Here is a 110875-nt window from a genome sequence, read left to right on the forward strand (position 1 = left end):
CCATTCCATCTTTTTCATTCAAGCTAGGTGCCAATATGGTATATCATAGGGAAAGGTTTCATCATCTCAGTAGTTTAGCCCAAAGAAAATTCCCTTGATCACGCTGGAGATTCCCACAGGCACCAGAAGTGTCAGAGTGACAATATCCCTCTTCTTCATCTGGGAATGGAAAAAATACAAGAGCTGGTGAAAGTTGCAGAAAAAAACAAGTTGGTATAATTGTCCTTACCACCATCCCATTGTGTTGTTGAAACATGTCCAACAAAAAAAAGCCACTTGTGAGAGAGCATGTGTTATTACTGCACATATTATAACTGTTGATGTATCTGTAGTCTAGAAGGATTGTTGCTGTGCAAAACTATTAACTAAATGAGTTGTGAGACATTGTAGGAGAATTAGATAGCAGGCAGGCCCAGCTGGAATTCATGCTAGTAAATTAAAAAAAATACTGCTGCTACTTAACACAATAACAAAGGAAAGAAAGGAATAGTGGAATTTAATGGGCCTTTTTCATAATGCTTCCAACATGCTGTTTCCTGACAACAGGTCTGTTTTTGTATATCTTTCATCTTAGGTAAAGGCTTACCACACAGTGAGTGGAACGTTCATCCTTATCATAAATTAAAAAACTACCAAACTTAAATTTATCTCTTATTCAAGCAGGCAGAAATCTGTAGCAATCTTAATTGGCTAACACACTGTCTTCACATGACACACTTTTTCCTGATTAACTGAATCTTGGTTCATTGAATTAGACCAATTTTCAGGATTTTTTCTATGGGTTCAATCCATAACTGGCAGCACGGGTTAGAGCCAAGGGTGGGTTCTAAATTTTTTTACTACTGGTTCTGTGGGCGTGGCTTATTTTGTGGGTGTGGCTTGGAGGTCATGTGACTAGGTGGGCGTGGCTAGCTGGTCAGAGTCATTTCTGGAAGGTCCTCGCACTTGCGACCAGTCCTTGCACTTACGACCCGACTCATTTGTTTGCTTGTTGAAGACCCTGTTGTTCCGCCAGGCAGGGCTATCAACATAATTTTAAATTGGGGTATTTTAAATTTTTGGGGTTTTAAATCGGCCAAATTTATTTAATTATTTTAATTTTTAATTATTGTTGTGTCCTGTGTTTTTAAATTGGCTGTACACCGCTCTGAGTCCTTCGGGAGAAGGGCGGTATAGAAATAAAATTATTATTATTATTATTATTATTAACACTGATCAGCTGTAGGACGGCCCTTTAAAGCCCCGCGGCAAGAGTTTAAACAGTTTTTTTCCCTCTAGTCATCAGCTGGGACTCAGGAGGCAGCAATAGATGGGGGGTGGGACCAAATAAAAGGTAAGAATAACGTGGGTGGGGGGGGGTGGGAGGGCAGGGGGGGAGAACCGGTTCGGTGACGTCATATGGTCACCGCTACCAGCTCGGCCGAACCAGACCGAACCGGGAGGAACCCACCACTGGTTAGAGCCTTGGTGGCGCAGCGGACTAAAGTGCTGTTAAGTAGCACTTAGTTGCCAGGTGCCTGCAATTACTGCGAGTTCAAATCTCACCAGGCTCAAGGTTGACTCAGCCTTCCATCCTTCCGAGGTAGGTAAAATGAGGACCCGGATTGTGGGGGCAATAAGCTGACTTTGTATAAAAAAGAACACCGCTTAGGGCCCCCCGAAAGCCCTACTAAGCAGGTATATACAAAAGTATGAAGGCTATTGCTTAACGCATTGTAAGCCGCCCTGAGTCTCCGGAGAAGGGCGGCATATAAATCGAACCAATAAATAAATAAATAAATAACTTAAAAAGTGATGTGGCTCAGGGTGTCAGGTACACAAATGCATTGTATTCTTAGAAAAATCATCTGATGTGCCTATCTAACTCATAGGATAAATGGAAAAAACTGCTAGGGAATTAGGGTTTGTGGCATCCCTGTTATTGGAGTACAAGGCATTTTTTTTCTAATTCTTATACTTATGTAGTAATGGAAAATAGCCAGATTGATGATCAAAATACACACATACATAATCTCATAATCAGGTTTCTTGGTAATTTAAGACAGTTAACTCTGCTTTTCTTTTCCATTGGCAGTTCCTTACTCGTTTTGCAGACCAAGTCTGAGAGTTTTTGTTAGCTTTTGATTTCTGCTGGCAATGACCCCAATAGAGTATGATTTTCCCCCCCAAAATATTGAATGATATCTGGCTGAATATGCTTTCCTGAAGATATCTTCCAGCAATGTTACAAGGGATGGACATAATTGCACAATCAGTTTTAACAGAAAAATGTCACTGCTGTATGACATAGATGAGCTTAAAGTTTACTATGATACTCTGATAAAACCTTAAAAATGTAGCCTGGTGCAAACTTTGATTGGGATGGTATAAGTCTCCTGCTTTGATCATGGGTTGAAGTAGAAGATCTCCAGAGTCCCTTCCATCCCTATGATACTATGAACTGAGAAATCATACACAATTGTCTTGCTGAATCTCAATGGTATATTCTAACAGCATGTTTGAATTTTTTTACTGCATTTTAGAAATAAGTGCTTCCAAAATTATACTGTCTTTACTGTACTGCTTATCTTTGATCATTATAAAAACAAATAAAAATAAAGAAGCAATTAAAGTTGTTGAATGACATATCATATGCAATTTTTTGCAATTAAGATTTTATTTCAGTTAATGAAATACATCCTGAAAGATAATATATGCATTTGATAGTTCCCATATAGCAAGGAAGTTTATTCTAATTAAGTGCCAAAACCTTATTGCATTTGCATCATGTGCAAAGTTTCCAGAAAAACTTGCTTAACTAATCAAATGAAATATGCAGAATACTGAACTATTAGAAATATCATTAAAAAATGACTACATTTTGCTTTTTTCAGATTACATCAACTAGAGATAGCTATAGTCAATGGAAAATTACCTTGCCTTCATGCTATTCTTTTATTTCCTAAATCATATTATGCTCTTACCTCAAGGAGTTAAGTGCTGCTTTTTGTATCTCTTGTCTAGTATTTTCTCCAATTAATGGCCAGGTCCAAACTTGTTTGGTGTGAGGCTAATAATATGCCTCAGAGAAGTTATTTTCTGACTGACTGATGGACTTATTTTAGGATTGTTTCCAGGGAAAGTACGAGTTCCTCTCTTTGTATCATGCTCAAGAGCACAATGCCTTTTACTGCAATAGAAGTTCCCTCCAGTGTTATCTGTGCTGGAGATCAGTAGGTCAAGCTTCTATTCTTTACTGCCTTTAATCTTCTTTATGGCCTCCCAGATATGTCATGGCATGCTATGTGAAGACCTAATAGATAAAATTGTTTATTGTCTGGTCTTACAGATTTATATTCTGTATGGGACAATGTTTAATAGTATTAGGCATTGTAGTTTGTAGTTAATAATACTATGCAGTTCCTTGTGATAAAGTTGGCATATAGAAACTAACACCAACACTTGCATGTAGGATCAGCTCTACAATTGCATACCCCAGATGGTAAATCTGCCTGTAACATTAAAGGGTAGCACATACTACATTTATTTAATTTATTATTGGGTTTACCACATAAATACATTTGGAACTACAATCTCAAATTTCATTATGTTTTAAATCAAATACTTAGCTCTGCTGTCAACCACTGGTGCCTGCTTTTGCAATGCGAATGATAATGGATTCTTCTCAACATGCAGTCTTTGTGATTTGAAGGCTCCTTCTACACTGGTTTTGAACAATTGAGTGATAAAGAGTTTTCTGGCAGGGGGCCTACTTATCTACAGTAGTGCCCATGTCTTGGAAATATTTCAGTCCTTTGCTCTAATGGGATAATCTAATATTTTCCTGTTCATTTTGCCCTTCTAGTGGTTCTGCCTTTATATAATCTGTAAAATTTGGATTCTAGAGCACCTGAAAATTAGGGCCAATTGAAAAGCTTTTGATTCAGTGCCCAGCTTCTTAAAGTTTCTAATCTGCAAAGGCTTTAGCAAATGACTGGAGTTTAGAAAACATTAAGCAGACATATTTCATTCTTGGCAGGTCTCCAAACAGAGATTGTTTTTTCAAGCCCCCATGTTGATTACTGCCAAGAAAAGTGATAGTTTGATGGTGTGGCCCTATCGTCAGAAAAACACAGGCTTTTAATTATTTTTATGAAGCATGTTTAACTAGTTCTCAACAGAAGCTCCTTGTTATATTTTCTTTTAATTTATCATCAAAATCGATGTGCAACACGGATTTTTTTCTTTAAAAATACAGCAGTTATGGCTTATAATTAAAGAATCCAGTTCTTATAAGATCGTATGATTTAATTATTTTGACATGTTGACATTTCTCATTGAAGTGGCTCTTCAGGTCCTATTCCTAAAACAGCTTTGTATATTACTTCCAAGAAAATAAGACATAGTCATTTAAAGAACAAAAAGTAATGAGTTAGGAAATATATTTATTTATTTGTTTTTTTAGTAAAACTCTTGTTGTGATGACCTTTAACTGAACAAAACAGTGCATCACAGTACAACAGTTTTTGAACCAAGTACCTCAATGGGCTAACTTATAGCATGTATCCAAAATCCAGGACTCATAACTCTTGAGGGAATGAAATTTGGGGAAGTTGTGGCTGCTTCAGTGCTGTGGCTCCTCCTGTTCTGCTGGGCTGTAGCTGCAATTACATCTTCCTGACCCAAACTGCCTCCATGAGTCCTACTAGACCAGCACTTCTCATGCACCCTCGTGACCCCACGCAGCCTTCTTGACTTCTGCCACTCCCCGCATGCTCCACCCAACTCATGCAGCATCTCTCACACACACCCAGGCATCCTTCACAACCTATATCTTCCTGTGCAGCATCTCTGGCGCAGACCCACACACCCTTCCCAACCCCACAGCTTCTCTCATATACCTCCATGGACCATACTTGATCCACACCTCCACAATACCTACTTGTTGCTTCCCCCACCCAGCAGCAACCATTACTTGCCTGTTGGCTTTAAGCTGGCAACTTCTGCTGCCTTCCCCACTGATTTTCTCATGGTAACCTTTCCATAAGCAAAGTAAATGGAGAAGCCTGCAGTAATTTGAGGGCAGGAGGAAAGGAGGAAAGAAAAAAAAATGAAGGAAGATAAAGGAAGGAAGGAAGGAAGGGGAAGGAGAGGGAAAGAGGCAGGGAAGGAAGACGAGAAGGAAAGAAGGATGAAAGGAAGGAAGAGGGAGGGAGGAAGGAAGGAAGATAATGAAAGGAAGGAAAGGAAAGGGAGAGAGGAAAGGAAGGCTGAAAGGAGGGAGGAGAGAGGAAGAGAGGAAGGCTTCCTTTCTTAAAAAGAAACTCAATGGGGAAGCCAGCAGGAATTCAGAAGTTGCTCCTGCTCCCACTGATTCTTTGCCCACTTGTGGTCATTCTGTTCCACTGTTTAATTAACGAACTATCTCTGAAACAGTGACCCAACAGGGAATGGGTTGTCAGATATGGCTTAAATCTTAATTTCCTTTGAATGTATTTGCTCAGCAATACAAAATTATAACTTTTAACTCAGCATTCAGGTGACAGGGCATTGGACCAGAAATTCATAAATTTATAAACTTTCAATTTTTTCTAGTTTATAATGTAATGCAAGAAATCCATCATTAGCATCTTCTACTGCTTCTTCCACTTATTTTACATCAGATAAAGGCAACCTATTTGTGTTGGTAAGTACTTCTGAAATTTCAAGAGGATGTCATTGGCATGCCCTCATAAAATGATTACCTATATTATAAATGGGAGTTGCCTACACACAAAGTATAGTCAAAGTTCACAAACATGCATGTTTCAGAAAGGCAACTGAGGACGCTGCTGCCACCACTCCCTCTAGTATCTCTGATGCTGTGTACCTTACTTACTTAACTTTTATCTCACAGCTGGCACATACCCAAACAAAACACTGAATGACTGTTGCCAATCATTTGTGCTAAATGATTTCTAAATATGCTCGTGGAGCTTAAACTTATCCTTATAAAAGCAAACAGAAATTTGTAGGTGCTTATGTTTGCTTTTCTGTATACCAATTTCCTATTTCTTTTATTAATGAAATGTTTCTACAAAAGGAAATTAAAGTCAGATGGGGCAATGATCCTGGGAAGTGCCAAAGGAGGTGTCTACAAGAACAGGTGCCCAGAGGCACAATATTAACTCCTGCTCTTCAAGATCAAAGCTTTCTGGGAAGGATGGGTAAAACCTATTGACACTGTATAGAAGATTTTAATATTTTAAGAAAAAGATTTTATTTAACAAAGATTTGATATTATTTGATACAAAAAAATGATACTATTTTTATGGTGAAATATTTATGTCAAGTAATGAAAATCAAAATGAGATAATAGTCATTTGCTTGGCTAATCTCTCATTTTCCCACAATCACTCTTCCCCAAAACGTGCATTTGACTTGTATGGGAAAATATGCATTCAATTAACTTTTTATTTTCCCTGTAATATAAATAACAGATTTGAGGGAGGAATATAAAACTCAATTTGTAAAATTAAAGGGCTAAACAAGTCAACAATACCGTGAATGTAATGAAAGGCCATTTTCCCAAACATTAAAATTAACATATTAATGTTTTAATAGTTTGTGTTCTTGGTTCATTGTCTTGTTTTATGATAAATGGTTTTTATTCCTTCTTGTTCTTTTTATATAACATTTTGAATTTCTTTAGTAGGAAGAGCACTACTGAAGTAAAATAAATAGCATAAACAAGAGTAAGAATCTGGGAGGGAGGGTAGCAAGAGGAGCCGAGCCAACTGACAAAACATGCCATGATGCAAACCCTGATTTATGAACTTTGGCTAGATGTTGACATGCAAGTAGACAAGACTAGGGTTTGTGCTGTGGCATCACCAGATCCACGTTGTCATTTGTTTTGTTGTTATGGATTGCTATGGACACATATTGCAGCTTTAAAGATTACCAGTCACTGATGCCCTACACTACCATTATTCTAAAAGTGACAATGAATCCCAAAATGTGGCACATATAATATCAGGATAGTAATTGAACAGATGATTTAATTAGTTCCACTAATTTATTTCTTCTGTTTTGTTAATGACTTTAATAAATTATGGATCAATTAATACATTTGACTCAACCAAAACTAAAGAAATCAGCTGATCATATGGTATAACAGGTTGTTTCCTTCTAGAATCTGATGTTTGTAGAGTTACATAACCTTTACTATCTGTCTGGTCTTATCAGCTCTAGTTACAATTCCATATGGTTTCCAGCAGGATTCTTTATCTTAGTTATTTAACACTAGTCATTGATCTATAGTTGCTTTGTTTAATATAAAGTTAAGAAAATGAGTAATTGCCATCTGTTCATGAATGGGGTGCTAATTTCTTATCATATTCCTTTACTTTTCCCAAATAAAATGAAGATAGGTGCAAAATTTTATTTGACTGTTTTTTTCTGCAAGCAATTGCTAAAACTCAATAAACGTCTTTCAGGAAAGAAATAGATGGTATACTTGCATTCAAAATGCTTCAAAATATTATGTTATACCTGATATTTTAAACCTATAATATACAGTAGATTTTTTTTTCCCAAAGGGGTTTCCAAAGGAATAACACTATTTTCATAGTAGCGTCTGATCTATTCTCTTGCATTTTTTTGGGTTAGGCTTTTAAAAGGCTGATAAGCTATATTAAACAAAATTGAAAGTAAGCAAATATTTGTGCCATAAAAAGGGCAGACAGAAGTTGCAATAAAGGGGAGGAGAGTCAAGAGATTGTATTTTTATTTGGGAATTTTAATTTTCACATTACAGTTCTTATGTAAAAATGGTTCAGTACAAAGGGAGAATAAAAACTTCTTATATATTATGAGGCTTTAATCTCATCAGAATAAATTCATTTTAATAGTATAATTACATAAAAAAATTTCAGACAGACTGATTAAGTTCATACTACCAGTAGTGAAAAATTTGTAGAGTAATAAGAATGGTGTGATTATGTGAGCATGAGCCTGTGGGAGAAGAAAATAAGGATTCTGGCTCAATTCATCAAATTCCAGAGACTTTGGTTGACTTCAGATATAACTATGGATAGTATTTTATCACAACATGGCATGACAACTTGTCTAACTTTGGGGCTAGATCCAGATGAAGGAGCATTGTCAAATTATGCAAAAAGACTTTTTTCCCCCTTACTTCCCTACACCATCAACTTCAGAATATTTCAGATCCTGCTTTTGGAAGAAAACAAACCAAAAATTGAACAAGGACAGGGAATATGGAGGACCAAAAATTCATGAGACAGTTTCTTTTGTAGCCCATTTCCAAGAAAGCAGAGAAGCATCACAAAATGTTAGAAGGAAAACTCCATCTTTAAGAATAAACAATATTGTAGAGCAAATTATAGTTTTCAAGAGGTTAGATTGCCTATTTTTCAATATGTTCATACTGTAGTTCCAAAAAGGAGAGGGATCTGAAGAGCCATTTTAAACCTAAAGCACTGGACAATTACATTGGACTACAAATGAAGCTACCATTTTGAACAATTTTCTTACATCAATGGAACTGTCCAAGGTGCACCTTTGTCTTTTCATCAGATCAAAGCACTGCAGCTTCTTCATGTTTCCTTAAATCCAGGCCCCTTCCATTTCCTCCTACACTGGTATCCAGATAGTTCACAAAATTAATGGCAGTATTTGGACATATTTTATGGATACCTTGACAATTTGTTCATTATTGTGCATCAGTCAGACTGTTCAGCCCTTGTACAAATGAGGACGGAATTATGGAATTTGAGAACATTTCTTACCTTCCTTAGGACAGATTTTGTACCTGGGGGTTATAATAACCACTAAGCAGAAGAGAATTTTGTTTTGCTTAGGCTCAGGAGCACATTATGGGAGTCCTGACATCCAGTAGGAAATTGCTCATGGCCCTTGCAAAACTACAGGAAATGATAATTGTGGCATGGGACTCTGTATTGCGGGCAGTTGGTCAAGGACCACATTGTGACAAATGCCAGCTTAACTGATTGGGTAACTCATTTGATGAACCACTCAACTCAGGGGCATTAATCCTAGTATGAACCCTATGAATTGGAGTTGAGGTTAGTGCATTTGACATTCAAAACTCTGGCTCACGCAATGGAGAGGCATATTATTTTGGATGGGCAAGATTTCTAAAATTTTTACATTAACAGCCAGGAGAATACAAATCAAAGGGACTCCAGAGAGGGGTGGCATCTGTTAAGCAAGTGGAAAACAGAAGACTAATTGAGCCAACAGAGCTTTTCTAAGGCCAACTAGGGCTCCATCCTTAGCTCTTCCAAAAAACTGCAGGTTATGAGTTTGTTTGCTGCAGCAGAAAATTATTTGGTTCTTTTCTTGTTTTAGGATAATGAGGTAAACAGGATTGATGCCTTGTTGCTTTGGCCAGAGAGATTACTGTCTGTGTTTGCTAGTTCTTACCTTGAGAAAAATAATTCACAAAGATGCTTGGAGCACAAATGAACTTACTGTACCATAATCATTTCTTTCTGGCCTTGGAAGTCTTGGTTCTCAGCTTTATTTTAGTAGTGGAAGAATGGCATTTTCTTTTTTGCATTCAAACTTTCTGAGTCAGGGCCACTTCCTTCACCCAAAACACAAAATGGCATCATCTTTGTGCCAAGAACTTCAATAGGAACACCTTCTGAAGGCCATTTTAGCATGCAGTTGATCAAGCATAGTGAAAATATACTGGGGAGGATTGCATTTCAGAGCTGCTAGATTTTTTTCATATTGAGTTGGACAATGATTTGAAGGAGGCACAGATTTTAGAATCAAAGAAGATTTAAACAGAAGCCAGTGGGACAATTGGAAATTGAGAGTATGTGGGGGGAGGAGGGTCCCTTAAAGGGTTGCAAAAAGTTTAGCTTTGACTGGAAAAGCTAAACTTTTTAGCTGGAAAAGATGGTGTCCAAAATGGCACTTCACAGAAAATCCAATTATCACTCATTTTTATGGCATACTGAGCCATAACTAGCCATATTCGAGTTTAGCACATTATATTAACCCAGCCTGCATAATTAATATTTCACTGGATCATACAAACTAGGAGATTGAATCAATTAATAAACCATGATTCAGTAACCACATGTAAGCAATATGTGAACCAGCCAATCATTTTGTCACTAAGAATCTAACAGCTAAAATTTAGAATCATGGAAATCATTTTGCAACCTCAGACTTTGGTGGCAAAGCAGAGATGCCACCAACATTATAGCCTGCATTCTTGTGTGAAATGTCACCCTTGATCTCCCATATGTTATATTTGCCAAGCAACTCAAATCCCTGCATGGGACTAACAAGGTTATACAGGCAGTACCTTTTTGTACTGTAAATGCTGTGTGAAAAGAGAAACGGCAATATTATTGGTTAAAAGTCTGGGAGGTTATTATTGCCTTGCCTTGCTGGGTTCTCAAACAATTTGAAAGGCACCCTCTTGGGATTTGGCTGAATTGTGCCAGGAATTCTAGCTAGACATGAGCTTGTGGAGTTGTCCTAACTTGTGTTTTAAATGCTACTATTAGAACCGTGTAATTGGCCCATGAAAGGAAGCGGGTCCTGAAAGCCATGCTTTTACGACGGTTAAGAAAACAGGCAGGTAAAGAGATGGGCTTAAACCGAGCGCCTTTAACAAGTTCCATAAACATTTTTTTTTAAAAAGCTTTTGTTCCCCTCCAAACTTCGCCCAGGTCCCGGCCGGTAGGGCAGTGGAAGCAAACGGTGGTTGGTCCGCCGGGCTGTCCTTCTGGCTTCCCTGTTCCATTGTAGCTCTGCCCATACCTGCTGGCGGAGAGCAGCATTCGGGGCGGAGCTTAGTCCGGGACGGAAGGCGGGGCTCACCGACCAGACGAAGAGAAGAACTCTTGTTCCCCGGACCGGTTGTGGCGAGGCGAGGCGAGGCTGCAGGTTGCGGGGCAGAGAAGGAAAAGCCGATCGCTCCGCTGCCGAGCCGCTACTCCGCCTTGAAGAAGGCGCGCAACGAACTTGCAACTGGCGGGGGCTCCCTCGGCGGAGAAGCAGCAGGAAAGAAACGCGAAGTATCTCTCGCCTAGTAGAGCGGAGCCTGTGACCTTGCGCAGTGGAGGAGAGTGGCCGTTCCGAGAGAGCGAAGAGGAGGAGGAGGAGGAAAGAAGCCGCGCGAGGAAGAGAATCTGCTTTGCTGAAGGATTCGTCCAGGTAAGGACCTGAAGTGCACCGGACAAATAGATTCCGAAGTCTCGTTCTCCCCCTTCCTATTTCGCCAGGTCTGCATTATTATTATTATTATTATTATTATTATTTTGTCCTTACTTTTGCAGTCCCAAACTCCTGGGCTTGTAATCCGGAACACGCACCTGTGAGTAAAATCCCTGAAAGTCAGTGCGGACTTCCATCTGAGTAGGATAGCATGGGACTGCGCTTTATCTCCAAGGTCTTCTCAAGGGATCCGCGAAGTAGAATTTGGACTCGCATCGGCTTAGCCCGATAACCTTTCTCCTTCCCATGCCTTTGAATATAGGGTCGGACTCACTGCTGTTAACAGACCTGACTTCCGGGATAGGCTTGCCCTTCCACAAGTTAGGGTTCAGCTAGTTGACAAATTAATGCTTTTTAATTTTTATTGTTATTATTATTATTTTGTCGTCCCTTTCTGAGGGAGGGTGGGGCCGCTTGGCAATCTGCCTCTCTCCTAAGTCCTCTATGAGTGGCTTAGCCTGTTCTTCCTGCTTCATTCTCTCTCCCCCCCTCCCTCCTCTCCCCCTTGTCAGAGTTGCAGATCCTGGTAATTTTAGCGAATATTTTTGGAGGGCAGAGTCACTTTTCTGTCATTATTGTTTGTTAGTATTTTAGATGATTATAGCAACATATGACATCAGGTTATCTGGAGTTCCTCTTGCATTATTTGGCAATAGTGTGAGGTTTTCTCTCTGAAGCAAAACCTTGAGGGGGAAAAAGTAAATTATTGAAGTAAATTATTGGAATTAAAGGTTGAGTGTAGCAATGAAAATTTTAACCTCTACTGCCCATACACAACCAGATGAGGTTCAAATTGTTCAAACACAAACACACATTGTACATACCTTGTTACCCTTGATTTGTCAGCATGTGGCCTCTTCCTTGAACTCTTCCATTTAGATATTGGCCCACCCTATCCCTAAGGCTTAAGAGCATGTATCAACAGCTATTGTAATCTAGTATGTAGAAGCATGTGAATTGAAATTATAGTTTTAATAAAAACAAACATGCATAGCACCAGGGTCTAAAATTACAATCCTATGTACTTTTTCCCCAAGTAAAATAGTTATACTGATAGCATTTTTTTTACCCCCTGTCTTTGAAAGTGCCAGGTTTTATAGATACAGTTATGGTACTTGTTTGTTTCTGCTCAAATTTCTCTAAATTAGAAATATTTTATTGTTACCTTTCAGTACTCAGCAAGTGATTGGTAAATGATGAAATGAGTGGGCCCAGGTGGCACCAGCAGTGCAGCAGACTTAGCTTTCATGGTGCTAATATATTTGCTCTCACCCTGGCAACATGATTTCAGTCTTCCCATGGCTCCATCTAAAGTTAAGGAGGTGAAGAAAATAAGCTTTTTATTATGTGTCTTTATACAGTTCTTAGCATCTCTTTAACCGAATCTCTTTGCAACCAGTGCAGAAGTGCCAGTTGCTTTCTACTTGCTCTGATTTGTAGACATGAAAAATTGCCTGTCAATGCAAAGAATGTATCTTTTAGGTGCTGGCAAATTCTGTAGTATCTGTCATTTCAGATGGGAGTTGATTTGCCTGCACTTTTCCTAATGTAGCACTGAACCCTATCCTTTTGTAGAATATATGCTGCATTTTAGAAATTACTGTGTGTATCTTCTTTCAAGATTTTCCATGTCAGAAAACTATCCTAAGTATTGGAGACCTAAGTCATTTTGCTGTATGTTATGCGGATCTGGCTGTTCACTTAGGATTTGCCTATATTTGCCTGTTTTCTATAGTGATATTCCATATTAGGTAACACTATTGAATCATGTGCCTGAGGACTGAAATCCTCTAAACTCTTGTTTCCAAATTCCTGTTACTGACATTAATTGTAATCTTATTCAAGTTGATCGTCCTCTTTTAAAGAAAAGTTAAACTAATAATGAACATTATCAGGATTAGTCTGAATTGCTCAGACTTACTGGGTTCTAATTATAATCAGCCTGACAGAAGCAATGTTACTGTTGCTAAGGAATATTTTTGGTCAGTGAAAGACTTAGTGCAAGATGTAGCAGTGGATATTAAATACAAATAAAATTCTGTGATTCAGTTTTGGGTTTGAAGATAAGATACTGTAGTGCAAAGGGATGTGACTAGGTTGTAGGCCATGTTCTGTTTTAATCATACTCTAAGCTGCCAGTGGTTTGTTGCTGTAAACAAAAGGAATTAAAATATATTTTATAAGCAAAAATAAGCTGGAGGAGTTAGGTTTTGTTTTCTTCTTTAAAGATAACGTTTTGGTTATCTTGGTAACCAAAGATAATTGGTTGGTAAAGAAGTTAATTTTATCAAGTAATATCAGACTGCTTTTTGCTTTTACAGCATGATCAGATGGCTTATCACTAACTCCTTACTATTTAAGTAGGAACCTCTGACCATTGGCTCATCCTTTCAGAGATACTTACTTACTAGATTCCTCAGTGCCTTCAACAATGACCCAATTTCTAATGTACTGTCTTCATTGGAAAAGTTGGGATATATTCAGAGATGTGTCTGCCTTGAATATAGCCCATGTTGAATGGTTTAGTACAAACAGCACAGGAAATGTTTTATGACACTTTGTATGATGTCATAAACTGCTTTATGCTAATGTGTGGTGAAGGTGCTGGCCATTTTGATGTAATGGTTAAGCGCTAACTTAGAAACTAGAGGACTGAATTCCAGTCCCATTTTAGGCATACAAAACCAGCTGGGTAATTTTGGGCCAGTCACTCTGTCTCAGTCCAACCCACCTCACAGGGTTGTTGTTATTGTGGGGAAAGTAGGAGGAGGAAGGAGTATTTGCCATCTGAAAAAAGACGGGATAAATATTTTACACACATCATTTACATTTAATTTTCATTTAAATTTTCATTTAAATATCAGATCCTGTATAATGGCTAATTATGCATCTTAAAGCAGATAAAGAGACAGCTAATTTTGTTGATTAGGAGTATGGTTTGGAAAGATTAGAAAAGCACATGCCCATTCATTACAAAATAAGTGAATGAGTTCTTTAAATTTACTTGACTGGATTTTTTTAAACTTCTCTGATCGTTGACCAATTTTCTTATCTGACGAAATAGTTAGATTTCGTCTAACTTTTCAAATTGTTAGTCCAGTATATCAACTGACATATCATATTTTGTGAATGACTGTGCTACTGCTAATGGATTGAAATTCCATCCAGAAATATTGACTGTTCTCATATATTTTTTCATTTCCTACTTGCTGTGAGAAAGCCCTGTTCTTTGCTTGTTATTTACATGCAGTGAATCATACATAATCTTTTTTCCCAGGATTCCACTGCATGTGGATCACAAGCATAGAGCAGGGCTTTCTCACAGCAAGTGAGGAAAAAAGGACAATTTGCATCAGATTTTGAGTTTAGACAGTCATATTTAGAGTTATCTGCCCCTGCAGAAAATTTAAATTGTGCAAAATTTGCAATTCTTGTGAAAATCTATACAAATGACAACCCCAGGAGAGGATGAATTTGGTTTGACTTGATTTTAATTGAAAATGACCCGCTTCATTTACGTGTTGTGAGGATTATCCTGACAGTCGGATTTATAAATCATAGTGAGGTTCAGAGTATTTAGCATTGGCTTATGTGCTGTGTGTACCCAGTTGTGATTTATTTAATAAACAAGTAAAACGAGTAGCTTAGTGTAATATGTGACCTCAACCCGTATATCTTTTGAACATAAATTAATGTTAAGCTTATCATTAGGCATTTGGTAACAAAGGACCCAAAGCCAGTATCTAACAAACTGCAATATATCTTAGCTGAATGCATTGATTGTCAATTTCAAATGTAAGCATTTAGAATGCTGCAATTACAAAAAAAAACCACCCAGTATTTCTAAAAATCTATATTTGCTAGCTTAATCTTTTCTCTTGCTTCAAACAATAATTTTGTAGATAAGACTATGAAAATGTCTTTCCATCTTTTCCAATCTATGTGTACATGAGACATGAAAATATTTAGCAATAACCATGGTGGTTACATAATTTGGGGATTCAGAATCCACAAGTCTAGAAATCCTCAGGCTGGGAAAGTTTATTGCAGCACGTTTTTTTAAATGTGACTTTCCACCACATTTTTGTCAAAAAGCTGTTTAAATGTCAGCTAGCGGTTGACAGACATGTCCAAAAGGTATTTTCAGTGTTTTCTTACGAACCTGGAAAGATATGATTTACCACAGGATTCTATCTCTAGACAACTATTGTGTAATTAAAAAAACACTGCAGAAAATAGAATATTTCTTCCTCAAATTTACAAATGACACCAAGCTGGAATTGAAAAATAAGATAAAATAGTGTTTTTGTGTATATGTTTGTGTCACAGAGTGACAGTAAAGATCTTTTCCCAGAGTGATAGTTCCTCTGTTGTCTTAATAAAGGATGCTTTTTTGGGGGTGGGGGGGGTGGGGTGAGAAGGTCAATCTTCAAAATAATTTCTCTCTCTTCTTAAAAATAATCTTGAAGATTGATCTTTGGGGAATAAACAGACAACTTATTTACCAGAACTCTGCCTCTGGGAATGGGGTAATAGTACTGGGTATTGCCTATTAAAGGCTGATACACTTCAGCTTGTAATGGAAGAGCAGTCAGATGCCATAATGACTTATTTGCCTGACACAAAGTTTGCAAATATTGGTATTAAAGGAGAAATCTAGCTCTGTCCTGGAAATCAAATTCTAGTTGCTAAGTTAAAGATTGAAAGCCAGAATAAACTTCCAGGATAAACTATTGAGTTTGCTTTGAATCAAACTCTTTCAGACATAATTCCCTTTAAAACATCATTTGTTGTTGAAAAGGACAGTTTTAACTTCCTTGTTTAGAGAAAAGATATATTTACTGATGACTGCAAGCCTCTTATACAGGGGTGTTAAACTCAAGGCCTGGGGGCTGGATCCAGCCTGAGGGGTGCTTAGATCTGGCCCGCGCGGCTGTCCTGGAAACAGCGAAGGACCAGCCCACAGTGCCTCTGTCAGCAAAAACGAAGCTTGGGAGGGCCACATGCAGCCCTCCCGAGCTCCGTTTTCACTGGCAGAGGGTTGCAGGAGGCCATCACAGTCAAAAACGGAGCTCGGGAGCTCATTTTCGCTGGCAGAGTGCTTGGGCATCTACAGACAACCCCAACACGAGTGATGCCAAGCTGGACATACCCACCCTGGCCCCAAGGTCAAACACAACCCTGATGCGGCCCTCAATGAAATCCAGTTTGACACCCCTGCTCTTATGGTGGTCTTGTATAAAAATGGGGAAAAAATGAAGTTGTGATTTAATGGTTTTGATGATTAGATAGAATATCAGTAGACAATGGGAAATACCTGGTGCAAAAAGAGTTATCCCTAAGGATTCAATTGGAAATTGTTTTGATTGCCAAGATAGAAAGGATACAGAAAAAAGCCGTATGCAGTCTGATTGGCTATGTGGAAAAAATGTATCTGTAAAGTTATTTAGAAGAGGACATCACTTGTAGACATTACATGCGTTACTTAACATCTTGCTAAGTTTACATTTTAGTTATTGCTTTATTGAATGTGTAAATTGATGTTTATATATAGTGCTAAATAATAAAGCATGATTTATATAATACAGCATAATTTAATGCAATATGTGAGCCCAGTTACTGATGTCAAACTGAGAAACTCAAAAAAGCAAAATAGAGATAGCACCATATGCTGCGAACTATAATCACCCTAATGCAGATGCTTAGGGTGATACGGGGATGAAGTATAAAAGAAATAAGACTTCCAAAGGAGAAAAGATCGTAGCAGGAAGTAAGTTTAATTAGGAAGTAAGACAAACAGTATAAAAATTAACCCAGTGATGATGGAGATCAGTTTTCTACATTTTCTAAACGATGATGTTAGTGGTTATAAGATGCTTGCACTGATTCAGGATAATTATATCAACACTGCTGATGTTATTGAAAATATTACCATAAAGATAAAGATTCCTTTCTGTCAAGCTTCAATTTCTTTTGACTATGTGGCACATGCCCACGTAATTTACTTGGCAATAATGTGGACAAGGTTTTGTTGCTACCACCTTCTGGGATGCTTCTTCAACTTCTCATTCAGTGTAGAATCTTAACACTCCAAGATCATGCACGCCAATGGGTGGCAGTATAAAACATACTTAGTACAAACATACAGAAAACTGTCCCAGAACTTTTGTACAGTTTATTTATTTATTTATATTTGAATTTATATACCTTGGAAAGGATGACAAATTTCAGTTTTAGCTCTGCTACAAGGTACACAATCCTTGGGATCTTATACTTTGTAACATCCCCTGCCTGCTTGCACTCTGAGTTGTGCCACCTCATACTCCATAGCACCCACCCTGCCCCTGCTCTTTCAGTAGCCCCCGATGGCTCACCTGTGGCGCCCATCTGCGGCCCCTGCTTCTGGCTCCTGCTCCATAGTACTCATGGCCCCACATGCTCCATAGCACTCATGGCCCCCTACACTATGTAGCACCCCACCATAGCATTCCATAGCACCTGCCCACAGTATGCACATCCTGCAGTACCCCTTGCACTCTCTATCCTCCTTGTAATAGCAATAGCACTTTGACTTATATATCACTTCACAGTGCTTTACAGCTCTTTCTAAGCGGTTTACAGAGTCAACATATTGCCCCCAACAATCCAAGTCCTCATTTTACCGACCTTGGAAGGATGGAAGGCTGAGTCAACCTTGAGCCTGGTGAGATTCTAACTGCCAAACTGCTGGTAATTGGCAGTCAGCAGAAGTAACCTGCAGTACTGTGCTCTAACCACTGCACCACCACAGCTCTTGGCTGAGATTCCCATCTCCTCTCCTTTACAACCTTCAAGGTCCTGGAATTATGACGGAAATTGGGACTTCCAGGATTGCCGCTGCTAAGCAGTCATGGGACATTGCACTTTACGACAGCATTGCTAAGCAACAGGAGTGCTGGTTCCAATTGTTGTCCTAACCCAACGACTACCTGTATTAACTTTTTATATATTGGCTGCATTGAGCCTTTTGCTCAGAACTGAGTTAATGCTAGGCAGACTAGAGATGGTACAGCTCCACATCAAAGGTATTTTGTGTTAGGCAATGATTGCTTATGCTTGTTAAAAGAAGTGATTTTTGTTCACAATAACTGAAGTATCATAAATCTTGATGGCCTATGAAAAATTCTTACATTGATTTAGGTGGATATTGTTTAGATCACTGCTTTCCAAACCTGCATAAATTGCCAAATTGGGTAAAAGTGGTTTTTCTTTGGTTAATGGCACACAAACCCCTTACCCAATCACAAGAGGGACATTGAAATAAAGACTCTCTGATAAATGGTAAAAAGGACTTTCTGATAAGCAGTACTGAATAATGAAGGAAAAGGTATGGGAAGCCTTAGTTTAGATGATGTTAATCACTGCCTGAACAATTTGAACAGTCTTGGTTTTTCATTTTCTAATGCAGTTATCCTGCTTTTCTTTATTTAAAGAAAACATTTTTATTTTTCTCAATTTAATGCCATTTAATTGATCTGATTTTTCCAGGCAGAACACATTTAAATAGATGAAATGGCAAACGTTTAAGTGTTATTCAACAATATTGTTGAAGAATCATTATGTGCTGAATGTGGACAAAAAGTCTGATATTCATATTCAAATATTATTCTATGTTACTAACAAAAGTTCTTTTAAGACCTTTTAAAAATATCATGAAACTGTAATTCACCATAAAGTTAAATATTGAAAGTTATTCTGTTCATGAAATGAAATGATATTAAAGGAGGGTAATATAAGGCCTGAAGAGATCAGAATCAGAATGTTAGAAGCTTTATTGATAGTACAATATACAGTGTCTTCATTGCTATCCTGGCAATTTTTCTTCCAAGTTGGATGAAAAATGTGTGGCTATCCCATGAGATATTTAAGACAATAAAACCAGCTTTGCATTTCACATATCAAAACCCTTTTACTTGATGGAATTCTACTCTGTTGTGCAGGTTTGCTATTATCTGTGCTCAACTATGTCTTTGAAACTATTATGCACTTGTAAGGCAGGGGTCCCCAACCCCCCAGTCCACGGCATGCCAGAAACTGGGCAACGCAAACCAGTGAAGCCCTATCCATGGAATGCAGGCAGCACACAACACCACATCCCCTGTGGTCTGCAGAAAAACCCCTCTCCATGGAATTGGTCCCTGGTGCCCAAAAGGTTGGAGGCCACTGTTGTAGCTTGATGGCTGGTATGTTTTTAAAGAAGTCATTTTAGATTTTGTGTTTCCACCCAGCCATTTGCACTTTACATACACTTATTTATCCACAGTGACTAATTATCGTTCTAGAATTGAGTATGATATAAATATACACATTTTCCCATGAATTGCATTTGCCAGAAAGTATTTTGTATTTTCAGTGCCACATGTTTACAGCTTAGAAAGTATTAGTTTACTAATCTGTATCTTACACAGTTGTCTTGACTTGCTGTTGCTGATATTGCTGCACTGAAAAACATCTGTGATATGTGGAGGTGTGAGAAAAAAATGGGATTGTCCTCCTTTGTCTTTCTGTTTATGTGCTGTGTAGAGACTCGCAAAAGCTCATGTGTAAAATGTTTAAAGACAATATAATATTCTTTAAGTAATGGCAAGTCAAGGTAGAATCCTGGTTGGGAAATAAAATTAATAGTGGCCTAGTTGATAGTAGTCTGCTTCTCCAAAACGTCAATGCTGCTAAAGTCAGATTATTTTAGTTTCATTCTAAATCATAAATACAGCATAGAAAAAAAGCTAAATCGTTTTAAGTGTTACTAGCAGTATACTGAATGCACAATGGGAAAGTATTCAACATTTTTCAGTTGACCAATCATAGTTTGTCACTAAGCGATTAAAAAGTAGTTCTGTCATCAAAATTTTTGTCAAGAAATAACTGATCTAGAGGAAAGTTGCTTTTATACACAGCTAGAAAACACTGTGGCATTTAAATTTGTTTCATTTATTATTAACTTTTATGAGTGGGATGGGAATTTATCGCAATGCCTTGTCAAGCACATGACTTCCAATATAAAGATAAAGGCTTCTTTGAGATAAACTAGATTCTTGTCCACTGTATGACACACATTTTCTCAGTAGCAAAACACAAACGGTTTGTCTTTGCCACCTTCTGGCATCTTTTTGTTGTTTCTAACAAAAGGTAGTACTTGACTTACAACCTTTTGTTTTTGATCATTTGAAGTTAGAACAGTTAGAACTGAAAAAAGTGACTTACGGCTGGTTTTTCACACTTATAACCATTACATCATCCCCATAGTTACATGGTCAAAATTTGCATGCTTGGCAATTGGCATGTATTTATGGCAGTTGCACTGTTCCTCAGTCATGTGATCATCATTTGTAAGCTTCCCAGCTGGCTTTGTATAAGCAAAGTCAATGGGGGAAGGCAAATTTGCTTAATGAGTGCATGATTCACTTAGCAGCTGCAGGGATTCACTTAACAACTGTGGTAAAAAGGTTGTAAAATGAGGCACAATTAATTTAACAACTGCCTTGCTTAGCAATAGAAATTTTGGGCTCAACTGTCATACATGGAGGACTACCTACACCTTTCATTGCTCCGAATCCTGGTGCCACTTGCTTAATACCGTATTTTTCGGAGTATAAAACACACCTTTTTACCCCCCAAAAGGGGGTGAAAATTTAGGTGCGTCTTATACACCGAATGTAGCCCTGCCCACCCACTGGCCCCCACCCTTTGGCCTGTGCCTCGCAGCAGTTACCTTCTTGCAAGCAAACAGCAAGAAAAAACATCCCCTTTCAGCTTCAGCATAGGTTAATTAGCACAAGTTGATTAGATCAGCCTCCCGACTCTGAGCTGATTTGCTCTCAGCTGTTTTGCGCAGGGCTCTCCTGCTTGCTGCAAAAAGTGCTGGAGCAGATTTTTTTCTCCCTAGCTATGCTGAAAAAGCGAAACTGAAAGTAAAGCAGGTTCTTTGCTGCAACGTGACAAAATGAGGCAGAGAGAGATTTCTTTTTCTTTTTTCTCGCCAAAAAAGGTAGGTGCAAACAATGGGAAATTTAGGGCAAAAGAGGAGAGTTCAAGATTTTAAAACACAAAAGAAAAAAAGCTCTATTTAACTAGGGAATTGTAATAATTGAGATACTATTAATTGTATATTGTGTTGAAAGCAGAAATGGTTAAGTTGTGGTTTGGAGGAATATATGAGGAAAATTATTTGGTTTATTATTATTGGTAAATATAATTAATTGATTTGTAAGAAATTGGATTGCATGGAAATAATTGGAATATTCATGTTCATATTGATTAATATACAAAAAACATAGTTATAACTAATTGATTTATATAAAAATGTTGAATTTGTATTAAACAATTGTAATATTAAATAATTAGCCAATGTGAGGATGGATATAAAAATAGATGACAATAGGAAGGGGTATAATATAGAATAGAAGGGAAAAATTGAATTTGATTAAGATTAGAGATGAGAATGAAGGGTAATATTGATTTTTTTTAAAAAATAGATGAGGAATAAATATGGCAAAAAGGAAATATAGAAATTGTAAATTTAATTGAAATGACTAAACACTGTTTAAATTTGTGAACCAGCCAAACACTCTGTTCAAAGAAAATACATTGTATGTTTGTATGTGTGTTTGTCTAAAAAATAAAAGAAAAACTTTTTTTTAAAAAAAAACAACAACCAAAAATGGTAGGTGCATCTTATACTCCGGTGCGTTTTATACTCCGAAAAATACGGTAAATAAATAAATAATTTAATATTTACTTTTGTTTTACGTTTTCCCCATCTTCATTATTTTCATAAATAACTCAAAATCGCAAACATACCTAACACTCTTTCTTCCTCCTGTTTTCCCACCAAGAACAACTCTGTGAGGTGAGTTGGGCCTAGGAGAGTGATTGGCCCAAAGTTGTCCAGCTGGCTTTTAGGCCTGAAATGGGACTAGAGTTCATAATCTCTCATTTTCTAGTTTGGTGCCTTAACCACTAGACCACAGTGGCTCTTCCATTAATATTTTCAGTGTCTACATTTGAAACAGAAACTTTTGCATCATTCAGCAGTATTACCGGTATATAGTATTTGGGGAAAATACACAGTACCTCTTTTATTATTTATATTTATCTCCTTTAGCATATCTGTGTGAATAATCCGCTAAATATATTTTTATTTCAGTGGGTTTCTGAGAAGTTGGAATTTTCTTTCTACGCCCTTTAAAGTAAATAGGCATTTTTGTCCTCTGTAGAAAATAAATTCACTCCCATGATATGCTGCTATTTCTTTCCAAAGCTTAGCAGCTAAAGCTTGAAAATTGATCCTCTTCTCAAGATATCATTTTGCTAATTTCAGATAGTAAGAAAGCAGGCGTTTCCATCTAGGTGAGGCAAGTATGAGGATGTTTTCTTGGAACTCGTCATTCAAAATTCTACACAAGGAGATCTCTGTTTATTTCACTTTCAATATCATACATACAAGTAAATCTAGTATGGATAAACTCTAAGATTATCTTAGCATATAGGTTTTATTGATTTATTATGCACCATCAAGCTGGTGTTGACCATTTGTCCAGTGTGATGTAAGGTCTCCTGCTTGAGCAGAGGGTTGGACTAAAAAACCCCCAAGTCCTTTCCAACCTTGTTATTCTGCGTTCTATGTTCATGACTGTAGCCTTTTACATTTTTTCCCACCCTACAAATTCAACAGACCTTCATGTGCTGGTGCTGGCTATCATATGCTAATGAAAACTGGATTGGTTTTTATCACCTAATTGCAGATTGCAGCTGCTAACATTATCATCCCTTTCTTTTGTTGTGACTGAATGTTGTGACTGAATGTCCACAGCAAACAGCTTGTGATAGTAAATATACATACAGCATATTACTGTAGAGGCAATAGTTGGAAGTAATTGGGACCTGACTCGAAACAAATACTGTACACATTACTGGCTCTGAAGGTGATGTGGATAGACCTTGAGCTGCAGCAGGGGACATATAGTATGGGTGTATATTTCTATTCATTTCAGAATCTAAGTAACATCTGATTTCTGCCTCAGTCTTTTCACCATTGCATTTTAGTAGGTTATCTAATCCTAACTATTAATTATATTTTATACTTAGTCACTGATAATGATCTTTCTATTTTCCAGAGGATGAGCTGTTAAACATTCATTTGCAAATCCTTGAATTTGGAAATACTGTAGAAGAGATGCAGAGCATGTTTGATATTTTTCCACTGTTAAACTGGATAGGACGGAGGAAGACATTTGTTCATGTCAATGTTCACTTAACAGCCTCAGAGCCAGATTGAACCAGATCAGTTGGCACTGATCCCTGAGGAGAAAGCCAACAGGTACTTGGGCAGTAACAGGTTCAGAAGGGTGTAGATGTTTCAGAAAATATCATAAGGCAAAGCCAATGTTAGAAGTGGTTTAACTTGATGAAAAGATAATACTTCCACATTCTTCTACAGTGCATAAGCTTTTACAGACCATTATTGAAGTAATTCTGACCATAGTTTTAGAAGTCAAGTATTATTCACTGATGCCATTTCTGCAGCCATCCATTAGCAATATTTTCCCTTTTAGTTCTCTTCTATGGATTGGGAAAATAAATGAAAACATCCCCTAAAGTCTTGAACTTTCTTCCTACATCTTCAAGTCCATAGTGGTGGGGTTATAATCTGTTATTTCCAACATTGCTTTTCTGGGCAAGGATTTTCAAGCAGAAAATTATGGTGCTCCCCTCTTCGGAAGGCACTGGATCCATTCCTTTATCTTCCCCCTTTATGGTTTGGGACCAGGTTACCTATGGGTACTGGAAGGAAAGCCTTTATTGCCATGGCACCTGTTGTGGCCCGCCGGCAGCCAGCAGAGCTGGCAGCAGAGTTAGACAGTGAGGAAGTTGGGGAGGAACATGGGCCAATCCTGGGGGCTGGGGAAAAATCAGACGAGGGCTCTGCATCGGAGGCAGAGAGAGAGATAGACGGCAACGAGGCAGAGGAACAGCTGGACCCATTCCCAGTGTGCGCATGCGCAGAGCTGCCAGAAGACAAGAACAACTCAGAAAGTAGGGGTGACTTGGGAGTAAAGCCACACCTTGGAGATGATTGGCCCCTCCCATAGGAAACAAAAGAGCAAACGGGGGGGGAGGCTTTTGCAGGGAACAATTCGTTTGTTCGGTAGTTTCAAGAGTGGAAAGTTCTGTTCGTGACGCTTAAGAGACTCTGTGCCAAGTTTTGCCTTACTTTGTGTTTGGAAACAAGTTACGTGGCAGCTTGCCAAACGAGATAAGGTGTGTTGAGAAATATTCCTTTGAAAAACTGTTTGGACAAACCTTGCTGACTGTGAATGAAAGTAATTCACAGTCGTGTAAATAAAAGAGGTTTTGCCGGGACCAATTCCTGCTTCCCGCGTTTTAAGGGAGCCTAGTTCAGAACAGCACCCACCTATGGAATATCATTCCACCTGAGATAAGGCTGGCCTCGACTCTGTTGGCCTTTCATTGGGCTCTCATAACGTGGCCTGGGGCTTTGGGTATGTGATGGAGGCCATCTTTTGGCTTTGTTGGTGGTTGTTTCTCATAATGTTTGTCTACAATGGATTTTAATTTTTACCTTGTGTATTTTATATACAATGTTTTGCCTACAGTCACATATGTGAGATGGGTGACTACATGAATTGAAAGAATGAATGAAATAGCTTACAGACTCATTGCCTGGCAGAAAATAGGAACTATTGTAACAGTATATCAGAAAAAGTTAATTTGTAACTTTAGGTGCTCCAATAGTTTTAAAAAAAAATCAAGCCAAACTTTTCATAATGGCTTAATGACTGGGAAGGCTTTTTGTATCCTTCAAAATGTATAATCCCTCCTCACATTTTATGAAAATAAGGTTCTTGGTTTTACTTAGAAAGTTGTTTAAAATTATAGGAACTTTCACGATGCTATTATTGTAATTTAGCCATTTTGATTAGATGTAATAAAGCTGCTGTTTTGGAGATAGCAGTGTATGTCTGGTTGTGCTGTAATACATGATTGGGCAGATTTATTCCATCCTTCTAGTATCTTATTTATATTTAATTACAATTAAATAACCTAAATGTGTACAGGTAGACCTTGCTTAACTTCAGCAATTGGAACCAGAATTTCCATCACTAAGCAATGCAGTTCTAAAGTCTAAAATCATGTGACCACATTACTTAGCGATTACAATTCCAGCAGTCCCTGTTGCCACTGTTCAGCAAGGATCATGGGTTATTAAATGAAGATAATAGCAACTTGCATCTTCCGACTTCCAACAAGGAAAGCCAATGGAAAAGCTGGCAGGAAATCCTGGATGGGTCCCAAGCAGGCTGGCATGTGAGTGAGTGCAGCTGTGTGTGTGACAACACAAGCGTGGATGGATGGGGGAGGGCTAGTCTGGAGTGCCGTCTGGGTGCGGCATGATTATGGCTAGGCAGGAGAGGGCTGCTGCGGAGTGCAAGAGGGTACATAGGTGGGACACTGTAATTGTTGTAAGTACAAGCCAATTGCCAAAAGCCTGATCACAATCACATGGCCATGGGGTACTGGGATGGCCAGAACTTTAAGGACAGGGCATAAATACCACTCGTTCATTGCCAGCCTAACTTTGAATGGTTGTTAACTAAGGACTACCTGTATGCAGAGAATGAAGGCAATGTTGAAAGAGGCTTTAATGTTGGTGCTTCTCTTCTCTTCTCTTCTCTTCTCTTCTCTTCTCTTCTCTTCTCTTCTCTTCTCTTCGATCTTTAGATCTACGAAGAAGGATTAGGATTATCCTGTAGTTCCAGCATTATTTGCTAGCCAGTCATAACCTTTCAAGAACTCAGAGATAAAGATTATACATCTTTAACTGCTCTTAACATTCAGTCGGTAGAGAATGGCCCTGTTTATCTAAACTGCAAGGACATCATGATTGCTAGAATTACTGCAGGAATTAGTCATACATAAGAACACAAAACTAGCTCCTTGAATTCTCTATTGCGCCAGAAAAATCTTGATTCATAATATCCACTTGTTACTTCCTTGTGCAGTTTTCTTCCACTTAATACACATTTGTTTGATGGTAATTACATGCCATCAAATAGTTATCACTCCTAGCAACTACACATATTTTCACCATGGTGATGTATCCCTAACCTGTTTCTTCAGCTCTTTCAACAATATACTCATTGCTGCTGCAACTGAGATTTGTTTGATAACAGAATATATTATTTTACAATTCAAATTACAAATTTGAGAGAGCAGTGCACAACGTTTCCTCTGGAGTATGGCATTCTTCTTCCTTAGAAGACACTACTGCTGACAGTGGTGTCACACATCTCACATTCTTCTGTATATCAAACTCTTTTCCAATTTGTTTTCAACTTATTTTATTTCTTGTCTTTCAAATAATTATATGTCTGTAAGGTCAAGGAACAGAAATGTAATGGAAACAGACAATGTTGTTGCCAGTCAGTTGAACCATGTTAGCAGTTTGCTAAAGCAGGGGTCACCAACCTTTAGGACCTCAGGGACCACTAAACTCATAATTTTAAATCCCATGGACCACTAATAATGATCTGCCTAAAGCACAGTAAAAAAGGCTATTTTTAAGTAATGTTTTTAAGTGGTTTCTATATTTTATTTATTACATTATTCATATTAGAACTTAAAAATTGTGTCCATACATTTATTCATTCTACAGAGAGTTGCTGTTATTTTTCCTGGTACGGTAAAGAAGCCCTTTAGCAAACTGATAATATAGTTCAACAGACTGGCAACATTTGTTTCCATTACATTTCTGTTCCCTGACCTTACACAGACACACACAGATCTCGTTTTTCGAAAGACAAATAAAATAAGTTAAAACAAATCAGAAAAGGGTTTGATATACAGAAGAATGTGAGATATGCGATACCACTGTCAGATGAATTCACATGTGGTTAAACAACCATACACAATATATGACCTATTTAGCAATAGTACAAACTATTTCCTGGAGTTATGGGTGCTCCATCACTGGAGGTTTTGGAACAAAAGTTGGACAGCCATTGGGGACAGGATAGTATGAAGATTCCTACCCTGAGTAAAGCAAAACTTCCATTGCTCTTTCTAGCTCAAGGGTCCTCAAACTACGGCCCATGGGCCGGATATGGCCCACTGAAGCCATTCACCCGGCCCGTGCTGGACCATGAGGATGCCCCTCCCACATTGTCCCACCTACCCACCAGCCCTCACCCGCCTTCTGGAGGCCAAGGCCAAAAACGGGACGCGTGGAGGGCTCAGGAGGTGAAAAACGGGCCTGTTTTTGGGTGGTAGAGTGGTAATTGAAATGGTACTGTTATCCTCCCCAGCCTCCAGAGAGAGAGAGAGGGAAGGAGGGAGGGAGGGAGAGACAGACATGGGGAGTGGAGGGAGGGAGAGAGAGGGACACACACACACACACACACACACACACACACACACAGAAGTCCCTCACCCCACCCCACCCCACCCCACCCCAAGGAAGCCACATCCCTTTACTAACCTGCTTTCCACCCCCCAGGAGCATAACAAATTAAAGTTTAATTTATGTGTACTGTTTAATGGACAGCTAAATTGGCCCCGCCCACCCAGTCACATGACCACCCAGCCCGCCTAGACGGTTCGGCCCTCCAACAGTCTGAGGGACCGTGAATTGGCCCCCTGTTTAAAAAGTTTGAGGACCCCTGTTCTAGCTGTATGATTCTATAATTCTATAATTCTTTTTATTATAAAAACATTCCTCCGTCCCTTGGTTCTTGACTTGTATGAATGAGGATGCTCTGTATACATGCTTAAAGAGCGCCTTATTTCACTTGAAATGGTGGGCTGCAAATGGTAGATGTATAAAGGGGAAGCCAGAATTCCTAGGGGATGCAGCGGAGCCTCTTCACCAATTGCTCACTGAGCCTCTATGTGTAGAGGCAGGGTGGAGGAATCTGCAGCTGTGGAGATGCTGGCAGTGTACCTGAGGGTTTTTTATGGGTGGCCTTGGGATGCTGTGACCTCTTTTGTTGCATGGCCTCCACTTCTCAGTCCTGCTAGTGAAGGAAAGGACTGAGGAAAATCATTGTGCAGCTCCACAGTTTGAGGCTGATGGTAGTAAAACTTTATGGACAAAGGACACTATAGCACAGGGGTGTCAAACATGCAGTCTGCGGGCCGGAGGCATCATGTGTTGGCCATACCCACCCCCATTTTAGCAAAGGGGAGTACTGTATGATACATCACGTGATGACAACATGACGATGCAAGTTTGACACCCCTGCTGTAGTAGGTGGAATATATGAGGAGCCCTTGTGGGTATACAACTCCAGATACAATTGAAGATGTTGATTGTGATCTTCAAAGCCCTTCATAGTTCTAAATATGGATATATTCAGGACTACCTGGTTCTGGTCGTTCTTCCAACCTCCAACTTCCCTCTTTAAAGATAGGTGATTGATTCAGAGGCAGGCCTTGTTTAATCACTACCTCACTTCTCTGCAGTGGTATCCTCTCAGAAATTCTACCCGCCTTGACATAATTGAGAAACCGAAAGGAAATTAAAAACTAGTTATATCAGACTTTTTGCATGGGAGATCAATTGAAAAAGAGTCCTTCTGGGTATATGTATTTCATTGGTATAGGACTAGGTTGCTGTTATTTTGTTAGTTTTTGCTATTTAATTGGGTTGTACATTTTGGATTTTAGTCTTATTTATGTATGATAAGATTGTGATACTCAAGAGTTGGTCAATAATTGGAGGAACAAATAAGTGTAGCCAAATAAATAATAAGTACATCTTTTAGGTAAATTAAAACTTATCTGATTTAGGATTTGTGCTATTTGAAGAATTAGTCATCTGATTTGAAGTTAAATAAAATAAATTATTCTGGATTGATTAAAATTTCACATTTTTTAAAAAAAAAGTTAAATTGGTAGGATTTAAATGACATAAAGTAGAATACTTCTTATCTGATTACTGAGTGACCAGCGAGAATGAATTTTTACCAGTTGTCTCTCTGAAGATGTTTTATGTCTTGTTTAAATCATGATGCCTATTGAGAGTTGTTGAATGAATTACTGAATTGAAACTGAATTACTGATATTGATACTATTGATTTGTGTTTCTTTATTTGTGGTTTATTGATTTTTTCATACTTTAGATGCTGACAAAAACAATTCAAAGGTAGAGTATTCTATCGATTAGATATGAGTCCATAAGGAAATACATGCTTCTTACTGCAGATAAGCACTGATAAATACAGTACAACCATTGTAGATGCTTCTGTGAAATGCTTGCTAACATATCTTAGGACCTTACAATATCTCTTTTCTTAGATATTTAAATATATTAGAAATTATTTAATGTCTACATACAGTATTGGGCTAGCACCAGAAAGACCCACGGCAAATCCAGCTCTGATACCAAACTCATTAATTTACTTTGGACTAGTCATAGTCCCTCGGTTTAACTTACATATCTCCCAAGTTTGTTGTGGGGGAAAATTGGAGGAAGGAGTATTATATGTATCACCTTGAGTTCTTGAAGGAAAGATGGTATATAAATGTAACAAAATAAACCAATAATTCCTAGGGGAAAAAGGTGTAGGGTTATCTTATCCTTTTATCAAAATAATGTGGGTTACATGGTTTCTGTCTTAATAGGATACTTCTAAGACCATCTTAATAGAGATTGCAGTAATGACAATAATATTAGAAAAGCATTAGTATTATGCTCCATTCCTGTTGTAGTGGTGGTTGAATAAAAACTTTTTGCCACTTGTTTCCATTCTGAATAAGCTAAAAGAATGATGATGAAGGAGAGAAGAGTTCAGTTTTTCAGGTGAATTTGAAAACCATGTGTTAAAAGTGGTAATTGGGAACTAAAACCCATTTGAGCACATAATGTTACAAGATGATTTCATTTAATGGCTGTTCTGACATATTATCTTAAAGTTTACCGTAGGGTATTTAATGAACTAAGCCTATTATAGCTTATCCAATAAACCATGAAGGAAAAAGATTAGCATGCTGTGTACCCATATATATATATATATATATATATATATATATATATATATATATATATATATATATATGCATATATATATATATATATATATATATGCATATTCTTTCTAGCCAGGTTTTACCTATGTAAACTTAGTTGTTCTTCAGCCCTAGGTTCTGTGAAATCTCATTCACAAGTTCTTGGGCCCTTTTTCTGCTGACAGACTGCAACTCTGTGTTGCTTCCTGGGAGACCCAGATAGCTATTTCTACCTCTTAAGGCGTCCTCAGTGGGCCACACCCACTTCCCAATTATCCTCCCTGTAAAAGGCATAATGTATCTTTTTTCTTTTTTTTCATAGGCTTTTATGTGCATATTCTTTCTAGCCAGGTTTTAGATACATTATGCCTTTTACAGGGAGGATAATTGGGAAGTGGGTGTGGCCCACTGAGGACGCCTTAAGAGGTAGAAATAGCTATCTGGGTCTCCCAGGAAGCAACACAGAGTTGCAGTTTGTCAGCAGAAAAAGGGCCCAAGAACTTGTGAATGAGATTTCACAGAACCTAGGGCTGAAGAACAACTAAGTTTACATAGGTAAAACCTGGCTAGAAAGAATATGCACATAAAAGCCTATGAAAAAAAAGAAAAAAGATATATATATATATATATATATATATATATATATATATATTGTCTAACATGTTTTATCCCAGTTTCACCAGTGCCTTCTAAGCCCATTCCACACAAATAGTAATTAAGTTTAACATGATTTTCCATCCGTTTTAAAAATTTAAACTCATGTAATTGGAGAAACAATTGTGTCGTTGTAAATTGTTAGCAATCACTTTGGCTGTCTTAGAAGCCTATGTAAAATTGGTTAGTTGATTTGGCAAATAATGAGCTGGTGCAGATACCAGCTTTAATGATTTAATGATTAAGAAAACATCTTCAATAAATGAACAGAAACATATACTTCACTTTTTAAAAAGTCAAAACTGATTAGGAGCCTGGCACAATAACTTCACCGGCATTGAACTTTCCTGAAATCTTGTTGAGAAGCTCTTGTTTACAGAGATGAAATCATTGTAGGGGAAAGATGTTGGGCATGTAGAGTAATTTTCAGCATGAATAAGTTAGGTAAAGTAGAGGGTGAACAGAGTTGGAAGAATGAGCATATTGTACCAGGAATATGTTGATTTCCCTGTACTATGAATAATGCTGTGTACCATATATACACTTGCATAAAGAGCATGTTGGAATTTTTTTGATTGAGGACTTTCTGGTATTTGTAACATTGCTGCAGCAAATCTGCAGTTCATTTGATCTGCTTAATATAGGCCTATTACATTTATCTGTCTTTTGTCTTAAAGCATACCATATAATATCAGGTTAAGTGTGGCATGTAATACAGCCTAAACAAATTTGAATGAGGATATTTGTCCATTTAGTCTATGCTGTTTCTAATTAGAATGTAACATTACAGCATCTGTAGCCTGAATTTTAAAAGACAAGATGTTTTAAATCTAAAATGTTTACACCCAGAGAGAGAATGAATATACAAATTGAATTCATATGTCATTACTTAGATCCTTCATTCGCTTTCTTTCATTACATTGCTGCTGTATGTGAATGTGAGTGTGTGTGTGTGTGGAATAGCTGTTTTAATTTGGCTTTAATACTTATTGCCAAAGAAGAGTTCTGTAAAATCCAGTACAGGTAGTCCTCAACTAATGATCACAATTGAGCCCAAAATCTATGTTGTTAAATGAGAAATTTGTTAAGTGAGTTTTGCCTCATTTTACAATTTTTCTTGCCACAGTTGTTAAGTGAATCACTGCAGTTGTTAAATTAATAACATGGTTATTAAGTGAATCTGGATTCCCCATTGACAGTGCTTGTCAGAAGGTCACAGAAGGAGATCACATGACCCTGGAACATTGCAACTGTCATAAATGTGAATCAGTTATCAAGTATCTGAATGTAAATCATATTATTTTACATTAATTGGGGCTAAAAAATTCAGGTATAATATTGAATTGGAGCATTGGGAAAAATTGTGGGGAAAAAATTATAAAACGATGATGTCGACCACATATAAGGAGAACATCTACAAAATGTTTTATAGATGGCATTTACCTCCGGCAAGACTGGCCAAAATGTTTCCATAGACCACCAAATTTCTGGAAATGTAACCATCAATAAGGAACTTACTACCACTTATGATGGACATGTCCCAAAGCCAAGGAATATTGGACAAAAATTAAAAAATTGGAGGAATTTATTGAACAAAAAATTGATATGAAGCCAGAGTTATTCCTTCTGGGTATAATAAAAAGAATAAGCACATTATTTTAGAACCTGGTCCCTTTCACTTTCATACAACAATAATTTATATAATAAAATTATTGCACATGTCCTCATTTAATTTTATTTTTTTTAATTCCTGCAGTCACACTGCCTATGACAGTCCCTAGGGAATATATATCTGGAAATGTTACGATGGATAGTATTTAATCATATGGAATAGACATCCAGCACTCATTATATGCCTGCCAGCTGTGTTGCATTTGTTACTTTTTTAAAGTTCACAACACCTTGTTGCAATATAGCTGTCTCTTTGGGGTTATTATTAGGGTGCTTCATCCTTCTCTTTCCACTTACAAAAATCTCTGGTACCAGTAATACTTGAGCATGTGATGCATAAAAAACACAGATCTATTTCTCACCTCAAAACCTAGCTTAACTGAACAAGGATATTCTTGAGAAGGCTAATAACATATTTGATTTTTCTAATCTGTTTGTAGTCAACTCTAGCCAACTTTACAAGATAGTAAGATTTGATGTGATTTTTATTTCTCCAAGGGAATCTTGGCTTCCAACAGTTTTCTTGGCAACTTTTTCAGATGTTGTTTGCCAATGTCTTCTTCCTAGATGAGATTAGCTGGCTCAAAGTCATCTGCATCCCTGCGGCAGGACTAGATCTCAGGTTCTACTTGTTTCTAACTACAGATAGTCCTCAACTTATAATAGTTCATTTAGTGACCATTCAGTTACAACAGCACTGAAAAAAATGACATGACTTTTTTCAGTTATGACCTTTACAGCATCCCGATAATCAAAATTCAGATGCTTGGCAACTGGTTCATATTCATAACTGTTGCTGTGTCCCAAGATCATGTGATCACTTTTTGCAACCGCCTGACAAGCAAAGTCAATGGGGAAGCCAGATTCACTTAACAACCGGGTTACTAATTTATCAACTGCAGCGATTCACTTAACAACTGATGTAAGAAAGGTCATAAAATGGGGCAAAACTGACTTAACAAAAACTAATTTAACAATAGAAATTTTGAGTTCAATTGTGGTCATAAATTGAGGACTACCTGTAGTATACCAAAGTGGCTCTCCGGCTTGAATATTGGCAAAGCAAAATGTCACATAAGTATGTTCAGTTTTTTATCTTAACTTTTTCTTTTGTGGTAATAGATTAGTTATTAGAACCATATACTTTTACTCTCTCCACCATCATGCTTGAGCTTTCTCTTTAAAGTTTTAAAGCACTTCACAACAGCATTTTAGTGTGATATTATTGGACAATCATGATAGAAATAGTCAGGAATCAACTTTCATTGATACTTGATTCAAAACTGTTTGAAGGAACCCTAGATTTTTGCAGGGTTCCTCTTTTCTTGAAAAGAGAATGAAAGTAACAGAGCAAAATCGTTTGAAGTTGTTCAATAAATATTACAAAGACAGAGGAGGTGGATTGAGGAGCACATGTGGTGGATGCCCTGAAAGTCAATTTAGCAGCTAATCATTTACAGCATGAAAATTACAGGTTTCTCCCAGTCTCTTTCAAGAAGTGCATTTAAAATAATCAAGCCAGAGCTCCCTCGGTGTGGCTACATAATTGCCATTTACATTTTAAGAAACTAGAAAAAGATTCTGTACTCCTGCTAACCACCAACTGCAACAAAGATTTCCTAACATATTTTCTAACCCATTTCACTCCTTGAATGAAATTGGCAGAATGAGTTGTATCCTTCCTTTATGAAATTCAGAATGTTTCAGTCAAAATGTGTATATTCATAAATGTATTTTAGAAATGAAAGCTAAACATGCAAAATAAATTTCGGGTTACTAAACTTTCACAGTTTCTATGTATTGCGAATTCATTTTTCTTAAATACAATTTTAATTACAACAACAAATACACCTGAGTCATATGTAGGTTTAGGGATCAGTAAATATTTGGGGAAGTATGCGTGGTTTAGTTACAGTTCACACAGCTATATGGAAAATGGGTGCAGCAGGTATCAAATTATTTAATTTCGTCATCTTCAGGCTGCTGTCTTCGGCCTTGTGCTTCTAAGAGCAATGTGTGATCATGGTTGTTTCTTCTTTTTAACTGCCAGTGGGGGTATGAACTGATTGGGTGGGAGCATGGCTGTGCTCTGATTGGGTGGGGGGTTGGCTGTGCTCTGATTGGGTGGGGGTGTGTTCTGATAGGGTGGGGGCTTGGCTGTGCTCAGGTTGGTCTGAGTTGCAGGAGGATTTGAACTCGTGGCCTGCGTTGCTTTTGTTTGGCTCCGCGTTCATGATTGTGCTACATCTTCATGGTGTGTGTCAGTTTGCTTCATGTATGGATAGGAGGGGTTTAAAGTGGTTAATGATGCAGCTGTGGTCTGGCTTCTGGCTTGTGGTCGTGCCTCATCATCAGTGTGGATTTGGGCTTGCTTTTTGCATGGATTATGTGAAGGTGACGTCCTGTGTGGTTTTCATGAGTGTGGGTCTGATGTTATTCTTTGTGTTAGGGACTCGTTTGTGAATAAGGGCGGGTTTCCAAATGGCTGGTAGGCGGGAGGTATCATCTCTTTTATTCATGCTGTGAGGACATTTTTCTAGCTCGATGGCTTCTCTGATTATTCTGTTGTTAAAGTGTTCAGTTTTGGTGATAGTTCTGGTTTTTTTAAAATCAATTTCATGTCCTGTGGCTTTAAGGTGTTGGACTAGGGAAGAAGTTGGTTCCTCTTTTCTGACTGAGTTTTTGTGTTCTTCAATGCGTGCATTTATTCTTCTGTTGGTTTGTCTGATGTATGCAGGCGGTGCATGGGATTTCATATATTCCTTGATTTTCTAACTCGATTTTGTCTTTGGGGTTTCTTAGGATGGTGGATATTTTTCGGTTTGTGCAGAATGTTGTCTTGATATTGTGTTTGTGGAGGATCTTGCTGATTCTGTCTGTGGTGCCTTTTATGTATGGGAGGAGGGCTTTGCCGTTTTCTTGTTCTTTGTCTTGGATTTTAGTGGGTGTCTCTTTTTGGATTAGGTTGATTATTTTGTTTCTTTGGAATCCGTTGGATGTTAGTACGTTAGTGAGAGTATGTAGTTCAGTTTTTAGGTGTTGTTCATCAGCTAAGCATTTTGTTCTGGAGATGAGTGTCTTGGCTACGGAGTTGATCTGTGCTGGGTGGTGGTGTGAGAGTGCGTGCAGATAGCAGTTTGTGTGTTTTCTTCTGGTAGATGGTGTGTCCTAGGGAGCCATTGGATTTCTTGTAGACTAAGACATCCAGGAAGGGAAGTTGGTTGTTAGCTTCTGTTTCCATGGTGAACTTTATTTTGGGGTGTAGGCTGTTGAGGTCTGTGAGGAAGTTGTCCAGTTTTTCTTTCCCATGTGGCCAGATTACCAAGGTGTCGTCTACGTATCTGAGCCAGAGTTTGGGTTTGTGATCCGAAGCCCTTGAAAAACCCGAACCTAATTTTGGAGATTTGGCACTTACAAAAAAATGGTGCAGAAGGGGAAATCGGCCGTGTGAAAAAAAAATTGTGTATGAATTTTTTTGGTCAGAACCCAATTTGGTTGTGGTCAGAAGCATTCGTGAGCAGAGGTTCTACTGTACTTTGTATATGTGCTGTACAGACATACACCTTGTTTTTCTACTTAATTATAAGCCAAATGTTAATTTAAGCCAAACAGTATGATCTCATTAGTCCATCTGCTCTACATGCCTCAGATGTTCCTATCTGAAGTGTCTGTACCTGGCAACATTTTTAAGCAAAAAAATGATAATTGTGTACCATCAAGTCAGTGTCTACTCTTAGTGACCATATAGATGGATTTTTCTCCAGGATAATAAACAAAAAGCTTTTGGATTAAATTATGTACTACTGATGTTAAAGTGGCACTTACTGTTTTGAGTCCCCAGATTGGGATTCTAAGCTAGTCTTTTGACTTACATGTGAGTTTGCTTGGAACTGTAAAACAAAGGTTTAAATCCTATCAGATACGAATAGCATTTTAAAGTGTTTTTATAACACATAAAATGTTTTACAGCATCATAATAATCTGAACAATATTCAGTTTAAAAATGAATTGCAAAAATAAATGGAATGAAATTGACTTCATCTTGTTTTTTTTTTCAATGCTGACATTTTCTTCTGGTAGTCCTCGACTTACGACCACAGCTCCATTTTATGGCCTTTCTTGCCACAGTTGTTAAGTGAATCACTGCAGTTGATAATTTAGTAACCTGGTTGTTAAATGAATCTGACTTCCCCATTGATTTTGCTTGTTAGAAGTTTGCAAAAGGGGATTGCATGAACCTGGGACACTGTAACTGTCATCAATATGAACCAGTTGCCAAACATCTGAATTTTGATCTCATGATCATGAGGATCCTACAAAGGTCGTAATTATGAAAAACAGTCGTAAGTATATGACTGACATTTTTTTCAGTGCTGTTGTAACTTTGAACGGTTATTAAATGAACTGTTGTAAGTCGAGGACTACCTGTATTAGACCCTTTACTTCTGCAAAATCAAATCAAATAACGAAACCTTCCTTCTCCCACTTTTATCTCATACATCAGCAATTTGGAATGCTTGCTGGCCTGGGAAGTGAGTAAAAATTTACAGTTTCTATTGAAACTATGGGCAGCCCTGTTAGTTATACAGTACTTAGCAAATGTATAGGGTCTGGCCTTTTTTTGTTGTGCTAGAAGTATTATTAGATCAACATTTAAAGAATAAAGATGGTGTGTGTGTGTGTGTGTGTGTGTGTGTGTGTGTGTGTGTGTGTGTAGAGAGACAGTCCTTGTAGATTGGGCCAAAATATACCATCTGTTGTAGAAGAGCAGTGGATGCTGACATGAAGATGATTATAACAAGTTTCACATTGCTGATATCTGAAATGTGTGTATGTTTTAATAACACAACCTGTCTTGGCAAAAAGCAAAAGTAAATAATTTTTCTGAAGGCAATCTTGTTTGTTTAAATTGCTACCCTTCTTTAGTAAATATTGAATATTATTTGCTGGGTCTTTATGGGTGGCCTTGCTAACTAATGAAATGACATTTCTATTAAAACCACATCCATTAAAGTCAAACATTGAATGACAGGACAAAAATGCTCTATCCTTTGGAAAGATCTGCTAATGAAAATTGTTCGATAAAACAAGATTTCTGGCATCATATATCTGTCCTACAAAAGTAACACTAAAAAAAGTATTTTAGGGCATGAGGAAATATTGCAAATATTATGAAGCAGTATTACAATTTTCATTCAGTAACAAGAATTCTTTGCTGATCTATATTAACATCTTCTTGTGCCAAATGTTTTCGAATATCAGTATTAAGACCAGCAGGTTGCACAATTCTATCTTTTAAGCAGTGTAAACTTTGTTCTGTAAAACAGTAAGATGAAAGGGAAATCCCCAGTGATAGTTTATTCTGTTCTCTATCAATGTCACAGTGTGCCCTGGTACTCCCAGAAAAAGTCTGGCATTTAAGTTTCCCACTGCCCTTAGAAGCTTCTTCATGAACTAAGTGTTTTCCAGATTTTTTATCTGATGAAGGGGATTCTGGAAGAAATGAAAGCCATTGTTAGAATAGTGCCCATGTTCTGGAAAGATAATATTGTTTACTCTTTCTTGATTCTCCACATCTTTAGCCTTTGAAGACAGAATCTATGCTTTGTTTCTAAAGTCATATTGTTTCTTTCTGTAGAATGAGTCCATGTTTTTTGGTATCTATCATAGAGGCCATATCTGCCAGCATTTCCTTAGCATCCTTAAATTGGATTCTAAACCAGATCTCCTGAAAGCGTTATTTTGTTTTTGGTTTTATTTAGTTACTAAGCTTTATAATTTAAATATCTACAGTATTTAAGAGATTGTTTTCTCCCAGATTTTGCAGACAGTATAAATTTGTTAGATTATTAAAGAATTGATATTAATCATTACTTCTCTTTCCCTTCCCTTTCCATTGCCTGTTTTTCTGATAATTGCCTCTTGATAAGTTATGGGAGAAGTGTTAGAAGACAATTGCAGTATTCAGAAAAGCTATTTCATACTATTGATAACTATCATCCTGACTTGTATCACATATCCTCCTCCTCTTTTTTTTTCTGAGTTGCAAAGAGAAAGTTATTCCATTATTTTCTTCTAAATCTGATCCTGTTAAAGGAATCCTTGAGAGTGTATTTTAAATGAACCGCTAACTGGAACTGGCATGAAGAATAGAAGAGGAATTTATCATTCTGAGGAGACAAACGAGCAGATTCAGTTTACTTGAAACAAGGCTTTTAAAAGAAGTGGGGGCTGGGGTGAGTATCCTGTATAATGAGTGAGTCTCTCTGAAATTAGGGATAAGAATAAAGAAAGCCTGACAGCTGAGATAAAGAAGTTTTTGTTACCTGTGATTGGTTATTTTAAAAAAAGTGCTGTAACCCCAGTCTGAGATGACTTGATGTTTCCCAGCAACTGGAAATACCTGTTCTTTGAAGCAGTGTTGCAGGCTTTTATCTTTATAAGAACTTGTTTAAATGTAAATACACTTGCTCATCTGGTTTGAGTTATACTTCCTGGTATCGTAGAAGTGTTGATGTGAACTGCTGCTAAAAATCACAACATAATGTACATGTGGGGAATGTTGGCATGGCTCTTCCTACCACTTGGGAGTCACTTAATTAAACCCCCGTGAATGATATAAACATTGAACATAAGCCCTGCACTCTCTTGCACAAGGATTAATAGGCTTTGTATTCTAATTGTTCTGCTGATTTTGATTGCAAAGAAGTGAGAAAAGAAAAAAATAGCCTGTTAGAAGATGTTTGGACAAAGCCAACCATTTATATATTGGTGGGGGGAGTATTATTTTGTGCCATGCAGTGAAAAAGCAGGATAAATTATTATGTCTCCCATTGCTTTATAAGCAAATTATTCTCTAACCGAACCTGTTTTATAGGCAATAGAAATATATAATGGAATGGAAGTTATGTATTTTGAATTGCTGTTTTGTCTCAGAACAAGGATCGGCCAAAAAAAGATTTCCCGGGTGACATCAGGACACACATTTAAATGGATTTAATTTTAAATGTAATGGTATAATGGCACTGGATTAATTTACTACTACTACTACAGTTAATATTATACCTTCTAATTTTTAATAATTTTTGAACATTAAAAATCACCATTTGGAATTAATTTTAGAAGGGTTATTAGAAACTACACAGAGATTTTTGGAAGCAGATAATGCCCCGAGACCTTATGTTTGTGCACTTTTGTCTTAATGGATCAAGTTGATCGCACTGTACCTAAGTAAATTAATCTGATTTGCTGTATTTGATTAATAATATTAATTTAAATTACTGTGCAGATAATGTAGATATAGTAGTTGCTACCAGATGTCCATTCCAAATCTGCTGTTATACACATGCCCTAAGGCCGTGATGGTGACAGATGTGCCAGAAGTGCCATGCAGAACCATCTCTCTGGGCACATGAGACATCTCCCATTACTCTTCTAGGTTCCAGCGCGCTGGCCAGCTGGTCTTCACATGACCAGAAGCGCTGGAAACCGAAAGAGCAGCCACCCAGTGCACATGCGGCTACCGGGAAGATGATCTTTCACATTCTGGCACGCATGTGCACACGAAGATCAGCTGGCTGGTGCAAATCAGCTGGCTGGTGCACATGCGCCCGCAGATCATCTTCCTGGCGTGCGCATGTGCACCGGGCAGCTGCTCTTCCGGTTTTGGTGCTCGCACGTGCGTGAAGACCAGGTGGCTGGCATACTGGAGCCTGGAAGAGCAAGCGGAGCAGAGCTGCCAGCCAGGATGGGCTGGCCGGGGCTTCTCTCCCTCCCCACCTGAGCGGGCTTGTGCAGCCCCAGCCCGCAGCACCAACACATGTCCGCGGTCCGGAGCGCCTGGCTGACTCGAGCCCACAGGGCAGCATTTTCTGGCTGGCTGGCTGCCCCGCCTGCTGCTGCTGCCGCCGCCAGGGGCAAGGGGTTGGCGGCAGTTCTCCCACTGCTGCTTCTGACCAGGATGCTGCAGCAGCTAGGAGGAAAAGGAGGAGCCCCCATCGGGGAGGCCAGCTGCCCCAGGAGGGCCAGAGGAGAGCACAGCTGCTCATGCATGGAGACGCTGCCGAGAGGTAAGCGGCATGTCAGCCGGAAAAAGGGAAGGCGCCGCCAAGGGCTAAGAGGTATGCCATCTGAGAAGCGGGAAGGCACCAGTGAGGGGTAACAGGCACCGGCCGGGAAGCAGGAAGGCACCGCCAAAGGGTAAGAGGCATGCCGGCTGAGAAGCGACCAGAAAGGGGGGGGGCTGGGCTGGCTTGTTCTTGGTAGCAGGTTGGGGGCAGCGCTTCATCCTGGCCAGAGTTGGGACAAAGCTCTCCCGCCTGCTGGTCCCCCAACCCGAGCCCCAGGAACACTGACGCCCCTTCCGTCCAAGGCCGGGAAGGGGCTCCAGCTTTCCAGCGAAGGGAGATGACATTCCCTGCCCAACTTTCTCTCCTTGTCCGGGCCTGCAGAACCGGGTTGTTGGTGGGAATATCCCGCCATCCCGATGGGGACCAAGGGGACAGGCAGGGAGGCGTAAGAACCCCCAAAAGGCCAGGCAGAGCCAGCACATCCGCACTGGACATCTGGTCTTTGCGTGCGCATGCGCACCCGAAACCAGAAGACCAGGTGGCACGCCGGAAACCAGAAGATCATCTGCTCATCCGGCACGCAGGCACACATGCACACATGGTGCTGAAAAGATTTACCCTAAGGCAGTGATGGCTAATCTTTTTGCCGTCGCGTGCCAAAAGTGGGGGGAGCACAGGCGGAGTCACCCTCACGCGTGCCCACACCCATAATTCAATGCCCCCCATGCATGCGCATGTGATTCCCCCCCCCACAGGTCCACCCATTTTTGGCACGTGATGGCCCAGTGGGCCCAGTAGGCCCATTTTTCACTCTTCCCAGGCTCCAGAGCCTTTCTAGGAGCCTGGGGAGGGCGAAAATGGACTTCCCCACTCCCCCGGAGGCCCTCCAGAGGCCAGAAATGGCCCGTTTGCCAACTTCCAATGGGCCCGAAAGGCCTGAAAATCAGCTGGCAGAGCTGAGCTCGCATGCCCACTGATACAGCTCCACCTGTGTCACGGCCCTAAGGCTTCTTGCCGGCTCCCTTTCCTGCTCATTTAGCAAACTGGCTGCAACTTTTAACAGTTGGTTCTAAGAGTAGGAAAATTACCCTTAATTTAAATGCCACTTGTTCCCCAAGTGGTAGCTGCAGCTGTAGATTACACAACTACAGCATATTTCAATTTTTTTGCTAATGTGGAGTCTTAAAAATTTTCCCGAATGGTTGCATTTAATCTGGCTGCTAATTGACATTGTTATCAGCGTCTTTTCTAGTTATGAGTCTTTGGAATGTGTTTGCTTGCTGATTTGGCAAGCTTACAAATACACCTTACAAAACCAACTCCATATCCTTGGAAATTTCTTTTGTTAAGTTACTTTTTAAAAATTGTTTCCAGCTCTCCTTTCAGTCATATTTTAAAAATTCTTTTACATCAATTTGTGTGCCAAACTGAAAACAATTGGATCCCCTCAGATTCATGTTTTAAATTTAAACCTATTCCCTAAATTCTCCTTGATTTTTTGTTTGTTTTGTAACACACACACACACACACACACACACACACACACACACTTCTCTGTGTGAAAATTACTTCCTCAGAATAAGGCCTCAAAATAAACCTAGCATTGTTGTGCCCTTTATGTATTTATTTTTAGCCTGGGCCAGTTTTCTGCACTTAGACTACAAAATTGTGATTGTGGGGCAAAAAATCCACAGGTAATGCTTTCTCATAATGTAATTCCCTGCTGGGAAGGATTTCTCAATTGTGTGTCCAATGTCCAGAAAAAAGTGGAAAATATAAAGTTTGAACTTCTTCCATTTCTCAGCATAATTTAGAACAAAGTTGTCAAGCTCTAAAAAACTGGAAAAAATATTTGACCAGTCATTTATTTGCTTGCCTTTGCTTCTTTATTACATTTAACAGGAAAGATTTTTCTTCCTCAGTAACCATCTTGATAGAACATATGGATGTCAAGGGATGAGGTGGGTGACCAGTATGGCATATGGGCTTTTTCATCCTACAGTACCATAGTAACATTCACAACAATACTACATGTGGATTCTTGGTGCCCTCTGAACCTGGTTATTTTCTTGCAGATTATCCAAACTAGGTAACATCATCAGTTTTGGTAATGAAACATCTGCAAAAAGTAAAAAAACAAAACAAAACACCGAGCTCAGAAAACACCAAGGGGACCCCTCATTTCAATTCTGAGCTACAAACATTCTCCTTTATCAATAGAAAATGTCTCCATATGCTATAGTGGTTTGATGGTACAGAATATATCAGAAAGTTTTTAATCTTCTTTTTGTTGATAATATTCATTTTCTAATACCCTTTTGAAACGCACCTTTGGGACAACCATGACCTGGATGATTGAGAACCTCCATAAACACTCTAGTGCAGGGGTGTCAAACTCAAGGCCTGTGGCTGGATCCGGCCCATGGGTTGCTTAAATCTGGCCTGCAGGGCTGGCCTTGAAATCTCAAAGGACCAGCCCGCCCCCCGTGTGCCCCCCTGAAGTCCACTTTCGGCTTCCCCAGCCTCCAAAAACAGGCCCTGCGAGGCTCCCGCGCAGTCCATTTTTAGCTTCCCCGCTCCAGCAGCACTCTGCTGACCAAAAATGGGCCACATGGAGGTCCTGCACAGCCCCCACACGGCCTGTTTTTGGCCTCCCCGGCCTCCAGCAGCACTCTGCCAGCCAAAAATGTTTTCAGCTGGCAGAGTGCTGCTGGAGGCCGGAGAGGCCAAAAACAGGCCATGTGGGGCCTTTGTGCGGCCAGTTTTCAGCCAGCAGAGTGCTTCAGGAGGCCAAGGACGCCAAAAACGGGTTGCGCGGTGTCTCTGCACCAAGGGTGGGTTCTAAATTTTTTTACTACTGGTTCTGTGGGCATGGCTTAATTTGTGGGCATGGCTTGGTGGGGGGGGGGTAATGTGACTGGGTGGGCGTGGCCAACTTTTTTTTTTTTTTACTTTTAAAAGCATTTTTTCTACAACCTTAAGAGGTTGTAGAAAAACTGCTTTTAAAAGCCTCTGACGATCCCAGCTGAGCCGCGCGATCATCAGAGGCTTTTTTTTTTAACTTTTAAAAGCATTTTTTCGGCTGAAGAGGTTGTAGAAAAAATACTCTGATGAAGTGGGCGGGGTAAGTGAGCGGCAACTGCCGGGGACTGGTTCAGGGGCGTGGCCAGCCAATGTTATTACCGGTTCTCCGAACTACTACAAATTTTTACTATCAGTTCTTGCAAACTGGTGTGAACCGGGAGCAACCTAACACTGCTCTGCACAGCCCGTTTTTGGCCAGCAGAGTGCTGCAGGAGGACTGGATTGAACCGGATTACAATTATGTGGCCTCAAGTAAGTGCCTGATCTGGATAGAAAACTAGCAACATCCTATGTTAATGCTACAGTTTAATGCCAGATTTTACATACTGTAGATCCATTTAATTTACAATCAACAATCTATAATTTCTATTTATAAATGGCTATAGTAAAGAACTGTAAGAAAGAAGAGAAAAAAATGCATCTTGAGCCTGTGTCAAACACCCACCATGGCCACATCTGCCCCGGCCACACACACCTACCCCAGCCCTCCGAGGTCAAATACAACCTTGATGCGGCCCTCAATGAAATTGAGTTTGACACCCTGGTCTAGTATGTCATTTTCTTTTGAATCTTTTTCTGATACTTCTGGTTGATAGTATCTTCAGTACATTCACTGTCTATGGCATAAAAAGTTGTTTTCCTCTAGAGAAACTCAGTGGAATGTTCGTGTGTCAACTAGAAATCCATCCAAAAACTCATTTTGCTGATTCATGAAAATCAGTAGCTTGCAGCTAGATTTTAGTATGCCCTAACTATCTGGGTAATAGAAGATCTAGTCACAATCATTTGAAGAGTACCATATTGCCCAAGTAAGGAAGGTACAGGTAATCCCCGGGTTTAGTGAACATTTGAAGTTACGCAATAAGTGCCCCCTGTTATTTACGAACAAGCCCTGAAACTACAAATTTTGGAGTACCACAGCAGTTATTTGCCCTTACGAACAACCACAGAGGCTCTGCAACATTTGTCCTGCACTTTGCCAACCAAAACAGTGTTTTTGCCCCTCCAAACCTCCATTTTGGCCTGCAAAGTGCTGGGTGAGGCCTGTGCAGGCCTAAACGGAGCTACAGAGGGGCGCACGTGTCTGAGAGGCTAGAGAGCAGACAGCTTGCTAGATCTTGGCAAGGTAAGTAACCTGGCATGGCAGGTTGTGGGGGGGGAAAGCAGTTGTGGGGAGCATGAGGTATTTTAGGTGGTTGGAGAGGCCCCCCCTCCCATGGCATTCCCTACCCTGAAATACCTCATGTGTACTTAACGAACTGTGCATTCAATTAGCAAATGCATGGGCGAAAGGGAGTGATCCTGTTCAACGTACGAGATTCACTCCCACTAATCCTCAGTTTAAGAATGGAATGGGCAGGCTCCATTACATTAATAACTCGAGGACTACCTGTATCTTTCTTCAGGGCTTTTTAGAGAAGGATTTGAGGTTACAGATTCAGACATACAAAAAACCAAAATCTAATGCTATCTTGCAACTCCAGTTGACTTGTTAATGGATCAGCTGATTGAGGGAAGGGTGTGGTGCCTGATTACAGCCATTTGAACTTTGACTCCAGAAACTTTGAGATCATATATTTTAAAAATAAGGTTGGGGAAAAGTCAGTTCTTTCACTGTTCTGTTTCTACTCAACATGAGTCTAAATTTTTCTTCTTCCAAGTATTTGGCATCATTACTATCTGAAGTTTTTAAGAAGATAAAGTTGAGTTCATATGGTCATATAACTCAGTATATTTGGGATTAAGTCAGATACTGGAACTGACAGAACATAAACTTAAGAATAACAGCTGTTATTTTAGAGGTGTTTCCTTCTCCGATATGTTGAATAGTGACATTGTTATTACATTCTTAATATCTCACCTGTGGGAATGGTTCATTTATTGGAAACTGACTAATTAATGGGAGTCAGGGTAGTGTTGGAAATAAAAAATGCAATTTCAGGAGATTTTCTTACGGTAACTGCTATAGGTATGCAGTGTTGCTAGAACACTTCTCAGTGCTAATTTATTTATTGATATCCCAACCTTTTTTTTTAACAGTGTTCACTGTATGTTCAAAGCAGTGAACATACATACCTTCCACTTATTTTTCCAATAACAACCCTGTGAGGTGGGTTGGGCTAAGAGAGAGTGACTGGCCCAAAGTCACACAGCTGGCTTTCATAGTTAAAGGCGGGACTTGAACTCACAGTCTCAAGTTTTCTAGCTTGGTGTCTTAATCACTAGACTAAATTAGCTCTAATCCTCTGATGGCAATTTGAGTTTCTTCCATTCCCATCCTTCTCTCTCTCTCTCTCTCCATGTTGGTCACAGTATTACCATTATATTGCTGTTAATACAACAGTTCTATTCTATTGCTATTAATGTGACTGTTCCAATACCTAATGGCATATTGATCCCATTCGTACTCTGTTGGGACCACTGTCTTCCATTTTTGTTTCTCTGAAGGGCAGTCTAGTTCCGTGATGGCGAAACTATGGGATACGTGCCCAAAGTGGCACCCGGAGCTATGTTGCCTGGAGTGACGCGCAGCATCACTCGTTCCTCTTCTGGGTTTCTGGCGTGCATGTGCGCGCGACGATCAGCTGGCCTTTTGCATACAGCAGTGCCAGAAACTGGAAGAGCTGGTCTTCAGTTTTCCTGCATGAGCATGCACACTGGCCAGCTGATCATCACGTGTGCATGCGTGCCAGAAACCTGAAAGGTTAGCTGGCCGGCGCACATGCACGTGCCAGAAACCGGAAGTTCATTTTCAGGTGCGTGTAAGTGCCCTGGGCAGCTCCTCTTCTGGGTTGCGGCCTCAACGAGCGCACGTAAAGCACCCAGACGAGTGCGTGCACGCTCCCTTTTTGGCACTCAGCGCAGAAAAGGTTTGCCCTCACTGGTCTAGTTGGTCTTATAGCAGAGATGTGTTATTTATCAAACAATCATTGCTATTGAGCAATGTTGCCTGTTTTGTTATCTTTCCTGGCTGCTATCTTTAAGCTTCTTTCTTCAGTCCTTAAATCTGTAGAGAGGATAAATATTGTTCATATGGGAATAACATTGTCTGCAGAACTTATTTCGAACAAATTCATCTGTTCAGTCATACAACTGCCCACTTTCCAAGTGCTGTTGTGCCTCTTTACTTTTTAAGAATGACTCAATTGGTAGCTTGAACTGAGTTAGAAGATTGGAACCCTGGGCAATTATGGACCTGGTGAGTGGAATTTTCCACCAAAACCCCAGATAAAAAATAAATTTCTTGAAATGCTTGAAATAGTTTTTGTGTGTATATCACATGGGCCGAGCCAACAGGAAGCAGAGCAGGGAATAAAGGAGCATTGTGATATTACCTACAAGGAAAGAGCAATTTTGATCACACAGGTTGTTTGGAAGGAGTTTTTTTCCCTTTTCATTCTTAGTGAAAACAATTGCATGTTAAAAGTAAATGTAGTTCGTTCTGTTTTTCCTACATTTTGTATGGAAATAGTACTGCAAAAGAAGGCTGGTTAATGATTGCCACGGGTAAATGAGTGACTAGGGCAGGACAGCAACGAAGCAGTAAGTCGAGATAATTTTTCCTGTTTGAAATGTTTGGAACAAATTTGATAATGTAAGTATGTAAAAATAGCTGGTTGAACACAGCTGCAATTAGCAGCAGCTTGTGTTCTTTAATGGTGCTTCCTCCCCTGCCCCCACTCCACCATTTATTTCTGACTTTCCTTCTTCCTTAGAAAGAGAGAAGCATTGAATGGTTCGTAATAACTGCGTGCCTTTTTTATTTGCTGTTTTGCTTTCAGGAAATGTAGCATTCTTTATAGGACGTGCCACATAATACTTAGAACTATGAAGTGGACCCAAAAATAACTGATTTAAGTGCTGACTTAGTTGTGGCAGGCTAGAGAAAAGGAAAAGGTTTATAATTAAAATATTCTCTGTCAGTTTGTTGTTTGAATAATTAACATCCTCAAAATACAGCCTTTTGTTTTCCTTTGTTATTTACTAAATTAGAAAGGTGCACCTTGCATTTGAATCGATAAGGAAGTAGAAATTTTAGTATTGTTGAAAATGAGTAACTAGCACAAAATTGCCTAGTAAACTTCCATGACTGATACTAAATTAGTATTTGGTGCGCTCTGCTCCTGGTCCAACACTTTAACCTCTATACCACAATGACTCTTTTGGTGTACTCCCTGAGCTGTTATATATAAATTCTGTAAATACTTGGTTAGTAGATTAATGAGCCCCTTGAAGAGAGGCCTGAGTTGCAGAAGCTGATTAGTGAAGATCCCTTCAACTTGATCGCAAGTACATAGACATTGTTTCTTGGAAATAATACAGAGGTGGTTTGTCATTGACTTCTCATGTTGGCTTTCCCATCTAAGAAATGCCAGCATTTTCACACTCTTGGAGGGCATTGTGGTGTGTGTGGGAGCTCAATCTGAATATGTATAGATTCCTAGTTGTACACATGATTAAACATTACCTTGCCTTGCTTTGCTGTCTTCTTCCTTCCTTACCTTTCCCAATCTACTATTTGTTGGTAACTCATTAGGTGCACAATTTTCTTCATGTTTATAAATCACATAATGAAATTAGATTGAGATTTGACTTTGGGAAAGGACCTAGAAGGCATAATTACCATAAGTAACAATGGTAAACACTAGATGCTGTAGGTACACATACAAAGAGAGCTTCTTATCTCCCATTAGTGCTGATTTGTAGAAGGCTGGGTTTTTATCCCTTACAATGTTATCTTCTCTTAAAGTGAAGTGAATCATTTGCATGGATTACCTTAATTATAGAACCTGTGTGTAGATATAATGGAGGCCTGGATTATAGATTATACAGTAGTGGCCAAAATTGTGGAAACATTTTGGGAAAAGTGTATTTTTGAGGTTTGATAGCTAACAACACCACTTTTTTTTTTGAGTTTCAAGATAATCATATTCCACTGCTGGAATGGCCTGGGAATAGCCCAGACCTTAACCCAATTGAAAATCTATGGAGCCGACTAAATAAACTTGTTAGTCAGAAGCGACCCAGCAATAAAACCCAGTTAATAGAAGCAATCATTCAATATTGGTTTCACATTATAACAGCTGCAGAACTAAAAGACTTAGTTCACTCCATGGGAAGACATTGTAAGGCCATAATTCATGCTAAATGTTACCCAACTATTAACTGACGTGATAATTTTTGTATATCTCATTTTTTCTATGGTGATAATTTTTGTGTATCTTGTTTTTTCTACGTGTTTCACTTTTCTTCTTTATACTGTAACTGCTGTTCTAATAGCAAATCCTCAAAGAGAACTGCATCAAAACAAACAATATATATCTGTCGTCTGATGGGAAAAACCTGTTATCTCTTCCTTGACAGCTAGCCAGCTAGACACTTTGGAAATTTAAAAGGAACCATCTTCTTTTCCATGTCTTACTGTGGTCTCACATTAAAGTGATATTGATTCTTCTTTCTACTACATCGTGCCTCTTACCCACAAACTAACTGGAGTGATGTTGGCTCTCCTCTCCTCAGTATCCTCTCCCGGGCCACGTGTGCAGAAATACCAAATAGTAGTTTGCAAGGAGCATTACTTAGGGTTTAGCAAAAACAGGCAGCAGCAGGCTAGTCATTTGTGTGCACATATAGGAGCAAATTCCCAAATCTTTGGGGAGATTACCCACTGTTGAGTTCCAAAGAGCCAGAGTCCAAAGTGGGCAGTCATATCCCAGTCCAGAAATCTAAATATGTCATCAACTGGTCCAGGTTTTAAGGAGTAGGGAGGTGTTTGTTTTTGGTTTCTTTTTCTTTATTAGGTTGTTATAAATCTTGATAAATTGTATTATTTCAATTCATTGAAGTTTATTCAATATTAATTGAAGAGGGCTGGGAGGAGATCCTAGATCCAGCTGCATGTAAGCCTGAGGTGCCTGATTGCTAGGTTTGTTTGTTTGTTTATTTTTATCAAAGGTAAAAAATAAGGTAACTCTGGGCCATTCCTCTGAAGCTGGTATTTGGGACATCTTAAGTGGCTCCATCTATCTCAAATTCATCTCATCAGGGACCTTGGGACACATTTTCCTTAAACTTTTATTACTGTGTCTGGGGCCTGGATCATTTAGCAGTGCCTGACCTGGCTCTAAGCTGGCCTATTTGATTCTTTATTGTAACTTCCCTTTTACTTCTGAGACATCTTGTCTATTTGTTTGACAAGTTTACCAGAAACACAGCTTGCTTAATCATCTGGTTTCTGATAGAAGCTCACACACTTTGCAGCACATTGTTGGAAATCTCTATATCATCTCTTGGATGTACAATGTCACCTATTCTGTGTCCATCATACACAGTGGGATGGTAAACAGAGAGAACAAATGCTACATGTATTGCTAGGTTAACTATCAATTGACCTAATAGTTTATTGAGGCTAAGATCACTAAATAATTCAGGTCATATCTTTAATCAGATGTCATCATTTCAGCACACCCACAATCACTGCCTGAACCTGCTACTTAATGCTTCCCATCCCAGCGTCTTCCCATTTTCTCCAGAACTTCAGACCACTCAGCACCATTTCAAAGAACATGTAGATCATGCTAGGCCTCCTACTTAGGTTTTTAGGAACTAGCATTTCTGGAAGGCCCTCCCTTTGCTGTTGAAATCCACATGTGGCTTTCTACAGAACTTCTTCCCCGGATATACCTGGATGCCAAATGAACCGAACAGTTTCTTACATTTACACACGCTGGTCTGCTCCTGTTTTATGTGTAGCTTCTGCCCACACTGAAGATACATCCTGTTTTCCTCTACCCTCCTAATATTGGAATGTCATCTTTGTATCTGAAATACTTCCGCTGTATCACTCCCTGTTTTGATGGAGGAAAAAAGTATTCAAAGCTGTGTATATTGTTGACCCAGCACAGAAGAGGCAAATATTTCATTCACTTGGAAAGCTACCCAGACCTCAGAAAGATCCTGGGAGGTAATAGGATGTATATGTCTCTTCCTCTTTCAGTAATTGCAGCTACAGTATCCTCACAACTTATACCTCCTGACAAGCTGCATGTTCTGGCCTTGGCATCTGTTAACAGTTCTGAGGGAATAAGGATCTGATTGGGGAGTGGAAAGGTGGCATTACAGGACCACGCTGCCAGGGACAGTGGAGAAAGGATTAGAAAAGGCCATGAGGGTATAATCCCCTTCAGATCCAGCCAAGAAAGAAATGGAAATTTCCTTCCCTGCTGATATCTGCACTTTGCTGGAAGAAATGAACATTCTACACTCCTGAGCATGGAAGAGAGAAGAAATGAGTAATTGGGGGGTGGGGGAATACAGTGGAAAAGGAAGGCAGAGACAACTTCTTTAAGCCTTTTGAGTCTGCTTGGGAATGCAGAGTGGGAAGAGATGCTAATAGTTGTATGTGGATCAAATCCTTCATAGTTCTCTCTCTGATCTAAAGAAAAGTTAAAAACTTTTGTATAGTCTCTGGTGACAGGAAGATGTGTGATCCCTTTGGAACAGGTCCAATAAATTGCTTATGCCTTCCCTACTTCTAAAACATTTCAGTTGCTTTTGTGAGTAATGATTCTGCAATATAATGTGTAACTGTGCAACTATTTTTATTTGAATGGATGGGAGGGAAGGAGGGATGATGCTTAGAGATTCTTACTGAAACATTTGTGGAATCAAAACATTTTTGAGGAATGGCAAAGCTATTTTGCAACTGGAAAATAATCTTTACCTCACCTAAAATATGAGCTTCTAATTATGTCTTCAGCAAAAGATATCCTCTGACTAGCTAAACTTTGGTAGCTAAGTTCAACTTAGCTGCACATTAGATAATGTGCAGATAATCTTACAGGTGGTAAATAAGCGATTTAGAGACAAAAGCTTCCGATACTATGGAACATTCATAAAACGAAGTAATAAAGCCCCTCCCCCCACCTTTTCAGTTATTGTAATTCATTTAGGAGAGGGGACTATATAGAAGCACAAAAGCCCTTAATTGCATAGTGGTATATATACTAGACACACACGCAATCACAGTTACTTGTATATATATATGGCATATATTGGATTGGATGCTAAAACACCTGCATGTTCCTGCTATTTATGCACTCAATATTTCTCTTCTTCCACCACCTCCCCCAACTGTATCTTTATCTCTCTCAAGAAGTGAATATGTAGATTTGCTAAGCTTTCTGTCTTTCAACAATTGTAAAAGGGTACTTCTCCATAATGTGACAATGGGAGGTGCTAGGCTGGGTTATTCTAGGCTCTAGCTCTATGGATTGAGTTGAAACTTCTGAGGTTCCTCCTCCCTGGTGATGAAATTTATACAAAATCTCTTGAAAAGCTTAAATCATTTTTCTTTTATTATATTTAAAGTACAGTAAAGTAATACCGGCATTCATCTGACTGGCGTCCTTGCAGCAAACAGACTGGTCAGTTTCAACACATTATCGCAGCCCCAGCCCGTAGCTTGTCAGGGCTCCTCTCTGTTGCGCCCACCACTGGTCAACTGAGCTGAGCCACTGCCGCCGCTGGAGAACACTGGACCTGATTGGTAATTGGATTTACCTCCTGGAATACCGCCGATCAGCTATTCTAGGTGGTGGAGATCACTGTGGCCCGTTTGCTACCACTCCTTTGCTGCCAATCATCGGCAAATGGACGGCAGCGATAGGCGATGATGGTGGCGATCCCCGCCAGCTAGAACAGTTGATCGGTTCCCTCTCCTCCCCCCCTTCAATATTCACTCTATAAGACACACAGACATTTCCACCCACTTTTTTGAGGGGGGGGGAGTGCGTCTTATAGTCCGAAAAATACAGTACATTGTCAATTCCATTGAATTGTACTGTTAACAGAGCAGTCATATTTATCAATAAGACATGATTGGAAAAATGACCACAAATTTGTGAATTAATATTTTTTCCAGTACAGGAGGAACATACTAGAGATTCAAATTAGAGCTCTGACAAATTATTAAATTTTGGAAGATGCAACTTTATAATGTTTTGTGGCATGGTACAGATAACATTTTTTTAAAGTGGCAGAAGAAAATAACCTCTCAATTCAAAGTAATTATCTAAGAACACTTCTCTGTTATCTTAGTTTATGATAGGTTTTTCAGGTATAATTTATTAAGTATCAAAAACATGAATAAAAAGTAAATAAGAAAAAAAGAGATAAAAAGCAACAAAAAAGTGCAAAAAAAAGTAAAGGAAGAATGCCTTTCAACTTTTTTTGGTATAGATAAAGAATATATGCAGATTTTACTCTAAAATTATCAGTAGTCTATATTATTTCTATAATCTCATACAATTCTAATCATCAAATCCCAAAATCAAAATAATATATCTCGTAGTTCAAGAAGTCTAAAAGTGGCTTCATTAACAACTTGATGTTAATAGAGGTATTTATTTATAGTATCTTTCCATTTATTGTTCAGAAGAGATTGGCTCAGCTTTCTGCACAGTGCCTTCATGAGTGGGTGGGGAGAGGTTATATTTGGCACCATAAATAAGAATATAATATATAATAAGATTATAAGTCAAAAGTCAAGAAGTTCTTTACAACAGTTTATAGAGGCAGATCAACTGGGAATGGGGATTTTTCATGAGGAATGGCTGGGTGGATTATTAAGTGGACAGGAAAAGAATGTCTGTGATCTTTAATAGTTCATAGCCAATAGCTTGTAGAGGAAAATAGTATGTAATTCTTAAATGAATTGCTATGATTTTAATTTTTTAAAAATTATATAATACACCCTATTCATTAAATTCAGGTTCAAGAGAATGCTGAGGGGAAAAAATTGTTGTTCTTTTGTTAATATTTTAGTTCAGTTTAAGGATTTTCTGCTACTGATTGAGTAACATTTGTTTTGTTCTAAAATGATATTGATGCTTCCTATAAAATATAATATTCTATACATATTTATTACATAATTTTTTGTTTTAGTTTGTTGTCATTGGAAATGCTTCTATATTTGCTGCTTCTTGTTTATGATTCATTTGAGTCCAAAGTATGTTGGCCAAGCCTGATTGTTTCCTATTAGGCTGTGCCTTTGGACTTTGCTCAACCCCACATATCAGCATCCTGAAATTGAAATGAATCTTCTCATCCATTAGATAACAGTATAATGTGATGTATTCTGGTAAAATGTTCCTCTGTTTGAGGGACTCTCCCAAACACATGATATTTAAAGAAATTACCCTGAAAAAGGATGATTTTGGAAATATCCATGCGAATGTAAGTGTGCAAAAATAAGAAATACGTTTCACTTTACACCCAGAACAAAACATCCCCATGAAAACATTCCATTGGAGTATTCTGACTTGGCTAGGGGCAAACATTTCTTTCTTTATTTGACTTGTACGGCAGCCAAAACAGAAAGGACTCAAAGCTTAAGAAAACAATATGACCTCAGAATAGATCTTCAACTCTTATTTATCGATTCACAATAGACGTGCTTCTAAATCATATAGATTCATGGCAGTTTATAAACAAGTTAAACCAAAATAAAATAAAATTTCAAAGATAAAACAATCAGGACAACAGCCAGTAAAGCAACAATAATATAATACTCATGTTTGATAGCCACGCGATACACAGTAGCATATAGTGGCAAAGTATGTATTTTAGAAGCATGACATTTACATTTTTGAAGCATGACATTTACATGACAGTTAAGAATTTTTTTTTTTTGCCATAGTTGAATTTACAGAAGTGAGGACCTGAAACCAAAAAAGAACCAGAATAGAACAGATCAGATGATAAGTCAGAGAGCCTTTGAATTTCTCACATTGCCAACAAAAATTGACAACCATCCTTTAAAAAATGTACTTTTTAGAAGTCCTGAAGTCATGGAACAAGATTTTCTGATGAATTACCAGTAACTTCATCCTTCAGTTATTAGTTCATTCTAATTCTATCTGTATCCAGCCTCCAGGAATATCAATAATATCAAAATATTTCTGGCAAGATCACAATAGCTGTTTTAAATTCAAAACAGAGCATTTTAAATTTAAAGTGGAGTATTTTAAGATGCCTCAAATTTAAAGTATGTTGTACCCCAATATTTCCCTTTTCCCTCTCTATACAAATATCTACACCTAATTACATTTATTTGTTCTTAGCCACTAAAAATCCTTAAAGGAGGATTATGTTATGCTGGCTTCCATTTGCCTATTAAAAATTGCCCATTTTATCAACAAAATAAGATACGGCTTAAAACCTGGTTCTTGAAGTAGGTGAGAAAAAGCTGAGATAGATAAATAATACTTTTTAAAAAGCATTTTCAACAGGTTGCAGACATTGTGTGTATGGATCTGTTTTGTTCTTCTATTACAAATGAAGGCAAATATATGTGTCCCAGGATAATGGATCCAATCTGAGTTGGTCACTGGGGCCAGAGGTTTAGGCTTCCGAGCTTTCGGACTCATGCTGGAGCAAATGTCTCTCTAGCAGAGTGTGTGCTTTCAACAATTCTGTGTGTGGTATTTATATGATGCCTGGTTGTGTGTGGCTTTTTAGTTGTGTATTGTGGTGTTGATTGCCGGCTATTAAGTTGTTAACTATTGTTTTTGTTTCATTTGTTTTCTCCTTTTTCAGGTCATGTATTTGCTTCATGTTGTTCTAGTTGGGAGAAGCATTTTTCAGGTGCGGTATTGTCTTTTTGGTCAGGGCTAAATTCCAACAAGTTGATGATCAGCCCAGAAATTCCAAGTCTTCATAATTTTCAGTTTTGATGGTTGATTCATTTATATCATATTTGCATTATTCAACATTAATTCTATGCAATGTTTGTTTTTGTTATTTGAGATACCGGAAAACTAAGCCAATTACATTTAATTAAAATTGGAAGAAAGAAATGGAGAACTCACAGAAATGCTTTGTGAAGTGCTTTGTACTAATTTTTAGCTCTTTATAAGTTGTTATAAGTTATTAGAATGGATCTGTTTCATTCTCCAACCCAATCCAGTTTCTCTGGAATTGAAAAAACAACTGAATTACTCATTTTTCTTCCAAAGCTTTAAGTAAATGTGAAAAGCACGGCATTACTGCTAGGGATAAAATCATTTTATTTGATGTTTAAAGAGAATGGAAATGACATTAGTAGTTTTTACTAATCTCTCTGCTAATAATAGTTCATATTTACGCAAAACCTATTTCTGGCAATTAATAGCATGTAACCTAATGTACAGGTATTTTTGCTGCCTGGCGTATTCTAGGTCTATGGCATTAGTGGTTTATGCTGTATTATATGTGTATGTGCAGTAGAAGTTAAAGCCACTATATATCCATATATGTTTAGTTGACTACACCTCCACAGCTTACCAGCTGCCTCTTAAACTGAGCAATTTATTTCATTTCAGCACTTTTATGCTTACAGGTAGCATGTAGGCAACATGTATTGCTCATTATTGCAATGAGCTAATGGCTAAAAAAAAATAGAATTACATTGTACCAGTCCTGTTACTTTTCATTGATTTAAGGCCCCAATACTGTTTTGTATTTGAGAAATCACACACAAGCAAAAATAGCCTAATTGTAGTTAGTAACATAATTGGATTGGTTTCTAAAGATTCAAGTCAGGCGTTGCTGGCTTATTGAACATTCATATTTATATTATGTAACATTTTGGAGTAGTGGATAGAATATGAAGCATTGAAACTGAAAAGTTTTGTTTGTTTATGGCTAATCCTTTCATCTGAACTAGTGTTCTACCTAAAACTCTTAGAGCAAAAGAGCTAGAAATGTGAAGTGTGGAAAGAAGACATGTTCAAGCATTCCAAAGCACCGCTTCTATGTTTCCTTGCTCCATACTGCTTACATGTAAATGAAATTAAAAAACATATTGTGCTTACATTTCTATTTGTGTTTTTAATTGTTGTTGTAGGAACAAATCACAGAAATGATCCAGAAAGTTTAATCCTCTCTACCTTTTTGTGATGGAGTTGAAAGTCTGGGTAGATGGAGTCCAGCGGATTGTATGTGGTGTTTCAGATCAGACAACGTGTCAGGAAGTTGTCATAGCACTGGCACGGGCCATTGGTAAGTAGTTTTTATATGCATGATGTCTAAAAGGATTTATGCAGTCCAGGCCTAAGCATATTTACTTAGAAACATCTACCACTGAGGAGATTTACTTCCAACATAAGTGTATATAGAATTGCAGAATAATCTCCTGTCCAAAACTCTTTTTAAAAAATGATTAGAAAAATAGTGCTTTGTTCATGTGATATCCATGTCTTAGGGAAGAGGAAATTGTTTGTGTAAACAATTGACAATTGCATAAATACAACAGTTTGAATGATTAGATAGATACTTTTTCACAATGCGGTGTAGATTTTGTCGACATTTCTTTCTTCTAAAGCAGCATTTTTCAACCATGATGATTTTAGGACATATGGATTCCCACTCCCACAATTATGGCTATGGAATTCTGGGAGTTGAAGTCCACACATTTTAAAGTTGCCAAAGTTGAAAAACACTGTTAGAAATTATTGTTGCCGAGTTTTGCAAAATTATTTCAAATACTCATTTCTACTGGTTCATCTGCTCCATCTTTAACAGATTTTACTAATAAAGGTTTGTTTTCACAAACTAAGAATATCCTTTTATGCTGTGAAATCCTTTTTCTCCTCCCTTACATTGCACCTTCCTTACATTGTTTGCACTCATGTGACCATGTGGCAGCAGGAAAAAAAATCAAAGGGGAAAACTTTGTATTGGCTTACAAGATAGTCTTTAGATTGGAATCCTACTTTGCATTGAACGGGGGTGATCATGCCAAGTCTAGGGTAAAACTGGACTTTGGTTGTGTTCATAGCATGCTGGCCAAAATATGCCAGAACTGAACATATTATGAATATGTTCATAATACAAACATGGAACACAGCATGTGGTATGGCTATAACAAAAGCTGGTCACCTAGACTACAGCTCCTTTATCTTACTAAAAAGCATTATGTCAAAACCAAGAAAACCATATCAGAGGTCAGTAAGCAATGACTGTGATATGCAGATGTTTACTACGTGGAATGTAAAAGAAATGAAAGATAAAAAATCCTGAATTCACAAATGATTTATTTTTAATGAAATTAAGAAAGGACAGAATAGATTTGCATGAAGGTATTTTCTGAAATTGTGGAATGAAATTCATGAATAGATGCCTGGAAGTAAGGATGTAAATTTAATTACTAATGAAAGGGCAAAATTCAGTATCAGAAAGTACAGGATATGACTTATCTAGATTGGTTTAGGTAAATATATAGGTAGGAATTCAAGGGTTGGTAATAGTGTTTAAGTTATGTTACAAATTAAGATTGAAGTTTGGGAATATAACATTTTGAATGAATGCAGTTGAGGTAGGGTGGGATGGATTTTTGTTAAATGGCATGAATAGAAGTCTGGAAATAAAAGGAAAGTACAAGCGAGGGAAAGTGACCAGGCATGAATGGGAATGATTATGAATAACTGGTTGGAAGAAGGGCTGTTTGTTTTAAAAGCTGTTTGTTTTAAATACATAGTTTAAACTTACGTCCTTTCATGTATTCAGACGGTAAAGGAAAGAATCTTGAAAGAAAATGGAATTGGTTGATTATAATGAAATGTTGAGAGAAGGTGATGTTGAATTTGGGACAGACTGCTATTCATACAGTCAAAAGAAGATAGGGGGAGGGGAAAGGGCATAAAAGGAAAGGAAACTTGAGTGCAAATACTGCTATAGAACGACTACAGAAAGAAAGAAAAAAGGACTCTATTGAAGAAAATAGAGATTAAATGTTGAGTGGAAATACAGGTGAACTACTTCCTCAGTGACAGTTCCAACATATGATGGCACTGAACAAATGGTATTTCTGACCTGATAGTATAGCATCCCTACAATCCAGAGATAAAATGCTACCAGTTTGCTCCGGTTCGGGCAAACCGGTAGTGATAAAAACTACTGGTTCGGGCGAACCGGTAGTAAAAAAAAAGCTACCGGTTCTTCCGACTGGTATTTCCGATGATCAGCTGTGCAGCACGGTTTAGCAGCACACGCCAAAAGGAGGCTTGGGAAGGTAAGTAGAATTGACTGGTTTGATCGCCTTGCAGTCCAAGGGACTCGCAGGAGTCTTCTCCAGCACCATAGTTCAAAGGCCTCAGTTTTTGGGCGCTCAGCCTTTCTTATGGTCCAGCTTTCACAACCATACATTGCAACTGGGAAAATCATAGCCTTGACTATACGCACTTTTGTTGGCAGGGTGAAGTCTCTGCTTCTTAGTATGCTGTCTAACTTTGCCATAGCTTTCCTCCTCAGGAGCAAGCGCCTTTTAATTTCTTGGCTGTAGTCCCCAACACTGTAGTGGTGATCTTGGTGCCCAGGAAAATAAAATCTGTCACTACCTCCATTTCTTCCCCATCTATTTGCCAGGAATTGAGAGGGCCGGGAGCCATGATCTTAGTTTTCTTCTTTTTAGGTATATAGATGCAATTAAAGAAGGAAAAAAAGACCATTGGAATTCTACTTATTACTTAACTATTCACAGGCTTAATTATGTCGCTTTGGGAATCAGCTGCCCCATTCTCCAAAGCTTTTTACCTTCAGGTGGTAATGGGTGTGGGCTGGCAAGGAAAATTACTGTGGAATGTGAGCCTGATATAGCTGGATAGGAGAAAGGAAGTTTACTGGTGTTTTTGTAGGGAGGAAATCTTATCCTCATAATATCTGTCTTGTTTTCTCAGGTCAAACCGGCCGCTATGTTCTCATCCAAAGACTACGTGAGAAGGAGAGACAGCTTCTCCCACATGAATGTCCTGTAGAGTCTCTATCAAAATGTGGCCAGTATGCTCAAGATGTGCAATTTATATTGCAACGTACTGGCCCCAGCCTCATAGAGAGGCCTTCTTCAGACAATGCTGCCCAGATACCTGAGAGGACGTTTGTCAGAGCTAGCTTGCCTATTAAACCTAGACCACTCAGTACAGAAGTACCTAGAACCAGGCAACCCAAAAAATCTTTAACCTTCAACTTGGGTCCTATGAATTCAAGTGATGCCTGTGCCAAAAACAAGCTGAGACAGCCCAGAAAGGACCCGATGTGTGTTAGAGATGGAGCCAGAGGGGGGATACTTTCTAAAGAGGAGCTATTCAAGACTGTCCTACACCAACAGGAGCATCTCTGCACCCTGGAGATGCAAGGTGATGCCTTGGAAATGGACATCAGGCATTGGGAATGCAGTCAAGGCTCTTATCGGGAGGATGAGATTTTGCAGCTGGAACAGCTGATCCACCAAAATGAGAGCCAGCTGAGTGAGGAAGAATTTTGGCAGAATGAGCTACAATCAGAAAAGGAGCATGAAAGAGAGCGGCGGGAGAAAGTGCACAGCCTGAGAGCCACAATGGAGGAGTACACCAAAAAAATCCATGAGCTTATGGTAAAAACAGAGACCTTGGAAAGAGAAATCCAGTGGGAAATGGCTGAGAGAGCCAAGAAGACCAAGGAAACGTCTACCCAGAATCCAACTGAGCTAGAGGGGATAGCAGCTAAAATAAAGAGAGATCTGGAAGCCAAGGCCAAGCAAACTGCCCAGCTTGAAAGCAGCCTGGATACAGTGGGGAAGGCCTTGGAGGAAGCAGAGTACAATCTGCAGGTTTGTGCTTAGAGCTAATGATCCTTTTCTTAGCAAGCCATGTGTGAGTACAAAGGATTGTTCTCCACCATATATGTTCATGATATGCTTCTCTGATTTTGCTTGCTTCTAATGACTGTTTGGCAACAGATACTCCACACTGCATCTCTGCTCTGTACATGTGTTTTCTCCATGATAGTGCTACAAAAGCAGAATTAAAAGCTTACAGTAGATCTCTTTGGGAACCACCTTCAAATTATGTTCAAGCATGAGATAATGTGATCCAAACAAAAAGGTTGCAAATCAACATAATAACTAAACTGCATTTTTAATTTAAGCTGGATATTAATTTCTTCTCTCTCCACCTTTTATATATGCTCCATGTCATCATGAAGCTATCTTATAATTAAAAGTTAGGTGACTGTTAAAACAATTTTACCTACTTTCATGTCCTATGAGATTTGAGCAGAGGGGGGATGGCTAATTATCATTAATTGCATGAGGTAAGCTAATTTTGCCTTTCCTATGGTTCTGATATGGAGGCACTACAGTGCCCAATATTTCCAATCAGCACATTCATTGTTTATACTGACCAGAAATTCTGTAAATTATATAAACCTCTTATCTTCACAGTTCTTTGTTTTGAAAGATCATGTTGCTTTTTATTTTATGGCATAATGGACATGTAAGAATATAATGCCTGAAGTATACTGGTAGTAGCCCGGCCAGGCATAAACGAAGTCTTTAAATGAATTTATTTTTCAGTAAATATGAAGATTAAAGCATTGGATGTATTCTAAATCTGCCACATCCCATAATATGTTTTCTTTGATATAAGTTTTGTTTGCTATTTTGTGATCAAAGAAACATCTGAAAATTTCCATTCTTGCTGAAAGGAAAGTGTAACTACATATTGTACTAGGTTATTGGGAGATTCAAGACAGTTCTTTATTCCCAGAATAAACATTTTTTTTTCTTCTTGCACCATACAATTTATATTCACTCCTCAAAATATGACTAGCATACATATGCTATCTTGTTGGCCTTTTTTGATTGGAGGCTGACTAAATGAGAACTCCATAGGAACACACACATGATTTCTAGCTATTGTCTACTTCCTCACTTCTTCCAAGATTCATCCAGTGTGGCATCTGTACTAATTGATTATGTCCTCTATCTAAAGTAAAGTAGTAAAGATCTTCACTACTTATGAATGGATGAGAAAAGCAAAAGATTAGACTTTCTAAACTTTCTAAACTGAAATTATCTGCAACCCTGCATCATATTTCATTCTCTGCACAGCTATATAATAAGCCCGTAATTTATTTAACATTATTTAGAGTATTATTCATGTTCTGGGTGCTTAGTTCCACTGGATGCACAGTTATGAAGCAAAGATATTTTTGTCTAAATACTTTCTTAATCTGTTGCCTACTCCTACTGAAATGTTGCTGGTTATCAGATTCCTAGATTCTCTCTGTCTTTCTTTTAACATAGGGACTACATTAGAAACAGCGTCTGTCTGTAAAACATGTTTTTATATGCACTGATACGCCCTCCTCCCTGCATTTCTCCTCCTTTACGGTAGAATATTAGCATTGTCCACTGAATTATTTACGTACATGATAAAATAGATATAGGCCCTCTCTTTTCCACTTTTTTTTCATTTTTTTTTCATTTTATTAGATTTCTATACCGCCCTACTCCCGAAGGACTCAGGGCGGTGCACAGCCAAACAATAAAAACACATACAATACAAAATTTAAAAAATAGAATAAAATCAAATTAAATAATTTTGGCCCTGACAAATTTAAAACCCCAAACTTTTAAAACCAATTTAAAATTGAATATATAAAATACTAAAAGATATTTAAAATTTTAAAAATCTTTTATAAAAGAGGGGGAAAATTAGGCCAGGCCGGCCTGGTGAAATAGTAAGGTCTTTAAGGCGCGGCGGAAGGTGCGCAGATCCGGGATCCTCCGTATCTCTGGGGGGAGCTCGTTCCAGATAGTAGGTGCCCCCACAGAGAAGGCTCTCCCCCTGGGGGCCGCCAGTCGGCATTGTTTGGCTGACGGCACCCGGAGGAGCCCCTCTCTATGGGAGCGTACCGGCCGGTGGGAGGCTATTGGTGGTAGTAGGCGGTCCCGCAAGTACCCGGGTCCTAAGCCATGGAGCGCTTTAAAGGTGGTAACCAGAACCTTGAAGCGCACCCGGAAGACCACCGGGAGCCAGTGCAGCTTGCGCAGGAGGGGTGTTACATGGGAACGCCATGTCGCTCCCATTACCACCCGCGCGGCCGCACTCTGCGCCAGTTGGAGCCTCCGAGTGCTCCTCAAGGGGAGCCCCATGTAGAGAGCGTTGCAATAGTCCAGGCGGGAGGTGACAAGGGCATGAGTGACCGTGCGTAACGAGTCCCGATCCAGAAAGGGACGCAACTGGCGAATCAGGCGAACCTGATGAAAAATCCTCCTGGTCACGGCCGTCAAGTGCTCTTCTAAAGACAGCCGTGAATCCAGGAGGATGCCCAAGTTGTGAACTTTGTAAATAAAGATAGTTTTACAGCAGCTGATCTTAATCAAATCCCTGAAATGAGGAAAACATGTGAAGACTGACCAGTGTGATGTAGTGTGAGATGGACAAGACTATCTTTGCTGCCTTTGCCAAAACGAATTTGACTGGAGGAGAGCTGATTTTGAGATTATGAGCATTTTGATATTTTACATATTATAATAAGTTGCCTTGAAGTATTTCTACATCTATCCAGCTCCCTCAATAAACACCATCACAGGTAATACCAGACAATGGGCTGCCAATTTAATTGTCTCCATAACAAAAGAGACAATTGTCTCCTCCATTTTTGAAGGATCAGATGGGCGTGTCTTGATAGCATTTACCATTTGCCTTGAAAATTCTGATTGATTTCTACTACATATTTGAGGAACAAAGAGAAAAGAGTTAAACTTTGGATGGAGGTTAGATGAAGTTTTAAAAAAAACTTTTATTCCCTGCAATTTCAGATTATTATTTCAAATAAAGACGAGATTTGGAATTTATTCTGCCTGTTCCTCCTCTGTCTTTCAGGCCCAGAACCAAGAGCTGGAGGAATTGAATAAGGAACTCAGGCAATGTAATTTACAACAATTCATCCAGCAGACAGGAGCCATGGTGACTACTCCACAGGCCAGATCAGAGGCAGAATCGCAGCTGGATCAAATTAGCCAAGAGTTGGCAACTCACCAGAGAAATGGAGGTCAGAATATAACTCAGTGGGCAGAAAAAAGGAGGGAGACAGGAGAATTGTTTTAAGGCTTTCCCAATCTGGTACCCCTTCAGAGGTACTTTATAGATTATACAGGTAGTGGCCATGTCGCTAGGCATTATGAGAAGCATTAACCAATATATCTAGAAAGCACTAGGATGTGAGAAAAAAGAGTATTATCATTAGTGTTTCCATCAAACCATTTTTGATAGCTGTAAATAGAATCCATAGAAATGGTAGTTAAATAGTGGAATGAAAGTAACTTCTATTCAAACTTAAGGTGAAAACATATTTCAGAGAAGTAACTAACTAGCAAAAACAAATCCTTTTTGTATACAAATGTACCAACTATAAGTTTCATTAAATGCTCAAATTGGCTGCTATTTTATTCTAAATACTTCCTTACTTGTTAAATCCATTACACTCAATGCATAACCTTTGAAGTACAGTAACATTTTCTCTGCAGATTTTTTTTTAATCTATAAAACAAATTGTGATTGGGCTTTTGGTATACCCTGAATATATGGAGCATGTGAAAGAACAATTAATTGGCCATCTTTTAAAAAAAAATTCTGGATAGATGTGGAGGCTTAGCCCTATTGAGTATTTAGTGCATTATTGAGTGGACTAAAACTGCAGAAAATTGAAACAAGATAGTGCACCGTGGAGGTTCCAAGTTAAGCATAACAATTCAAGAAGAGGAAATTCAACCCTAGTTACCTTACATCCAACCTAGTCCATTTTCAGATGTGTTTTGCTTTTGGGGGAATAGGCATGATATGTATACAGATTTTAATTTTTCTGTGCAGCAGAAAGACATAAGTGTTGAACATTGTAGTCTTGGTAGTGGTATTTGAAATATGTATCCTTTCTTACTTCTACAGTACTTTTTTACTTTTCAGATTGGTCTCAGCAGGTGTCAGAACTTGACTACTGTTATTTATGTGAGCTTGGAAGTTAAACAAGGCTAAATCGTACTTGCCATATTTTTCAGAGTATAAGACACACTTTTTTTCTCCCCTAAAAGAAGCTGAAAATTTGGGTGCGTCTTATACTCTGAATGTAGCTTTTTCGAAGCTTAACGCACTAGCGAGTGAAGTGATCTTCCGTGCTTCACCTGCTTTTTCTCATTGCTTCTCTCTCTGAAGATCAGTTGTGCTTTAGAAGCTGTTTTTTATCCCCAACCTGGCTTGCACGCACTCAAAACCAGCAAACTAATGTGCTGAAACTGACCAGACTAAGGGCGCTAGCCAGATGAATACCTGGTAGGCAGATTTTTTTTTTTTCCTATTTTCCTCCCCAAAAACTAAAAACTCCATCTTATACTCCGAAAAATACAGCAGTTCTTGAATAGGAGACTATCAGGAATTCCGAGACTGCAGTTTAGACCAGGAACATTTTAAAAATCCATACTTAGCCTTCCAAGAAAACTGCATAGGGTGTGTCCATTTGGACACAGGATCTGTGCTTGACTAGAATTTAGAGTAAATAGTATGGAGATTCGATCTGTGTTAACTTCTCATCTCTGCTTTAGAAGAAACAGTGAAGAGTATTGTGATAATAACCCTGATGCGTAGCCTTCAAAAATCTCAGTTTAAATAAACAATCACCATAAAGACTAGCTGTCACTTAACCTGAGTTAAACTTCCTGAAAAATTGGTATTGTCTATCTGAGCCAAAGCTGTTGTGAAACCTGCTGATCTACCGGTACTGATTTCCCTGACCCTATCTTGGCGTAACCCATCAAGTGCAAAAGATATTGTGGATTATATTTGCCTTCCTAATTATCAGGCTTCAAATTCAGGTTCAGAAGTAAATTACAGGTAGCCCTCAACTTTCGACCACAATTGAGCCCAAAATTTCTGTTGCTAAACAAGGCAGTTGTTAAGTGAGATTTGCCCCATTTTATGACCGTTTTTGCCACAGGTGTGATAAGTGAATCCTTGCAGTTCTTAAGTGAATCATATGGTCTCTAAGCGAATCTGATCAAAGAAATGCACCTTTGGGTTCAAGGAAGCTCTATTAAACTATCATTTTTCTTAGATTGGTTGGAACTCGACCGAAACTCACCTCCCAGACCTACAGCCAAGCATTTCCTCGGCAATCCACGGAACCTCCAGAATCCCCTGGTGTCCAGCTTGAATCCCGAGGGTGTGTATGTTTGAAGGTCTCTTTTGTGCTTAATGCCTGGTCTTGTCAAGCAGGTCTCCAGACATAATGTTCTTACATTGGTGGGAGTAGCTTCCGGCTACAAGAAAATTGCAAATGCTTTAGCCTCTCACTTTTCTCTCCTCTTTATAGCTTGAATGGTTTTGTCTTTCTATGGTTATCAAAGCCAGCAATCACACCTGGCAAGGGGTGGGGGCAGCTGAGCAGGACGGATGTTTACTAATAACATTCTGTTTATGGTTATTCAAACTGCATCACGTTTGAAGAGTTGCTTGAGCAGTTGCCAGTTTAGCATTGCCTGTTCAATTGATTTGGGTGTGGGGGAGAGATTGTGCAATCACTAGTTCAGGATGCTTTACAGCTTCACTAACAAAGTCATTGCCCTACATGTGCTTATTGTTCATCTGGGATCTTTCTACGAAATTCCTTCAGTGTGCCAGATTTTGTTTATGTGTTTGCACTTTTAAAAATGGATGGCAAAAGAGTGTTTGTATATATTTTTTTTGTTTTACAGTATTGGCCATATCTTGTAAATGTATTACAGCCTTTCCTTCTTATTCCACTTCCGTGTATTTCCTTGAGAAGCACTTTAATATCATGGTTTAAGAACATGAGTCCTGATTTTTTGAAAGTACACCAGAGTAGTACAGATGGCCCCTGACTTATGGGCACAATTGAGCCAAAATTTATGTTGTTAAGTGAGACATTGTTAAGTGAGTTTTGCCCCATTTAAGACCATACTTGCTGTGTCACAGTTGTTTAATCACTGTAGTTGTTAAATTAGTAACACAGTTGTTAAGTGAATCTGGCTTCCCCACTGACTTTGCTTGTCATAAGGTCAGAAAAGGTAATCACATGACCCCAGGGCACTGCAACCATCATAAATATGAGTCATTTGCCAAGCGTCCAACTTTTGGTCACGTGACCATGGGGATGCCACAATGGTTGTGTGAAAAACAGTCATAAATCATTTTTTTCAGTACCATCATAACTTCAAATGGTCACTAAGCGAATGGTTGTAAGTCAAGGATTGCCTGTATATGTTTTCTGAAGTGCTTTTTAAAAAACAAGTAATGAAAGAATAGGAAATGAAAGGAAGGGATTTAATTCAAAGTCCTTAAAAACAGTTTAAACATCTCAGGAAATATATTCCACTGATTTTAAAAATGCTAGTTGTACTTCGAAGGAAAGTTACCATAATTTTAAACAGTCTGGTTCATAGTGAATAATCGTTCCAACTGAAAAAGGTAACTTCTCAAAAAAACCTCCTACTCCATGACATTGAGTTAGATAAACTCAGAGCAGGGTTCAGGCTCAAACTCCAGATTTTAATCTTGGAAAACCTAATTCGTCTTAATTGGTGAAATTGTCTCTGATGCTTTGAGAATATATTACTATAAACTGATATTGTACTGTTTATTTCTCCTGTGCAAGGCCCTTTTATTTAAATCTGCAATAATTATTCTGCTATCGTATTTTTAATCCCAGGAACCTTCATTAGAATGCTTTGAGTATATCCCTCAACCATGATCCTAGAAAGAAGAGGTTAAAAAAGTCAGGTCTTCCGTATTTCTCTCTTTCTTTTGGTTCTACTTTGTTAAATCAAATTAATTTCCTCAAACTGTTTTTCTTTTGCTGGAGGATGTTGAATCTCGAGGTTGTTTTTAAGTCCAGGAGCCCATAATAATGAAATCCCAATTTCGGCTTGCAGTAGATAGAAAGTGTTGCTAAACAAGAGTTACTTTCTGCATATTTAAAATATGTAAGTAAAGGTAAAGGTTCCCCTCACACATATGTGCTAGTCGGAAATACTGTATGTATATATTTAAAATATCATTAAACTATGTGACAACTTCCAAATCTGGAGTTTATTTCTGAAGGAATCCTCATAAAGAGTATCACTATTTTTCATTAAATCTGCAGTTGCATGGAATGACATATCATCCTTTTGTTTCTCAGACATTCAATTTTAATAATGGGATCGCTTCGTTTATTTTTTTGTGTCTTGCAGTTGTATCAGCAAAGCAGAGCATCTGGAGGTAAAAAGGCCAGCCGAGGAGGACTGATAGTTTTGCAAATATAACAGATATACAGATAAAACTCTTACACATGTATATTTCCCTTCTTAGATGGATATAGATGGTTGTGCAGAATATTTTTACAGGCTTTTTTTTTTTAAGTAAAAAAAGATCTTTGGAGGAAGCAGACTGCTTGTATTTTTTTTTTAATGTGCCTGTTATAATTTCAAATGAAAAAAACTGGAACAGTTTTGTTGAAAATGTATATAAGACTCCATTCTATAGACAATGCTTTGGACTGAATAGCAATTGCCTTGGAGAACTGAAGAATCAGCTGTGTTGGAGAACTGTTCAAGGCAGAAAACAGCAAATCTCTAGATCCATTCAGCTGCCCAACAAAGGAGGTGTGCATTACCAAACGGATTTCTTTACTGAACTCTATCAATGCACTGGAGCATTTCTTATGGATGATGATTTTTTTTTTGTTGGATAATGATTATATTTCGTAAAGTAAACAGGGTTTTTTTTGTTTTTTATTTTAAATTTGATGAGAGAGAAATTATTCCACTCCTGATAAGAATATAAAAACATGAAATACTGCTCTGGGACAGAAGTTTTTGTGACCATCCACAGATGCCTTTTACGGTGTGGTTGATCCTGAGTCACACTTTTATATATTTAAAAAAAAACTTCAGATCTGATAAAAGATAGGATCAAGGTGCTTAGTCCTGTCTTGCCATTTGTGTCTCATGCCAAGTATTTTGTCATCCAGTGTTGTATGATGTAATTTTGCATATAAATTGCTTCAGCATAAAAATGTGTATTCTCTTCTCACATAATAATTCTGGAATCTAGACTATCTAAAACCCAAGATATAAAAATAAAATTTTCCAAGTGAACGAATTCTTGGTACTTGCATACAGTGGGAAATAAATGTGTTCCAACGGAAGCCAGTCACAAGAAGAACTGTCTTCAAATTAAGAGCAACTGACTCTTGGATTTGTCTGTGGGTCTTTCTTCTTTTCAGAGCAGCTTCTGCTGGGTTGGTTAATTGTTCTGAGTTGCACAAGAGAATGGCCAATGCAGAGATGGTGCAGTACATTATGGTCTCCACAGAGGATGAGCAATTCGGAACTTTTCAGGTGTTTTGGACTATAAGTCTCCTCAACTGCTACCATGACAAAAAATAGGAGATGGATGGGAATTGCAGTCCATCCTGAAATGTGAAGCTTGTCTATCCCCAATCAGTCTTTTGGCAAAAGCCTGAATAGCATTTGAAAGGTATTTCTTGTTAATAAGATACTTACTTTGATTTAAGGATAGAGAACCAATATTGCTACCTCTGTTCCTCTGACTAGCTGCAGCTAATTTGGCTCCATTTAATTCACTATGTATTTAATTCACTATGTATTGGAACCTGATTTGAGGATTTCAAAGGACACGAGGCAGGAGAAGTCTGAAAGAAGCAACAAAAAGCAAGGAAAACATACCCTTCCCTTTCATTCCCAGGAGCAACTTAGCTTTATAATACAATTTGTGTTGCCGTTGGACATAGTGTAAGGAAAAGAAAGAGGCCACGTGCATGCCCGAACAAATCTGAGATGGCCACTGCCCAAAATTACATATGTTGTCCTCTGATTATTACTTTCTGGCTGCTTTCAATAGCTTCTTCCTTTGTTGGTTGTTTTTGGCCACTCAGAATAGACACAGAAGCTATATGAATACTGATGTGGATATGTTGAACTTTGATTAATCTGTGGAACAGCTAAAGTGATCTTTAGTGGAACACTAAACGAGCCAGATTATTCTCCAGATATACCATCTGTGCCAGTACAACCATTTTTGAGGTAGTTACCCAAGGGGGGGAAATCCTTAATATTTTTTAAAAGTGCTCTTCCCAGGTAGGCTAACAATCAGTTTTGGACAGAGAATCAAACCATTCTTTGTTTCCAAACTTGTGTGCCATTTTTGTACAATTCAGAACTTATCATTGAATACTTTCTATAAACTGACACTCATTCAGTAAAAATGAGCCGATTTTTTTTTAAGTTAAAAAACTTTCGACAAGTTTTTTTTTTAAAGAAAAAAACCCTAGATTTTCTTTTTCCTTTAAGTGCTTACATTTTTAAAGGCAAGTGGTGTTTGTGTTACCACTTTTAAATGAAGTCTGGAACACGATTAGAATGGGAAAAAATGACATTATTGCACTTAACTCAGTAATTAACATTTTGCTACCATCTTAACTTGCAAAATCAGTTTACTTCTAAATACTAAACAGCATTATGACAGTAGCACAGGGGAGATGCATTAATGGAACCAACTAAAAACCCTGACATTTTACTGAGCTGTGTTCTGTGTAACCTAATTGTGTCTCACTGATAGTAGACAAAGTTAACGCCATGTTTTGAAATGGGCAGCACAGACTCTTAATAACTGCAGATTACTGAACTAAGAAAGTAATTCCTGGTAGCATTTCTTGCCGATCTCTCCACTTGGCCAGTACATTTGGGAGGGTTTGTATGTATTTGTTGCTCACGGATGATGTATGACCAAGAAAAGCAAATGTATGCATGAAAGCCTGGGGGACTGTCGGGGGGAACACAAATAGCCTTGGAATCCCCGAATTTATTTTTCAATGTTTGATGTATATCATGTATATGAAATATGATTCACCTGCTTAAAAAGTGGGGGGAGAGCGTTCCATGTAAGAATGTATATATCTCATGAACTAATGATATTTTCTGGATTGAGATTGTAATAAAATATTGGAAAGTGTTTGTAAAGTTGTCTCTTTTAATTTGTAGCAAGGATTGCGAAGAACACGACTGCCATCCTCTGTTGTACATTTGCTGCAATGGAAAGTTTTCTACATTCTGTACTTGCAGGTGGTTCTAATCTAGAGAGATCCTCTCTAGTCATACAAATGGCTGCAGGCCTGGAATATTTCCCAACAAGAATCTCATTTTAGATAAGAGATGTAGATCCAAATTGCACCAGGCCAAGATAGGGATTGCAGTGAACTTGGAGAACTCTCATTTGTAGCATTGCCCATATCAAACAACACATTTGAAGTAGATAATGTAAGTAGTCCTCGACTTATGATCACAAATGAGCCCAAAATTTCAGTTAAGTTGTTAAATGAAATTTGCTCCATTTTACAACATTTCTTGCCCCAGCTGTTAAGTGAATCACTGCAGTTCTGCAAGTTAGTAACACGGTTGTTAAGTGAATCTGGCTTCCCCATTGACTTTGCTTGTCAAAAGGTTGCAAAAGGTGAGCATGTGACCTTGGGACACCACAAGTATGAACCAGCTGCCAAGCATCTGAATTTTGATCATATGACCATGGGGATGCTCCAAAGGTGAAAAATGGTCATAAGTCACTTTTTTCAGCACCATTTTAACTTTGAACAGTCACTAAATAAACTGTTTTAAGTTGAGGACCACCTGTATTCATTGCATTCAAGCAGCGGGAATAAGAAGCTTTTAAGCATGCACCAATTTTATATTGCTGTTCAACATTTTTTTCCCCCCAGCCCTCAGAGGTGCACAAAGCTAGCAGTCTTAGCCAAAGTATTCTGGTGGTTACCTACAGGTTGCATACATCATTCAGCCAATCTTTTAGGAAGATGGGATCAAGGATGGGATACAGTATGCCTGTCTACATACTGTGCTGTGAGGAATGGCTCTCCTCTCCCCTTTTAAAAAGAAATATATTGGAGTTGCATTTAAAAACTTGGGAAGTTGGATTAGATTACAATACAAGAAATAATCATTGATTTCATCATAAGCCAAACATATGTTCCTTTATAAAAGAGGTCAGCAAAATTTGCAAGCAAGGAGAAAAAATTCAAAAAAAATATAATTACATGGCCAAAATCTTGTGACAGTTTGGCTAAATCTTTAAAAATTGCCAGTGGGTGCCATCTAGTGGTATTAGATACTATAAAATCTATCTCCCTCTCCCTCTCCATGTCTGTCTGTCTCTCTCTCTTTCTCTCTCACACACACACACATTGATCTGCTTTATATTCCTTCAAATTGTCATCCATAGATTCCTTACTGTGAAAAACATTCTGGTATGATGGGAATAGTTGTGGCTGTTCAGAATGGAGGCATGCAGCCTGCATACTCTCAGAGGCACTCTTGCTTCTTGGGTTCCTGGCTGAATATCCCTTTTCAGGAACTACCTATCAGATCCATGTGATTTCTACTGGGAAAACTGAATGAGAAAGGCAAGTTGCACTTAACTTTATAATGTTAAGAGAGAGACTGAGATATCAAATGGGTTCAGTCTAGTAAAACAGACTGTTTTTCATTGTATTCCCAGTAAACGGTTGTACAGTCCTGTGACAGTAGCCATCTCTTTGTGGAGCACATTACGTGCCTTTTTTCACAAGCAAAGTTAATCATCTCTGCAGGCTCCTTTTAAAAGTAATCTAATCATGTCTCTCTGTTTCTGCAAAAAGATCAATCACCCTTTGTAGAATGAAGCAAGTTTTTATCCTCTCTTATATCCTGCCTGCCTGCCACCATTAGAGAAACTAGACCTGGGACAAACAATCCAGGGTTCATGAGCAATAAAACACACACACACCGCTACAGCAATTAAACCACACTGGTCACTTCCAGCTAACCAATAAATATCCTCTGCATTGTAAACACTTAAGAAAATGCAATCCCAGTTTGACTTAATGACACTTGTTCCTAACCTTTAAAAAGTGCATAAAAAGACAACCTGGAGGAAAATTACAGATTTTTATGACGCTTAACGGGACCTGAAAACCAAATGTTAACATTTTCTTAAAACCACCACACTAGTATTATGGACACAACATTTGCCATAATAGGGATGTCCGGTCACAAATTCTATGTTAGAAGGGAAAGTATTAGGCTGCAGCCACCCTGCACTTTTGTTTTTGGAATCTACATGAGACTCAGAGGCATTGAAAGATAGTTATTTATTTTACTGATTAGAGACTCTAACAATCAGCAGGTAAAACATCCACAGTATAGAGTGATTGATACTATTGGTAAAAATTAAAGATGGTGAGAGCTCATTAGCCACCAGTGCTCTTCAAAGAGCCCCCAGAGGTTTGTAACAAATAGGGGCAGGCCTTAATTCTAAAGGGAGGCTAGTACCACAAATCCACAATGATGATGAAGCAGCAACATTGCCTGGCCTTGACTTCCCTCCCTTTCTGGAAGTGAGATGCAACCAAGAGCTGAAGAAGCTTCTTGAATGAGAAGCAAAACGTCTTCAAAGAAAAACAAGAAAGTCCAGTTGCCTCTTGAAAAAGCACCTTTGAAATACAACCAAAGAGTTTCTCCTGAGGTGAACATATTGGATGCTTCCAGAAGGTCTGTTAACTGCAACAGATTAAATTGATGAAGGGCTGGCTGCTTACAGCCTCTGTGACCGTGGTGGGTTGCCCCCGGTTCGCACCGGTTCTATAGAACGGGTAGTAAAACTGGCGGGAGGCTCCGCCCACTGACCCCGACGTCATCAGAATGCTTCTGCGCATGCGCGGCCCTGTTACGAACCAGTAGTAAAGGTAAGTAGAACCCACCCCTGCTCTGTGAGTCCATTTAGCAGCAGTAGTGAGTCCAGCTTGGTGTTTTGCTTTGCAACATGCTAGTTTCCATTTTGTTTTTCAAAATCAAAATCTAAAAAAGATGAAAGATGAACGCGAAAACATCTCAAAATATCTTGTCACAATTTTCTGGTGAACATCAGCTTGGGCTAATACTGTATTTCTTAAAAATGCCAACGGTGACTTGATGTTTATGAACAAACCAGGACAAAATAATCCAGTGGTGGGGGATGCAGTGGCAGTATGTCAATGCTACACTAAATTTTCATTTTATTAACCAGGTTATGTTGATTCAGCCACTTCATTTACCACCTATAAATTAGCTAATCAAAACATGTAGGTTCATATTTGGTTTAGCATATTTGCAGATGAAGAAGGCAGGTGTCCTCCATCAAAAAACCCCCAAAATGTGAAAGAAATGGAAGAACAGCAAGAGTGTTTATTTAATAGTAGATCATTACAACAGGAAACTTACCGACTTGCATATTTTTAAGAACTGTTTTAGCAAACCTTGCCTTATCTTTTATTAACTTCCCACACAATATTTGCAACAATTAAGCATACTGTACATTCCACTGAACCCTGAAACAGTGGAGCTGCATGTATCATCTGGGTTTTTGCCAACAAGGAAGCTCTAATCATTGCATGTTGCTTGAGCAAACAAACAAAAGCACTCATCCAGACTGCCCTTTACCCAGCATGATCAGTGAGTGATTCAGCCGGTACTTACCAGACCATTGTGTGGGATGGGGGTAAACTGGATTATTAGTTGATAGCTCAGTAAATTCATCATTAATCAACAGAGCAACTCCTTTATGAGAAAAGACAATACTCAGACTTTATAGCTTTGCATTGAGGACAAATAAAGAGACACCTGACACAAAATTAAAAGTGGTTTAGAAAGCGAGTAAATTTTTCTCTAGCATTGCTTCCAGGCAAACTTTTACTGAATGATTTATTCACTTTAAAAAATGGGAAGGGGGAAAATACAGAAAATATTACAGGTAGTCCTTGTCTTACGGCCACAATCGTTCCAAAGTTTTGGTCAATAAGCAAGACAGTTAAGTAAATTTTACAACCTTTCTTGCCGCATAATTAAGTGAATCACTGCAGTTGTTAAGTTAGTAAATGGTTGTAAAGTGAATCTGGCTTTCCCATTGTCTTCACTTGTCAGAAGGTCACCAAAGGGGTCACAAACCAAGGACGCTGCAATTGTCATAAATACGAACCGGTTGCCAAGCATCCAAATTTTGATCACGTGACCATGGGGATGCTGCAACAACTATAAGTGTGATAAATGATCAAAAGTCACTTTTTTCAGTGCTGTTATAACTTGGAATGTTCATTAAATGAATGGTGGTAAGTCGAGAACTATCTGTATTGCCCATTTACCCCCAGAGTCATCAGAATTACTGAATTATTTTACCATGTTAAGAGGTAACCCTTGGGGGTCCTCCACTCATACCAGATATAGTGTACTACAAAAGCAAGTAAGCTGTTGGTGCATGTGGGTGTATTTGCACTGTCAGCAGCACTTCCACAAAATTGCTGTTGTGAGGTATAACCATTAAGAAAACAGGGTGAGGCCAGCTAAAACTTAATTGAATTTCAATGTAATTCCTTTAATTGCGCAAACAGGTTAAAAAAAACATAAAGATGTGTCTCCTTAAAATAATTATGCCAATTTTCCCATCTAACCCTAATAATGGACTGGGAGTGGGGGGCATCGTCTTGCAGTGGTTCTCCTCCTATCTCTCCAACCAGTCGCAATCTGTGTTGATAGGTGGGCAGCGGTCGACCCCGAGGTGCCTTGTTTGTGGGGTGCCACAAGGGTCAGTCCTCTCGCCCCTCCTGTTCAACATTTATGTGAAGCCGCTGGGTGAGATCATCCGTGGTTTTGGGGTGGAGTTCCATCAGTACGCTGATGATACTCAGCTGTACATCTCCACCCCAGACCATCCCAACGATGCCTTGGAAGAGATGTCCCAGTGCCTGGAGGCTGTGCGGGTCTGGATGGGGAGAAACAGGCTTCGACTCAACCCTTCCAAGACCAAGTGGCTGTGGCTGCCGGCATCCCGGTATAGCCAGCTGGCGTCATCACTGGTTATTGGGGGCGAATCATTGGCCCCCACAGAAAGGGCCCGCAACCTGGGCGTCCTCCTGGATGCACGGCTGTCTTTAGAAGAGCATATGACGGCCGTGGCCAGGGGGGCTTTCTATCAGGTCCGCCTGATACGCCAGTTGTGCCCCTTTCTGGATCGGGACTCCCTACACACGGTCACTCAAGCACTCGTCACTTCTCGTCTGGACTATTGTAACACTCTCTACATGGGGCTCCCCTTGGGGTGAACCCAGAGGCTCCAACTGGTGCAGAATGCGGCCGTGCGGGGGATTATGGGAGTGACGGGGCGCTCCCACGTGACTCCTCTCCTGCGCGAGCTGCATTGGCTTCCGTGGACTTCCGGGTGCGCTTCAAGGTGTTGGTGATCACCTTTAAAGCGCTCCAAGGCTTAGGGCCGGGGTACTTACGGGACCGCCTTCTGCCACCAATTGCCTCCCACCGGCCAGTTCGCTCCCACAGAGAGGGCCTCCTCAGGGTGCCGTCGGCCAGACAATGCCGGCTGGCAACCCCCAGGGGGAGAGCCTTCTCTGTGGTGGCACCTACCCTCTGGAACAATTTCCCCCCAGAGATACGAGTGATCCCAGACCTCCGGACTTTTCGTCGGGCCCTAAAAACCTATTTTTTTCAGTTAGCCAGGCTGTCCTGATTTTATGGTTGGTTTTTAAAATTTGATATTGATTTTAATTGAAATGTTTTAAATTATGGGCCAAACTTTATTTAATTATTTTTAATTGATTTTAACTTTTGTGTACAAATGTTTTATTTTGGCTGTTCATCGCCCTGAGTCTGAAAGGAGAAGGGCGGTATAGAAATCTGAAAAATAAATAAATAAATAAATGTTAGAAGGGCATCTTTTGCTTCCCTGGACCAGTTAAAGCACATAATTTTGATACTTTTTTTGGTTAAAACAAGTAATAATAGTAGGAATTCAAAGCGCAATTGATATTAACTGAACATGCATTAGATTCTTTAGTTATCAGGACAATTACCATTTCTTTCTGATCCCGAGAAATTAATAATGTATTTAAAGGCTTTGTCCTAAACAAGGAATAGAAAAATAGAAAATGCTATAAAGTTAGAGATTAATGTATTTCTACTGACTACATTTTTCAAAACAAATCGTCTTAATTTTTTAAAAAATTCATCCTACACTTACCTGATTTTTATCAAACTTGCAGCAATTAGCACATGAAGAATGATATAAACCATGATAATTTGGTGGAAGGGGCCTTAATCCACAGCACATGCATGACATCACTCAAATGCCATTGCATATTTGTTTCACATGCTATGGCCTCATTACATAATCATGTTATTTGCACAGTAAATATACATATATTTTCATGGGATGTTGCTGATGTGTTCCTACTTCGTTTACAATATAGAATATGAAATTCTTGTATCAAATACTATAGATTTTACTCATAGCCTGAAAAAAACTAAGATTTGTGAACATAAAAACTTTCTGATTTGTTGGTGACATTAAATTGCTTTCAATTTTCGCAAACTGCCAAAAACTGTCCATAAAAACAATTCACTGATTATATTACAGATAGTCCTTGACATAACATGCGGAGCTTGTCAGCTAGAAAGCTGACAGCTGGGTTTGAGACCTGAACACCGTGAGATAGGATGAGCTCTTGTTACTTGCCCCAACTCCAGCCCCTCCAGCAGTCTGAAAACCTGCAAATGCAAATAGATAAATAGGTACCACTTCAGTGAGAAGGCAACAACGTTCTCTGCACTTCAGCATGGTGTCATGACCACAGAAATGTCCACATCCACATGACCACAGAAATGTCTTTGGACAAATGGAGATGAGCACCTCCCCCTACAGTCAGCCATGGCTGGACATGCCTATTGCCCTTTCCCTTGATCTGCCATGCCTATCTACTTCCAAAGGGAAGAGGATGACCTGTAGCCTTCAAGTCTTTTGTTATGCAGATGCCCTTCTCCCATTGGAGAAGGAGTTGTGATCAGCTGTAGTTGGACAGATCAAAGGTTCAAGGAATAGTGTTATGGACATGGTTGGGTGGGGGTAAGCCTCAGGGTCTCCCTGCTTTGAGAGAAAATCAACTAGACTACAACTCTTGAGATCACAAAAACAACATGAAAAGCTAGCACAATTGAAAGCGGACAGCGCTGCCACAGTAGCAGCTGAGCTGTTCCCTCTGAGAATCATACACCAACCTTGTATAGTAAAAGTCTTGCAAGTTGGAGAAGGTGGAAAACTCCTGGTTTAATAATAAAGAAACAAAGCTAAACAGAAACTGGCAGAGATTTATAGATAAATATGGTAAATAAAATTGATCAAAATGGGGAACTTTTAACTTGACAATGAAACTTCTGAAAGTTTTTTTGGTGAGAAGAATTAAAAAAGAAATAAAAATGCTGGACACAACTTTCAGATGATATTTATCCCTGCAATCCAGAAATCGATTGTAACACTGTCTCAAGGCCGCCTTCTTGAGACTGTGTTAATTTTGGTTCTTGTAATTTAGCCAAGAACCAAAGTTAACCCTATTTGAGTATTCACAGAAATACCAGAAAATCAAACGAGGAACAAAAAAACTCACAACATTGTTCAGAGTGCTTTTGAAACTCATGATGCAAAATGTGAAAGGCTTTTAAGCATGCACAGCTTAGTGCTAAAAATAAAAAAAAGATCTTAAAGCCATAGCAGGGGTGTGTGTGTGTGTGTGTGTGTGTGTGTGTGTGTGTGTGTGAATTAATTTGCCACTGACATTTGTAATTTCTTTCCTTCTAAATATTGCTCAGGGCAGAATAATATGCCAATTGGAAAGATTAAGATTGTTGCAAGATTGTAATTTGAAACCATCCAAGCTAATAGAACCTAGACAAATACTACCACCACGCCATTACAATCAGCATAATCAGCCTTTAGTTTATTTAGTATGTAAATAATAGAACAATATTTTTTAGTTTTTGTTTACCTGTCTCCCTGTTGAATGGTTTGATTGAATTTCACATGAACCTTCCCACCTGTACACCAGGATTAAGCATCTTTTCCTCCTGGCTGAAGACAGATTGACAGATTGTATGCAAGAACAAGCAGGGAAGTGGAGAGTTTCTTTGAGGGGGGTGGTGAGATGCTACATTGTCAGTGTTAATGGTGATAGAAAGAATGTGTCAGTATTTTCTCTTGGTAAGCATTTGACGGGGTAGATCTGTGCAGAGAGGAAATTTAAACATTATGCAAGTCTGTCCCATTAAAAGCTAAATCTCTGTAGTAATAAAATAGTGTTTGGAAAGTGAATGCAGGATCTGGCCACATCTGCATCCACCATTCATTCTGGTGTGTAAGAGTCTTGTGTATATTTTGTGCATTGTGACTTGTGTAAGTTGAGTGCATGTTAGAAGAAAGTTAAGAGGTTTCTGTTGTTCAGATTTTCTGCCATCTATTCTTCACTTTTTGAAATGTTTCTCCCATTTCCCTCAGCTTCACCTTGGCTTCCCTCTCCATACTCTCACCATGTCTATCTTCTTGCCTGCTTGTTACATGGTTGAAGATCAGAACAAATGAAGGAGGAGGAGAATGAAGGGGGGGGGATGACACAATGCTCTTCACCCAAAATTTTGGCAGCTGACATGCTTCCCCCTCTTTTTTCAGGACTTTTGCAATACTTTACATGCTGTGTTTTATAACTTCCTGAGATTTTCTAGTTGTTTTCACGTCTCATGCTCAACAAATTTAATTCTTTGAGTTTGCACAAAGATTTCACCAAGTGTTTCTACAAATTTAAATTGCCTTATCCTTGCATTTTTGAGACCGAAAAATTGATTTCTGTTGAATTACCATCATACAGAACTATGACTTTGTTTCCAGGCCATGTTTTTTTTATTTAAAAAAAAAAGACTACCAGAGCTTAAGGCCAGGGACCAATTCCATCTAATTATGGCTTCAATATAGCAGCTGCCAGCAAGAACCACACAACACTGTGCCAGATGAATATGTGGGAAGGGAAGGAACCCGCTTATGAAGTTGTTTTAAAAGCTGAAAACTTGCCTATTGAACATTCTTGATAGAGATGAGCCTTATCTTAGCACAATCTGTGGATAAAGATTACAAGTAAGTGCTTGATAATGGAGCATCTTGTTCCTTACTAGCTGTGCACCCAGAGGAAACTGATTTTAAATTACAAAGATTAAAAATGATAATTTGGATGGGGGAAGAAGGGTGTTGACAGTATCTAGTATCTACAGTACCCTAGATAGCCTAAACCTTTGCTTACCATAAGGCTTATCTATTAGCTTCTTTCTTTAGATTGCTGGTAGAATTTTTTTTTTATTACTTCTCAGGTTCGAAATGTTCATGAATCAGAGGTCAGTCCTTTACTTTTACATTTTTAAAACCTGATGAAGCCTACCAAAGTACTCCAAATACTTGACTCCTTCATTTCATAGCCTAAAGTCACTGGGCCTTATTATGCACTCTTTTTCCTGCCAAGATGAATGCTATTTTTCAATTGTCACTGTCTTCTGCCAAGCACCCAGTGAGAGCCTTACTTGGGAGTCGAAGCTTCTGTAAGCCTTGGATACCAGTCTTTGGCAAGCTACTGAAATCTTTATGTCACTGACTGCTAAAAAGTAACCTGTGGCCCACTAGACACTCCAGACCTTATCATTCATGGTCAATAGGATGCTTTGAGAGCCTTGGTTGCTACTGTCCTTGTTCAAAAATATCTAAAATTTGGTTATGGATTTTCCATTGACTGTTTTGTCTATGGAGATTTCCAATCATCCAAGTCATAGTTCTCCCAAAGGTACTTTTTCCAAGAAAAGTAATTGGAATTTATTTTTATTTATTTTTTTCCTTTGAAAACATTTTGCTTCTCAGCCAAGAAGCATCTTCAGGAGAAGAAAATTGTTTTCAAAGGAAAAAAAAACAAGAACGTCTAGTTGCCTTTTAGAAAAAGCACCCTTGGGACATTGACTATTTTGTTCCTCGTGAGGTTTCTGCCATTCCCTTGGAATGACCAACTCCAGCCTTTAAGGATCAGTGTTTAGTCACTTATGAAGCAAAACTTCTTGCTGCTCCAAACTTGACTTTGTAGCGATGTACAATTTTGAATCCCACAATAGCAATAGCACTTAGATTATATACCACAGTGACTTACAGCCCTCGTTATTCAGTTCACAAAGTCAGCATATCACCCCCAACAATCTGGCTCCTCATTTTACTGACCTTGGAAGGATGGAAGGCTGAGTCAATCTTGAGCTAGTCAGGATCGAACTGCAGGCAGTCGGCAGAATTAGCCTGCAATACTGCATTCTAACCACTGCACCACCACAGCTACCTCTGCTTCCCAAGTCTACAGGTGACTTTACCCACGATTCTTGGCAGACCATAAACCCAGTAGAGAAAACCTCAGTTCTTACTTGTGCGGCCTTGCAAACTCCTGACTTTGAACTCTTTTCTGATAAGTCTTTTGTGGTTGAGGGAGTCTGTTTAACAGGGTCTGTGGTTTGTTTTTTTTATAAACCCGCTAGATAGATAGAACCCTTGCTACCTTCCTTGAGAGCCCTGAACTTATTGCCTAAATTCTATCTTGTACTGTCAGAAACAAATCTTTTAATATCTTCATTGATTCTAAGTATGTTTTGGTCCTGGTTCCTTATGAAAACTGAGGGGATTCTTCACCATCTCAGGTGATCTGTTTGCTCATGCGAACCCAGTCATTTTACCTTATATTACTAAAGGGAATCATTTTGATGGTCAGGCTTGCTCAACAACTTTGTGTTTCAGTCTTTGCACTTGTTTCAAATTCCCGCTCTCCTGCTTATCAGGAGTTTCTTTCAGATGCTGGGCCTACTTGCAATGTCTCTATGATGTTTATTTGAATGGTTCCTCATGGGTGACCAATTGCCTCATGTTATTTTTTTGTTTTTTGGCTCAGCAACTACATGTGAAAGATATTGTGATACCCAAACTATTGTAGTCTGGCTTGCCTCTGGAGCTTATGTGGAAAATCCCAAGAATTTTTTCTAGGGCGAGGACTCACAAAAAGGAGAGGAGACTCTCTGCCCTGTCAGTGCATCTATGGTTGGGGTGAGGAGGATGCCAAAGTTTCTATCCTTGCAGAAGCAGTAGTAGCAGAGAGCTCTGGAAGGCAATGGTTCTAGGGGTCCCAATTCCTCTGAGGGTTCCTTGGTGCTCTCTCAGCACTGATGAGGTTACCTAGCTTGGATGTTGAAACATCTGCAAGAAGAAAACAACCAAGCTCAGAGAACACCAAGGACCCTTCATTTCAACCCTGCGCTACATTATCCTGTATCGGTTCCTCTGAGTGCCAGATCCATCTATTCCAGCTGGGAGTTTTCCTGTGCCTTAAAAAGTTCCATAACAGGACTCTCAATCCAACCTGGGAAGATCACCCATATATTGCTGGCTACTCCAAAATATTGTACATGTGGAAGGAAAAAGTTCCTGGATTCCCAGACTTAGGAATAGACTGTTGCTGATTTTGCACAACTCTCAGAACTTACTTGATGAACTACTTGATGAAACTTTGTGGACTTCTTTTAAGCAACCATGATTTCTGTTGCACTTTTGCTCTATTTGCCATTTTTTTAAAAGCAGCAACTGGGGTGGGATAAGCTGGGAGAGAAATGCTCTTGTTAACTCAAACTTCATGCAATCACAAATGCTGATCTGCAAAATAAAACTTGTAGAACTGCGCTGAGTCAAACCCCCCTTCACATTTTTTTCTTGTGTTCTTTAGTACTAATTGGTGGGTACATCATACAATTTTGCTTAATCCTCTTCTTTGGTAGGCAGGGTTTTACTATATAAACAATCTTGTTGCAAATGTATCTATTGCTTTTGAAGTCTTCATTAATGACACTTCAAAGAGCTGTAAACTACTTCAGGATGGAAATTTCTCTGGAAAATGTATTGCAAAAAAGGCAGGTCTTAGACCAGTTACTGGGGGAAACATTAATCAGAGATGATATATGTTTCATGAAGGCTTAATTACCCAGCAACATAAATGAGATAAGATAGTTCCTATCCTGATTAAAAAAAAAACCCAGGGATTTTTTTTTAAACCCACTTGGTACGTGGATGACACATTGGGGTGAATGAAACATTTACTGTTGATGGTAATGACTGTGATTGCCCTGGCTCTGCTTGGGATATTGTCTTCTTCGGTGTGCCCCTCAATATGTGCTACCCATTGTTGCTATTCTTTTCTGGGTTCTGCCCTACAGAAATGCTCCAGCTATGGATCCCATGCAGTTTCAGATGTTAATTGCTTGCTTGCATACTAAACACTACAACGGGTCAGCACACTGTTATTAATTTGAGAACCAAATGGGCGATTTGTTACGTGGAATTTTAGGCATCATCATTACCATTTTAATAATATTAGCATTTGAGCACGGCACCTGTGCCTCCTTTTGAAGTTTAGGAAACCATGCTTTTCCTTTGAGCCAAAACCATTTCCTTTGATGTTCAAAAACTAGCCCTTTCAGGGACACCAATCAAACAATGGGGCTGCATTGGAAGTCGTCAAAAGGAGGTGCAACGTATCTTAAGGGTGTCTGTCTTTTCTACTATCCAATCAATATCTTTTATTATTTGATTTGTTGCCTTCTGATACATATATCAAATGTATCCTTTGTCTCTGTGCCCTATATATAGTCTTAATAAAATGCCTTTCCCTTTGCCTACAGTACTTGTGGTTTGTGGGAGGGGATGAGGGAGGCAAAAAAAGCCAAGGGTATTAGATGATTCTTTCCAAAATTCAAGAACTGGTTTCTTGCCAGCTCCATGCTGACTTGAGTGTTTTGGGGACCACAACATAAGTTGAAAAATTAACAGCTGCAAAGATTCTTTAAGACATTGTAGTTAGTGACCGCTGTGTTAAAATCCAGACAATTTCTTACCTATGCTAATGTTTTTATTAAGTTTACATGACATATTTTCTGGGTACAAATACTGACTACAGTTAATCGTTTCATTTGCTTCAGGCTTTACTTTTTTCTGTTTTGTAGTTTTCTCATCCTTGAAGTTGTATTATTTCAATAAAAGAGCAGTTTAAAAATAACCAGGAGTCAGATATCAAAAACAAACTAAAAAACAGATGTTACACAAAGGCTTGATAATGCTAAAAGCAGCAGTCTCTACATTCATACTTACGTTTCTCAAATTGCATATTTCTCAATTCTTCTGAAGTGCCCAGTTTTATGGCTTTGGGGAGTATATAGAGATCCAGTTTGATCTGGTGCTTAAGGTACCATGCTGGAAACCAGGAGACTGTGAATTCTAGTCCAGCCTTCAGCACTTGGCTGGATAATTTTGGGCCAGTCACTTTTCCTCAGCCCAACCAACCTCCTAGGGTTGTTGTAGGAAAAATAGGAGGAGGAACAAATATTAGTTTTGTTATCTTAAGTTATTCATAAACACAATAGTGTGTGTGTGTGTGTGTGTGTGTGTAAAGAGAGACTGTAAAAGATGACTGGTTGCTACCATTTCAGCCAGATAAAGTTCTCTTTTACAGTGTCCTATGCCTGATCCGCTATCCCACACAATTTCTCGCTATAGATAACGAGATAAATTTCTCGTTATCTCTTCCAGAAGTTCTTTTCTCTGCAACTGTCAGTCTCCAAAACCAAGAAAGACACATGGTGATTGTTCCAAGCTGGGTTCTTTATTGTCCTGTGCCTATAAATAGAATTCTGCCAAACCGAAGTACATTATGATTTCCATCAAACATATACGCTGAGAACTATTAGGGAAGGGCTGTCTTCTCCCTCTTTCTCTCACACAAAATAGCTGTGGCCTGAGCTCCCTTTGATCGTTCTGGAATCCAGTCTACCTCATTCCAACACATCAACATAGCACTTCCCTCAAAAATGCTAACCACGAGTTAACAAGCTCAGTTTTGTGAGCATTAATTAATTCATTACAATCTAGACTAGTTCCTGCTGCTTCTTGAAACTGACTAGACCTTAATCAGTTTCATAGCGAATGCTTTTGTTGTCAGGCCCATGAAATTTGGTTATAACTGCACACACAGTTTGGAAAATGATTTTTTTTTAATTTCTGTCATATTTGCCAATGCCATTAACCAAGGTTGTCATAAACAAGGAGTGGCTGTAATGTATAAATATTTGAATATACATTTCTATCTTACCTTTCCAACAAGTCATGACAAGTAGGTGTCTGACTTTTGCTGCTGATTTCCATTATATATTTCAACTTATGGCTAAGACCTTTTTTCTTTATTTTCAGAAAAAGACTTTGCATGTTTTGCCAGATTCCAAGATTGAGGCTGTACCAATATGAACCAAAAGCTGACCATAGTTAAACAATTTTTTGCAAGCCACTTTCCTATTGATCAGAGATTTACTAGTCCTTCTCATTGATTATTTCTATAGTTGCTCAGCAGCCTGTTTCTGGTAAATATTTATATTTCTGCTACATGTATAAACAAGCCCAGAGTATTAGTAAGCTATTAATTTTCAGACAACTCATTGCCACATTATTTCAGTTTAGCATGAGACACAATACAGACCTTTCTGTGGAAAAATTACTGAACTCATCTTGTGGTGTGATTTAAGAACTAATCTACAGCTGATGAAAAGGCAAGACAAGACTGCTGAAATTGGAGAAAAGCCGAAAATTCATGCTTTGTCCTCTGAATGGCCTTGAAATCATGTCATCTTTCAAGAAGCAATTTCCTCTTCTCTTGTTTTCCCCCACCCATACCAAATATATTGCTGGAAGGATTGGATGCTGCCTTCATTAGCACTGACCTTCTCTGAATAGAAGAAATATTTTCATGAATCACAGTATTTTTGTTATTTGTCATCTGGATTGACTATTAAGGAGCAGGATGCACAATTCTTAGAGGTTCAGATTATCTGGTGTTCCTAACAATGAAACCATATCTCAATAAATACGTATTATTTGGTAACTTCTACAAAATCTCCCTTCTCTTTGTATCAACCAATCATGAAAACAGCCTTAGAAATTTAAAAAGGTATTTTTAGAATCAAATCAAACAAAAAAAACATAATAAATAAAAATACTAAAATACATAATAAAAGCAGAATTACAGCTCCTTCATTACATTATGAAATAATCACTATATTAGTCAATGAAGCATATATGTAGGACAGGAAGACGCTAGCAAGGAGGAAACATTACATATTTATTACTGTAGGTCCACTTTAGTAAAAATATGGATTGGGTGAAATCCAACATTTATACAAACAGAAGACAAGTGTACTCCATAAAAACTTTCCAACTCCTAGCAGTGCCTTATGTTGTATTGAACCATATTATCCTAGCATATTATTCTAGCAGCTCCGTTATATTCCCTTGATCCTCCTGGCTTATGGTGGCTTACAAAGCATAGTACATTTTACTGAGCTTCAGGGAGGCAGAAGAACTGCATAAGCTCCTACATCCTCCAGTGAAATTCAGACAATTTCTCCTTCTTGCTACAATCTGGCAAGGAATACATTCCAATGCTCCATAGGTCTCCTCATGCTTTTTGACAGAGGCAGGAGGAGATGGGATGTGTTCTGGGCATTAAAGTCCAAAATTTAACTTGCCATTGTGAAGTTCCACAACTTCACAACATTTTTTGCATTGTTTATTTTGCTTAAACTAATACAGGGAATCCTCGAGTTACAACCACAATTGAGCTCAAAATTTATGTTGCTAAGTGAAACATTTGTTGAATGAGCTTGCCCCATTTTATGACTTTTCTTGCCACAGCTGTTGAGTGAATCATTGCATTTGTTAAGTTAGTAACATGGTTGCTAAGTGAATCTGGATTCCCCATTGATTTTGCTTGTCAGAAGGTCGCAAAAGTGGATCACATGACCCTGGGACATTGCAACTGTCATAAATGTGAGTCAGTTGCCAAGCATCTGACTTTTGATCACATGGCCATGGGGATGCTGCAATGGTCATTACGTGTGAAAAACGGTCATAAATCATTTTTTCAGTGCTGTAACTTTGAACGGTCACTAAATGAACTGTTGTAAGTCGAGGACTACCTGTATTAATTGGGCAAAAGCCCTTAACTATATTAGTGGGTTATAGCCATATATTCTGTACACTTTCATGAAAGAAATGCTCACTACAGCACGATTAGACCTTGTTAAGCAACCACAATTGGGCTGGCAATTCCAAAAGCACAGCAATTGCTAAATGGCAAATTACATGAGCCCGACAGGCTTACATTACCTCCCATTCGATTGTTAAGTGAGACATCACAGGATTGTGACTTTTGATTTTACTTCGGTGTTCTCCATTAAGACTGTTTGCTACAAGCCAGCTGCGAAGCACACAAATAGCAATCATATGACTGCAGTTGTAAATCTGAGAATTAGTCACAAAACTGTTTTTTTAAATACTGTTGCTAAATGAAACAGCCCATAAGTGAGGACTATCTGTATTTCACATACTGTTGGGCAGAATAACATATTTTGCATTTATTTGTGTTTGGTGATGGAGTTCATACTTGGGCATGCAAAAAATTCCAGATTCAACTCCAGATAAAGTTAAGAGAACCCCTCTCTAAAACTGCAGAAACTGCCACCAGTCATAGCACCACTCTTAAGCTAAATGTCCAAAGACTGATGCTACAGTAAAGTTCCCTGCATAAAGACACTCTTTTCATATCTGCCTTGCAGCTGTTGCCTTTATATACTCCCTCCTCTTTTTCCCTGAAGAACACACAAATAGATTCACAAAGTACAAGCAGTCCTTGGGTTAACAACATCCAATGTAAGGGCAAACCCTAGATATGAGTGGGCTGCCTATTTGGCAGACAGTGTTCTCCTTTCCAGCCAATGAAGTGAAGACGTGCATTAATGCAACCTGTTTTCAGCGGTTCCTGAAAGCATTGCTCAATTTAAGCACTTTGTCAGCTTGAAAACGAACAACAACATCTGCCATTTTAGCAATTGGCAGTCCTTTGTAAGTACGAGTTCCAACTCAAATACAAATTTGGATTAGACAGAGTTAGGGTACAGAACTCATTCTTAACCAGGGACCACACTGTATATTAAATAAGCAGTTTGGTTTTATAAAGCCAGCTCTGAAGTTTGCAAACCATGGCTTATGATTTAGTATGTCATGCCAGCCCAGCTGGTGTAATATAAATCAGTGTTTTTCAACCTGTGATCCGCAGACACCGGGAGGTCAGCGATGTCATAACAGGGGGTCTGTGAGAGCTTGAAGAAATGTTATGATCTAAATCTTCAGTTAAGTCTTGGGGGTCCGTAGCCACAAGAGGAATTTAAAGGGGGTCCGTGGTGAAAAAAAGGTTGAGAATCACTGGTGTAGATTATTCAGTAAACCATGGTTAAATCAAGCATAGATTAGCATGTAGTGGAAACTCAACTCAAGAATGTGATACACTAAGACTGATGATATTTTCAAGATCTCTAAAGAAGCAAGAATAACATCCTGTTTTTGTCAGATGGCATCTTTAAACATTGTACCTTCAGTTGGTCAAGAGAAATTGACCAGCTTCTTAGAGAATAAAAATCATTTTCAACTCAAGCAATTTGAGATTGCCTAGCAATACCGTTTAGGTAGAAATGATGAGATTCAGCAAAGTACATTCCAATCTCTGATTGAAATGCCTATCCTTAATTGATGCTCCCAAAACCTCTATGATTGCCATTATGGGTTGGATCAGATGAGTGATTATGATCCAGCTGGGAAGCTCACTGAACATTAAGTGCCGGCTCTCTTTGAGCAACGTTTTGGTTCTACAAGTGAAGAGATGAAGGCCTTCCACCTTACGACTTCATGTGCTTTGACAGAATTTTCAAAACTAGGCACATAGGCTGTATCAATAATACATTCCTGTCATTGAATATTTTATTAATTTGACTTCTGCTGCTTGCTGTTCCCATTTCAAGTATGCTGGGTTGTTTCTAATTAAAATTTTATGTCATGAATAAAATTCATGCTCACTTCAGGGGAGGGTTTGCTGTTCTTCCTCTCAACAATTAAAGCAATAGGGGGCACTTTTGGTCACTGTAAATGGCTCCTAAGGACTGGATGGAAAATGAAGAGGACAATTGTGTCAAGGAAGGCTTTTTACATGATTGCGAACTTTCGTATAAGTCAGTTAGTACTACCTACCGAGTTTTCAGCCAACATAACATGCCGACATGAAATCTACTATCCCTGCTGCTGATTATTGTTCTGCCTCTATAGCCTCAGTTCTAGCTAGGTGTTCTAGCTAGCAAGATGGAAGTCCTGATTTTGGTGCATAGGGTGTGTTAAACAATGTCAGTAGTTCAACCCTCTGGCTTTGACACCCTCTCCCTTTTGAATGTCCGCATCCAGGAAGAAACCATCTGCCAAGCACAGCACTGGTGTAGTTAGCAGAAGGTTTGGACAGATGGCTAGATTTAGCCATCGGCCCAAACTTGTACCTGCAAGCCAACTGATTAGCAGGCTTCCCCAGGTGTGGAATTTTAAGAACAGTAAATCTGTGAAGTTTAAGCCATGCTGATGGTATTAGCAATTGGCAGTTACTCCCTGTTCAGTGGGCAGGGGAGTATCTAGTAAAGCAGGAGAGCTTTAATCTGACTCAACCAAGAAATATTACTGGCAATATAGAATCCTTCCTCCGGTAACATATCCCCCCTCCTCCTGCTGCCTTCCGTGCTTCTTCAAAATCTATTCTGGAGAGTTTGGAAGTCCATCAAGTAGTGCTAGGGGATCCAAAGAAACAGGGAGTCTGAATCTATTGCTTTCCTTTCTCTTTGCCAAGGGGAAGCATTCTTAGCTCTTTCTGAGGTGAAAAAAGCTAGCTCTAATTCGCTATTGTGCAGTACTCGAAGGAAAACCACAACCATCAGTTTTTCAAAAGGTTATCAGATGGCTCTTATTAAAGGCCTTTCTTCCTCAGTTTGCTTTTTAGCTTCTAAAAATGCCTTTTGCAATTCGATGTAATCCCAAGGAACCCACTTACTTCAATTATAAACTTATTTTTATGAAACTGATAGAATTATCTACTTATAAAGGGTTAACAATGAATCAGCTAGTGTCAGTTTGAACTGAATCCTTTCAGCAGCCAATGGCTTCGATTTAGATAAGCAGTCCCACAAAAATGTTTTTATGGTTGTAGATTATGACTTATATTGCCATGCACGAATATAAACAGTGCCCTGCTGGATCAAACCTCTGGCCCATTTAGCCTACAGCAATCTGTTCTTACACTGGCTAACCAATGGCACAAGGAAGCCCATTAGTCTCCCAACAAATGGCCTGCACTGGCATCGAGGCTAATAGTCCTAACTGTACTTTAATATGACTGCTGTAATGAGGAATGTCAGATGCTCAGAGCTATTTCCTGACCGGAGTGGCATACAAATCTAAGCAAGTAAATTTTAAAAAGCCCACCATTTACGGAAAGCCCACCAATCCAATTGAAGCTGCTGCTTGGGAAAAAGGAAAGGTCCTTAATTTTTAACCCCTTTTTGCAGTGGTTGTACCATTCTTGCTATGCTAGGTGGCCCTCAGTTCTTTGGAGATGGAGCAGATTTTCAGGGGACGAAAGGCTGCAGCAAGAATTGACAATAATCGTCTCTTAGAAAAATGGAGCTCCATTCAGAGGATCTGCATGTCTGATACAAGGACAAGGTGGTAGTAGAAATTGTTTTCCAAGCAACTGGTTTAATTTAACTGATTTAACCTATCAATATTAAATAGAAGAGTTTTTAGTGAATGTGCAGCTATTTTAGAGTGTCTTTTTCCACGATCATACTTATATACCATACTTACTTTTAGGAAATGCCATTGGATGTGGCTCAAGAACACCAGCTCACTGCCATAGCTTTTTTTTTAGAAATCAAACCCTTAGTGCTACATAACTCTGTTATTAGGATTTAATAAGATCAGTAATAGTAGCCCTTTAATTGTAATGCAAAAGAACAACACTATTTTGGATAGTTGCTATCATATGATGAAATTCTACATTATAATTTAGGAAATCAGGTCCTGGGAATCAATTTTATAATTTTAATTAAAGAAGGCAGTTTACAGAAATATCTAAAGAATATATAGTGTAGAAAGCCAATTGTAAAATCAGACATTTTGTCCAGGTAACTAAAAATAATGTGGGAAAGAAACAGAAAAGGGGAGCAGAGAGAGATTGTACTGCACCTTCTCAATATTGTGGATTTAAATTCTGATCTGTCCCAATCAGCATAGACAATGACAGTGATAAGTAAATTCTAAAACACCTGAGAGGATTAATGGCTTCAATTCACTTTTACAAAATCACAAAAAATGCCATCAAAGATATTACAAAATTTAATGAAAAAAAAGGAAAATGAAAGTACTTAGACAAGGCATAGTAAAAATGAAAGAAAAAGACTATTCATTCCAATAAACAGTGTAAAATCTAATCAGTAGACCAACAAATTGGATGAAGATTCATTGGATTAAGATTCAGCACGAGAAATGAATATATCACTGTATGAAGTAGATGAAAATTGAATGGAACAATACGATTTATGAAGTACAAATATATAGTTTATATTAAAAGAGGTCAGCAGAAATATTTTAAAAACAGGTTTTCTGAAACCTAACACAAAACTTCCAGAACTATCCCAGCTATGAGGAATGCCATCTGAGTAATAATTGTGAACCACTTCTTACCACACCCAGCTAGGTGGCAGAATTTAGCCAGTGCACTCATGATGTTACCTACGGTAATTTACGTAATGAAACATCTGCAAGAAAACAACCAAGCTCAGAGAGCACCAAAGATCCCTCATTTCAACTCTTGAGCTACAAATATTATCCTTTATTGGAATTTAGCCAATCTTGGCTAGTCTCAAGAAGCCACACAGAATTGGACCTAGTTAATTAGTACACCTGGATTGAATGCCTTCAGAAATACCAGAACTATAAGCTACATTAGGATCTTCCACAAACATCTTAGAAGAAGGCAATAGCAAGTCTATTGAGACACTAAGAGGCAAGCCAGGTTTGAAAGGGTTTACTGTTTATCCTGTCCGCATTTGCCTATATATGCACATGGACACCCATGCACGAACACACACACACACACACACACACACACACACACACACACACACACACACACACACAAAGAGAGAGTTCAGACAAGACATTAAACAAAAACTTGACTTTAGTGAAGTCCTTACTCTAATATTAGTAAAATTCCACAAGCAGTAACATTTGAGTAGGAACAGGGCTATAAAAAAATGAGGTGACAACTGCTGGAATTGCTTCTTTTTTTTTAAAAAAATATTATTATTATTATTATTATTATTATTATTATTATTATTATTATTATTATTTTGTCAACAAATAAGAAAACAAGTAACAAAGTAGACGCAGACATGGACACATGAAAAATTTTTGGCACAAAAAAAAGGATATAAATTGGCAAAGCATAGCCATAAACACATAGAATGATTACATATAATTGGGAACAGTAGAACAGGGATGGTAGGCACACTGGTGCGCTTATGCATGTCCCCTTAGGGACCTCTTAAGAAACATGAAAGTTCCAAGGTGGACAGTTTATGGTAAAAGGTATGGGGATTAGAGAGACTAACAACAGGATCAGGTAGATTGTCCCAGACATTTACTACTCTATTGCAAAAGTCATATTTCCTACAATTAAGATTAGAGTGAATTATATTGAGTTTAAATCTATTGATGGCTCTTGTATTATTATGGTTGAAATTAAAGAATTCACTTACAAGTAGAATGTTTTGGTAAATAATCTTATGAACTAAGCATAGGTCGAAACGTAGATAACGTAGTTCAAGGCTTTCTAGACCTACGATTTCAAGCCTGGTGGTATAAGGAATTTTATTTCAAGCAAAATATTTGAGAACTTTCCTAGAAAAATATCTCTGGACCCTCTCTAATGTAATGATGTCTGAAATACAGTGAGGGTTCCAGGCAGGTGAACAGTAATCAAGTATAGTAACTTGTATCTTTACTAGTGATGCAAGTTAAACATACAAATGATGATCCATTACTAAATCCCCATCCCTCCAGCTTTCCAACACAGGATTTTAACCAACTTTGGAATCTCAGCAAATAAACAGGTGCATAAAAAAACCAGATTACAGAATTCTGCTATTCTAGGGCAGAAGGAATAGGAACAATATCCCCAGCAATTTAATTATGTAGCTTATTACTGTACCATCAAGGTGATGTTTCATTAGCTCATGGACCAAAATATTTCCCCCTTAATTATGGCTTCATAGAAAACATCTATGTGTGAGATAAGGGAAAATCATTTGTAGTATTTTAGGAGAAAGTGATTAACTTGCTGAAATTATTTGTGATGAAGGGGGAAGTTAATTACTTTATATGCAATATTTATTTTCTTTTTCTTTACTATATTATCTTTTCTTTCTATTTTTTCTTTTCTGCACTTTCTATTTTACTATTTTTGTCTTTTTTTTAAAGATTGCATTAGTTTTCATCTTTATATTTGTAATGTTTAATAAAATGACTACAAAAAAATATGTATCTAGAGGACAAAATGATACTTTCCCTGGAAAACAGAATCTAGGCAGTTCCTGGTAACAGACTGAAGCAGTGTAATTGGGTTTGCTCATGCTGAGATGAAAGCCAAAATGGAAGACACCCTGGACTCGGTAGATCAGAGGTGGAAAAAACAAAGGAATCTTCACTCAACATGCAGAGGTGGGCAAATTCTATTGTTCTATGAATGGCCTGTTTCAGGCCCTGAATTATTATTGGTTCAGAGATTAACTTTCCCCCAAATGCTAGATCCCTTAAATGGTGGAATTGGCACAATTTGAAGAAAGAAAGTAATATTTTGGAGCTCTCTAACAACATTTTGCGTATAACTAATGCTAAGCCCCTTTTTTAAAAAAACATAGTTTAGAGAATAAAGCATAATTAGCTGGCTTCCTCTAATACAGTAAAGCATCCAAGATGATTTACAAACTATACGGGTTGTATTATGTATCACATTAAGCGACAAGCAAGCAAGTCATCATTTGGCTTACTATGATGCATCAAACTAGTCATTACAATTTGAGTCATGTGGCACCTTGAAGCATCATAGATTTATTATATAGCACACTGTATAGAGACTACACTACACTCTTCTTTTGCTGCAGCATTTAAATGTAAATAGCCCCCTGGAAAAAGTTATTCAAGTAAAGTTATGGCAGGATTCAATCACAATGACTAGCAAAAAGTATTTTCCAAAAAGACAGCTAAGATTAAATGCAGAATCATATGCTGGGCAGGAATGTGCTTTTTCACTAAGCTGGTCCCTTAGCAAGGGGAAAAGCTGGTAAATTATAGACTGTGGATGGAGAGGCAAAAAAGGAAAAAAACCACCCTAAATCTGGTTCCTGGGATAAAGGCCTCACTCTGCCAGGGCAGTTTATATCAACTAGGCCACAGGATCCTTTTCAGCCAACCTGGTTGGAGGGTACTCTATATACTCAGATGGTTTTAGCAGTATCAACCAATCTGGATCAGAACATTCTGGCTGTTTCTGGATGACTGAATGCTCTGTCCTGGTGGAATTTTCTGCCAACTAGTTTTAAGAAGCATTACATAAGGCTGTGCTTACATTTTTATGTAAGGAACATGTGCCGTTCTGGTGCTCTCGGCCCAAAATGCTATTTATAGTCTCTTGGGATCATGCTGGTATACTTACAGACTCCATAATACATTAGAAACCAAAACATTTCATTCATCTTTGCTTCATCCTCCAGCTGCCTTCTCCAGAAAAATAAAAGGAAGGAAAACAAGAGTATCTTAGTGAAAAAGACATTAAGAAATTGAACATCCTTCTATGCAGATTCCTTACAGACTGAAAGCATTTTCCTATCTGCTTCTCAGATTGCATAATTTTGTTTTTCTATTTTGCTTAAGGAGTTTACAGTTCAATCCTGAAAGGGTTTGTTGTGGGCTTGAGTTTTCACATTTACAATACAAAGTTATTGATTATCTCAGTTCTTAACATGCTGATAACTAATCACACAATAGATTAGTAGGCACTTACCACTGAAACTATTGCCACATTGAGCTCCTGAAGGAAAAATGCGACATTAATCTAACAAATAAATATTGCTTCTTAGTACAGATATAAGCAAGAGGTTTAGAAACATCCCTCTCTTAAAATTATGAAATTAAAAAAATATATATAGAAAGTCATTTAATCGTTTTTGAGCATAAGCATGTGAGATTCAGGATAGCAGTGAACAGCACTGAATATTAAAAGGTATTTGACATTAAAGTATTGTGTCAATGTTGTCTGTTATTATTTTTATTCTGTTGGTTTTGGGTGTCCTGCTAATTCTGTTTATTCTGGATGTCCAACACCCAAAGCTGCAATTATGAAATGGTTAGCTATATAAATCAATATAATAAATATATCAAGGACTGACTTTGCTTAGTGTTCTAGGTCAGTCAAAGCTGACTGTGTGGCAACTATAAAACTATAGAGGCCCCACTAATTTGAGGATTATGATCCACTATAACTCACAAAAACACTTTTTATTAAAATGTACATGAATAGATTGCAAAATATTTGAGGTAGAGTAAGTTAGGTTGTTGTGCACCTGCTTTTTACAATCAGACTTTCTGTAGGCCAGACTTTCTACAGCCTGCAAATCATCAATTGCTTTTTGTGCTCTTCAGATACATATGAGAATGTCCACAAACCAGCACAGCTTTTAACTAGAATCTAGTTAAAAGAATTGTTACTTGTTCAGAGTAATCTGTGTTTCCATCTGCGCACTCCTTTCTTAACATTTTCAACATCATCTTCCTGAATGTTCCAGGATTGTGAATAAATAAACTGTGAGAAAGTAAAATAAAATTATTTTAATAATGAACCACTACAGTCTGTTGTATTGGGAATTTTGGAAGATAATTATGTTGGGAATTTAGCGTAAGCATTCCAGTTTAGCAGTGTCATTAATGGATGCTTAGGTGGTCTCTCTCTCTGTCTCTCTTTCTCTTAAACTTAGTTCCCTCTTAATAATGTGGAAGTTCCATTATTTATTTGTTGAGACTGTTGCAAGAAATGATTAAATTATAAAATACACAAAAAAAGCTTAACAGAAGAAATTAAAGTGATAGAAACCATGGAAATCTGATAATTTCTGGTTGAGGCATACAGTGAATTGGAATAAAAGGTTTCTATAACCTAAAACTCTTATATAAGAAAGAAATATTTTCATCACACTATATTATTTCCAATGGACTAAATAAATCCATTCACATATCTAATATAAATCCATTCTCAAACCTAAGCCCAAAATTTGGTATAATCAACATTAAAATACCAATTATAATGTATGAATCTTCACTCCAATATATGCTGCATATTAGTAAGTTATGTTTTTTCCCCCTTCTATTCAATTGTGCCCAATTCTCAGAGACTGTCCAGACAATTCCCTGAAGTTTTTTGGCAAGTTTTCAGAAGTGGTTTCCCATTGCTTCCTTCCTAGGGCTGAGAAAAATGACTGGCCCAAGTTTACCCAGCTAGCTTTATACCCAATGCAAGAGTGAAACTCATAGCCTCCATTTCTACGCTGGTGCCTTAACCACTACACCAACTGGCTTTCTAAATTATGCTAGTTCCACTTAAATTTCATTATATCTATTGCAGTTTATGTGAAGCAAATTGGCCTATTCTCAGCTGGCCTATCTCAGATGCAACCAGTCTATAGCTTTTCTGGATGTCATCCTTCAGCTACTTTTCTGTTTTGATTCATTTATATTTCAGCAAAACTAACCAGTTCAGAATAAAGTCCTTTTCCCTTGTCAGAAGAGCAGCTGCAAAATGAGGCCCAGGGAAAGGTGAATTTTTCCCAGTGTTGGATGAAACCGACCATAAACCATTCTTCTTTACATTCTGGTATAAAATAGAAAATGTGTGAAAATAAGCCATTTTGCAGTGTGCAAAAACTGTCTGGAAAAAAAAGGAACGATGACTAAAAATTGCACGTCTGAGCCGACACATTTTATGGCAGATGACATTGAAAGGAAGAAAAATTAAACGGCAAATGTAAAGCTAGTTTTCTGCATAATTTTGAAGTATCTAATAAATGATTTAAAACTGTGTTGCTGTTTTCATCAAAATTTGAGGATAGATTCCACAGTGCCTTCAATAGCACCAGCCAAAATCTGCCTCAAATGAAGGAACAAGAATTCATTCTGGGAGGAAGATAAATTTAGGAAGGAGGAGGACTCCAGAGATAGATCTTACATATAAAAAAAGTAATGGAAATTAATGCTCTCAAGATTAGTCTCCTTACCTGTTTGAAGAATTCATTTCTTCATTACTGCCATGACAGATCTTAAACTCAATAAAATCTCCTTTATGGAAGTTTTCAAGAAAATAATGTCTGTCTGATTGGGTGAGATGCTATCTGTACGTGCATGTTTAAGGGAGGGGATGTTCAATTCCTTACTTATTTTATAATCTTTCTAGGCAGATTTAGATCTCATCACATAACCATTTCACAGGAAGAATCTGAGTCATTCCAACTAAATCCAGACTTTTTCTAGTCTAAAGTTCCTTGAAAAAAAAAACAGATTGCTTAAAATGATAACAAATGCATTTCATTCTGAGTCTTTCCAATACACTCAATGGGAAAAAACATTCTGACTGCCAAGTCTGCTTTCTTACAGTAGGTATGGTTGTGCAAGTTGTTAAAAGGTTGGACATTCAACTTTTTAAGAGAAACCTTTCTCCTTATGGCATTCAGGTTGGAAGGGCAGTCATCAGGCTCCAAGATGTAGCTGCTTCTAGAGGGCAGGTGAGTTACAGAAGATGACACAGTGATGTCCGAGAAGCAGGTTAGCCGCTGTCACACGCACAGTGGGGACATAGCAGCACAATGTGCGTTAGTCAGTGGCTCACCTGCTTCTGGAGAATTAACCAAACAGGCATCCGCTTCTAGGGTACCAATGACAGGCAATCACCCTATCTCACCCCACCTCACCCTCTAACTGAGCACCTGAAATAAAAACATATATCAGCAGGATCACTGTCCTTATTAACTGTTTGTCTGCATTATTTCAGAAATTTAGACCTGATTCTAAATAATTTCAAGGGAGCTTCCTTTTCAGTCTCCTTGTCTTGTGTAACACAATAGCAAAACAACAAAACTTTCGGCCACGGCTTTCCTTTCTCCTATGGCTATGCCCTCCAGATCTGCAATTCCCCCCATTCCTCAGGACAGTGTAGCCATTGGATTTGAGTCGGGGAGCATGGAATTGTAGTCTAACATAACAGGAGAGCAGAGGACTGTTTTATATTCATCCTCAGCTCTGTAAAATATAAACCCACTCTTTAAATAAATTTAGGGGACCTTCCTCTCCATCACCACTCATTCCCAAGACAAAATTGCTTGGGAAAATACTTAGGAAAATACTTTTATCTACACTACCCCAAGTGTTTCAGAAAGGCAAGAGATGCTACTGAGCGGAGTGGGGTGGGGTGGGGGGGAACTGTTGCAATAAAAGTCCCCTCTCCCTCTGGAGAACAATTCACCCACTTGTCAGAGTAGTAACAAAATTCCCATTGATTTTTAGCGGAATGAATCGGATCTTTGGTCCTGCAGAGATTTCCTTCGGGGACCCAGTACATACATCCACGGTATTCGTCCTACTACATTATAAGGCAACTTGATGCTTTTATCACTTTCAACCCCGCAGCTCAACAAGCGGTTCTCCAACATCCTCCAGGAGCAAACAGCGATCCTCTCTCTACGCGATCCTCAGTTCAAAGGGCGTCAAAGGCAGACCGGATAAACTTTTTCCAGCGATTAGGCAGGGCTGGTTCTTCGGGCAAAGCATCACTCACAATTTGCAATTTCAATACCCCGCGGGCAAACGCACTAAAAGCAAATCGCCACACCGAAAGTCGAAGCGCTCTTTTTTTTTTTTTTTTACCTGCCGGGCGAAGTCAGGTCTGTCCGTGACCTCGCTCGAACCCCACCGACTCCGGGTCCTCGGCGAAGGTCCTGCCGTCTTGCTTTTTTTTTTTTTTTTTTTAAATTCCTTTTGCCGAAGTTCTCCCGTTTCGGAAAGAAGGGACTTTCCCTCTAATTTGCGCCCGTTCGCCAAACGGAGACCACGTCCGGAGTCCCACTTTCACTCTCCGCGGAGTTCTCCGAAGTACCTGAACTTGGAGTAGCGCTTGCCTGGCGCTGCCTGGTACAGCTTCGCGCTTCTCCTTCCACAGCGCCAGCTTCCGGGATTCAAGCCTTGAGGGACCGTTTTCCCTTTCCAGCCGGAGAGGAAGAGGGCGGTGGCAAAAGCCTCTTGTTCTCTCCGCGCTCCCTAAGCCAGCCAGCCAGCCAGCCCAGCCCGGCGCGGCTCACACACACCAACCCATGCCGACCACTGCAGCCGCGCAACCTGCTTTCCCTTTTGCTCCCCCGCCCCGCCCTAACTTCATGCAAATCGAGCTCGTGACGCGACGCTACGACTGGCCAATGGGAGTTGCGTCCGGCTACCCGGCAGTCGCGCCCTCCGCCGGTCCGGCCAATCCGAAAGATCCTCTCCGTGCCCGAGGGCCGGGCAACTCCCTCCTTCCTTTCCCTGTGAGTTACAGCGCGGGGTGCGGCGCGTTCGTTTCTGCACGTCCTTACTTTAGGGAGGAACCAACTGTACTTGCCCGGGCTTCAGTACCGCGCTCCCACACCTCCCTTCCCCTCAATGGTTGCCGCCAGCCAACCTCTTTTTTTCATTGGGGACAAGCTTTCACGCCAGGGTGAGTCTCAGGACTCCGTACGTTGCTTTTGACGCGCGTGCTTCGGCTCGCCGCCTTCTCTTCCCCTTTTTCGGGGTGGGTGGGGGGGGGAGGATGCTAAATGGTACAGCCCGGCTTGGGCTTTGCCATGAGGACAGTGTCAGTGTGCACGTAGCAAGCGCAGAAGCAGCAGAAGGACGGGTCCCAAGCGGCGCGCGGTGCCGACGGGGCGGGCGCGCGCGCGCCTCTGGATGTTCCCCGGACGGCCGCCGAGGCAGCTGCTGTTTGCAGCTGGCGCGCGCTGTCCTCAAAGGCTCTTTGAGCTCCGGCGCCGAACCTTCCATGGCCCCGTTCTAAGGAAGGGGAAGAAGTAAAAGGAATCCCGCCCCGCTCTTTTTACCTCATTTGCTTTTTTTTTTCTTCTTTTTTTAAGGATGCGCGTGCGCGAGCGTGTGTGCGTGCAAAAAGCTCAAGGGACTTAGTTATCTTTAGTACTGGAACAGGACATTCAAGACGCTGCAAATCTTGCATGCTGCCTGGGATGGTGCACTTACTTCATGGGCACCCCACCTGAGTCTCCTACTTTACACGTTGGCGTCCCTTGTAGCTCCGAACAAAATCTTAGCTGGCCTTTATAAACCAATAACGCAGAGAAGATGCATTTAAGAACCCTGAAGAAAAGTGATCCACCAAGCAAATCCTTCTGGAACGCTTTTACTTCTGTAGGAAGCCGCAGATTAAAATATTGTTTATTCTTAATATTAAAAAGAGGCAGGATAGAGTATGTCTCCTAAAGGAGAAGAGAAGAAAAATCTTAACTAAGGCAGAAAGCAGCCCCAGTTTTCCTGCCATAGGAAAATAGCCTCAAGCAGAAACTTAAGTGGCTGGTCTTTAGGAACCGAGATTTTGTATCCATTCAGCCAATTTATTCATGAGACTCCAAATAAGCAACACAATTAGGCATGACAAAGCTGACAAGATTAGCTCAGACAAACACCTGGGATTTGTATTTCCCCTTTTGCCTGTAGAGCCAACAATGACCCCTACATGACCCCCCTAGAAATCTGGCAACAGCCATTAAAATATTAAAGGACACATTTTTACATAAGAACAGGCATCTCAATCACAAAGCCCCAAAGAATGTATAAAAAACTACTTACTCTCAACTCCTATTTTATCAGCCACCCCACAATCATTCTGCTATCAACTAGTTTCTGGCTACCAAATAAACAGAGACTTCCTTTTCTTCAGCCTGCCTCCATTTCATTTCCAGCATCGTTCTCCCGGCTTGGAACCGGACTGGATTTTTCTTCCAACAATTTAGTACACCAGATGGGATTCCAAGCTAACCTGACCAACGGATCTGGCTCGGATAAACCTCCACCTTGATGGCAGCAGACCCCTTGTGTCTGTGGGTTCCCCGGACCTTGCCCCTTTGGAGCAAGGGTAGTAAAGGGCTGCGTGGAAAGGAGGTGAGTACCTCTAAATTTTAACTTTTAAAGCCCAGGAGAGCAAGGGAACTGTGTGTATGCCTGTGTGTGAGTGAGAGGACCCTTCTCCCAGTCACAGCTGGATCCTGCTCCTTCCATGCCTTTCCTAGCCTTCCCCCAGGCTGTTCATCAGTCCCAAAGGACCATGATTGACAAGAGTCTGGAAAGCAAGGGGGTTTGGCTGGAGTGCAGGACCTTCTGTTAGGGAAAAGGGAGAGGCTGTGTGAAAATGGAACGGAAAAGGTGCACATACTACTGCAGGGAAGCAGAGGTGGTCCAAGAACCTTTTTTGGTCTGAAAACTGCTGGCAGGCTGTTCCCTAGGAAGGAGGGACCGTACTCTGAGAAGGGAACCAGAGTCCTCCAAGACCCTTTGTTGTTGTTTTGGTCTGAAAACCAACACAGGTGGGACAGGAAGCTTGTAAAGAAGCTTGGCTGCAAGGGAGACCTGGCAGAGCCAATTGCATCTCTACATCGGTTATAGAGAAACATGAGAAGTTCCTGCTCAACGGTCTTGCCAGGATCCCCACTAGGAGACTTGCTCGACGCTTGGGATGAGAGGCGATGGCTGGTATGAGGAAGATATGAGCAAGGAAATTATGCAAGAGATGGACTTTGTTCAGGGACGCTTGAAAACCAATTTGGCTAAATAAAGATACTTAAAAGAAAAGAAAAATATAGTAACATTTTGATTTTTCTTCCCGTCTAGATTTTTGTGTTTCCTAATTTAAATAAACTAAGATTTATGGTGAGAATGACCAGGGTGTGTAAACTTGAGGGTTCTGTTTTCCCTTTCTTTTCTCTTTCCCTTGTCTTTGTGTGTGTATGGTGTCAAAGTCTTTATGTGCCTTCAGGGTAAATGTAACTATTAAATGTCTCTAATCCCTAGAGACAAGAATTTAAAATTCTGTTAGGAAAAAAATGTTAAAATAAACCATAAAAAGATAAATACCTTCACCCTAGTTTGCCTGGCCAGCAAACTGTGTCCATTTCCCCCCCACACTGTGCCTTTAAAAACCGCCCAAGGTTGTCAGGAGGGAATGTTTTGAGCTCATTTAATTCCATTGGTTAGAGATATTTCCAAAAGAATGTAAAAAGGTGGATAATGAATATAGTAGGAATGTCTGTTTGTCACAGCATGAGTTTGGTGGGAAAAGCATTATAATGGTGGTTTAATCTACCAAACCATTCTTAATTTTATTACATTCCAGAATTTATTATGTGGCATTATAGAAGAGCATCGCACATTTGTGCAAATTCAATTAAACATAGTTGTGTACATATATATAACTTCTAGACTGATTGACTCTGTCTCATATGTAGTTTGCCACATGAAATCAACTATTCTTACATATGAACAAAAATGACAACTGACCATGCGCTCTAGCAGTCCTTAAATAATTTGTATGATTTGTCATTTTACAATACGGTTTTCAGAATGGGAACACTGCACCAGCATTGTGTTGCTTGCTCAGAAATAATACATAGTTTTTAAATAAACATACAAATAAATAAATGTAAAATCCTTAGGAGGAATAGGATTAATATATCCAGCACTTCTACTTTGGCCCTGCTCTTGAAGAAGATCCTGCTGTATTTTTTACCTTTAACCCACCTACCCGTGTTTCCCCAAAACTAAGACCAGGTCTTATATTAATTTTTGTTCCAAAAGACACATTAGGGCTTATTTTCTGATTTGGTCTTCTTTTCAGGGAAATACTAAATGCATCCGTCTGGCTGACAATCTTAACTGGGGCTTATTTTGGGGCTAGGGCTTATTTTCTGGTTGGGTTTTATTTTTGGGGAAACAGGGTAGGTGCTGCCTTCCTATGGGCCTATTGCATGCAGAAATCTTTGGGGCCCAAATCCCAATTACGCTGAAGGGATTAAGATACACATATACTAGCACGGAGGGATGTGAAGATCTTTGTTACTCTGACCCCTTCCTTCATTGCTGGATGATAACAAAAGGCATTCTGGGCCTTTCCTTCCTTGCAGTTCACATTAGCATAGGAATGTTCTGGCAATACCAGTATTCCTTTCTGAACACATGACATTGGTTTATTATCTCATTCCACACCCATGTTTTAAACAGCCTAACACAGATTCTTAATATTCAGGAAAATAGCTGGTTCTTCGACATTGAGCCATATGGTTTAAACTTTATAGTGCTTCTATGCCCCTTTAGAGAGATATGATCATGTAACCAGGCCATCTTTGGTCAGACTTTGGTACATTTCCTGAAAGGAGTTTAGCTTAGTTTAGCAAAATCAGGCTTGCATCTTACCAGTAAATCAATACAAGAATTATTATGAATTATGTTAAAATTCCTAGTGAGGAAAAGCTCCAACTCAACAATCTTGCAAAAAAGTTACTGTAAGTATTTAGACACTATATAGAAGATGCAACAGGAAAATAAGCACAAAACTGAGTATGTCTTTCATAAAAATACTAGAATAAACCACAAGTACATGAGGGTTTTTCTCGCTGATATACTTCCTGAGCTGGGCTAAATCAGGGTTAGACAACTGTAGCTTATGAGATACATGAATGTTGCCATCTCCATGTTGGCTGTCCCCAGAATTATCCTAAATCCAGCCCAAAATATCCATGGTACACCTTTGCTGGGCTAGCATCAATTTTATTTTTGTTTTATTTTGTTTATTTATTTTATCCCACTTATTTTTTTTATAAATACCTCAAGGTAGCAAACATACCTAATACTCCTTCCTCCTCCTATTTTTCCCTACAGCAACAAACCTGTAAGGGGTTTTGGGCTTAGAGAGAGTGATTGGCCCAAAGTCACTCAGCCAGCTTTCATGCCTAAAGTGGGATTAGAACTCATGGTCTCCTGGTTTCTAGCCTGGTGCTTTAACCATTAGACCCCCGACAAAGCTTAACCTTGGAGGAGCCCGCGTGCATGAAGAAAATTCTGACTAATATTTATGTGAATAAAACCCTATGAGAACACTGATACGTTTGCAATTTGGCGTTCTCTGGATTTCAATCAGATGCAATGTTGAGATCCCTTTTAAAAATCAATAGATTAAACCTTTATTTGCCTTCATGTGACTCACTTATGTGTCTCAGAGAAAAAACCTTTATAGCCAGGCAATAAAACGGAGCACTTCATGATGGTGTTTACGTGGAAAATGTGTCTGTAGTTCTAATTATCCCAGTGTTTAGCTGTGCGTGACATACAGAGAAGAGGACACTGAGTTTGGAGTAGATTCAAATCCATTCTGTGAAGACAAAGGGTGTGATCATCCTGGTCAAAGTCGGATTACAGATATCACAATCAAGAAATAGTCATGATTCCCACTAGAAGAAATGTGACACTGGTTCTACAGGATAGATTATTTTAGTCCATAAAAAAAACCTCACATTATTAGACAGATTGAGCAAGTTATTTAGAAAGGGTTTCCATCATTGATTTTATTTAGAAAACAAATACTTTGTCTCTTTGGAGGATCCCTATGGAAAAATGATCCAAATTTGTTAAGGTATACAAGCTTTTTCTTAGAGTAATTGAACTACCTCTTTCCTATCTATGCTGTAAAGTTAGAGAAGGGCAGGCATACTTATACTTACTTCTTCACTTCCAAGAAGAACAGTGGAAAAGACTTTGACATGATGAAGATACATGGAGAAGCTGAGGTAGAATTTCCCCCTCTCCAATTTCACTTTTTGGGGTTGATTAAAAGTTTTTTTTTTAAGTGTATATATATTCTTTAAAAGTTGTTAATTCTTACTCCATCTAATTACTCCGCTATCCATTAAACATAAGCAGAAAATAATTCTACTCTTGTTTAAAGGTTTTGGAACATTCAGTGGATCTAAAAAAGAGAGTTGGGGCCCACAAGGGGGCAACTATTTTGGATTTTGAGCAATGCTTGCTTTCTCTTTTTAATAATATGTGTTCCTGGCAATGTGGGCCTGAGCTTTCTATATTTTTAGGAAGTTAAATATTATAATCCTTTATTCTGGAGAGTGCATTTGTCCAAACCAGACATGTACGTGCTATGCTGATGTGCATGTCCATTTTTAGAGACTCACCAAGGCCTATGAGTAATATTTTATATTGCTGAGAATGACATTAGCTATTAACAGTTGTTGCCTTGCCTTTCATGTACCTTACTAGTATAACTTACTATAAATTATTTAAAGCATCTGGAAAAGAATAACCTAAAAACTACATTTGCTAACTAGTATAACATTCTATTCAAACAAGAAAAAGCAATCAAATATTCCACGATACCAGGGTTGCCTATTTTTTAAGATTGTACATGTCTGGGATTTTGAAAAGTTTATTCAAATGAGTTGCTAAGGGAGATGTGCGATGAATCCCAAAATATTGAGCACAGCTTAGTTTGGGCTGTCAGTCAGTCCCTGTCTGTTTTTTGACTTCCCTTCAAAGTATTTGCATCACCTTTGCATTTCTGAACTGCCTAATACTATATAATTTTATGGGTTATAATCTCGCACATATCATTACTTGGACTCGAAGATTATCTCCAGTGGCTCTCAACTCTGCTAACCATATGGAAGTGTTTGCCATTGTCATAATTATGAATATTTCCAATTTAATTTCAATTTATTTCCAATTTAGATATCCCAGCCCTGGGATATCTTGGTGGTCTCCTATCAAAGGTTAATCAGGGCCAACTTCTGTTTTGCATGTTTTTTTTTTCAAGGCCATCCAAAGTGAGGTAGCTGTTGCTATCTACAGAAAAGGCATAGCAGAGAGTTTATGGAATGGTCTTCAGGAGAGGCTTGTTTAGCATTTTTGGATCAAAAACTGGGAGGGATGATAAAGTGGAGTCCCCATTGGCAAAGCCTCTCTTTCAAAGACTCCCTATAAAAGATCTTTATAATAAACAGCTACTGGTCAGAATGAGCTACCCAATACCCCTGAGTCTCCTAAATCTAGCCTGAGGAGAAATAGAAAGGTAGGTAAGATCATCTGCACATACTTACTTTTATTATCTTAGAAGCATTTTGGTCAGAAATGGTTCTTAAATTTTTCACCTTACATTTCATAGGGATAGCTGTCTTATTTCAATGTGAGGAACGTCTTCATGTGCTACAATTAAGAATTTCAAAGTGCTATTTAAAAAGTGACATTAAAAAAAAATAAACGGGGACCTAGAATAAATCATGGGAGTTCTTCAAATCAGAAGGACACTAATTGGAGGAAGAGAACTGCAATTAATGAAAGAAACTGATTCGGGACTTCTCAAGCTCTAGGCTGATTCTGCAAATCACAGAGCCTTCTTTTCCAGCAGTTTTGGATGAACTGTTGTGTTTTGCAGCAAGAAAATCAACAACCTCCTTTTTTGTGACACTGCAGTACTTAAAATGACATCTGGGTAGTCACTTTTTCATAGTGAGATGTTTTTGTTTTCTCCAGAATATTCAATATGTCTGTTTCCTCACTCTTCTTGCTTCAGCTCACTGTTGAAGATGTTGGAAAGGGACAGCTGACATGCACATGTACACCATGCTTAGCTGTATTTAGTATCATTGGGGAAATGCACTCTCTTTTTGTAAAAAAATTGACAAGGAAGCAGTCTCGGAAGTACGATTTCTGCTGCCTGTATAGAAAGGAAAGAGACAGCTTGCTTTATACACGTTCCAATTTTCTTGTGTTATTTTTTTCACCCATACCGTCCTAACTAGGTTTTCTGGCAAACTCTATCCAATGCTATTCAGATAATCTGACTTTGCATATAGAAGGCCCTAGGTTCAGTTCCAGGTAGTGCTGAAAATCTTGATAAGACAATGATGAAATAAATGGCCAGATTTATTATATTGCAGATTCTTCTATGAAGATGAGCCTATGTTTGAACCAGTTGAATTAATGAATTGCTGAGAATGTTTACACCAAATTAGATTTTAATCTGGATCACAGAAACTACAATTCTCTTGCTTTTGCTCAGGTTCCTCTAAATCCCATAGGATAAAAACTGTATCAGAATACTTCTGCAAATAAAAAGGGTAATTGTTGGCCTCTCCTTTGAGAAACAAACATGAGGACTGCACACCTGGTCTATTCACTGTGTTGCTAATCCAGAAAGAGAACACAGTTTCATTCCTGATTAGGTGCCAAAAGATTATACTTTTCTTTCTCTTTCTCTTTCTCTTTCCCATTTACTGTTTAATCTTATAGGATGGGCAGCTATTACAAAATACTGGGATGAAGCATTCCAATAACAATATCAGAGAAAATGTATCATAATACATTTTAGTAATTATTATGCTCCAGTACTCCGTATTTAAATTGTTGTGTTTCTTTTAATTAATCAGTTTTCTTCCCCAAACCTTTAAAAATTCTTAAAAAGATTTTGTTGTAGAAGGAAAGTACAAATCTAATAAAGAAAAGAGGAAAGAAAGGAAAAAGATAATAAAGTGCAAAGGAAAAAAAAAAGAGCTCCAACTTTTTCAACAGATATTAACAAAGCCATCATTTCCCCTTCCTCTTAACTATTCAAGAAATCCAATCTTTTCCCCTAATCTGAAGACTTCTAAATACACTAGATTTTCCAGACAAGGTTTTTCAGACTTTTTAACCATTGCCTCATTCCCAGTGCTGGGAGAAAGCAACTGGCCCAAGATTACCCAACTGGCTTTATGTCTAAGGGGTCTAGAATCTCCCAATCTCTTTCCCTCAGTCCTGGGACGGAAACAATGGCAAACTACTTTTGAAAACTCTTGCCCAGAAAACTGCAGGGACTTGTTCCACAAAATGGACAGGATTGAATAGAAGAACACACACCCCCTCCTCAAGGCAAATAGTAGCTTAGATAAATAATTTGGAAACTGTGAAGGACAGTCTCTTTCTTACCCAGCATTGCAATCCCAGCCTGATTTAGGGGGATCCGCTAAAGCAGCGGTCACCAACTGGTGGTCTGTGGACCACTGATGGTCCGCGAGAAAATTTTGGTTGTCCACAGAAAAATTATTTGCATTTTTTATATTGCACTAAATCAGGGTCCTCAAACTACGGCCCTTGGGACAGATACGTGCAATGAATGTTTGTGTTGCTGCAGAGAGTCTCTCCCTTCGTGGTCTTTTTGTGTGGGTCGGAAGGGGACAGAAATTCTGACTTGGGGTCTGCTTCAACCTCTTGGTGCAGGGCTTTGGGCAAAGGCTGGAGGGAAGTGTCGCTGGTGGCAAAGAGCCGGAGGACTTTGTTCCAGTGGGACTGCATCATGGCCTGGAACTGGCTGACCATCTTAGCCTGCTGAGCCTCCAGGCGCCTGTACCTGGCCTTGCACTCCCGCAGGTCTTCCCTCTGCTTGGAAAGCCTATGCTTGTAGTCCTCAGTGAGGTGCTTCTAGTGAGCCTCCTTTTCGGTCAGATCCAATTTGAACTGAACTGTTTCACCAACTCTTTCTCTTGATGGCTGCTTAGCTCCAACAACTGCTTCCTGTTGGGGCCCTAAGGAGCCTGGGCGGAGAGGCAAGGAGTGGCTGGGAGGGGAGGGGTTACTAGAGGCTGGCGAAGTGCCTCTCGATGTGAGTGACATCGATTTGGCACGCCCACCCAGTCACATGATCACCTAGCCACACTTACCCAGCCGGTCATTAGGCAGATCATATTAGTCGTCCGCGGGATTTAAAATTATGAATTTAGTGGTCCCTGAGGTCTGAAAGGTTGGTGACTCCTGAGCTAAAGCAGCTCTTATCTTTGAGGGTGGGTGAAGGGGAGAGAGTTCTGAGGAGTAGTGATTGCTTTATTTATTTATCTGGGAGGGCACTAATATAAACCGATACACAGCAAATGGGAAACTTATCCTTCCCTGCATGGAGAAGTGCTTCATTCCTAAACATCAATTAGCAATCCTACATTTAGAATCTCCTCAATCTTTCAGTTAAGCATCCTTTCCCTTTAAGATCCAGAATAACGCTAAAGCAGGGCCACCTTTTGGGCCCCAGGGACCGATTCTGTGGAGAGAGATTTTTCTGTGGACCAGAGAGGGTATGGTTTTGCATGCTACCTGCATCCCGCGGATGGGCCTTTGCTTGTTTGCGCAGCCCAGTGTCTGGAATGCTGTGGGCCGATGCCAGTCCGCAGACCAGGGGTTGGGGACCCCTGCCCTAAAGTATTTATCAATTTTTCTGGCAATGGTAGGTCACCAGCTTGATATGGAGCAGGTTATTAATGAAGACTGCCATTTTGTTTGGAATCAGAAATGTATTGTGATGCCATTTCTTGGGGAACTTGATCATCTGAACAATCATCCAGCCAGAAAGGTTATTGTACAATAAGTGGATATTGTATACTTGGATTTTTGAGTCATTCCTTCTAAGGGCTCAGAAAACTAAATCACTATAGAAGAAGTGGTGAGATTTGCTTCTCCTTTCCTCAGAGTGCTTCAAAAAGGAGAAACTTAGAGGGGTAGAAATATTGTGCCTTCTCAACAAAAGAGGAACTTAACGATTAGAACTGTAATATAACTTCTGCCTGAAAATAAACTCTGAATAGAAGTAAATGTGTATATAACTGTGCTTTAAAATGACTGATGGGAAAGATGATAAAGGGTTATAAAATTATGCCTGTTAGGATGAAAAGGGAGCACGCTTTTCCTCATAATTATAAAACCATACCTTAACAGGAAAGCAAGCAAGCAAGCATTTCCTCTAACACCCAAGTAAATGGATGGAATTCATTGCCAGCATCTGCACGGAGGGCTGCCTAGTTTACGATCTGAGCCATAAAACCGGATTAAGCCAAATTCGAAGTACTGTACTCCTGGCATCAGCCGATAGCAGCTTGATTCGTTTCCTACTCTTCTACAACCGCGGTGTGTACGGTACAACACAGAGGCAGTAAGCGACGTAACCTTTCCCCCTTTTGGGCCGCGTTCTTTCCACCTCCAAACGCGTATTGATCTCGCTGAGCTATTTGGAGCTTTAGTTACACCGCGGTAGGTTCCTGTTTGGGTTAGCGACGTAATCCTTATAATCCCGAAAGCCCTAGCAGAGAATAACACTGGCGTGCAGCCCTGTCGTCTCCCCCACCCCCCTCCGCCCGGTTCCGCGGGGTTTAACACGCACGGCTCGCTCTTGTCAAACTGAAGCGTGTGGTGTCACGGGAGGGATATTGCAGAGACCTCTTGTGGTGGAAGGCTTGCGCGTTTCTTCTAATTGGAGGTAAACGTTCAGACGTTCACAGGACACAACGCGAGGGAGCGCTTAAACTAAGAGAAGGACAAGTGGCATCTTACTTGGCACCTTTATTTGACTCAGTGCTACTAATTAGCTAGTAATGTTAATTAAGGAAGACTAACGTTTGTGTTTTAACGTTTAGCAGAACAAATAATCCCCTACTTTCACTGCCTTAAAGAATCCCAAAAAACTCCATACTTTCGTCCTGAACTCAGTGCGTTTGGACTGATTTAAGTCTTCCTTTTCCCAATTAATACAGCCAGATATGCACCTGTCTAAACCACCATTGCAGCTTGCTTGCCTTTTACTGAGTTTGTTGTGTGAACTCGACTGTTTGTTTATTAATCATGCTTTGTAAGAAGTGGGTTCACACAAGCCGATTTCAAGAGCATACGGCAGTGTATTTAAATCAACTAATTGTAATTTATTCCACAAACCTTGGTTAAATCACGGACTATGCAATAATATATTACCTAGAATCTTAATACTAATTTAAAAATCGGCACATTTTAACTTTCGATCGAAATCATTAGTAGCTTTTAGGTTACTTTCTTGTAACTTTTGAGAGGGATTTTCGACCTTTGCGTGAAAGATTGTGTTGCTTACACTAAATGACCTGTATGCATCACATTGACTTGTTTCTTGAGTAAGTTTGCACAAGACCGGGCTATCCGAAGGAGCAAAATGTGTGTTCGCTTTTGCAACTAGACAAAAATAAAGCGCCTCGAATAATGTCCGGAGTCCATGGAAAGAAACCGTGCTTCGCTTTAGACTGAGTACACTAAACACAGCTATCCATATCAGAAGCTGAAGGTGATGCCTCCAGTTAAAAAGATCGCTGAAGACCTGCTTGGCACCAGCTGCCGATTACAGTAAAATGTTAATAAACCCGATTGAGAATAAAGCAATTT

At 39.0% G+C, this 110875-nt stretch overlaps 1 protein-coding gene and 1 long non-coding RNA gene across 3 annotated transcripts; both read left to right on the forward strand.

The window, feature by feature from the left end:
* The first annotated feature begins 11095 nt into the window (after positions 1–11095).
* RASSF7 (Ras association domain family member 7) lies at positions 11096–68010 on the forward strand. 2 transcript variants are annotated; one of them, XM_070957377.1, is made up of 6 exons: positions 11096–11184; positions 56674–56828; positions 59504–60411; positions 63473–63641; positions 65694–65801; positions 67831–68010. In XM_070957377.1, exons 2-6 carry the CDS (start codon positions 56726–56728, stop codon positions 67860–67862), a joined length of 1320 nt encoding a protein of 439 aa, XP_070813478.1. In that variant the 5' UTR covers positions 11096–11184; positions 56674–56725; the 3' UTR covers positions 67863–68010. The 2 variants fall into 2 exon arrangements, with proteins under 2 accessions (XP_070813478.1, XP_070813479.1); XM_070957378.1 differs by lacking the exon at positions 63473–63641.
* A 31282-nt stretch (positions 68011–99292) lies between these two features.
* On the forward strand, positions 99293–101396 carry LOC139327534 (uncharacterized). The gene is made up of 3 exons (XR_011601668.1): positions 99293–99326; positions 100579–100777; positions 101200–101396. It is a non-coding gene; the product is annotated as an uncharacterized lncRNA (long non-coding RNA).
* Positions 101397–110875: the final 9479 nt, after the last annotated feature.

The sequence above is a fragment of the Pituophis catenifer genome, unplaced genomic scaffold (genome assembly GCF_029215685.1).
Source record: "Pituophis catenifer annectens isolate HBS135680 unplaced genomic scaffold, rPitCat1.0.hap2 SCAF_1, whole genome shotgun sequence".
Lineage (NCBI taxonomy): Eukaryota > Metazoa > Chordata > Lepidosauria > Squamata > Colubridae > Pituophis > Pituophis catenifer.

What these genes read in the sequence shown, in the direction of transcription:
- RASSF7 (XM_070957377.1), top strand. Translation starts at nt 56,726, where the DNA reads ATGGAGTTGAAAGTCTGGGTAGATGGAGTCCAGCGGATTGTATGTGGT. An exon ending in AGCACTGGCACGGGCCATTG is followed by an intron (nt 56,829 to 59,503) that starts GTAAGTAGTTTT and finishes TTGTTTTCTCAG; the next exon opens with GTCAAACCGGCCGCTATGTT. An exon ending in GTCCAGCTTGAATCCCGAGG is followed by an intron (nt 65,802 to 67,830) that starts GTGTGTATGTTT and finishes TGTGTCTTGCAG; the next exon opens with TTGTATCAGCAAAGCAGAGC.